This window comes from Lepisma saccharinum, chromosome 14 (assembly GCF_977018435.1).
Source record: "Lepisma saccharinum chromosome 14, izLepSacc3.1, whole genome shotgun sequence".
NCBI classification, from domain to species: Eukaryota; Metazoa; Arthropoda; class Insecta; order Zygentoma; family Lepismatidae; genus Lepisma; species Lepisma saccharinum.
Window position 1 is genome coordinate 65,170,104 of NC_139242.1, and position 126,400 is coordinate 65,296,503.

Genomic DNA, 126,400 nt, shown 5'->3' on the forward strand with positions numbered 1-126,400 from the left:
GTGATGTGCTAGGCTTATTTTTTAAATATTGTTATATTCTATGTAGTTCATTACAATAAATGTATGTAATTTGCATTTGTGTATTTATTTTGCATGGCAAGTCATTAACGTGAATTGTACTTCAACATTTCTCTTACGACATGTTGGTAAAGTTTAATGAATAAAAATCTAGTTAAGTAGCTGACCGAATACCCACCAATTTGGAAAATGGTGGTGCCATCTATTGGTTGAAGCGGCAAACTAGTTATTAAATTGTTGCCTTATATTGGCATGTTCAATTGATAGCTAGCAAATGTATGTAAACAAACACCTCTGTGTTTCCATCTGTTGGTAAAAATTCAAAGCTTCCAGTTCAGGATATTTCCACTAGGTGGCAGTAACAGGAACAGTTTTGCTTTGGCAATTGACCAAAATATGTTATTGACATCTACTGGAAAAGAAAGCAAGCTTGTAGTTCAATTGACATACAGACAAGTGGTACCATCTATTAACAGGAGCATGAAGCTTGTAATTCAGTATCCCACCAGTGTCAAACTATGTGGAAATGTTATTATCTGCCAAAATAGGTTTATTATGCACAAACTGCAGTTATTTGCAACTCGTTTGTATTTTATATACATTTTTAATGCTGAACCTCCATGGTATGTACAGTTGGAGCAACTCACATGATACATACCATAACATTTCAAATGTACGTTTGTAAAAAAAATATTAATAAAATAAACAAAACTGCAAATAACTATAACTTGTGCATCATTGCGTTTGGTTGAAAAACAAATCCACATAATGAGACATCACATTTTTCTTTACTATTTATATCTAATGGATATACTTACACACACAGAGAGACATATAAAACTCGTACATATGTAGTAGTGGCATTCCCATATGAGGGGTTGGTTGGTTAGGTTAGGCAAAGATGGCAAAATGAGGGCTGACTACTAAAAAAGTGTACATATACACCCCCTTTTGAAAATTCTGGGCACGTCACTTGTATGTAGTTGATAACTGTTTGGTGTGCTGTCCTGCAGTAAACATGGCGAAAATAATGAGTGTAGGGGGACACATATAAATACCCAGAAAAAACATGTGAGAATGTATTTTGCTTACTTTACATCCAGTGTGAGCCTCAGCTACTGGACGGGTCACCGGTGGCAGATAGTGAAACCTCATCCCACAGATATGAGGGGAACTGCAAATAAGGGGAAACTGGGGGAGCTGCAAATAAGGGAAAACCCAAATAAGCAGTATTGGACCGAGGTGGCAAGGCTAGCAGGGTGTGGAGGGTGTCCAGTGGCATGGACATACTCAGCAAATATCACAGATACCCAACGACAGTCTTGTGTCATGGCGAATACACACCACAATAAAAGTGTTTGCCCCTACTGCCTTGTGAGCTTGGAGGGATCCAGAAAGGCTAAAAGATAGAAAGAAAGAGAGAGGGAGCTGGAACCCTGACAGAAAACAAGGGTGTACCTGAGAACCCACAGGGGTAGACTGTGACAGGCCCGATTAGCCGAAAACATAAACAATTCAAGATAAGAAAGAAGCAAGCCAGACTGGAAATTGGAGAGGACATGGGCTACAAATAGGGACATTGAATATTGGAACACTGACAGGAAGGATTGAAGAAATTGTGGATCTAATGGAGAGAAGAGGGATCGACATCTTTGGAACGAGTGAAATGAAATGGAAAGGAAGAGGGCAGATGAAGTGGGGTTGGATTTGTAGTCAAAAGTGGACTAAGTGAGGAAGTAGAAAGGGTAAATGACAGAATTATAAAACTAAAAATGAATGTAAGAGGGAAAGTAATAGAAATAATTCAAGTGTGTGCCCCAGGAACAGGATCTACAAGGGAGGAGAAAGAAGACTTGTAAGAACACCTAGGAAAGGAATGGCAAATTGTGATGGGTGATTTTAATGCACAAGTGGGAAGAGACAGGAAAGGGTATATGGAAGCACTTGGAGCAGATGGATGGGGACAGAGCAGGGACGGCGACAGGGGTGGGCACGGGTGGGCAAGCGCCCACCGAAAAATTCCTGTGCCCACCCGATTGCCCACCCAATCAAATTTACTAAGTACATATACTTAGATACATATGAATGTTGCAATAAATAAGTGTATTCTGGTGTTCATTTCATGTACATTTACTAATGAATATTATCTGTACTAGAAATGCTCACATATCATCATCCCATAAAAGCTGATTTAACTTTGTCATTAGAAAGCAAAAGGAATTACTCGAGATCTTGAAACAAGAAAACTGTGACCAATTGAATACTTCTATGATTAGAAGCAGCTAGTGGGCTTAGGAGGCGCAAAATTATGCAGGGTATGGTCAAAATGAGATCAGGATTTAGGGTGACCTTGAGGGCTGCAGCTCCGGGCCTTCGCTGGGGAAAAAACTGCTTTGAAAAGTACCACATAAAGAAAAGATTAGGTACTTCGGATGTAATAAAAAAATGTAGAAATATGTATAACTAACCACCTCATGTAGCTTGTCGAAAGGTTATAACTGAAGCTGTGGAGGGTCTTAGTGTTGTAAGCTACAGGTCTTCACATATATAAATCCCGGCCTGCGTATGATTAAAATAATCTGTAAATAAACAAATTAAAACCTCAGCGTTGTTTCATCCAGCAACACAATAAATTATTTCGACTTTTTAATTAGTTCTACATTGAAATTCCAGAAGTCCTAGAAATCCTAGTTCCACACATAAATTTTGCCCAGAGACGGCGATTGGGTTCTAAAACCGGAGGGGACGGTGCCTAAACTGAGGGGGTAAAGGCAGTATATTTTCCTTTGTAGATAAGGTTTAGCCTAGTTCGGGACAAAAGTGAAAAAATTTGGGGCAATTGCCCCCCTCGCTCCCCCCTAATCGCCGCCACTGATTTTGCCTATCAGTTACGTAATCATGCGATTTTTCATTTTATTAACTTACGTAGAATTAAAAGAAGGAATTGGAAGGGAAGCTTTGTTTTGAGGGCATCAGAGAACTAATCAATCACGATGAGAATGGTTTAAACTTTAGAACCATCAGAGGTTTAGCCGAAAAGGACAACAGAATCTGTAGATGCAGATGAAGAAAAGGTATCACGAAGTATCCATAAGAAAATTTTGTTTATTTTTTTAAGTCGAATTTTATGCTCAGATAGGCAGTTTAAAGTTGAGTCCGAACCAGTGTGCATTGTGCTTCCACCAGGGGAGGGGGCAGTGGAAACCAGAATCTCTTCATTATAAGGCGACAACGTTATGCATTGGAGGAAAGAAAAATTACAGAAAAAACTCACAGGGAAGGTGTAATATTATCATCATAAAAGATGCCTTCATTTAAAAGGTTGCATTGCCAGAGACCAATATTTGAGACTTTCGGAAAACACCGTTATTGTTCACGGAGTTAGCTGCCTCGATCCAAGAATGAAACAATATGAAATTGAAACTACCACCTCAACTTTCGAAGGATATGAACTAATGAAACTCCACTTTTGGAAGAGTAATTTGTTGCTGATTCGACTGATTTGTTCTATGTGAAGTCACTTTTACAAATTTTGGCTAATGGCGACAATGAGGTTCAATGGTGATTAGATGAAAGTGACGAAGGGGGGAAAAAATCACGCAGACATTGAAAATACAACCCCCCACAAAATATTATTTTGACTGTGGTTCCAGGCGCCAGAGACTCGTTCGCCTGCAAGATTAAAGTTTCCAGGGTATGCAGGATAGAGTTTGACATTTGAGCGCTTTCGAAAAGGTCACGCCATACAACCAAAGTCGTCTGTGAAAAAGAGATGAAGTACCGGGTATAGTGATCAATTTCGATGAATTCCTTGTGTCCAAAATCACATTCTACAAAATGTAAACTATTTGTTACCTCAGTGCATGGCTTCATCTAACTTTACGTGCATCACTTCTTCCGCACGAGTAACGAAGAATAACTTCAGAAAACGAATAACAACTTAGCTCATTCAGGCTCCATATCATGAGGTAGAAGAAATAGAAAGGAGGGTTCAGATTTTTCAATGTTACTTGATTATTACTTTTGGGCGATATGTTGTCAAAGTAGTCTTTCATAAGCCTGGGGAAACTTTATGCAGAATGAAGAAAAAATTGGTTTTTCCGCGTGTGTTTGTTTACATTCCCAATAAGACATTAATTTTAATCCAAATATCCAGTGACTGCGATTAGGAGGAGCGGGGGGGGGGAGTTTTCCCCGCCACATTTTGCCACTTGTGGCACTCGCACTATGGTCTCTTAATGCTAAGACATTTCTACCAAAAAAGTAAACTGTCCTTGCCCCCAAGTTTTAGCACCCGATAGCCGTTACTGCAAACATTCAGATACATTTTTCAGTTGCAATAATTTTTAAGCCAAGAAAAGTGATCATTAACCCCCAAGTTTCAGTCAAAAACTCATGTGATGAAAATAATATGATCAGGAACATGCATTTAAATTACGAAAACGTAATTTAATCCTTCACTATTGTCTACCTTCACAATTTCTATCAGTGTGGCCTAATATAAGTAAAGTGGAGTCGGTATGTATTTTTGCATTTGAAGGAAAAAATGTGATGCAACCAATTCATATTTATTTCACTACATTGACATGAAGGAAATAATGTGATTAGAACGTATGGCTGCGCACACACAAACACTTCCTTGAAATAATTGTGTCCATCGGATAAAAAGAAGTGGAACAAGATGAGAGAATAGATTAGAAAAGAAAGAAGGAAGACACCAAACACACACACACATACATGTGATGTGTGTGTGTGTGCATGGCAGTTAGGAGAAACATTTGAGGAATGGAACGAGATAAAGTGAAAGGGAGAATAATGTAACAAGCTGAGAAAGAAAGATATAAGAAGGCATTAGGGAGAAAAACAGATAACATGAAAAGGAACGGGAAAAGAATTGAAGGGAAATTGGGAGTGTAAGAGAAAAGGAGGATACATATGCATGTATGTCGTATATATATGTCTCTTGATTTGATTTTTTTTATTTGATTTAGTTTATTTTACTTCGCGTTTTGTGCCTCTTGGCTAATTTGCGAAGATGGGGATGAGTGATGAAATGATGAAATTGATGAATGGACATTCACAAACAACCAAGCCCGACCGGGATTCGAACCCGGGACCCTTGGCGTCGCAGCGCGATGTGCTAACCACTCGGCCACAGGGTCGGGCATATATGTGTCTTACATGCATATATATATACCTATATATATAAATATGGCCTGATATTTATACCTGCCCACCCTAATCTATCAATATACAGCTTCTGCCCACCCGGTCGAAAATTTCTGGCGCCGCCCCTGGGACAGAGGAATGAGGAGGGAAGAAGGCTACTGGACTTTTGTAAGTACAGATTATATACTGGTAAACAAGGAAGTAAAGAAGATAATGAACAACATTAAAAGTAATACCCAGTGAGAACTTAAGACAGTGACCACAGGCTACTAGCAGATGTGAGGAGATGGAAAATAAAAGATAGAAGGAAGGAACAAGAGAGAAGGATAAGAGTGTGGAAATTGAAGGATAAGATGATATAAGAGAAATATCAAGAAATATTGTGAACAAAAGTGCCAAGAGATGAACCCAAAGGAGTAGAAACAGAATGGACAAGATTTAAAACAGAATTAGTAGAGGCAGCCGAAAGGTATGTGAAAGGAAAAGCAAGAAAAGAAAGAAAGAAACACCATGGTGGAATGAAAGAACTAGAGAGGCAGTGAAAAACAAAAATGATGCATTTAGAAAATGGTTTAATTTTAAATCACAAAATGCACAAAAAGAGTACGTCAAAAGGAAGAAAGAGGCAAGAACAGTAGTAATGGAGGATAAAAGAAAGTGGTTGGAAGAATCGACCAAAGTGCTAGAAGAACAGGGTGTGAAATCCTAGGGGGGACTTCCCCCACCAACAATCTTGTCCTGAAATCCCCCCCCACCAAACTCTTCCCTGGGAGGGGGGAGAGTTTTTGTTTTAACAACGAACATAAACAATTAGTTTGGGTTTCGAATATACTTGACTGGAATAATATAGATAACATACAAAAAGAACAGACAACAAAGAGCCTCATATCTTAGGACACTGATTCCAGCAGTCCCCCCCCCCTCACCAATCTACAGATATTTCGCACCCCGTAGAAGAAGATGTAGATGGGAACAATAAAGTATTGTATGGATTAGTGAGAGAAAGGAGAAGAGACAGCTGTAAGCCAAGGGATGAAAGGGGAAATATTGTAGAAGAGGATGAAGAAATAAGGAGAATGTGGAGAAATCATTTTGAGAAATTGCTCTACGTGAAAAAAGGAAATGAACATGAAAAAGTGAAGGAAAAAGAAAACAGGTAAGAAAAAAGTGAATATCGCATGGAAAGAAGTGGAGGAAGCTTTGAAGAGAGGTAGAGCACCTGGAGTAGATGAAGTGCCAGTGGAAATGATACTAGGACCAGGAGTGAATGGTGTGCAGTAACTGTACAGTGATGGAAAGTGTGGCAAGAGAGAGAAGTGCCAAGAGATTGGACAAAGGGACTAATAGTTCCCATATTAAAAAAGGGTGACAGAAAGGAATGTAAAAACTAGAGGAATAACACTTATGTGCCACTCAGCAAAGGTGTATGAGAAAATATTAGAGAAAAGAATAAGGGAAGTAACAGTTGGACATGACAGAAAAACAGTATGGATTTTAGAAGAGGCAGATCAACAGTAGATCTGTTATTCACCATTAGGCAATTACAGGAAAGGCACTACGAGTATAGAAATGATTTGATTATGGAATTCCTAGATATAGAAAAGGCATATGATAGCATAGACAGAACAAAAGTTTTGGGGCCACATTCTGATGATGCGACCCTTCAATGCCCGAGGGTAATTTCTTGCCTTGGGGTTTATACTGATGAAACAAGGTTGTTTTCCATTCTTTTTCATTATCTTGATTGTAAAGCAGGGGTTTAGAGGGTGTCTGCTAGTCAAGAAAGTCGTGAAAATCAAGAAAAAATAAAGAAAGTAGGTCAAGAAGTCAATAAAAAGTCAAGAAATTATACTTTTGGTCAAGAATTTTTGCTATCCCAATGACTGATCAGTGGATTTAGTGTATTTTACTTAACTTTTCTGCCCCTTTGGCTAGTCGCGAAGATGAGGATGAATGGCCATAAGATAAGATGGATGAAGAGACAATCACAAACATATAGGGACGAGAACACGAGCCCCACATAAGATTATACTGGCTGTGAGACCAAACGCCAGAGCCTCGCTAGTGTGCAAAATGCAGTCCAGCATGCATTAATAGATAAAATAGGTCTAAATCTCTTGTTTTATACTGCTGCAGTTTACATTTTAACCAGCCTATTGGTAGGATTTTCTTATTAAATATTATTTTCTTAATTGCTAATTTCAAACTTAACCTTTATTTATTCGACCCCTACTTAGGTAAACAAAAACGAAAAATAAATGTAAAAAAAAAATCCTGAAAAACTCAAGAATTTTGGATATGTTATTTTGGTAGACACCCTGTTATTCAACTAAAAACTACCCAAGATGAAATTTCTGGAACCATTTCAATTACGGTAATTGCTGAATATTTGTTTGCCATTACAGGTCATAATGCAAAGGTTGAGAGACTACTTTCATTACCATCAGCACAACGGACTCACGAGAGATTTTTTTTTTTCATAAAGTCTGTAAGAAGTTTGGTACTGGTCCATATAATATCAAAGAGTTTGACTGTTCAGTCTCATAAATATATTTTGACTGAAATTTTGGGAAATGTTGGCTCCTCTGAGAAGTACCGTTAAAACAGGTGCATTGTTTAGTATATTTACAAGTTTGGAAATTTTGAATTAAAGAAATCTTATTTTTACTGAAAAGTGTCAATTTTAAATTACTCTCTAACGTGTTCTATAGAAATATGTATTATTTATTGTGAATGTTTTGTCCTACATTTTGGAACATAATGTCCTACATTTCCCTCATAGCGATCTGGTAACCCTAGGTAAGCCTCCCACATTAAGGATCTTGACCTTTGTTGGGGTGATGCGATTATTACCACACTCCAGTCACTTTTTATCCCCCCCAACATACACATCTATTGGAAGTTGAGTGTAGCTTGGAGCCACTCTATGCAGGAACAGTGTCTAAAAAATTTACCAACTGGTCTGTGGCTGCTCCCATGTTTATTATTATGTACATGTGTATTTTTACATACACTACATAACACAGTACTTTTTAGTTTATGCACTCACGCTAATCTAGCACTCCTCTGTGCAAGTAATGAAATGAATTAATACGACTACTGTGAAAAACCAATATTTTTAATTCTAAATATGAAAACAATCTTAGACAACATAATGTCTTAATATGGACTGGGTAGGTCATACGACTGCCATGCAGGAGGCCAGGTTCTATCATAGCGGTGATGTAATTACGATTATGAAAAATTAAGACTATTTTTCCAAGGCAAAACCTGGTTACATTATTACCTACCTGAAATTTCAAGTTTCTACGTCGCACAATTGGATAGTTATTTCAGATTAATTTCAAACCTTCACTGCCTTCATTCACTAAGGGTATGTGTCTGGAACGGTGATGGTAGTGCGTCTCTTCTTTGTTACTTCCCGGGTGGCCGGAGTTGCATCTTCTCCCATTTGGTGATGCTGGTGTGTGTTTCCTGCCTTGCGTTTGTCTGCTTTCCATTGTCGGTTGGGGAGCTGGACTGTCTGCTGTGTTGTGTTGCTTGGTGTGGTGTGTTCTCTGCAACAAGGGGGGAGGGGGCACTGCATCTTTTCTTTTCATGGTCTGGGATTTTTTTAAGGAATGGGTGCCAAGTCGGGTGTGTGTGTCCATTGTCCAGGTCTAGCGCTGGTTTCTGTTGGATGATGGCATGGGTTTCCTTGATGGTGTTTTCTATGATAGAGCCTGTTGGATGAAGTATGGATGTGGAGGAGATGGTGTGGTTTGTGTTGTGAAGGGCCTGATCGTGGTGTATCTTTTTTGGCATCTTTTATGTGTTTGCTGATTCATTCTTGGACAGTGCGGAGGGTTCTGACGATGTAGCTGTTGTGGCATTGGCATGTGGCCTTGTAGACACCAGGGGATGCAAGTTTAGGTACCTACTTCTCCACATTCATACTTCATCCAACTGGCTCTGTCATAGAAAACACATCAAAGGAAACCCATGCCATCATCCAACAGAAACCATTGCTGAATCTGGACAATGGACACGTACACCTGACTTGGCACCCCATCCTTCAAAACTCAGACCACGAAAAGAAAAGATGCAGTACCCTCTACACCCACACGAAGAACAGGAACTACACAACACAGCAGACAGCCCAGCCCCCAACCACTAATCGACAACAACACCCGACATAGGAAAGGAGAAAGCACAGCAGACGACGAAAGCCAGGAAACACACACCAGTACAACCAAATGGGAGAAAATGCAACTATCGCTGCCCGGGAACTAACAAAGAAGTGAAGCGCTACCATCTCCGCTCCAGGTGCCATACCCTTAGTGAATGAAGGCTCAGCCTTCAAAATTAATTGGAAATACTGTAACTACCCAATTGTGCAATGCAGAAACTCGAAATTTCACATATATAAACTGTGTTTACCACATTCACCATGAACTGGTTACATCAATTAAGGAGGTGAATGAAAGATTTAGGTTATTCATTGAACATTTGCAATTTGTAAAAAAAAATCACATGGACCTACCCATAATATAATACAATTTGTATAAAAAAACAAGGCAAATATCATAAAAATGATTTATTTGTAATCTAAAATACAAAGTATCAATATACACAATCCAAAGATGGATTGCATTGTAAAAGGTTTTCTGTTTTTTTACAAAATAACATGAAAGTAAGTTGGGAAAACATGGTAAGTAGGAATGTTGTAATACACACAATTTATAACTTACATATCTCAAAATGACAGAGAGGGAAGGCACACATATTGAGTAAACTTTAAGTAGAAAAAAATGAGCTAACAATTTGTTCTGAAACTGACATTCCATGTCAAAAGCATATTTTGTGAACTTTTTTCCTCAAACTCACACAGCCCAAAGTACGGTATGTACAGTCAAATACCAAAACGTACAGTCAAATACCGAAATGAGAGAAATGGAATGGGGCAATATGAAAGAGACACAACCTTCAAGGAAGTCAAGAGTAATCTACACTTTGCTGATAGAACATACAATCTGGAATGAACAATGCAGAATTATTTTCTCCACATGTGCAATGATTATAATTCACCCATTTCTGCAGTTGACTGTACAGTTACAAATCCAAAAAAAAAAATATATTTTTGGAATGTTTAAATTATTTTCAATGCTACATAAAATTTCTTATTTTGAACAACATGGAAGAACCATAGTCCTATTATTTCTCTGAAAATATATTCTTTTAATATAAGGCACTATTTAAACACACCGTCTATGTAAATACTTCTAAAAAGCGCATGATCTTTTGGTCCCTTTTCTAGGAATTTTAAAATCACAATTTGTCATCTCCCCATACCTTGCAATTTTACTACAACTGCAATACTGAAACATATATGCAAATTTAACTTAGTCCAACCTAAATTTTCAATGATCGTGTAATTTCTTTATTGCTCAAGAAAGACTGAAGTCTACATTTTGGTATTGCAGTTATACATAAAACTTAAATATGCAGACACATTTTGTATATTGGCAGTTTTTTTAGACAATTATTTTTCTATTCTTCATTAATTCAACTTTGGACATGAGGAGTAATATTTACAACTTTACAGCGACACTTGTAATCAAAATACAATCGTGGATCTAGGGAAATGTAGCCATAGATTACATGGAATTAGTAGCAATACACAGTAGTAACACATGATTCCTATATTATATGCTATTTAAGACACAATGCATTTTAATAATAAATACATTAAGTTTAAAAAATCTCTCTTCAGAATTTTCTGTGAAATGATATGCTACTGACTTATACTGACCCACATACAGTGCACTTGCCACACGCTGGTGTTGTGCAGTGCTAGAATCATTACTTCTTTAACATTCCAAGTAACATTTGAAACAATGTACAATAACCTTCATTTTTCCCATGATTTTGCACAACAAACTCCTAAGGTCTTGCATATGAGCTATTTTATTTACGGTTTTTAACACAATATGTACCAAATATAAACAATTAGAAACAGAATTAGTTTTCTCTCAATTCTATAAGACATAAAACTGTTGTACACTTCATAAAAAGTTCAGTAAGTAGAATCTTTGTAATCTTCACATAAAAGGAAATAGCCCTCAAAAGACATGTTGTGCACAATCATTAACACTTCATTTTTGAAATGCACAGAAAAATCTTATAAATATGTCCCACATTAAAATTCTAAAAGATGTGAAAACAGAGTTTAAAATTCTTAATTGTACTTCAGATGATACACACACCACAGAGACTTATGAAAATATACACCTCACAAGTTATTTTACTTGGCCAAATTATTAAAAAGGATCTACAAATAGTTACAGGAACAAAAAGTTCATTTTATGTCATAGAAATACTTATTTTTAATTTTTAAAGAGTCAAGTTAATGTAGTAATTTGGTCTAGACTATATCACAGTTCTGGAATTATCTGTACTAAATTGTTTCACTACAGAAATTTGAGACATTTATCCAAAGAACTTTGAAGAATAACTTCAACCTATGAAACAATTCCTGGAGGAAATAGAAGCCTCAAAAACAAGACTCCTAGAGAAGGAATATTAGAACCAAGTGTCTATTTTGTAGCCTAACACACTACCATGCTTACAAATTGTGTATATAAATATATGTATATACATGCACACAAACATTGCAGGAAATTTCCTTTAAAATTTCATCAATCTATTTCTAAAAACAAAGGGAACTTTCAATTTTTCAAAGACCACAAATAAGCCATGGGATCTGAAAATGTTAAAATTCTCTTTTCTCTTCTTAAACAGTAAATACTTACGTACGGAAGTAACAATAAAAATATAGAGAGAAAGACACTACAGAATCCTGGAACACAGCATCTCCGATAGCCCATATCTCAGTAAGTACAGGCCTCCTGATTGCAATAATTAAAGAATAATACAAAACTTAAAATCTATGTCTTTGTACAATTAATTATTCACAATGATGCTTTATCCATAGCAACAATTAGTCACACATTTTCGAATATATTATTCTCAACCACGCACTTTAAGTGTCACATTTATCTTTTATTTTCTTGTTTCCTAGTAATCTTCCACTGTATCCATTTTATTGTTTATTATACAGTGGAACGCACAAATCACTTTTGAGCACAAGAACACTTAGTATGTAAACTGAGAATGACAGTGCCCACTCTTAATTATATATTTTGAAGAATATCACTGGTACGTTCACACACCAAACAGTGTTCACAATTCAATGTCTTCACTATTTCAATTCCTTAAATCTCTATATTGTAACAATTATTCCCAAAAACTAGCATACAAGTACCACGACTTCTTCATTTTAAAATTAATTTCTCAATGGCAAATCCCACTGTTTCACACAACGATCACTATGCACTTAAATATAAATTGCTTCTTGTTGCTTTGACGTTGGTACTCCTGCGTAGGTATTTGAAGGTCCAGTAGGACTTGATATTCCTTCTGACCAGTCAGAATTTGAGTGTGGCGACGAGGATGACCAATGTCCTGGTGATTCAGGCGAGGGAGTTGGGAAATTCTCGGGCAGATGAATCATATGTTGGGGTGTTGCTTCGGGCCCCACGTGCGAATGCTGAGATGGGGGCGTCAAATAGTGAGACTGAGCATAGTATTGCTGTTGAGCTGCTGGGTGTCCTTGCATTGTATTGTGAGGGACGTTCGTGTATGGCAGTTGTTGCATATCTTGTGGGAAATCAAACCCAAGGTTGGCACTTTGTTGGATTGAGGCAGCATGCTTCTGATGCGTCGCAGCTCTCATTGCGGCAATGTGAGTTGGGGATGTTGGGAGCGATGGGCGAGACTTCACAGGAGAGTTGAGAGCCTGAGGTGGTGATCCCGTGTAGCTTGTTGGAGGCGACATGGTGTAGTTTGATGTAACACTGTGTGGAGGGGAGAGGCTGTGCTGAGTTGATTGGTTGCTGTATGGTGGGGAGAGAGTGCTGGGGTGTGAACTGCCATTCATTACCGATGCCGGCAAAGATGTCTGCCTCTGATGCATGATATTCTGCTGTTGATGAGGCAAGCCAAAACCTCCATAGGCACCCGAATCCATGCCCACCGTGTGCAGGCTTTGCATGGAAGCACCACTTTTTATGCAGTCCTCGTACGACGGTGGTTGCTTTGACGGGACCGTGCAAGGTATCTCCAGATTCTGCATGGCTGGGTGCTGCATTGACAGCCCATGTCCATTGTACAGGTTGTTGTCGAATGGACTAGGTGTGCCATCTGTGAGGCTGCCTACGGTATGAGGAGACTCCAGCGAGGTTATGGGAGAGAGACTTGAGGTGCTCTCTACACTTTGCACGTCATGTGCCTCTGGCTTCTTCTTCTTCGTGCTCGGCTTTCTCTTCATGCAAATCTCTCCATCCGGGCTTGTGGGAGAACCGTTCTGACCTCTGCTGTCGTTCATGACATTAGCCTTGAGCCTCTTCTTTTTTGAAGATTTTGAGGCTGATCCAATTACAGTTGGGGAAGTGATAAGGAGAGAGGAACCAATCAGCGGTCCATTTGGAATAACGCTACCCATTTGGGGGCTTCGTGGATGGTGCTCATCCAGAAGCCGTACAATATCATGATGTAACCTCTCCTGAGCAACATCACGTGGCAACCTATCCATGTGGTCTGTGATTTCCCTATTTGAAAAGTTATCCAGCAGAGACTTGCATGCTTCAAAACTGCCTTCTCTTGCAGCAAGAAATAGCGGGGTTTCATCCTGGAAAAAAAAGGACAAAAGCATTAAAAAAAATTAGAAAAACTTATACTTTCATACATATTTTTGCACCCAATATGTATCAATAAAGATATTTGGCAAATGATCTATAACTGTCCATGACAGATCATACACACAGCAATTTTATGGCACCACAAATGAAGAACAACACATAATGTTCTTATCAATTTGTAGAGGCATGCAAATTTCGTTTTTGACGAAAACACGAAATATGAAATAACATGCTGTAATGTTCATTTTTCTACCCTGTTTTGTCACGAAATAATGCGAAATGAACTGCAAAATGCGAAATTGACTCTTAAACACGAAATTTACCGTTTATATACCGATGCGACACTTTCTGAAGTCTGAAGTATCCTGTGAGTTATGCAATTCACGGAAAATTAATTAATTCTGCTGTAAATATTTGAGAAGCTAAAATGGACCCCTTTACACAGGAATAAACTTAATACTTTGGTAACTACATACATGTGCTATTAGAAGGGATAAGTTTATTTTGTGAAATAAGTGGAGTTTTTAAATCAAATTTAGGACTATATTCACAATTTTAAAACCAAAATGTCATTTTATATACACCACTTTTAATGTGATTATTCACCGCTATAACACCGAAATTTTGCTTTTTAATTTACCAAAAATATGTGCCCCTATCAATTTGACATAGAGACTAGGAAAACTAATCTTATCTTTCTGTACACTTACGTGTTAAGGCAAAGAATTAATGTCATGCTAAATTTTGTTATGCACATGGAAGTTCAAAGTTAACTACCTAATGTAACAACAATTACCAAATTATCTTACCTTGTCATCTTGTGCATCTCTATTTGCACCCTGGGTTAGAAGTATATTCACAGCATCCACATTGTTCACAGCTGCTGCCCAATGAAGAGCAGTTTTTCCGTTGTTGTCAGCTAAATTGATATCAGCATCTGCAGTTATGAGGTCTTCCACCATTCCCTCAATTGCTAGCCTGGCAGCCAATATTAATGGTGTCGTGCCATCATGCATTTTAGCATTCAAATTTGTAGCTCTATTTCTGAGTAATATCTGAAATGAAATGGGAACACAGTTTAAAGTAAGTTCAATAAAAGTATTGCAAAACACTATTACAGCAACGGATAATCAAGAAAGGGAAGATAAGAACAATTTGTTTAGAAATGCCCAACAGCTTAAGCCACAAAGTGAAACTTGGATTATATATTCATTAGGGTCTTTTGCCTAATACTGTATGTATAGTGCCATTTCCCAGTGCAGGGTAGGTCATAACTAGGGTCCCCAACATATGGTGGGGGTGTCAGTTGGGCCCCGTGCAAATGACTGGACAACAATGCCATGTGAACAAATTGTCAGCACCTTATGTAATAAATATTGTCACTTTGAAAACGAATATATATATTTCTTGCTTCACTCACAATGAAACAGTTTCTGTAAGAGTCACCTTAAGTTGATAATTATTGCTTAAAAACCTCCACTGGATACGATTTAATCATGATGTGAAATCAGGGTTTCTACCATAAAAACAAATCCAAAATTCTTGCCTTTTTCTTGACAACCCCCTTTATCTTAACATTTATTTAATTGCCCCGTACTCAGGAAATGAAAAACTGGTACCAAAAGGCCAGTTGCAACGAACACTGAAGCTGTACTTTTAACAAGATACTCGATTTAAGTATTGATGCAAGTAAAAATTAATGCTTCAGACTTCATCAATGGCCACATTATTTTATTATGTAATTCTTAAGAAACGAAGTGAACAAATCTTAAACAATCAATACAATTTCACATTTTAAAATATTCAATTTTATCAAATCCCAGTACAGGTGTATATATAACAATGAAAGTTCACTATACTGTAAAAAAAAAATAGCAAAAAGTCTTGACTACCAACAAAATTTCTTGACTTTTTCTTGACATTCTTGACTGGTAGACACCCTGGCAAATACAATACAGATTAATGACATGCAGAAGCCTTTAGAAAATCGAACGGTCACAAGAAATACATGTTTGGCATTGATTAATGTCAGTTATTAAATACTACTTCATCATGCTCTTCTATTACTTATGAATTAACAATTCTTTGTATGCTGTAGGAAGGCCAAGACGAAGATGGAGGGACAACGTTGAGATGGACCTAAAGGAAATCGGTAGGGATGGAAAAGAGTATATAGATCTTGCTCAGGATAGGGACAGATGGAAGGCCTGTGTTGCTGCAGCCATGAAGCTTCGGGTTTAAGAAGGCTAGAGAGTTAGTTAGTTGTATGTTGTAACAATTGCACTCAATACACTGCATGACAATGCATCCTAAATTACCAATAGAACAGAAAAATAAATAATGCCAAACATTCAATTTGAACCTTTTGGCCAAGTGAGTTTTGGAACAATTAAGAAGTAAAGATCCATATTGAAGAGGAACATGCACACTGAAGAAAAATATTTGTATCTACTGAATTGGGAAGTTGTTTATGTGTGAATATTAAAAAAGAAATCTAGCTATGCTCTGTGTGAGATAACAGGATTTATGCTTCGTAGGGGCCTACTATTGTATTTGTTATCACAGCCCAAGATTTGATGGGGAGAAAAACTGGTTGTAACACCCCTAAGACCCCTACTCCCTCTTTGGCCAAACTTAGCATTCCTTACAAAAAGAATGATGAGTGTATAGGACCCACTGCTGCAAAAATGGGAGACTTAACCATTACCTCACAAAATTCCTGGGCATGCCACTGTGTAAGACTGTGTAGGGAAACGGTAAAATCAAGGTTTTACGCCCACAATAAATATATCAATTTCTGGAAAACTACATGTCATAACATTTTGTTTTCATGATCTGACACTTTAAGTAAAGAAATAAAAATAAATTAACCAAAAGAGTTTAAGGATTATCCATTTTCCTTACCTGGAAAACTCCCATAGCATCTGCAGCCACCGCAGCATGCAGAGGAGTTCTTCCGGTGTTGTCCTGAGAGTTGGCTTCAGCACCTGCATCCAGCAGTCTTTTGGCAGCATCTGCACGAGCATATCTGGCAGCTAAATGAAGAGAAGTTTCACCAGTTTTTTCCATCCTTGCATTCAGTTCAGCTCCCTGGGCAACAAGTTCTGCTATTACAGCTGCCGTGCTTTCCTCCTCCTCTTCCTCTCCTGTGTCAAGGCCCCCTCCCCTCACGGCAGCCACCATCAGGGGAGTCATTCCGCATGGTCCTTGGATATCAACATCCACCATTCCTTCCTGCAAAAATAAATAAATAAATAAAAACCCCAAATGAATGACATGCAGGTGACAGACAGATTACTAGAGGCATGTGAAATAACACATTGTAATTTTAATTTCTCATGTTTCCTACACTGTTTTGTCACGAAATAATACAAAATGAACGGCAAAATGCGAAAGACCCTTAAACACGAAATTTAGTTTATTTACCGAAGTGACACTTTTTCGAAGTCAGAATTATCCTGAGTTATGCAATTCATGGAAAATTGATTAATTCTGCTGTAAATAATTGAGAAGGAAAAATGGACCCCTTTATACAGAAATAAACTTAATATTCTGGTAATGACATAAATGTGCTATTACATTCATATTTTTAAAACTAAAATGTAATTTTATATACCACTTTTTCACCTCTATAACGGCCAATTTTTATTTTATTTACTGCTTTTGAACCTGCAATTGACTTCAATTTTGTACCGAAATTTTTCTTTTTTATTTACCCAAAATATGTGCCTCTACGGCGATTACTATTTATTTTATTGAGCAATCCTTCATAACCTTTCATTTCCCACTTTATTCACACTTTTCATTAACCCCTTTTTAAAGAAATAAACATTATAAAATTTTAAAATGAACTTCTGATATGGAGGATGCGGAGGAAATATTTTTAAAAACATGTGAATGCTACAATTCACAATAAAAACAATAACAATTTTTGACAATTCAAAACCATCACTTTATATGTCCGAAACTAGTACAATTGAACCTTGATTTTATGTTTTCCGGGGAACAAAGTTAACAAAACTTAAAATGCAGGGAAATGTAAAACTGAGGAAAACTTTATAACATTTTACTATGTTCGAACCATCAAGATTGAATGTATAATGAGGGGAAATATAAAATCTGGGAACGTAATATCGGGATTAGACTTAATCTGCATAATTTACTAATTTATAAGGGGGGAAATCCTTCCCTTCCTCTGCTCTCAAATGGCACGCTGTTGCCACGTTGCCTCACAGCTGTTCTCTGACAAATGGAATCTGGTGGACCTGCCGCAAAACGCGACGTTCAGGGTGGCGCGGTCAGTGGTTGAAGAAGAATGGATAGCGTTTGTGACTATTCCCGATTTAAATAATTAATAAAAATGAAATTTATTGTAATTGTTGTGATTCTTACTATGCGATAGTAAATATTACCATCTAAGAAATAGATTTTATCTTCAATTTAATTATTAATTATAATTATATCCTTAGAGACAGTGGCGGCGATTGGGGAGGACCAGGCCAGAGGTGCTAACTTAAGATAAATTAGGGGGGGGGGGGAAAGGTTCGCATAAACAATATTTATGTAAATAAATAACCCGTCAAACATACACACGGCTTACATTTTAAAAAGAATGAATTTTTTGAAGAGGTTTTCTCGGGCAATCAAGGCGATTTCCGGATAGGCTTTCGAGAGCTAACATCATTCTCATCAACAGGGATTGAAGTGAATCCCTTAAGATGTGAGTGACATTACTCTCGAAAGCTCGGAAGCCTATCCAGAAATCACTAGGATGATTGCCCACGAAAACCTCTTCAATATTTGCCGGCAGGAAAGCTGCAAGAATTATTAAAGATTTTTTTTTTTTTTTTTTTTTTTTTTTTTTTTTTTTTTTTTTTTGTAAACTTACCATTTACAGTGGAGTGCAACCCAAATCCGACTCGTCACTAACATTCACCTGACTGTCATTATCGCACCGTTTGTCAACCTCAATGACACTACCACTCTCGTCTGAATCCGAATCCTCACCGCTCATGTGACTTTCATCCTCCGAACAGCCTTCGATTACCAACTTGTCAACTTCTACTTCAATAATTCCATCCTGGACCCAATATTCCTCTTGTTTCGCCTTTACTTTTTTGCAAGACCTTTTCCATTCTTCTTTGGGAAAGTTCTGAAATTCTTCTCTTGCAACTTCCAGTACTCTGCCCAAATTACGATCCACATTTTGTGATGCAATACGACCCTTTATGATACCCCAAACATACTCAATAGGGTTTAGATCGCAATGATAAGGTGGAAGACGAAGTACGGTGTGGCAGTTTTCTGCTGCAAGAGTGTCAACCCGATATTGCGGGGGCTTTTTGTTGGTTTTGATTAGCTGATATAATTCAGCCTTTCGAAGGTTATCTGAAAATTCAATTGAATTGTCTTTCAACCAGTCCTGCATTGCAGCTTTAGTGCTGCCTATTGTGGGAGGTTTGTTGACTTGAACAGAATGGTAAGGCGCATTGTCCATGACGATAATGCTGTTGGAGGGAATATTTGGTAATAATTGACTTTCAAACCATCGTTCAAAATTTTCAGCATTCATTTCTCCATGATAATCTCCTGTTTTCTGTTTAGCTTGGAACATAAGTAGACAGTTTGGTACGAAACCGTTTTCACTCCCGGCGTGAAGGATGATCACCCTTCTTCCAGCACTGGTATTTGTTAAAGCACCATGTATACTGCCTTCACCCTGCCAACACTTTTTCACCGTGTAGTTCTCGTGGATCCATGTTTCATCTAAATATATAACTGGCATTTTCACGTCACTCTTCTCATTTCGCCTCAATGCTCTCAGAAAACTTGTTCGATTGGACACGATGTCACTCCTTTCCACCAAAGCACTTCTCACGTTTTTGCACTTTCGGAAACGAAATCCTAAGTCTTTGCAAATGATGTTGCGAAGAGTTTCGCGACTACCCCGAAAATTTCTTTCTTTCTTTAATTTCGAAAGCACTTTTTTACTGTTGGCACTTCATGTTCAATCGTATAAAAATTACCAATAGTTCTTCGAATCAAACACTTGTCAAAGTCGTCCACAACAATTCTACGCTTTTCGGCAGACCTGTGCTTACCTGGTGTCGTAAATTTCCCCCCGGAATTTCCTTCCTTTCTAATTTTCTTTATGAAAGTGTCCGACATTCGAACTGCAGCCGCCGCACGCTTTGTAGCTTGATTGACCGGAAACGTGTAACATCCTTCTCTCGCTTCGTTGTCAAAAAATTTAACAACATTAGAAATCACCTCTCGGCTCTCACTATGTACGGTTTTGCCCTTCATTTCAGTACAAACAACATACACAACAGACGCACTCGAACTCAATGACCTTTCGTCCATGTAAGTTTGGCAACATTGAAAGGGTGTCAGAAGTCGAGCAGTCCTTGCTCCCCCCCCCACCTCCCACCCGACCCAACCCTCGAACAAGCAAGTTGCTCACAGGACAGCAGCGCCAGAGAGACTTTCTCATCTTTGCTGAGCAGTACTTGCATGGGCTGAGCCGATATCACTTTGAACCGATACTGATGAGAGAACTGTAACAATTAAAAGTTGTTCAAAATATTGATTAATATTAAAGGGTGAGTATCATACTCCAATTATAAGCATCATAGTTATGGCACATAATATTTGTGCAAAATGAATGGAAACTTAAAATTTTGCATAACTTCCAGGATAATTCGACTCAGCAAATGTGTTCTGCTGCATTTTTGTGGTTCTTACAAATGATCAAAATGCCAGAAAAGTATCAACAGACACCTTGATACCAATACCACTGGTATCAGTATCAACTCAGCCATAGTTTTAATGGTTGCAGTCACACTATCCAATGTGGTGTCCCTGTCCATTATTATGCAGATACTTATTTCTGTTATGTTAATGTCTCACTGCAGTTTGCATTACTTGAAACATGAAACTTAAGTTTAATTGACAAGGTGGCATTAGAGTACTGTTTCACCTTATTTATTTGCAAATACCAGTGTTGTTTTGGTGTAGGGTTTGCTACTGTTGCGGACTTATTGAGAAACAACCTACACCTTATCCTGCAAAACATGAAGGGACTGAATTGGTTCTTGTCAATAACAGAATGGTAGTAATTATTATTATTTTTTTAATTTGATATATTATTAAGTTATTTTTTTTAAGTGTACCACAAGTATCAAGTTTACTATTTAATTCATCAAAGTGCAGAATACTGTATGAAATATTATTCCCCAGAAAGTAATACCCACAATCGCACAAATGAAAAAGTGACTTACCACACTTGGAGGAGTAAGGATGGCTCCGTCTGAATGCCTGATGTCAGCAGCATGAAGATGTTGATCTGTCCACATTCTAGGCTCAACTTCATCGTAATCTGTTACAACTGTATGGTCACTTCCGTAGCCCACTTCTGAGCGAAGTCTTTTTGGAGGAGGCAGGTCAGATTCATCGTCAGACCAATGACCTTGTCCTGGCATTTCCCCAACGTCAATGTCAAGGCACCCTGTTGAAGGCTGCTTGTTAAGGTTTCGCATCTCTTGTCCATCTGGACCACGTCGCCTTGAGCGCCTTCGTTGTCCACTACAATGGAAACAAAGTTTAATTAAATCTTGACATCCACCAGAAAAATTTCATATTTATAACCACATTTTAAATACCAACAGAAGAGTACAATAATACAAATAATCTTTATTATGAAGTGATGTAGTTTCAAAATTTTTGTATGTGTACAAATAAACAGTACTGCACTAAAACTAAAATTGAAATCTGAAATGTTTAGTGGTGACAAAATGATAAATGAAAATTTTAAGAAATCTCTTTTAAATCAACAGATTTCTTGTAATTCCTACTACTATCCTTGCATTTCACAAAGCACTGTATTATGTAATGATAGAGAAAGTAAATCTGTGTTTTTCCATTGCACAATTGAACTTTTTGCAATGAACGAAAAAAGATCTACATTCATTACAAATTGATAAGGTTCAACCAAAGAGGTCATTTTGCATGTTATGAAATTGTGTTTTTAGTATCGATAATAATTAGGAACATGTATAGATCGTTGATGGAAACACAAAATTACATAATTGAATTTTTCACCTAAAATGCCATGCTGGGACAGTGGTGTTCGACACCCTGAAGTAGGTAACTCAAAAGATACAGCATAAATACAAGTAAAACTTAAAACTGAACTTTTGACCCAGTCTTGGAAGGAATTTGCAGGTAGTTTCAGTTGGAAGAGCTTTGAAGGGATGTTGATGACAGACTTTTGGAAACTGTGCTGATTGAATCATCAGATGTCCTTCTTGTAATGCAAGTGCATGCTGAACATATGAGTTGAAGTTCTGAACAGCTCTTCATCTTTATTGAAGTGTACCAAATGAAGTCAAGGTTTCCGCAAATATTGTCATTTAGATTACTTTATATGGGAACACTGAGATGGGGTTGAAAAATTAGTTTTAAAGTTTTACTTGCGTTCATGCTATATCTTGAAGTTACCTGTTTCAAGGTAAGTCAATATGATGGAATTTGTAGTTTATTCACTAACACAACACTTTTATTACTTTTGATTATCCAGTAAGTTGTGCAAAAATAGACTTCTTAAAAGGAATAAACACTATATAATATTGCATTTCATGTAGTTGTTGTTTTTGAATATGGCTATTATGATGAAATTTTTGATTTGTCTAGTAACTGTAATTTTGGAATCAAATTTGAGATTTTTTCCCTTCCAACTGTCATCTTATATACAGAATTTAGACTTGAAATTTAGTTTATTTTGGTACCGAAATTTTCTCTCTAAAATAATGATACATAAGAGTGGGGCCATACTACCTCTTTATGTATTTAGTTGCACACTGCAGTATTACTGAAACTACAGAATATTAAATAGTAAGCATACACCTATTCAAATTTCTTTGATATTGTAGAAAATAATCAAATGAAAAATAAAGTTACCTGTTATTTCTGAGGAATCCTTCTGGGAACCAAGTGATACCATGAGCTCTTTTCCTCTGTGTTGTGACCAGCACACCAATCAGCAAGCCCACCACAACAATGAGGAAGCCTCCGATGACTATGTACGTGAGGTTGCTCTGTGGATATCCCGGCTCAGGATTAACTGGACCATCTCCTCTCACTTGGTATATGGGAAAAGTTGTTGAGAGAGCACGGCTTGCTGCAGCAGCTGCTAAGTAATCTGCCGCCTAAAGAAAAATAAATCAGATTGTTACATGTTAGTTACAAACGGGAAGGAAGAAATTTAACAAGATCTAAATATCAAATTATTACTTTTTTATATCAGATTTGAATTTACAGAACTTTACGTACTAAGAAAATTTAACCAATGATGGCTATCTGATGAAATGGAAAGCTGAGAGCCACTAGAATTCTGAAAAAGCCTTATTAAGACTTACTTCACTGTTGTTAAAATATATAGCCTATATCTAAAATGTGAGAGTGGAAGGGGGGTCAATATGAGTTTGTAGTCAATAAATAAGTATAAAAGTATAAGAATTCAAGATAATGTGAGACAGGAACATACATGTAGTCATAATGGCTTGTTATTATTTCCAAAATTTAAATATGTAGTAACAATGAAATATTAACTTTAAATTACTTTTAGATTTAAAAAAGCACAGGCAGTGAAAGTTACTCTATGACCCTTATAAAATTAATGTATAATTCTAGAATTTCAAGATGATTTTTTCTTGAAATTCCCAAAATTAATTTATATTCACATTTTACATTGAACACTTACGAAATGTTCCTTACACATTTAAGTATGTGAATAATTTATAGAGGCCTCAAGATCTCTCAAACGAACAATAAATTGTCAATTAACAAAAGAGTAAATGATCATGTCTTAAGACAATCTCTCTTACCTCCTTGATATAAAAAATTAGGGATGGGACCGATTAATCAGTGCTCTATCGGTATCAGCCAATATAGGCATATCGGTGTATCGGATCCAATATATCGATAAATATCTTGATAATTTAGTGCAAAATTCTGCCATTTTGTTGTAATTTTTATGAATAATCTCCATGCCCTACTTTCTAAAAAAGTAAATGACTAAATATGCAATTTCTTATGCACTGCAGTCACCTTGAAACACACATTTATTAAAGAGGTCAGTGAACCTTTCAGGTTCTTCAAGGATTATTTTGAATTTTATATCGAATCGGTAGAATATTGGTTATCGGTGTCGGCAAATTTTATATCGGTACTTTATCGGTATTGGCCAAAATTTCATATCAGCCCATCCCTATAAAAAATAATGCATTCACCTCATCCAAATCATTTATGTCAACAAAAATAGTCATTTACCACAAGTTTTAATGTCTTTTAAAATTTTAAAAAGTGATCAACCTGTCCCTTGCAATCTAGAATGAACTGATTACTCTCAAGACATCTAAGCAATAATGAATAATTTATTAAGGGAAGAGTAAATAGCAATCGTCCTCTCATTCTTTGTAGTCTGAAATAAAGCCCCTCCACAATGTCTCAAAGTAATAATATAAACCTTGGATGAGTAAAAAATGCATTTAAAATTGAAGATTTCTGTGAAGAAAATTTAATGTCATAAGTCCCAAAATTTAATACATTCCCACTTACCCTGACAGTGGAACACTGATATTACATTTCACAATTATTATTTGACATTTACATTCCTCACATTGAAAGTTCTTCACTCACAAGTTTCTGAAAAATGTATCATTGAGGTTTCATGTAAGTTGGGATGGATCTAAAGGAAATCGGTAAGGATGGAAAAGATTGGATTGATCTTGCCCAGGATAGGGACAGATGGAAGGCTTGTGTTGCTGCAGCCTTCAGGTTTGAGAAGGCTAGATAGTTAGAGGTTTCATTTTTTTTTTTTGTACAACATTACTCACCTCACTAGCAGTACGGAAGCACTCTTCTTGTTGATTGCATTTTCTGTTATCGATTTCCAAATAAACAATGACCCCCTTTCCGTACACAAACGATCCTCCACCTTCGTACGGCTCTTCTGAAGGATTCCACGAGTAGATCATGTCGTTGCCCATTGGATCCTTCTTCACAAGAAGTGTTGTTCGAAGATGGTGTCCCATTTCCCTCAAGAAAGGCACAATGTTATTTCTGAAAACCTGAATATCCATCAGCACCACCAGAGATATCACTCCATCTGCCAATGCTGGAGGTTGGATTTCACAATCAAGCCCATCCCAATTACACTCTTCATTGTTGCATCCATAATCACAATGTCCATTGGCATAATGCTCTTGACAGTATGCATCATATATGGGGCTGAAAAAATAAAATGACATGTTAGCCGATTTCATTGTTAAGTTTGTAACAAAATGTTATACAGGATATGTATACTGAACAATGATTCCACAGTACTGGAATTCTTTGAAATACAGACCCAGTTCTGATTACTTTATCTCTGTATAAAGTAGTGTTAAAACAAGGAAGTTTCTTCATTTTTAACCAACGTATGGTTACAGACACTTCTGCGTTGTAATGATTCTACTGGAAGTAAAAGGAGTCACTACAACCTAGAAATGTCTGTGACTGTACTATATGTGAAAGATACTTTACAAATCCAAATAAAACAGAACATTTAATTAAATATATTGGACAATATAGGCATCAGTAGTTACTGACAAAATTATATCGATTTGATATAACAATAAATACCTTCTAATTTAATGCAAAATTCCACCATTCTACTATTATTTTTATGGGTGTAAACATAAAATCATTTGTCCTAGTTTTAAGTGGTACCTGAAAATGTCTAAATAATAGGGATGGGACAGATTATAATTGGTACCCTATCAGTACTGGTAAATACATAGATATATCAACCGATAATTTTAGCAATCCACTATATCATAAATATTTTATTGTTTAGTGCAATATTCTGCCATTTTATAATAATTTTTAGGGATATGAACATAAAAAAATCTCCATTCCCTGTTATTTTAAAAGTAAATGTCTAAATATGTAGCTTCCTTTGCATTGCAATCATATACTAACATACATTTATTAAGGTCGTCAATGAATCATTCATGTTCTTCAAGGTCCATTTGGAATTCTGTATTGGATTGTTAGAATATCAGTTATCACTACTGGCAAATTTTATATCCATCCATCCCTATGAAATGTATATTTTATATTCAAATAAATATAGGCATGTCAAATTTACTCTTATGACCACTAGAGAGGGTTTTTCGATTATATTATAAAATTTGCTGTACTATAATAGAAAGTACAATACTTTTATGTTAAGATAAATACATAGAATTTATTACTGTTTCTTGCATCCACGTAGGAAATTTTATGATATGATTGAAAACAATTTCTTTTTAGATGGTCTGTGAGACATGACCATATATTAAAATAAATTTATTTTCAGTACATAATTATGAAAGATGAAAGAAAAATATGCATACATACTACTATTATGTATACATATTAAGGTGTAATAGTGTGAAATTTTTGCAATACCTAAACACTGCTAAAAAGGCTGAACTAAGTTGCGTAAATAGCATAAAAATACAAGGTATGGAATTCTTACAATGATCTTGAACTGGAAGCACAGTAATTTTTTGTTCTACTTTATGGCAGGGTAAGAAAATTGTAATGAAACACTGTAAATGGCAAATTTCTCACCAATAGGAATAACACATACAAAATATTGTTATCAATAAAACACTGTATAAAAAAAAATGCTAATGCATTCACTTACTTGCATGGGAGCAAGTTCCTTTCACAGTCTCTTCCATCGTAGAGGCACTGAGGATTATTACAGATCATATCACATTCACCATTCATGAAAACCTTCCAACAGTTGATGTCTGCAGTGCAGTTTTTCCATGGGTTAATTCCTAGGGAGCAGTCTCCACCATCAAAGTTGCAAGCATAGGTGTTGCACTCATCGTTGCATCTTCCATTCCCTGACTTTTCCTTGCAGTTGTGTGCCTGGCACTGTTGCTTCTCCTTCTCTTGATCCAGATTGGGTGTTATCGAAATTCGATCTATATTTCGGCCAACTCCCCCTGGGAAGTGAGGGTCATATCTCTCGCAATTTTTCCCGGACCAGAATTGCGGACAGTGGCAGCTGTAGTCTCCTATTTTCTCTTGACAGACACCTCCATTTTCACATGGATTGCGGTAGCATTCGTTTCGAGATTTTAGCTCGCAATGCTTGCCCATAGCACCTGGTGGACACTTGCAGTAATATCCTGTATCGAATACCAGACACGTGCCTCCGTTCTGACAAGGGCTGTTGTCGCAGTCATAGCCTGAAAATTCACAATTTTTCCCGTAATATCCTGCTGGGCAGTCGCAAGTGTGGCCATTTTCCTTCTTTGTACACAGTCCACCGTTCTGGCAAGGAGAGCTGTCGCAGAAGTTAACCTTATGTTCGCAGTGCCTGCCCATGTACCCTGGCTTGCAGTTGCAATGATAATTATTCACAAGCTGCACGCAATCTTGCGTGCCTTGTCTGGAACAGGGGTCAGAGAGGCATTCATTAATGTCACCTTCGCAGCGTGGTCCAACAAACCCCGGTGAACACTGGCAATCAAAACCTCCTACTTTATCGATGCAGGTCCCGTTATTATGGCAAGCTCCTGGTTCGCAGTCATCAACATTGATCTCGCATATAATACCCAACGTTCCTGGGGGACATGAACAACTGAACATGTTCACAAGATCATGGCAGGTTCCTCCATTCTGGCATGGATTTGGATCACAATCATTGATGTTGAGTTCGCAGTTCTGGCCCTGAAAACCAGAGGTGCATTTGCAAGAGTACGAACCAACCAGATCTTTACATGTAGCTCCATTTTGGCAGGGGGCACTGTCACATTCATTTATTTCTTCCTGGCAGTAACTTCCCGTGTAGCCATCCAGACAATTGCACCAATGGCTGTTGCCTATATCCTTACATGTTCCATTGTTGCAAAGATCTTCCAGTCTCACATCTGCAAATAAATAATGCATCATTTTATACTTTAAAATTAAGACTTAAAACACAAAAAGCATGTGTAATTCTGCCCTAAACTTCATGCCTCACATATGTTTCTTATCAAGAATAAGCCCCATCGTTTGCCACACATGCACAGCTTGACACAGATTATGAATCAATTCATCATATGAAGTGTTATCTTCAATCTTTTGCATGGAGGTTTTCTCTTTACTTCTTTCTTGATACATGTGCATTTTTCTACCCTGCTCTATAAATAAGAATTATTCACACTGGTGGTATTCTAACAGGGAATTTTAATTTTTCAATATTTAAAGTTCACCATTAAATTTGGATTCAACTAAGCGACACTGGTGTGTAACTTGCAGGAAAAAATCTTTTCAAGATTGAGGGTGTCAGAATGATGTGTATATGTAACAACCTTATGCAATAAAACTGATTCACTGCTTAGTCTTTTTATTAAATAAGCACAAGCAAATTACTAACTTACATGTATTTATTATACAACTGCACCTTTTATTCCCCTTTTTAATTCTCATTTTTTTTAGAGAACTCCCTGGATCAGAGACGAAAGAACTAAATCAAACCGAAATAGCTATGAGAATAACATATTGATTAGTATGATTAGATTAAGATTAGTAAAACTTTCGATTCAATCAGGGATCACACCTCAAACTCTGTAAACACTACATTAAATGAGCTACCGAGCCAACTTCTGGTTTTATCATAATCTCATCAATCTAGTTCTTGTGTATGTTTGTCTATTCTGTCCCTACTACCACATACTGACCTTGTAATTTCAAACAGCGAAACTCATGATGTTTCGGCCCCCTCCAACACACACAAATACTTTTGATCTTGCCATCAAAGTTACAGGGTTTGAATCCTAGCACAGGTGCTCTTTGCGAGTGTTTCTTCATTAATTTAATTAATTACATCCTCATCATCACAATTAGCCAAAGGTAGTAGATGAACAATGTAAAATAACAAAAATACCACAAAAACAGATGAACAACTCTGAAAAAAAAATTCAAGCAAGCATATGTTCTACTCCATGATTCTGAATATGTGCTCTTCAAGCTAATATTGGTGGAACCACACTTACTCTTACGAATTGCTGCATCCTTGCAAGAAACCATCTCAACATCACAGACTTTTCCTGTCCATCCTGGGGCACACACGCATTGGTATGCGTTTTCTACCTGCTTGCATGTTGCACCGTTCATGCAGGGATCGGTTGAGCACCAATCTATGTAGCTGTCGCAGTGTTTCCCTGTGTAGCCATACGGACAGTGGCAGGTATAGTACTTAATATGATCGTGGCAAGTCGCTCCATTCAGACAAGGGTGGCTGTCACATTCATTTATGCGATACTGACAATTTGAGCCTGTGTAACTGTAAAATAAAGAGAACATTAATAAATTAAAAGGGACACACATACAGAATATATTACAATATTTAACTACACAACTGAAAGATCTACACAAGGTAGATCAATACTTGTTCCTCCCCTTATATTTTTCACCTCTTCAAGACTATATATATACTTCAATCTAATTACATAGGTAACAAACAGTTAAAATTAATTTCTGCTCCTTTCTATTATTAACAAGTAAAGCAAACTATTAAGAATTATTTAAGATTGCAATGAAATGTGCTTCACGAGAACAGCTGTATTTCTTGCACTTGCAATTCAATAACAACTGTATACGTACGGTAATAGTAGTGGAGTACCGATATGAAATTTTTACAGGTATATAAATTTTGCTGATATCAATAACCAATAGTCTAGAAATTTAATATAAAATTACAAATGTTTCCTGAACACCTGAATGTATTGTTCATTCTTTTAATTAATGTACATGACCCGGTGATTGAAATGGATTTTGCCTTAGAAAAATTGCATATTGAACAATGAACAAAATGGCAAATTCTGTATTAAATTACAGCCCATGTATAGAAATATTGGATATGTAAAATTAACAGTTATTTTATCGATAAATTGATACACCAATATGCCCTTCCATCAATCTGTTCCATCCCTAATATGTATACAAAAGAAGGAGTATAATAGGGAAGATTGAAATGGACAGAATAGAGGAAGAATAAGTTTCGTGAAGCTGTAGGTTCTATTGATCAGTAGGGGCATGCATATTTCGTTTTTGACGAAAAAACGACATTTGAAAAAACATACTGTAGTGTTAATTTTTCATGTTTTTGAAAGATGTGAGATGCATTTTGTGACCATATTTTGTCACGAAATAATGCGAAATGGACTGCAAAAAGCGAAATTAACTCTTAAACACGAAATTCAGGGTTTATTCACCGACGCGACACCTTCTGAGGTCTGAATTATCCTGAGAGTTATGCAATTCCTGGAACATTGATTAATTCTGCTGTTAATATTGGAGAAGCAAAATTGGACTCCTTTACACAGAAATAAACTCAATGCTATGATAACTACATAAATGTGCTTTAGAAGTGAAATGTTAATTCTGTGGAATAAGTGTAGTTTTTAAATCAAATTTAGGATTATATTCACAATTTTAAAACCAATATGTCTTTTTATATACCACTTTCCATCCATTTTTTCACTGCTATAACACCGATATTTTATTTTATTTACCGCTTTTGAACCTGAAATTGACTCAGTTTTTGTACCGAAATTTTGCTTTTTTATTTACCAAAAATATGTGCCTCTATTGATCAGTCAGAGTTATGAGATGGTGTGGACATATTGAGAGGAAGTTGCCAGGAAAATTTCCGGTGAGACCATGGAGTGGAAAAGGGCCAAAGGAAACAACTAGGTGTAGGAATAGTGGAGGATGATGATTCATTATGCTAAAGAAATCCAAGTAATGCTCACCCAGCTTGGCAAATACACGTGTAATTGTTGATGCCATCTAGGCATGTCCCACCATTCATGCAGCTGCTGATGGTGCAATCCTTGTCATTTGTTTGACAGTTTATTCCTGAAAAGCCAAGGGGGCACGTGCAGGTGTAAGAATTCACATACTGGTTGCATGTTGCTCCATTCTGACAAGGTGTTGATTCACATTCATCAATGTCTACCTCGCAATGCTTTCCTCCGAAACCATCCACGCAGAGACAGGTGTAATCTCCTATTCCATCTAGGCAGGTACCTCCATTCTGACAGGGGACTGGAAGCAGAAGGGAACATTAATGCAACTCTAAACAAAAACACGTACAAGTCAATTCATAACAGAAACATTAAACCCTTAATAAATTTTGAACACTAACCTTTTGAGCTAACGATTAGCACTGAATTTTATTTAACTTCGGGCCCTGATTGATTTGCTTTATTTTAACTTGCTTTTTGTGCCACTTTTGACTAATTTGAGAAGATGGGAATGAATTAAGATATGAAATTGATGAATGCACACTCACAAACACCCATGCCTAGGCCAGGATCCGAACCCAGGACCCCTAGTGTGATGTGCTAACCACTCTGCCATGGCGGCTGGCTTAACTTTGGATTTATTTCCTACAATTAATGTGTTCATTCATTCATTGTTCTGGGCAGGTTTTTCACTGCAATGTCCAAGCTTTCTGATATTTTGCCTTACACTTCATGGAGAAATAAAGTACTTTCCAATATTCTCTTTTAGTTTGATTTAGTATTACATGTATCAATGCAATAACATCATGTACAAATGATACACAAATACAGGAATCAGTTTCCTGTTAAGGGGTATGGCCATATTATGACAATCATACATAAAATTTACTACCTGAATACTAAATCACTTGAATAAATTCTACTCAGTGGAACCTTGATCTTACATTTTTCAGGGAAGCAAGTTAGAAAAACTTAAAATTCAGGAAAATTTTATAACATTTTTCTTTATTGAGACCATGAAGTCTCTATTAGTCAAAAATTTATTTCATATTACTTTCTATTACAATTTGAACTGACATTACAGGAATGACTATTACTTAAAGTTCTACCTGTATGTTTAGAGGAAACACTACAATAGAGAATCAGGTAAAACAAAGTTCTAATAATATTAAGTAGGAGCACACATATTTAATTTTTGACGAAAACACGAAATGTGAAATAACACATTGTAATGTGAATTTTTTATGTTTTTGAAAGTGAGGTGCATTTTGCTACCATATTTTGTCATGAAATGATGCGAAATAAACTATTCAACACAAAATTTGGAGTTTATTTACCAACGCGACACCTTCTGAGGTCTGAATTATCCTGAGAGTTATGCAAATCAGGAAAAATTGATTAATTCTGCTGCAAATATTTTGAGAAGCAAAAATGGACTCCTTTTCACAAATAAACTTAATAGCACACTCTGGTAACTATATAAATGTGCCATTAGAAGTGAAATGTTAATTTGTTAATAGTTTTAAAATCAAATTTCAGTTGTTATTCACCATTTTAACACCGAAATGCCATTTCATATGCTGCTTTTGATCTCGAAATCTTGATTTTTCATTCACTTTAAATATGAGCCTCTAATATTAAGTAATCTATCAGTTCTTTTGCACTAAATATACAATTCTTGTAGAAACATGTAATGCACATTTGTAAAATGAAGATTACTACTTAAGCTGCATTAGGCAACATTTCTCATAAGGCACTAAATAAAATTCAAAAAAGTAACATGGAATACTTACACGAAGCACAATCATCGGTGTTAATGACACAGTTATGTCCTTCATAACCCTTGGCACAAAGACAGTTGTATGATCCATTGGTGTTCTGGCATGTTGCTCCATTGCGACATGGGGAGGATATAATGCATTCATCAATATCTTCATCACACAAGCGACCCGTGTAGCCCAAATCACACGTACATGCAAAGTCTCTGAAATTACTGGATGGCGTGCACTTGGCACCATTTCTGCATCTGTTTGGTGCACAGGGATCTAATTTATTATCACAGTTTCTGCCTGTGTATGGCAGTTCGCACACACACTTGTAATTGTTGACCAAGTCGATGCAAGATCCTCCATTTCTGCACGGCTGACTTGCACAGTCGTTAATATTTGTCTCGCAGTTGATGCCGCTGTATCCAGGAAGGCAGTTGCAGTAATATGCATTCAGCTGATCCCGGCACATACCTCCATGTTGGCAAGGGTTCGACTGACACTCATCCACGTCAAGTTCGCATCGCTTTCCTCCGTACCCTGGCAGACAGTGACACAAAAATTGGTTCACGCCATCCTCGCATGTTCCTCCATTCATGCATGGGTTCGACTCGCACTCGTTAACATCACTGAGGCATCGTGCATCATAGTAACCTCTGGGACAGTAACACTTAAAACCGTTAACCAAGTCCAAGCATTCGCCACCATTAGCGCACGGATTGCTGGCGCATTCGTCTATGTTGTTCTCGCAATGCTGTCCAGTGAACCCAGAGAGACACTCGCAAGAGTACCTGTTAATTCCATCAACACATTTGGCCCCGTTTCTGCACGGATTGCTGTAGCATTCGTTCACGTTGATTTCGCAGTTAGGTCCCGATGTTCCTGGTTTACATCTGCACTGATAACCATTAATGAGATCTTCGCAATGTCCACCATACTGGCATGGATTGCTTTCACATTCATTGATCTGAGTCTGGCACAAGAAGCCTGTAAATCCCGGATGGCAGTTGCAGGTGAAAGAGTTCTCTCCATCAATGCATTCTCCCCTGTGACATGGTGAACTCTGACAGTCATTGATGTTCGTTTCACAATTTGCTCCTATGGAAGAAGTATACAAACATATCAGTCTATATCTGAATGCACACAGCCAAACATGTGCTAAATATTCTATGCACTAAGAAGTGAAAATTACATTAAAAAACAAGTCAATTTAGATATCTAGCAAATTTCTTGTCATCTTAACTTACTTTCCTAAGAAACGTACCCTTCAAATATGAAAGTGCAGATAAATTTAACTTCCTTTGTCTTGCATATATATATTAAACAAGTTACACTGTAGAAATTCTGACAAATCCAGACAAGAAGAAAATGCAATTTCTCACTATAAAATAATTTATAATACAATCTGGTAATAATAAGACTATGCACACAATAAATTTTAAATAAATCGATTTTTGCAAGCACAAAATGAAAATAATGAGACTGTATAATGAATTTTCTTATTAATATATGATGACTAATTTTTTCATGCACATCACATACCTCATTTTACAGAACAAACCAAATTCCCTACCAAAAAAAACAAATAAAAAAAAAAAAAGACGAAGAAATAATGGACAAACATTGAAGAGATATAATAATGAACATGGCATGGAAGGAATATAATGCTTCAGCAAGCAGAAATTTTATTCAAATGGTGTGTAACAATATCTGGACGTTGCACTTGTTTCTCTTACCTGTAAAACCAGGTGGGCATTCACATGTGTATCCTGCGATTACATCATGGCAGGTTCCGCCATTGTGGCAAGGGCTGCTTACACAATCATCTATGTTGAACTGGCATCTGTTCCCAGTGAATCCAACAGCGCACACACACTTGAAAGAATTTATGAAGTCATTGCATATGCCATCATTTAAGCATGGATTGGGCTGACACTCATCTATATCTATTTCACATTGTGTACCTGTGAATCCTGTAAGTAAAAACACAATACTTAGTTAGTAATACCACAGGAATATATGAATATATATTCAGAATATTTTCTAATAGTTAAAAAAAATAGATCCACTGTTCTGTTTCATGATTCATGATATTATGCCTAGTTTTTGTTTGTGGGAATATCACAAAGTTTACCAATAAATTTCCTCCCTCAGACCCTTAATTCAGCATAAAGACCTACTTCAACACAATTTACTTGCAATTTGCAATCTCCTTACATGTGTTCCTATTTTATTGTGAGTTTTTCTCTAGTTTGCAATTCCCTGAAATTTTACATGTCCTACCTCATCAGCCTTAAGATGATGATGCTAGAAACACAATTAAATTCCTTTCCTCACACATTAATACTAAGAAAAATGCTAATTTTATATGTCCCATCATATACTTATCTGAATCTTGCTATTTACCTGGCATACAAACACAGCGGAAGGTTCCTGGGTCATCTAGACAAGAGCCATCATTCTGGCATGGATGAGATTCACACTCATTAACATTGGTTTCACAGCGAGGGCCTGTGAATCCCTGAGTGCAGTTGCAGGCGAAAGATCCTGGGGTGTTTACACAAATGCCATCATGCTCACAAGGAGATCCTGAAAGAAGAACAACTAAGTAAGATATATGTAAATGAATGTAATATTGAACATTTTATAAGTTTTAAGTAATATAATATAATTTTAACTGTTACTGGCGGAGGTGTTTTGAGAATTGGCTAATCTCGAGGAATCTAAATTCATCTCGGAATACAAAAACAAAAGTTTCACTATTGTACATATTATAACAGCATTTAATAAAAACAATATTTTTCAGTGGAAACTTTTTTCTTACTGATGTTGCAACAAATATTGAAGAAAGACCTCAGTGTACAATTTACTATTTCCCAGGCAACCATGTTAGAAATAATTATAGAATTTGAAATGGTTTGGTTACATTGATTTGATTGATTGATTGATTTAATTTATTTTACTTCGCGTTTTGTGCCTCTAGGCTAATTTGCGAAGATGGGGATGAGTGATGAAATGATGAAATTGATGAATGGACATTCACAAACAACCAAGCCCGACCGGGATTCGAACCCGGGACCCTTGGCGTCGCAGCGCGATGTGCTAACCACTCGGCCACAGGGTCGGGCTGGTTTGGTTACTTTGCATTGGTTATATATATATATATATATATATATATATATATATATATATATTATTAAAAAAAAAACTGGTATTATTTCTTCTCATTAAGTATCTTAGTATCAATAATCAACATACTTAAGTGGCAAATTTAGGAAGCCCCACATAGTATATTACATGTATGTATACCTATATTCCAGGTAGTAAGTTTTCAACTTTAATGTTTCTGTAGACATGTACTACTTGTTATGTCTAAGGAGAGCATGAATAACACTTTTTATGACAGGAAAACTATGACTCATCTTTGAGAGATTAAAGACATGTTAATTTGCTTACCTTGTTCACATTCGTTGATATCCTCACTACAGTCAATACCCTTGTATCCACTTGTACAAGAACAAGTGTAGGATCCATTGATGGGACTTGTATCACATAAGGCACCTGCATGGCAAGGATTTGAAGTACACGCATCATCCAGGTGACACAGCAACCCTAAGAAAGACAGAAATAGTATTTTAGAACATTAATTGCTGTCAGCCATTGAAGGATTATTAAACTAAAAAGTGACTGCCACTCGTTAAGAACAAAACTTTTGTCATTAAATACTGCTTTGCCCTACAACTTCTTTTCTTTCTTATGAGTTCTATTGAAGCGTAGAATAAGTTGTAAAAAAAAAAATACATTCACTTCCATACTACTTTAATCTGCCTCATTAAATTGAGCTTACCTAACAAAATTATGTATAAACAATCACAAAATGTCACCAAACCAAAATAAGAAAGGGTGACAGAATACAAAACGAATAAAAGAAGTGTAACAATAATAATAATGACCATCTTTTATAACTTACTGAAAAGTTATGTAAACATTGTGGCTGAACCATGCAATCTGGCTCTTAGACATCCCCTACGAATTCAAAACTCCAACCTCCTTACAACTGTGTAAGTTTTTGTATCATCTTCCTCAATGAAACAAAAATATATTTTTTCTACACTATATTTTATGTATCAATGATTGGCAGAAGAAACACTAATTATGTATTGGCCAGGCTAATTTCAACAAGTACTTAACAGACAAGTATGTGTAGTGGCTACCTTTTTAAATTGCACTTTTATCCTTTAAAATAAAATTTAAAAAACTTATGTACAATTCATTTATATAATCAGTACTTCAATCCAATGACATTCTTACATTTAAATGTGCACAATATGAACAAAATGAAAACAAATACAAAGAATGCGAAATAAGAAGCATATCCTACCTGTTTTTCCTTTTGTGCACTGACAGTAGAAACTTCCCACCCTATCTATGCAGGTGGCGCCATTAAAGCAAGCAGCTCCAGCACAATCGTCGATGTTCATGCTGCAATCTGGCCCTGTCCACCCATTGACGCAAATGCAAGAATATCCTCCAATGGAATTTGTACATGTTGCTCCATTCTGACAAACGCTCGGCCTCAGAGAGCATTCGTCCACATCTGATTGGCAAAGTTCCCCCGTGTAAGTTGGCGGGCACTGGCAAGTGTAAGAGTCAATGCCATCGATGCACGATGCTCCATTCTGGCATAAATTCCCTGGGCAGTCGTCAACGTTTATTTCACAATTTTTCCCTTGGAAACCTGGAAGAAAAGCATCACATTCATATATATTTATTGCTCCACGGTGACATAATTTAAACCACATGTTGATAATACAGAAATGTTATCTAACATTTTTGACCAATGTAAGAGACCAAACTTATTGGGAGAAGGGCACACTGAAGAACAATGCAGCACAATAATAATATTACCAGTGGCATATTCTGTAAATTTGACATGGTTTAATGTAACAACCCTTATTGATTGCATATATTTGTTATATATTAATTACATATAATTTAAAAACACCAATGCAGGCATGCAAGTAAAACAAAAACAAAGCCGACAACTTCAAAAAAATTTCTGCAACTTCTATATTGTGAAAAAAGTTGGGTTTACCGGCAGTAAACCAGGTAACATGGGGAAATATGCCACTGATTACAACAAAGAGAAAACATAAGCCTACTATTGGACGAAAGTATTTTTGTCCTTAACTCTCCAAGTTTATTTGTAAATAAAAATAAATACACAAAACCACTGGAATATGCAGGGAAAGCTGATGGGGTTACAGCCCCACCTTAAAATGATCCCCTATTACTAGGGACGTGAAGTTTTAGTTTTAGTTTTCCCTAATTCGGTGTTATTAATTTAAAATCGGCATTATTTTTAATATGAATTTTTACTGTTTCTTCTGTGCTTCACATTATCACATTGCTTTAGTTCTGTAAATGTAGAGCTTACCTTTGTAAGAAATGACATTTTTTTTCATTTGGACAACCATTTCATTTCATCAGCCACTAAATATGAAATATTTTTGAAGGATATCACTCAAATCTGTTAACACAAATCATATTTTCAACTTTCACAATATTTTTTTTCTTAAATTCTCTTTTCAGTTTACAATAAGATCGATGGTTTTTAGCATTCCATAGTAAATGTTCACAGTATTCACTCACAGACTTCTCAAAGCCTTCACCGACAAAAAGTTACTGGTTTCACTCGATTTACTATTCTTCTGTTTGTGCTATGCTATTTTGCAATTGTAGTGATTAAAAAATATGTAGTTCTATCTGAAGTAAGTCTTCCAAAAGCAAACAAATACTCTACCCTGGGAGGAACCAGGCAACGTCAAAGTCTACTGTGTTTCAAAGGCAACAGATCCCGTTGCGGTAGCACTGGCAGAGACGATTCCACAAAGGTAAAACAGCGATAGCGAAAGATCAGGTGAGGCCAGGCCGGCTCGGTAGCTCAGTGGTTAGAGCAATGGCATGGTATGCAAGAGACCCGGGTTCGAGTCCTGGTCAAGCCTGCATTTTCCGCTGAAAATTTCTACGAAGTATCGTGATGTTTATGAATTATCTTGTCTGTAACTTTCAATAATTTCCAGTCACATACTAAGCTCTACTTTGATCCTTTTGGCACTGTGATAGTTAAAGTACTTTAAGTTTTGTTTATTACATGCAGGAACCAATCAATGGCATTTTTCTGTTAACTCTGATCACGAATTTTTAATTACTGTAAACCAATCGTCAATAGGGTGCAATATAGCGTTTTCTGTAATAAATCTTAAGTTTTCCTGGTAGCAAACAAAAGAGAGTTTCTTTCGCTGGTGTCCCTAAAGAATCTCTTCAATATTTAGTGTGTTATATGTAGACGGTATTGATGAATTTCAATTTCAATGAAACTATGCATTGGCAATTCATCAAATAAGCAGTGAATTCTAATTTATCAGGACCCATCATTGTAATTAAAAACACTGAATTTTTTTTTTTTTTTTGTAGAGATTGCATGTTTTATTACAAGGTTTTTCAACATTTCAATGAAGAATGTACTCTGGAATGGACCTACAGTTAAAGGGAATATGTTGATCAATGTTCCTGCATGTTTATGCAAGTTGACAGACTAAGGGCAAGATTACAGGAAGGCTCTCCACAGTTTTCGGAGTGAACAGCACACCTAGAAACTACTGTTAACACGCAAAGTGTGGAAACTTGCTCAGGCACAGAAACACGCTGAAATTTGATTAGTACCTCAGACAAGTCGAAGTGCCCTTGGTTGCACCTGCTTGCCGCTTGTGGATGCAACACGTGATTTCATCACTGATTAGCATAAAAACAGAGAGAAGTTGTTCTCTCTGCAGTACAATTACGGTCTGAGCGAGTGAGGCAAAAGCTTGCGTTGACCGGCCACCTTGACAGAATTCCTTTGCCATTATAGGCAAATTTCAGGACTTGAAGCAAACATCACGCACCCTTTGGTGTTCATGTTTACTATTCCAGCGTTTGCGATCATCATAGTTTAATTAAATTAAGAAATATAAAATCCAATTCACTATCTTTCATCACAAACAAAACACTTGCATCCTGTTTAAAGATGTGCACTGAATTGAAATCTGCATTAATATTTTCCAATTCCAGTGCACAAGCACACCATTCAGTCGGTGGCGTATGAAAGAGTGAATTAAGGGAGTGTTATTCACACACGGCCTTTTCTTAAAAAAAATTATAAAAAAAAGGGTCGAATAGATAAGACTAGAAAATGGGGCACTGGTTCACAAAAAAAAAAAAAAACAGGTAATCCCTTCCTATCCAAAATTTCTGATCACGAATGCATTCAACCATGTTCTATATTTTTTTGGGTTTCCAACAAATCACGCTAATAAATGGTGGCAAAGACTCGAGTGATGCAAAAGGTATCATGGGAAATTAGCATATGTGAAATTAACGTAATTTTAAACCTAAGTCTGTTAATTGCATCGAAATATGCATACATACATAATTGCATTTTCATCTCTCCTTACGGATTTGCTCACTGAAAAGAGTATGAGTTTCCTCGGTCACCGGAGAATGTTGGAACGGTACCTTCAGTGAAGACCACGGACGACTCCTCTCCCGTTATTTCCATTTCCTCCCCTCTCATCCCCTTGCCGTGACAGATGTAATAGTACAAATAATCGGTGCCAAATTAGACAAAACCAATTTCTGAGAGAAATTTGTTTAGTTCCGTCAAGAAGGAAGATCAGTTACGCCTCTATTAGCCGTAGAGGTGCTGTGATGTTATCTAAAGGTAAACATCGGCAAGTGCTCCAATTACGACGCCATCATGTGCTATTGGATAGAGGTTCTGAAAATGACCCACCAGTTGCTTCGCTTAAAGAAGGCATATATACGTCACATGTGTATCGACTCGCATTTCTGTACTACAATGATTGCTGGACAATTGAAAAAAAAAGAACAATAAGCGTGAAGACCGTATGTCGACAGCTAATTCGATTCTTCCATGCTATTCCAGCACGCTCGGGAAGGTAACGCATTCCTTCCGAAGAAGAAACATCCAGTCCGACGGAGAGTTGGCAACACCCTGGCCAGGCGATCCTCGCTGGGGGCACGATTTGGCAACAGTGTATGATATGACTGTGGGAAGGTTCTCAAACGAAAGGATCAAGTTTACTTGATGGACCGCCTGAGGACTGCCTGCCTCATCGTGACTGGACTCGTTAAAAACCAACAATGGCTTTGTTGCCGTGCCATCAAAATATGGACGTCTTTTAAGAACGATTCCAAGATAGTTCTGTGGATTTGCTTCTGCAGATAGGTCACAATTAGTACGACGACAGTGGGAGAAAGGAAGAAAGAAAAGGTTTTATTTTCAAGTTGCCAACTCCTTCGACGACTTTCTTCCACCACCCCTTCTTGCACGTTTTCCGCTCCGGAAACGTGTAGCTCGATAGTAACGCAATGATAACTCGGGCACCATAATTATTCCTCCCCTCCCCTCCCCCGCGAAGTATCTGCAGTGGTCTTTTAGCATGGGCAAAACACAATTTGGTGCTCCGACTCGATTGCCAGGTTATGCTAATTGCATGTCGCTTAAAAAGTGCAATTAACGGCAGGAGAGGTGCTTTTCTTCCACCCCTTTTGTCTCGATGCTGACGAATTTTCTGCTAACTTCTCTACAATGAGGAGAAAGTGAACTACGCGTATTACTTCATGTCGCGCACCTAGTTCTACGGAGGTACCGACACTTACGTGCACCAATGTTCATGCAACTGCCTTGAATGCGGTTTAATCCCAGGAAAGCAAAAACTGAAAAAATCGTAAGCTACGGGTAGAAAAAGTAAAACTAATTCAGTTGCTAGCCCCCTTTTCCTCAGAACCCAGCTTTTTCTTTTTAAATCGGGTCTAAGAAAGCCATGAATTAAAGTATGATACAGATATACATTTCGAAATATGATCTTATTAATTAACACAAGATTGAATCAACAGTAACTAATGTTTGCGCCAGAGTGACCTTCCCAAAGAAGGGTCAACTCGTAACTTTGCATTCTAATATATGGCCGATTCTACCATATCGGCTAAAATTCTGTTAGCAACAGTGAAAAAAAATAATGGCATGTTTATTATTCTGATATAATGATACATGTGAGCGATACAGAAAACATAAAAAAAAAAACATACTGTACTCGTTACTTTAGAAGAAAAGTCAATGGAAAGCGAAATATTTTTTAAAAAAATATGTATACAGTTGGTAGAGGCGAATTTCTGTCGGATACCTCACGTCACACAGAATCGTAACCTAAACTTGTACTATTGCATATAAACAATATATAGTTTGCAAAAATAGGGATATATGGCTGAAAAAGATTGTTATTATTACATGTCGTTAACGGAATTGCTCACACTGCCACTGTAAACTGAACGATCAGATATGAGGAGTAAAGTGAAAAAATAAAATAAAAATCACTAGCGGATTCCCCTCTCCACGCATCATTTGTTTATCTTTTGTTTTAAGGGATAAACATTTCTGTATTTTGGTTAGTTAAAGTTGTTAATCGCGAAGATGAGGATGAATGATAATTAAATTAGACAGATGAAAAAAATATATGCAGTGAACACCCATACCCTGCCGCGATTTAAACCCAGAATCTTGGAGACTGAGGCATCAATGAAGAGTAAAAACTCCGTCATAGAAAGAAATTTAACCTTGTTTTCATTCATTTAGGAATGCAATTTCTAACGCGTCTCTGCATTCTTTTCCCCGAATATAAAGACACTGCAGTGCACATAACTTAAGCTTGGCTACACACCACTTCTAAGAAATGCTGCTAAGACAAAGAACATAAATGTTTATAAAGTTTTGTTTTAAAAACATACGCCCGAAGAAATATACCTTCTAAGGAGAAACTGACAAATGCGCGACTTACCTTTCTGGCACTGGCATTCGTAAGTGAGGTTGTCGACTTGCACGCAAGTTCCACCGTTGACACAGGGAGATGGTTCACATGGAATGTACTCGTTTTCACAATTTTGTCCTGTATATCCTGGGTTGCACATACACCTGAAAACAATATAAACAGTTTTATTTCCAAATTGTAGTACCTTAGGTAATTCTGAGAGGCGAATGTTAATTGAGAATACATATACATAAATACATATAAAATATTATTCTGGTATTTGGAAGGGTGGAAGTGGAAGCAGTGAAAATAAATATTAAATTATATCTGAATTTTTAATAAACCATAACTACGGATGGTAATATGTCTACATAAAACCAGGTTTGATGAAGATTTGGTCTATTCTCGAGTTGCAAATACCTGCCTCGTTCTGGGCCTCGAAATATAGCACATACAACTTACGCTACCAACACTCGGAAATGGAATTTTATCCCGAATATATATGCAACCACGCAGCACAAGTTCACAATTGTCACTAATGGATTTGGTTTTATAATTATTATGATAAAAGATGACGTTTTTATTAGGGACATATCCGCTTATCTGAAGAAGTAGCAGCAAAGTAAATTTGGTCTAGGTCAATTTTCGGACAGGAGGTCACATCTAGATTTTTCAGAAATCTGTCTCGTTTCTCGTCTCGTCAGGTTTCACAGGGTCTGTTTCCATTCTCGTCGAGTTTTATAAGCTCGTCTCGGTAACATCTCTAACCAGAACTATTTATCGACAATATTCGCTACAATTGGATTTATGTAATGCTTCCCTGTCGCTTTCCATATGGCCAGCATGCAATATATATACATATTTATTCCTCTCACAATGTTCTGACATCATTAGCAAAACTCAGTTCAATCTCAGTTGCGTGGAAAGGCAGACCTGATAAGCATAATCCTTACATAACAGAAATATGAATACGAAAGTGAACAAAATGCAAGCGTCAGTGTTTACTATGCTATCGTCACCCGCGCATGAAATGTCGCGAAGTCAACACTTTCCTCCGGTTGCAGGATGAAAGCAAAAGTGCTCTTCCATCCGTACAGCTCGTTTAACGCACAATATCTCAAGCGTTGCACTCAAGATCATAGCGTGAGAACTGTATTTTTCCACGCAGACTGTACTCGAGCAAACGTACACATGTTTACATGCGTCTGTAGGGTGTTCACTACACTGCATAGGTTTACAAAACTCATTACGTTACTCCGTTTTGTAGCTCTAACAACCAACAAATTGAATAACGTGCAACCATCTTGTGCTGCATAAGAAAACTTACTCTTAACATTAAAAAAATGCTTTTATTTCGTTTCATATCACTGTAGATTAAAAGTGACGGCGAGAATTGAACATGATATTGAAATTTGAAATAATTACAATGATTTATTGTTGTGGTGTTTTTGTTTCTCGGATAATCGCGATAGATGAAAATGAATAAATATCCATAAAAAGAAAGAACGTTACGAAACAAAATATTGTGTCGACGCAATGAAATGGTTAAATGTATTTTTGGGTTTCGAACCCAGTTTTCTAACTTCGCAGCGCTATTAACTAATATTTTATATTTCCATTTTGCTTATTTTATGTCCCATTTCTACTTCTTGGGTCAATCGCAACGATAACGATGGGACAAATACAATGATACAGCAAATTATTTACCTAGGGTTCGAACATAGAACCTCTGGCTTCGCAGAGTTACGCTGACCACCCGAACGAAAAAACTTTCGTCCAAAGTTAATTTTATACAAAGATGCTAATCAATGGAGAATAATCCCCTCTTTCCAAATAAAGCCAAATGGAAACCGTATAATAAGTACTAGAGAAGTGTCGCAACGTCACTTTATTCACAAATATCTATCGGTACCCGACCGAGTAGGATAGGAAATAAAACGTGACTTTACCGGGAGTCGAAAGCGGGACACTTTGGTTACAAGAAGAGTCTAGCAGGGAGACCCGAGAAAGAATCAGAGAATTCGAGGCCACGACTGGAACATCATGTTAAAACCTGTTCACGAATCCAAGAACAGACCATTGAGAGAAATGGAATAAGTAGACACCCAGCATAGAAGCTGGGAGCCACTCTCCAAGGCTTCGTGGTTGTGATTCTGAACCCGGCTAACAAGTCTAGGGAATTCACACGCGCAGCCCAGCCGACTACGCCGTGAGGTATGCAAACACTGTAATTTACTCCCCGCGCCGAAACAAATCGCTCACAGCTACGCATCATTTTTTGGTCCATAACCTGTTTTTTAAGGACATTTTTCTTTACCTCGAAGGAAGGGGAAACAGTAAAATATTCCGAGCAGTCTCTTCGATTTCAACCAATACCGTGAACTCCCCCGAGGCTGACGTGAAGACCGCGTAGAAATGTGTGGAGAATGACAAATGCATTAGACAGCCGTGAAAGTTCTATCGAAGCTTTAACTCGAGCGTGCATCACCGGGACCTAAGTGTGAGCACGACAAAGATGTTTCCACACCACGAAGAACTGTTTCGATTGATATCTCGAACCCCTTGCGAAACGATGGATCGCTAATCGTACGTTAAACAACGCCTCTGGTCCTGCCGTATTCCCACAGTACGACCAACCACCGGTTATAGCTTGCAAATCGCAGGTTAAAACAGATCTTCATTCTTGAAGGGTGGTCTATACTTTGAGGACCACAATTGCAACTCACAGTCGACTGATAAAAACTTGTTAAATTCAGAGTAAGAAAACGGCGAAACACGAATGATTTTTGAAAATGTGCTGTAGGCACGCTGGAAAAATATAGGTTCGCAGTCTGGGTTCCCACTCATTTTGCAAAACCAAACTTTCCCACTTTACCAGATTTTCCCAAGTACTTTTAAGTAGCTCTCCAGGCTATAATGATTTAACATACTAGTGATTAAATGTTGTGCCTTCAACATTGCTTGCGATTCAAGTGAAGCAAGCTTGACCAACATTCTTGAAAATAAATGACGAAAAAGAAAATAACATTTTTATTTAAATATCCCTTTAAAAAGTTGAGAGGAAAAGGTAAAATGCGTTTCAGTTCCATATTCTAACCATTCTCCCTGATTTTTTTTTTCTGGGAACGGGAATCATTCACTACGGGTGAAGTGTGAAAGTCCAGAAGGGCAGGCTAGATAGCCTCAACATGGTGGCGAGCGTACATTTTCGTTTCGTTTGCAAATATTGCGAAGATTTTAATTTCGTCATACCGGGCACAAAATTAATTATACTAGGAGGTCCACTTTACGCTCGTATAGGGTAATCGGGACCGTACCTACAGCTTAAAGTGGGGTCCGTACCACTCACTATGCCTCCGCCGGGGAACGAACACGGAACTCCTTGATTACAAGGAGACAGCGTTGCCACTACACCATCGTGGAGGCAAGAAAGAACAATCGTAACAATTTTAGTTATATTTACATGAGCACCCGGAAAGAGGTCATAGAAGGTCGACGGCACTCTCCTGTGGATACTAGACGAAAATTACATATACATGTTATTTTCATTCCAGTCTTCATACATTACATCTATATGGAACTATTTACCACAGAAGAGTGATACAGTTTGGTCGCAAGAAGTCCCATCACCACCCAGTTCCACCTTAATCAGTTTTGGATGGGAGAAGAACAGTTACTTTTATGCCTTGCTTGCACTTCCTTAAGGAAAATCGAACAGAGTTCCCAGGACATCAGTCACCAAATATGCTAACGAGGCACAAAATTCGACGATGAACAGGCTCGATTAGTTTTTGAATGAGAGATTCACAGCATTAATAAGTTCATTAGGTTGGAACTGCATATAATCTAGTACCAAAATTTAGCAATATTGACTGATCCGTGGATGCATAATTGACCTGGAACTTTGCTTTCACTTTTTCATTGCGTGGGAATCAGAAAAATTGTTGTGAGTTGGAAAGACATATTTTGGAAAAGTATACATCTTTTACATTCTTCCGACTTCAACGTTTTCGCAAGGCACAAGAAGAACCGTTGTAATTAATGGTAGTACCGATACCGTGCATTTCGCTGGAAGTAGAAAGGTAAATACGTTCCCACCTTTCATAGTACTGCCGACCTTAGGAAGGGTTACGCCCAACGAATACCACGAATCGCGGCCAAATTTTCCCACAAGACTCGATGACGTGAATCCGAAACACGGCGTTAATGTGCAATTTCCGAAACGGCCGTTGTCCAATCGAAGACCCTTTCAGCGCGAACGCATGCGTGACACCGATGGGATGCTGACGGAACGGGATTCCTGCGTGCAATGCGTCCAATGTCGCTGCTCTCAGAAACCGATTTTTCCCATCGTTCACGGCGGTTCCCGAGCTCCGAATTCTCCCCATCTCGAGGGATTCGTGATCGGGTATTGCGTACCTTCGGACAAAAGTCAAATTTCGGGGCACGCGATCCAAGATCGCACGCGAGTCTAGGCCGGGCCATTCCCACAAATCGAAATGGGTGACCACCAATTGCGCGGTGTGCATGCATCTTTGTGCAGCGACAATATATAGCATCTTCCATTCACGAACGAACATTTTGGAAAACGGAAACTCGCACTCTTAAATATCTGCCCGGAGGGTTTCCCTCAGATCTCCGGAAGCTGCAGAAGGTGTCTGAAAGTACGGAAGGCAGGATAGGGATTTTTCTTGTACCTACGTCTCTTTTCTGCCACTCATGACTTACTGCGACGAAGAGAATTATAATTAGACGAAACTGATCCATGCCATGTGCGAGTCTCGAACGCGGAACCTTCGATGGCGATATCCTCGACAAGCCACCGCGGCGATTGCCTTCAAGTTTCATCTTTCTACTGATTCATTACGAAAAGCTGGTTGCGACAGATGGAGAAGCTTGGGTGTGATTGTATAAATGCACCGACTGTTTGATTCAGGTTGCCAACGGTAGCTTTTCCATCTCTTACAAAACACCTCTTTTCTTATCTCCTTCTTAGATAACCACTTCCTTGCTTGCTACACTCGTATTTAGTTAAGAGGCAAATACGTTTAATCAACCCTTATCTCACCACTGTGAACTTTATTGAAGATTTGTGTAAAATAAAGATATACCCTGCAAGACTATTACAACGCAAGCAACGGTTTCAGTAGAACACGGGAACTGAAAAAAAGTCTTATCACCGTTTTCCAATCATGTTGCTTTCATCCTTATACAGGGAGGTTATTTCAGTCGTTCACCGCCAGCGTGACGGCCGGTCGGCGGACTCTTCATGCAACAGGTCCCGGCAAATTGCGTTCAGGAAGTCCGTAACAGAAACCGCTTGTTTTGTAATGTTTCCACTTTTCACAATTACAGTTACAATTACAAATGAAATAAGCACGTACCTTGTCGCAAGGATGCTGTGTGTGTGTGTGTGGAAAAGGTGTCCTCCCAAATACAAATATTTCTGGCACCTTATTTCTGACAGAAAATCTTAGATTAGTCATCGCTACTTTATCCTCAGTTGTCGCGACAGCGCCGGCAGCTTATCGGGGGTTGGGTGAGTTGTCTGTCAGCCGCGAGAGGGCGCTTCATACTGCACGTGTCGGCAGTGATGCCAACCGTAGGGACATGTCCCTAAGCATAGGGACTTTTCACTAAATTTCGCCCGCGTAGGAACGCAGGGACAGATTTTGCCAAATGAGGGAAAACGTAGGTACTTTTTTCAATCTTGGTAAATGACATTTTATGAATTAGTTTATCTGGATACTTTAGCGAAGAGGAGAAAAAAGAACTAACTAACAAATCTCCATGAGAATTTTGGAACATGTTATCGGTTACCAAAAACTTTCAAGGCAAGTTCCTTTTTGAAAACATTTCCACTCTCGCGAAAATAGTGCTAACATTGCCACATTCTAAAGCGGAAACGGAAAGAATATTTTCAATGTTAAGTGATACAAAAACAAAAAAGGGAAATAAAATGGGACCAGAATTGTTAAAGACTGCAGGAAATACAGCATCACCAACCAACATCTATCTCTGCACAGCAGCAGCATGTATGACTTCAAATAACATAATCAACAGTAAACGACTCAACGTTATTCATTAGGGGTGTGCGGGATCCTTTACTTTAAAAAGTCGTTAATTCTCGACGTTTTCTGCCTTGTAAGTTTCTGGAACTTATCGAAAATTGTAAGTTTTTATTCTAGAAATGCAAAAACAATCACTTAAAGTGAAAATGACTTGTAAAATTCGAGATTTCCAGTGCTTCGGGAAATTTCGAACATTTCCCGTCCCGAAAATTTTCCGACTTGGTCGGGAAATTGCAAATTTTTCAGTCCCGAATGTCGGGATTTAAAAAAATTACCGTCCCGATCCCGTCCCCACCCAAAACATTCTGTCCCGCACACCCCTATTATTCATTAAGGCAAGAATTTACAATACCGGACCCTTCTGTAATTTCTATGCTACGTCTTATACTCACGAAATAATTAGTCGTGATAATTTATCTCAAGTTAACATGTTGGGGTGAGGGGGAAAAAATGTTAATTAACGTGTAAAAGTTGTAAAATAAGCATTTCAATTCTCGCAATGATTCTCCGTATACAAGTATGGTAGCCATATTTGTTGATATGAACAAATTACAATTAGTTACGCTGTCTACAGCGTTGCCACACTGTTGATTTCATACTTGGAGAGCATGGATTGTGTAAGAATAGCGGAAGAGAACAGTAAAAAAGTTGTTAATGTTATACAGATTGTTAGGTGGAGTGTGCAGGAGGGCTAATTAATAAACTTATTCATTTCAGTATATTGCCCAAAGAACATGCTTACATGTGACAGCGACAATCACGATGTAGAAGAACTGATTTGATTACAGGTAAATTTGGCAACATTACATCAATCATAAAATTGCAGGATACGAAAATGGCGTCTTCGATGATGTTAAAGTGCTACGAAAAAAATATTTTTTATCGGTTCGTAATCACAATTACCGCAAAACCATTCAGGAATAGCCCCACTGAGCATTCTCGGTAAGGTTAGGTTAAGTTAGGTTAGGCAAGGCAAACATAGTTAAAATTTGGGCTCGAAAAACGGGTAGCCCAACAAACCATTGACGGATAGCCCCACGAACCATTCAGGTACAAAAAAGGTAAAGTGTTCCCCTGTGCATAGCACCACGCCATGAAGGCGTATAGGGGGTGTGAGGGTAACGCCCCACACTTTCTTGATCCGGTCGTGAGTGGGGGTGATGTGATCAGCATCACGCCCCTGACCGCCTTTACCCCCCAGGGTTTCCCCCAGGTACCCATGTTATTCGACGCTGGGTAGGCGCCGGGGCCGCTTCCAGGTACGGTTAGGTTAAGTTAGGATAGGCAAATGTAAATTCGCTCCTTCATTAATTGTGGAAGCACCGAGCAGAAAGATTTGGTAAGTAAATGTGTATATTTTATCTTCTGTTTTGCATGCTCATGAGGTGATAATTTTTTTAGTCGCTTTACTTGGCGTAGGGACATTTGGTCAGTTGTAGGGACATTGCCGAAAAATGGTTAGCAACACTGTCGTCTACCAGACGTAGTGAGTGTACCGTACCCTCATGTTCACTTCTGTTTGCGTTTATCAGTTACGCGTGTTTTTTTATACTGTGTTATTGCTAGTGCTTTATTGTGTGTTAATTGTTATTCATTCATTAGTTATGTCGTTAAACAAATATAGTCTTGAACAGAGAGTTTTTATGTACGATAATTACGTGAAAACGAATTCTTGCAGAAAAGTGGTCAGGGAATTACGATAGACAGGATCTCTTGAACCTAAGAAACGTGTTGTATTGCTGTTAAAGGAGGTCATTTTCAACATCTCTTATAACACACGAGGTTAGTGATCATCATTATTATTACTTTTAAATATCATTTTACGCTTTCGGTTTGCTTTATGCGCCGGGATGCTGTCTCCCCTTTCTGACAACTGACGATAAAGTAGCGATGTCTAATCTAAGATTTTCTGTCAGAAATAAGGTGCCAGAAATATTTGTATTTGGGAGGACACCTTTTCCACACACACACACACAGCATCCTTGCGACAAGGTACGTGCTTATTTCAATTGTAATTGTAACTGTAATTGTGAAAAGTGGAAACATTACAAAACAAGCGGTTTCTGTTACGGACCTCCTGAACGCAATTTGCCGGGACCTGTTGCATGAAGAGTCCGCCGACCGGCCGTCACGCTGGCGGTGAACGACTGAAATAACCTCCCTGTACATAATGATGACATATATGTATAAGGGAAAGACTGTAACATCTGCAACCTAACGAATTATCTGTGTGTAATGAGGTATTTTGTTTTAATTACAAAATCCACTCTTCGTCGTCTTCTCCCGATCTTTCTCATGGACAATCGCTGGTCTTAGAAAATGTCAGGATATTCTGGCCACTGATTTATCCGCGGAGTTTAAGAGCGCATTTATGGGAACTAAACTCAGTGGCGCAACAGTCCTCGGAGAGCCAGACAATCTGCAATTTGTTTGGCGACGTGTGGTCAGAGGAACAAGTTCCATCGCCGCTGTTTTCTGTCTTTCGAGATCGCAGTCCGCTACTTCTTATTTTCAATCTTCTCCCCAATTATCTTTCCGGTGCTAAGTTAATAACACCGACAATTTTTTGTAGCTCCCACCGGGGATCGAATCCGAGACCGCTAGCACCAAAAGAGAAAGCACTAACCACATGACTATGCAGAATCTCTGAAGTTAGAATAAAAGTGGTTGTAAATTAGCTAGTCGCACACAACTTCTAGGGTATGTCAGATAATTTGGAAAATAAGAGTTGGGGTGGGGGATGTTTAGATGTTAACTTCCTGATTCGCAAAAAGGAAAATGGGTTTATTGGAAACCAGCTTTTATGCACAAAGAAGCAAATCGGAGCTAGATCTTCAGTTTAAGGTGGTACTGAAACAGTAATATACGTCCACAGGAAAAAATAAAGACCCTTTGATTACAAGCAGACAGCATTGAACACTATACTATCAGCTTTGTGCCTTGTGGGTAAAAAAGGTGTGTACAATACGGTTCAATTATGGAAATCACAATTAACATGCAGTAATTTTATATCATGCAACAATCTTGAAAATGTTGTTCAAGTCCACTTTGTGCTCTGGTAGGGCAATCGGGACGGGACCTACAGTTTAAATTGGGACCTGAACCAGTGTGCCATGTGCCTCCTCCGTGAATCGAACCTCGAGCACCTTGATTGCAAGACGGCAGGAAGACAGCGACCGCCAATCAATCTTGCTTAATTGCGAACATCTAATGTCGATAATTGCTCTTCCAGATATCAAACTAACTCATGGAAATCGCTAATAATAACGAAAAACCAACACTATTTCTTGAATCTGGGCATAGAATGGCGCAGCGTTTCGAATGTTGCAAAAAAAAAACAAAAAAAAACAAAAAAAAAAAAACAAAAAAAAAACAGACTTTCCGGGAGCCTGTTTGAAACAGCGACAGCAGCGTATGAACTACTTGTTATTGTCAATGTAAAACAATCCTCGAATATAAATTAACGCCGGCGTTTCCGTTGGAACTCGTTGGAAAGATTTCACCATAGCTGCAGCGTGGGAAGAACCCGCTGTATCTGCGACTGCTACCGACGCAGATACATGTCGCGTTTCCGGCAACAAGTTTAACACACTTTCTTCTGCCTTTCCGTCCCTCTCACATACACACGAGTCCCTACAAGCATCACACGACTTCAATGGCGGGGCAATGCTACGTTCATTTGACGTCAACCAATAAAAGGTTTCCTAGATCCGGCAAATCAGGATAGCACGCTCGCAATTAAGCATGCATAACATGAGCAAATTATTTAAACACTGTGCTCGATGGCCGCCATTCAAGAAGCTATTCTTTTGAGCCATTTTACGGCAAGAAACATAAGAATTCAAAGCCATCAACACGGTAATATTGGCAGATATTATAACTTTATCATTGGCGTTGTCTTTAATGTTCTACTTAATTTAGGTGTATTCAGAAGCGCCTAAGACCCATACAGGAATAAGAGCATTTGATTTGTTTATTCTGCGATACAGGGAATTATCTTGTAATCAACAATAGCCATTCCCTTCGTTAAATTAAGATGATCCCTTGTCTGATTCAGGTAGTCGAAAACTAACTGTAATTTTACTCCACATTTGGTATTACTACTTAAATTGATGTTGTTAATGGATTTATTTAAAGCTGTGATGACAAAAGAAAGAAAAAACATGAAAAATTGAGTCAAGATGGCCAGGGGAGATTTGACCTTTATAATACAACAAACACTGTAGCGACTAGATTACTTACTTGTATGAGCCATGAGTATTGTAGCACTGCCCATGGACGCACGGTTTCCCAACACACTCGTCAATATCATCCCCACAAGTTGGTCCTTTGAAACCTGGGGCACATGAGCATTTGTACGTGTTCGCAAGAGATTCACAACCAGCGCCGTTGTGGCAGGGTTTGGAAGCGCAATGATCTCTCAGTTCGCAATGGTGACCTGCAAGTAAGAAAGTAGAAAATTAGTACAGAATAATAACAATACTAATAAAATTATACATACCACAGTGGAAAGAGCTTAGACTGACTTGTATTACATATTTGCAATATGTACAAATGCATACATTTTTCGATTTCGTGATAAAGCAACGACGAGTGGATTTTAGATCACAACTTGTTAAATGTTTATATCTCTCTTTCGGTGGAAAAAAAAAACATTCGCAAACAAAAATTAAACAAAATGTTTTGTTTCCCAGCAGTATGTCGAAAGTGTTTATATTAATATGAATATTTTGTTCTCAATAAAAATCAATCTCCTAACAGTCAAATCAATTTCCTAAAATGCAAAAGATTATATTTTTATTTTGAGGGTGAAAGCGAGTTTATGGCAGATAGGGGATCTGCAATACAAATTGCTTCTACTGGATTGACAGGCATGCACATCGTTATCGTATGAAATAAGTACAGGTGATAGAACTCAGTAACAAGAGATGAAGGTATTCTTGTATTTCAGAAATTTTGAAAAAATTGCTGAAATATATAATTGAGCCCGAATTTTATGTCCAAAGAAAGCTTGCCTTTAAATAGTACTGTATGCAAAAAGCATGCATGTAAATATAGGTGGAATTTAGAAGTCGGCCAAAATCGTCATTAGTCATCTTAATCTTCGATATTATGCAAAAATGGCAGAAAAGCGAAGTAAAATACACCAAATCATTCATTAGACTAACCCTTTTCACATTTACAATAATTTGATTTTTGTCATACAATGTTCTAACATTATAACCAGTGGCGTACGCAAGCGGGGGTTACCGGGTTTAAACCCCCCTTGAGCTTTTGAAATATTATGGAAAATGCTGTAGAAAAAATTAAAAATGGCTAATTTATCACAGTTAAAGATTTGCGACAGTAATAATAATAATAATAATAATAATTTGAATTATTATTCCCATGCAGCATGAAGAAAAACACAACATTGCAAACACAATCTAAGTGGCCGCAAAGTTCAATTTTGCAATTCTTTTTGCAAAAAGTCGCGCACTAACTCTCGCGAGAATTGTGAAAATTCCTTGCTTCGTCGCAGTGTGCCGACCTTATTGCAAACGTTCTTCCCGGTACTGATTTCACATCCCCTTGTGAACTCTCAAGTGATACTGAATCTACATCCACATCATTAAATAATGTTGAAGAAATGCTTTGTGAATCACCTAGAAGTGATAAATGTGTTGGAATGTCTATAAACTTACTTCTCAATGAAAACATAGACTCAGTGGAACTATTTTGCAGGTGATGTGATCAGCACCATGCTCCGGCAGCCTTCATCCCCCCCAGGGTTGCTGTCAGGTACCCATTGCTATGAGGCTGGGTGCGGAGACAAGGCTGGATAAATTCCAACCAATTCCGGAAATCGAAACTGGATATCCCACGAAGTTGCCAGACTAGACCAGCGCGACTTCTTGAATGAGTTTCTCTATGTTTTCATTGAGAAGTAAGTTTATAGACATTCCAACACATTTATCACTTCTAGGTGATTCACAAAGCATTTCTTCAACATTATTTAATGATGTGGATGTAGATTCAGTATCACTTGAGAGTTCACAAGGGGATGTGAAATCAGTACCGGGAAGAACGTATGCAATAAGGTCGGCACACTGCGACGAAGCAAGGAATTTTCACAATTCTCGCGAGAGTTAGTGCGCGACTTTTTGCAAAAAGAATTGCAAAATTGAACTTTGCGGCCACTTAGATTGTGTTTGCAATGTTGTGTTTTTCTTCATGCTGCATGGGAATAATAATTCAAATTATTATTTAGCAACATGTATTCTCGCGCTTCATCATCATCCTGGGCGAGTTCCATAGGTAAAGGTAATGTAAATTCCCCCCTGCATATAGCACCCTGCCATGAAGGCACACGTAGTGGTGTGGTGGGCCCCAAAGATTCTCGATCTCGAACTATTTTGCAGGTGATGTGATCAGCACCATGCTCCGGCAGCCTTCATCCCCCCCAGGGTTGCTGTCAGGTACCCATTGCTATGAGGCTGGGTGCGGAGACAAGGCTGGATAAATTCCAACCAATTCCGGAAATCGAAACTGGATATCCCACGAAGTTGCCAGACTAGACCAGCGCGACTTCTTGAATGAGTTTCATATTTCGATTATTTCAATACATTTAATATATTTGCTTGTTTTATGGAGTTTCTTCACACTTAAAATGTCTCACTTATCATATACAAATAACCGTTGACTAGACAATTATTTTGTAACAAAGAAACAAAAGAAATGTAATATTTTTTACATCTTTCATAAATAGCAGCTGCATTAGTAGTAATTATTAGTAGTAATTAAATTAATTAATTATAAGAATTATTAATTTTTATTATTAATTAATTAAAGTATAATAAAACAATGGTAATGTGAATTTGTAGAAAGTTTTCGAAATAACACCCCCCTTGATGAAATCCTGCGTACGCTACTGATTATAACAAATATTATAAATACTTTATAGAAGCGTAGGCTAAGTAAGAAACTACCCCTGCCGTTTCGAATAATTAAAGGTGTAATTAGCACTATGCTCTGAGCGACTCCGTGAATACCAAATTCTTTTCTGACATGAAACTCAGTACAGACATAATACTCAAGTGAGGAAATCGGTCATGTATAGGCTATCACATTTCTGCTATGCTTGTTCATGAAATGGGTATGATGTGTGTTTTATCTAACGATTGATTAAATCAAGTACTGAACATTATCGGAAAGCAATATTCGAAACGTTAAACTGAAATATTGTAGCTACAAAAAATAGCTGATTGAATATACTTTTTCTTTGTCTGGCCGCAATTCTTCGCATTATTTATTGTCGTCTTTCTGCAACTTTTGGCTAACCGCGACGATGATTTCAATAAGAGTTTGTTCTGAACATCTGCGAAGTACATTTGACTATTAATTTACTCCTGGGTTTTATCAAGCAGCTAAATTAATGAGACCTGGTAAAGTCGGTTCGATGCCCGGGATGGGTGATCTCATGTAGAACGTTTCCCGTTAATGTTCCTGTATAAGCAGCTGTGGAGCTCAACCATCAACTCGTCAATGGGCGCATGGGGTGGTGCTGATCACACTACCTTCACTATGGAGACCATGAATGTTTGGAGCCCTGCCTATATGGCATGCTTCAGTGTACAGGGGAGAATTTTACTTTTTGTATCTGTGTACATAAATCACTTACTAATTTAAGGGGGGTGGCGCAACAGCCTACTAAACGGCTTTTTATTGGATAACGCGTGGTTAGCGCATCGAGTCAACATGGAAATTTTGGAGCTCCCACTGGAGATCGAACCCGGCTCACCAAAGGCGAGAGCGCTATTCTTTCAGCTAATCCAGATAAGTTACATATTCAGCTAAATCTACGGCAATGTCGTGAAGTAAACCGCACCTCTCCTAACATGTTATCACAGATTGTTTCCTCAAACATGGAAACTAAAGAAAAAACCTTTTTAGAATGCAAGAAGAAATTTCTCTGCTGTCGGCACAGCCGCAACCACAAGGCCTCCGACAGACACCTGGCGCATAAGAGTTGATTCTGCAGTAGTGCGAGCAGCTGCAAGGCTTTCGCAGCAACGAAGGACGGTTGGATTCCATCAGCGACCAGCGACGGGTTCGTCATTGGTGCGATGCGGGTTTCGGTTCTCTCAGGGGCTCGACATCCCCTAGCGATATCGGTCAACGTCTGCTGCTTCTCCAGAGCTCATTTTTTTCCCCCCACGCTCTGGCAAAGCATATGCACCCACCGTGCATCTGTTGAAGTTCTCACATCCTTTGTCACTTCAGCAGGAGTCGAGTTGAGAAGCTGTGAATGTAGGAACCTCCGAGGAATGCTTGCGATAGCAGAAGCATTCAAAACAAAAAAGAGAGATCTACTTAATTGCTTTTCTCATCGTTCTACGCTACATCTTTTAAGAAGATCGATATTCGCTGATAAAATGCATGTTTAATCCAGAAACATGTTTTCTCCATAACTTTTACTTTCAAAATATACGGTATTATCGGCATATTTTGCCAAATAGGCCTGCTTCATTTGATGTTTCTTTCAACATAGCTACACGTCTGAACCCAAGAAGCGAACACAGGATACCGGGTTTCGTAGTGCCATCTATTTAAAACAATATAATGGAAACCAAAATACATTGTATATTGTATTTCGTTATTACGTCGCTTTTACAATACCTAGATTTTTCACGACGATGACCGGAAGTGAGATTGCTGAGTCGAACACTCAACGTGCTCGCCCCAAAGGGTGGCGAAGAGGTATAGTTCCGTCTCTAACTACCGAATACAGCGACGCAGGAACGTTTTGGATTTGAGGGGGCACAAGATTCACTCAAGAAATCTCTCCTCACCCACAGAGATATATGTTTGTGTGTGTGTATGAATGAGAGAGGGAACGTGGAGAATCAGCACATGATTGGGCCTAAATTGCAATCATCTTCGATTTCTAAAAATTAAATTTACGGAATCTGTATCTTTCCACTAGCAAAACACTGCGCACATCTTGAATATTGCCATTTTTTAAACTACTGGTATAACCCAAGAACAAATTAAAACACTTCATGATCATTTGACTTTTCCACTTCTCAGGCTTCAAATGAGCTCAGAGCAAGCTCTCTAGCTTCATGTTTCAGAAATTTTAACATTTCTTGAAACCTTCCTTACAAAAATCACTACATTGAAAATATGCCAGATCGTTTATGTAAATAATATTTCTAAATGGGAAATGCGTTCTTTTCTAGACATTATGGGTGAAAATATAGTTTATATTACTAATCTACTTCTACAAACTGTACATATTTGACGTGTCACATAAATTTTCAGGGGATACAATGTTCCTGCGCCATTGACAGAATAAATATATTCTAATCGTTAGTTACTTTAGAATAAAAACTAGCTTAAGTTAATCTCAATAGAAACAAAATCCATTGAACTTTAGAGACATAAGGTCTATGGAATGTGCATACAACGCGTTCGATCTTTATGTGTGAGGTTCGAGAATTGAAGAAAACCTCAACGGAACAGAGGACTCCGCAGCATCAGTGAGATTTCTTCTCTCAGAAAAAACACAGGGCAGGCCCATTCGAAAAAATAAAACAAGACTGAAAATAGATATGGATATATTGCCTACTGTTGCATTTGTCACAAACTCTATGAGGAATAGGAATAACATTACTTCGCGAAGGTAGCTTCAAGGGTTTTCTTCTTTACTATATTATCTACGATGTCACATTATGACAACATCGAAAGATTTAAGTTCGTACAAATAAACCACACCTTAACGCTCAGAAGCCATTACATCAAAACTAAACTCTCATCACCAAGGCACTGTATATACAACATATTCTAATGTATTTTCTTGTATCATCCCGCTTTAGACTTATGCTGACATTGCTCTGTTGCAGGGTGTAATGTAACATGGTTTGAAGCAATAATCTTCATGTAAAAATCTGTTGGGTCCAATGCATCTTTTGCAAAACAAACCAAAAGCAAAGCCACTGGTAATATGATGGTTAACAGATAGCATATTACCACCACATGCATTTTTTGGCCTTTACACCCTTTTCCTTGTAAATGTAAGTTACGCAATTTGCACCTCCTTGTCCGCTTCCATTCATCTTTTGTTGGAAACATTGTTTATGTGATAATGCCTCCTTCTTTAATTATACATTGTTCTCCCTCTATTTGCAGCGACTGCATTGATGAGAGGCGTCGAAAAAATTTCTCAGGCAGCGACTTCCATTCTCAAAGCACTTTGTGATGGGAATGGCACACGCTTCGCCTTCCCACTCGACGCGATGTGAAAAACACGACGACTATAATCCCTCGGATTTCTCTTCCTGTCGGACACAGAGAGAGAGAGAGAGAGAGAGAGAGAGAGAGAGAGAGAGAGAGCAGAGAGAGAGAGAGAGAGAGAGAGAGAGAGAAAGAGGAACCGCAATAACACCCCAGCTTTGTTCTTTGTACTCAATGAGGCCACGTTACAATGGATTTTTTCGCTGACAAGGAAAAAATGCGAAAGCTGCATTATCTGTATGCCACATTACACGCGACACGCAGAAAGAGAACAATCAATGCACCGCGTATTACGAGATGTGTTATAACGAGCTGTGTGCAACTTATTTTACGATTATGATCCTCGTATGGATCCCATAAACACGGGGAGATGCATTTTCCCACTAACACACACAACCTGTGCCTGTAAACATGTCTATTGTCATGATGGTAAGCTAGCTATTCATACGTTAGTTCGCCTGTCTGGTGGATAGGACTCCATAATATTTCCTTGTGTGGAGGTTAACGGTTATCGAAAAACCTTCTCGAAAACTTTAATCTAATGCAGTTTCATTATAGTCTCATTCTCGAAACGTATAATAATATAGCTATACAATGCAATGTATATTGTGCGACCCAGCACAAAGTTTCACAGCGTGCAGAGGTTGTTTAGGCAACCTTTCCTAGTCACGATTTCTTTTCTACTTCCTTGGACGCTACGAACATCGCAAACTAAACTGTCGTGAAATTATGCAACCATGCAGCACAGGTTCTTAGTGGTCACTCATCTTGATTTGATTCTTGCTATTTGGCGTCGCTTTTCGGTCGTTTTTGTCTAATCGCAACGATGAGAATGAGTGATGATATGATGAAATTGATGAAGCGGCACTCACAAAGAACATCCATGACCAGCCCGAGATTTGAACCTGGAGTCGTAACGCGCTAGGGTGACCAAATCTCTCATTGCCCGGGAACTCCCGTATTAACTATTTTTTGGAACCTCCCGGGTACCGTACTGGCATTCTATTTCTCCCATATATTTAACTAACAATCATGATCGCGAAATTTTATTGAAATTTACACAAGATGATTTTTTTAAAAAAATGCTTGGTTCTGCACCATCAGTGGACAAATACGTATAGGTTAGGACTAAGAAACATGCAAATTAGTAAATTTTCATATGCATTGTGACCCGCAAAATAATACGGCGTATATTAATAAAATATAAATTGTTGTTTTATCCATCCATGAACATTTACTGGAGTGACGCCGCGCCACTAAAAATGCACATTTATCGAGAGTACATCTCACTTATATTCAATGTCGAAAGTTCAAAATCTCCCTTAAATTCATGGCAGAAAGTTGGCCACCCTACCGCTATGCTAACCACACTGCCACGAAGTTGCTACTCATCGATTAGCTTTGCAAATTTAATAAACAAAATACGCGACCTATCCACAAAAAAGAGGTACCCACCCCAGTAGTGCGTTCAAATTAAGTTTCAGTTTATCGTGCACACAACCCACAGTATCCTGAATTTCTACATAATAAGTTTTGTGTGTAATAAGTAACCTCGGATTTTAGGTTTTTAACCTATTGTTTCCTTTGCAGGTAACCAAGAAATAACAAGTTATGTCAGCGTTTCATTAAAAAACGCAACAACTGATCAAGTTTTATAGTGTCTAAAATAACCTATCTTGCTTGTTAGAACTTATTATAGGCTTTTGTGCCTAAATCAAACCTTTTTTTAGGTTTTTATATATTTTTTAAGGTTTTACATTATTTTTACATCACACAGAGGTATTTGTTCCGTTTGATAATGGAAAATTCAATGACCAATTTGTTTGAATCATACTCTCTGCCGATTTCCCTCCCTCTAACAACATAATGTTTTTTCAAGCTCTAAACAAAACAAAATGTTTGGCGCCACTTTTGCCTGCACAGTCCAAACTGCAAACTTTTGATCCGCTTACTTTTGGGGCTTTCTAGCATTCAAATTTGCACCATTGACTAAGCATATGTTTAAAAGATCATCATATTATGAATTGTGCAGGAAATTAAACATAATTCATTTATCATATCGATTAGGAACTTTTGCTAACAGTACAAGTATTAGTATTACAATAATTTGTGTGGACTATTTTGAAAATGATGCATAGAAATGAAAATTTGGTTAAAAAATTAATATTTTTGATGGTTACATATATCTATTAAACTTTCTAACGGTTCCTTTGAAATTTTGTTTATAACAATTGTACTTAATTAGTATTTTTCTGGATCTTTGAACCATTCTAAGTTTTTTGGAACCTACATCAGGATTTTTAAAGGCTAATTTAATATTTTTAGAACCTATTTTAGAATTCTTAGAACCTAAATTAGGATTTTTAGGACCTATTTTATGATTTTTGAGCTTATTTTAGGAACCTAAAAATCCGAGGTCTAGTAATAACTTGTTTACCAAAGGCTCGAACAAGATCAGGGTCTCGTCTCGGCAGTATCCCTATAATGAGTAATGGAGATGTGCAGGAAATTTCAGTTCCTTTAAGTGCTTCTTTTAAGTGCACTTTATACAGATATGCTAATCGGGTTTCAACCTACAGTTTAAAGGATCCCTCGATTACAATGTGACGACGCAGGAAACTTGAGGGGAAGATCGCACCAATTACTAAATGCGGCAAAGAAAAGGAAACGGGATATTTTGAATATCTCAAGTGAAATTCTAATCATTACAATTACCGATTCCAAAGAGTTCGATGAAGAAACAAAATTTGGAAGGTGAAAAACCTCAACGAATGGAGTGGGCCGAATAAAAAAATGAAAAGATGCTTCGACGGTGTTCACCATGCAGTTAATAGTTTTCATATAGACATTATAATTCCTGTATTCGTACGCACAACGCAGGATATACTGAATTTCGAAATGATCTCAGCAAACGCACGCTGAGGAAGGAAAATGGCTGCGGCTTCAACTTTTCTTTCTGTCTCTTTATAGCCTCTCAGCTACATACACATACCACCGTCAAAGCTCTAATAAAAAAGTGTTCTGCCGTAAACTTATTTCTTTCTTTTTCGGAACGGTTTCATTCCACTCCGCAGTGGCAGCCTGGAGGCGAAGGACTTGCCTTCAGCACGCACGGTCTCCGAAGAACAATCCAGTCTCTGCTAACACAAAGCAAGAAAATCAGCGATGCGTGGACGCAGGAAATATTTCTACTTGCCGAGCGCTAAAAACAAGAACAGAAAAAAACCCACTAAAAAAGGTTTTATATATATATTCGCAAAAACATATGTATCCACATGACGAGAGGACAATGAGCAGTGGTCATGCCTTGTCGACCACGTTTCCGATTGCTAATAGCAAGATTACGGTTTGCCTCTATGGGTCGTGGCGCTGCACGGCTACCCTACAAACAGTTCTCCGGTGCACTTTGCATATTACCCGTCGCCATTGCGACGAGGTTTATGTGAAGATGAGTCTAGCCGGATATGACGTGTCTGTGAATCGTTCACTGCATCAACGCCTCCACAAACACAACGGCGAATTCCTTTACAGGTATATGACAAGTGTTCTCATCTCACTTGAAAACTGATATCTTTGCAGCAATAGCAAGATCGCCGTGTGATTTGACTGGCAAACGTTGAGTTTATGTGACTCCAATTATTATTATTATTTGCTGATATAGAACCACAAATGTGAAACAACTGATACGGAGCTCATATTGTTGGCACTCTAATCTCAACTTAAAAGTATGCAGGCATTAAAATGTCACACTACACTGTTCAATTGTATCGGTAACCTATTTATGAAAATCATAGTTTACGACTGCAAATTATAGAGAACAGAAATTTTGGGGTTGCATTGCACACACATAAAGAGACATTAGGAACTACCTAAGAGCCATTCCATGTGAAAGTGGACAAACAAGAATAATTTTAAAGTGGACAAACAGGCGTAATTTTATTTTTATTCAAAGTAGCACTTATTATGGATGAAATTAAATGGAAAACTACACAGAATTTGAAATTATTAATACAAACATTAGTTTCATGGCTTTCATATTGTTTCAATCTGTTACTTTTTATAGTAGAAATGGGATTTTATGTGTGGTGCCTCCACTTAATTTAGTTTCATTACCATAAGAAAGCTAAATTAATTCTAATTTCGTTCTAATTTTCTCATTGATAGTTTCTGTATCTTAGGCTCTAAAGTATCCTACTTCATTTCCGAAACAAACCTTACTTTGAAGAATCTATTTATGATAATTTTCATAGCCTTTGCATTGTTCCATAATCCTACAAAGTAAATAATGTACATGGTGTGTCACCCGCCACAAAATCTGTCACACCTGTCACAGGCAAAAAATGTTTATAAAAAAGTATGTAGTACTATTCTTATACACTAAAAGCATTTAAATGTCGAGTAAAGTTTCCTTTGTGAAAATAAAATAAAATTGTTTCAGTAAGCCCATACATTTTACAGAGTTTTCTAAAAGACTGAGGAAGGTCATAAAGTCATGTCTCAGAAGTGTCACAATTACAAAAAAGTATTTTCTGTAGCTAAAAGTTGAGATGGGGGAGGAATATTCTGAAATTAAATAAAAAATGAAGTGACATGAATTGATAGTTACATACGTATTTGAAGGTGCTAAGAAGATAAGTAAATAATGAATGTAAATTTGTCTGAATGTCACACCTGTCACAATGGAATTGCACTTAGACAGCATTCATTAATTTTTTGCATTACATACATAATTCAATATGATCAAACGAAAATATGGTTAAGATGCGCAACAAGTTAAATGTCCATTGTATGGTATTTTCCAGCTTTAAACTTTTTACAGAGATTTACACTTCAATTGAAGACCACGATCATCAATCATACACTACCACTTCAATTGAAGACCACGATTATCAATCATACACTACCAACCAGGCACGACTTAATCTTTTGGTGGATTGGCATTTTTGTGCTGTTTTCAAGGATTTGTAAAACATTTAATTTTCTGATATATTCTTACAGTCGAGAAGAGAAAAAACACATTTTAAAATAAAGAATATCAGAGATTCCGGGGTTATTATTGTTAAAAGAAAATAACGTCAAAGGCAAGAACTGTTTTCGAAACTTTCACTCCATTCGAAAAAAAAACTTCATGAAATTCCGAATTCTGAAAAATTTTCATGTGTTCATGATTACTTCTTGGGCATTCACGTGAATTTTCGTGTGCCTCACTTTTACTGTTGACTAGATATCTGCAATGCAAAATAGGCTTACGCAACCGCATCTAGACAACAGCGATCGCAAAACACAAAAAAATCAGGTGAATGCTCCAGAAGGAATTCTAAGCAGATACAATTTTTCACAATTTGGAATATCATAATGGTTTTTCGAAGATGGCTTGGCTGGCACACACCAAAAGTCCAGCTGAGCCTTAAACTCATCAGCATCAGTCATTAACGAAAGTTTCGCCCTTTCCAAAATGTACGTATGATTAGTTTTCACTTACCTCGAAACCCCGCTGCGCAGGTGCACTGGTATATATCCAAACTCCTGAGAGTGCAAGTCCCGCCATTGAGGCAGGGGTCTGAATCGCAGGAGTTGGCCACTGGGATTTCGCAGAGGCTGGCCGAGTAGCCAATCGGACAGGTGCACCAGAAAGTTGGGCTTGAAATTGGTGACGTTCGCACATTGCATGTTCCTCCATTTTGACATCGAGGCCCGGGCCCCGTGTGGCAAGGGTTCAGGTGTTGACAGTACTCGCCCACGTACATCGCAGTGCAGCTGGAAAGAAAGAAGGGAGAATCGTTAGAAACCAAAATTCGTATAATGCAGATACTGGAAACACCACCATATGTCTTATTGCCCCCCTCCATAAAAAAAACTAGGTCATAGGTCAGCCATACATTGATCGATTGATTGTGGCTAATCGCAAAGATGGGGACGAGTGATGATATGACGGAATTAAAATAGACGAACGGACATTCACAAACACCCATGCCAGGATTCGATCCTGGGACCCCTGGCGTAGTAGCGCGAAGTGATAACCACTTTGCCAACCGAGGCCGGCTCGTAGACACATACTTTGCGGATTCGGAACACGGAACTTCTACATTACATGACAATATAATGAACCACCAACTCGTGAATAGAGTAGAAATTTCTACATCTGATATTTTAGGTTGCTTTACAAGCTCTTGGGCTAGCACTCCATTGGTTCGGCTTACACTTACAACTGTATATCCAGTCCCTATTACACTTTGTGCATAAACTGGGCCAGGAAATTCTTGTCAGAAAGAAAATATGAACAAGAAAATAAACTCAAATATACTGGCGCTACGACGTCAGGGGTATCGGGTTCGAATCCTGGCCTGGCCATGGATGTTTGTGAGTGTGTATTCATCGATTTCATCATATCATCACTCATCCCCATCTTCGCAAATTAGCCAAAATTGGCACAAAAAAGCGAAGTAAAACAAAGCAATCAATCAATCAATCAAATATACTGAACATAGTAAATTAGTTTCATGCCTGAATATCAAGGGTGTTCGGGAAAATGCTATTTTACAGCAGACACGTTTATTTATTTAATAGCAAACGTTACAGACATGATATAAATGTTGCATCATCACGGTTTAGAATCTTTACAAATGCCCAATATAAAATTATACTCATAATATTTCCTTCCATCGATTCAGTGCGACTTAGATGAAAGCAACAGATAATCGCAGTTTGCGACTTACGTACGTGAGTTTTCTCGAACACTCTAGATATTGCAAGCGATCTCTCAGCATTAAATAATAATCCCACAGACAATATAAATTTCACAGTATTTTGCAATTACGAATATATGTGTGCTATGTTCCAGGAAATTTAGTGCAATGAGAAGTTAACTGAGATGTAAACTTTAACACAGTAGTCGCAAAATATCACACACAGTTTCTCTATTACATACAGCACATACGATGATGCTGAAAATACCGTGGGAGCAGTGTGAAGCGTAGGATGTCGCTCTGTAGGAGCAGGTTGCAACAAAAAAGAAAAACCGCCACTATTTGAGTTTCTGTTTCCTAAATGTCTTACCCCTGGACCCCACGAAGGTCTAACTCTCGGCCACCGATGGTATTTCATGGGGCCTTGTCCGTTTCAGATAAATCATTTTTATCTCACAATCTAGCTTCTTTTTTTTGGAGCTAAGGGATCATACATAAAAACTTTCAATGCAACAAGTCCTTCGGGAGTAGTTTTCAAGGCCACATTTCTATCTGGGCGCAGACTGCGAGCAGGCTATGGAGTCGGAAAAAGAACATTTTGCGTGACTCATCCCATGGCATGCGCAGCGTGATATAGAAGAGTTCACTCGAATTTGACGCTACATCCTCTATATTGCTACGGTTAACAACTGCAAAAACGTTGCTGCTTAACAGTGGTAGGGAAGAGAATGGGTCAAATTTGCATACGGACTCAATAAAGGTGATTTCGAACTCAAGTCTGACAGAAAAATGACATTGTCTCTCAAACAGTAGGATCATGACCTCAAATGACCTAAAACAAGATGGCTGGGGACGTTACGGACGAGTTGGAGCTGCATTTATTATGTAACCGCGATAGATCGCATTCCATTTCGCCTAATGGCTTATCAGCACCCGCCAATCAGATCTGATAGCTGTCCGCCATTTTAGGCCAAATGGGATATCTCGTTCCGCTGAATCCCATTGCGCCTAAACCGGTTGGAAGGGAATTTCTGACGGTCTCTGATGTAGCTAATGGATTGTGATCAATGTAAACACTAAATATTTTGGAACACGTAACATAATTACAAAAGAAGCCATAACAGAAATATAACAGTCAATAACCTTAGTCGAATGAAAAGGGCTAATTAAGGATAAAGTAACATAATACAACAGAGCAAATCTCTCCCTGTCGAGAGACCGTTAAATATACCTCATTTGAAACTTTGTCTTTATGGCTTTCGTAGTTTGAGAGTACTTTTTTTCAGTTTTAGCAGATTAGCACCCTGGAGTGATATATTAAATAATACTGAATTTTGTTATGCATTTTTTTCCTCCTTAGGAGAATCGTGACTATGAGAATGGATCATGATTAAATGGACGAAGAAACACCCACTCCTTGATCGGAACTCGAACGTAGAATCTTCAATATCTTATCATATTTTCAACAAGTAAATATTCATTCCGCTAGTGCTCGGAGCGTTAAGCAAGAGCGTTCAAGGTGTGAGGAAAGTTAACCAAACATCCAAACTGTTAGGGAGAAGGTTGAACAAAAAACGATAAAGCTGTGAGGGTGCGAAGAATATTAAACAACGTCGTTCGAGCAAAAAACCACATCAGTGGATTCATCTGCCGCCACTAACCGAACTGAACAACCTTCCTAAGTGCTTGGAGGGTCAAGTTTCACAACATTTAAGAAAATAACCTACCAGTTTAAAATAAAGACCTTTAGAGATTTAAATGTTCATAAATGACGATAGAACATTTCCTTGTCTTGCTTGTGAAAGTACTTGAAGAATTCAATACAGCCAAGCGTCTGAAACTAAGGAGAAGCATTTTCCTGCAACGTTTTTATCGACCCTTTGCAATCTCTGTTGTTATCTGTGATAGGTTCTTCCTCACGTGTGCCAAAGCAACGGATGGAATGAATGAATTCTGAGAGAAGGATAAGCGAACTAAAATGCACTAGATGAATGTGAAGGTGCAAAATGACGCTTTTAAAAAATGCAATTACGAATAGAAAAATGACCAAATAAGGCAAAGAATACAACCAAAGGGAAACGGACTATTAGCATCATCATGAAGGTCCAGAAAAAATATAATTTTCATCAGCTTCCGAGCCCTTCTCCTCCCCCTGGTAATAGGTAGCTACAAAACTTGATCAATTGCTTAGTTCTCACTCATTGTCTCATATCAAATCCCCGTAGCTTTTCCAGGCACTTTAAAAAATAAAAAATAAACTTTCCACATCGCTCTATGATGCTTAAACATACGTAGTAATAAATAAGTACTAATTTTTTCAACTTGGCATACTTCTCTAGAAGATGACGTTTATTCAGCAATGCTTAAAATCAATGAACAAATATAATATACAGAACCATTCTTATAAAAACACATCTCCAACCCTGTTGGAGATATAATATAGCTTGTTTTCGTATCTCTCTTGCAGATAAGTGGACGAGAGGAGTCGAACATCCATGGCTATTCCATAATCCTTTCACTCCTTATGTTCTGGAGTTGTCCAGGTTCTCTAGGTCAGTGGGAACCCCGACTTGAGGACGAAAAGAACTTGGCTGAAATGCTCACCTTCGGTTTCGAATCGCTTGCGCCTAAAGATAAACGTTACACGTTCAGCTTTGATGGCTGTCCGCGCATGTGTTTCAGCTCAACCATGTCAAGTGACACATGCTAAGTAAATGAATTCAATGCATAGATGACGGTCATCAAATTCACTGGGAGCATTCCACGGAAACTGGAGGAGTGTTTACAGCAGATGAACGCAGCTGGCTGCCTTCCAGCTCCAGATGCGGCGTCCTAAGTGAGAGTAAACGAGTTCCCAATTAACTCCACTCCAGCTGCTACGATTCCTCGCCACACTGCGCTCGTAGGCAGTTTTCAACTGGTGAATACAAGTTGCACTCGGTTAATTCATCACAATCAATTGCGTTTAATTATTATGTGCGAGGATGCACTATTACTGGCATCACTTGGAGCCGGCATAAGCCCTCGTGTGCGGCACGCTTTTAAATCACAAGAGAACAGAATGCTGGGTAATATTTCGTACGCACGCCAGCAAACGCAGGTGGCAGAGGTTTTAATATGTAAAAGAGACGATTTTGGGTGGTTTTTAGCATCAAGTCGCCCACTTGTTACCGGAATTCTTGCAGCTTTCTCTAACATACTATGTTAAACGTGAGTATGAGGCTGAATGAATGGTTTAAATAGATGGACAAATCAGTTCAAGGATACACAATCGTCATCTCTTATCTGGGATTTAAACCCACGACGTGACAGAATATTGTAGCGGCTAAAATAGGAGAGGAGCCAAAGACCCTGCCCCTCCCCGTACTAAGAAGTTAGTGAGGACAGAAAATCATAGCATTAACTTTAGTTCTCACCATGTTCATTCAATTTGTTTTCCACAATATAATGTCAACGAATTGAAATAAAAACACCAATAAGCTTGTACCACCAGAATTCCACACAGAATGTAGAAAAATCAGCGGACAATTTGCCTACTAATATATCTGCCATTGGCTGTACATGCTATGCCAATGGTTGGCACTGAGGGACGAACAGCAAAGTCGAATAAAACAATGGAGCACCAATCTTGAAGAACACGTGAGGCGTGAAGGGTGAGAGGAAAATAGATTTTTCAAGTCTAGGTTGTCAATGGTAGGAGCACCAAAGCACTTATTATTAAGTTTGCACAGAAAAGTATTCGTTATCTCCCCAAATATTAGTTGCCACTCATCCATTATACAGTTCGACATATTACTTGCAGTTTGAAAAAAGGCAGTGCACGTGCCTAACATCCTCTTCTTCTCTTCCATTAGCATTGCACGGAAAACCTCACGTTTGCTAACGCTCCTAATTAGCCGACGCGTCTCAAGTTTTTGGGATTTACCTATCAATTCTTGGCAACATCCCTCCGTTCTGCAATGCTGTGCAGAGCATCAGCTTTCATTGCAGACAACTCGAGTTAGTATCACTATTTTACACGCCACATTTCTTGCAATTCTGCTAAAGTTTGGGCGAGAGAATTCAACGTAACACTCTTGATGAAATAGTTTGTACAATGAAGGTTTTGTGCAAATTTGGATGCCACCTAAAACCTTTGGTATCATTTATTTGAAGTCCATACACGGACAAGCTAATCAGGACTGGACCTACGGATCAAAATTAGGTTCGTGCCTCTACCCCGGATCCTTCGATAACAAGGAAAGACCATGAATATTATTCACTCATTGTACACATCCATTATAAGTATACAAAGCTACCCCGGATCATTTTATTTCGTCACAGATCAGTTCCCGGTTCATTTAACGTAAAAAACATAAGTGAAGTGTGACGCTGGTTTGAAGTCCACCTTATGCACAGAGGCTTGCACTATATGCTTCCACTGGGTATCGAATCTGGTACCCCTTGATTGCAAGGAGAGAAATTTGAACAATTTTATTAAAAAGGAAGACGGTAGCCACGGCGTTCCTTCAAGCCACTTATCCACGTGGAAGATACCAGTTCCCAAATTCAACACCAACACACCTATGGCTAACATTGCTTCCCAGATATTGATAGCCAACATAAACAACCAGATTTCTGCAATAGAAGTAAAGGCGGAGAACAGGATATGTACTCCACCTGGTTGTTCCACAGCGACATGCAAACAGATATGGTTCTTAGAAATACTGACGGGGTGTTGGCTTGGAAACAAAGGTCCGACATACGCACATTCGACCGGCTCCAACCTTCAGGTGGTCAACGTGCAAACATTTCTAAAGCTCATTCTACAACTTCTCAACTGTCTGGATGGGTGATCGAATAGGATAGCCTAACCTCCGATACTACTGTAGATCCAATATCCGATCTTCAAAGATTCCATGAATGATAAATCGAATCATGCAAAGCACGTGTCCATTTTTTCGGCGAAAATAAGTCCTAGGCGTGTCATTCTAAACGCTTAGGCATGTTTACTGTTGAAAGGACTCATTCCTAAAGCAAGCATCGGTTCATTAGCCTACCAATTTCCATCCGAAAAAGAAGAAACACCACCTTTCAGGAAAAAAAATATGGATTGACTAGTTGATTTGGTTTATTTTACTTCGTCTTTCTGCCAATTTTGGCTAATCGCGAAGATGAGGATGAGTGATGATATGATATGAAAGGACACTCACAAAGCATACCCATGCCCAGGTCGGGATTCGAACCCGGGATCTATGGCATTGTAGCGCGCTGTGATAACCACTCCGGCACGGAGGCCAGCTTTTAACACATCATGAAACACATTGGAGCAAATTGACATTTACATGTATATGTGTGGAAAATCAGCATTCGGTGCATCTGCAGCACACATTTCATATTCCCGGCTTTTCCAAGTCAGTGGGAAACTTGTTTCGAGGAAGGGAGTTGATGTAGTAGATCCAGAATACTATTTCAAATTTTGGTTTAGGGGTGACCTACCCTGAAGGCACTCATGTCAACTTCTCCTCCAGTACACCCTGTACTGCATTTTTTACACGCCTACGAAGGCAGCCCAGGGCTCTGTGAAGCTTGTGTTGTGTCGTCCATGTGCGTTTGTAATCGAGCCTTAACCCATCTCAATACAATTTTATAAAAGTTTGTTTTAAGCTAAATTAAAAGCGGACAACAATTTTCAAATGAGATCCCAACGGAATGGTGTGATAGCCGGGATGTAAACCAGAAATCCTTCACTGCAGAGCGAGTGAGCAATTACATGTAATTGTGATTCTAGGTGGTAGGCGACAGGTGTGGAGAGTGCATGGGAATACTGAAAACATATAAATTAAAATAAATTACAAAACAACGTGGAACTGCATAATTATTGTCATAGGTACAGTATGTATGAGTCACATGAAAAACACTGACCTAACATTAACATCAACACTAGCCCAGTCTAGTTAGCTGCACTTTTGACACTATGTGTAGTGCAGGTGCATCCCAGTTTCAGGCTGGTGCGAGTAAATTGTGTTCAATGCTACGTGCAAAAATTAGCGTTGTTCAAGTTCAGATGATTCAACAAATTGATTGGTTAACACATACCATGTGACCATACACACACAGGCGTGCGCACGGCGAGGCAAGAGGGGGAAATTGTGTCCTCCCCAATCATGAACTTTCACAGATTTTTCCATTCAGGGGAGCAAGTTATTTCTTTCCAGGGGACAAACGATGCATATTGCCCCCATAATAATTAATGTAAATTACTGTGACTGAAATCAAATTATATGTGTGAAATATATACTTTAAAGTTGACATTCATTTACCAAGGGGTGGTGTGGCCATCCTTGCCCCCCCCCCCTCCTTGAGGACGTTCATGCCCCTTAATTTCACGTACAAATTTAGTGTAGAGGAATCCTATCACCGTTATTAAAATATATTATACTCTTAAAGAAAATTAAGCATTTTCAAGACGATGGAAGTTCCACAACTACGGGAGAGGGATGTAATTGAACTATCCCGCTTCGTTCTCTAGCAAATTTCATGCTCTTTTCGTCAGCTATGTTGCTACATTTAATATATGCATATACTATGCCTAAAATTACACTAGGTGATTTTCGGCGGGTCCAGGCACATAATTACCCCATACGTCCCTGTGTCGTATCCATCAATACAACAAAAGAATGAGATGGAATGAGGGGTTTCTTTCCCGACTGAACTTTCATGAAGGTTCTTGCCCTAACCAGAGGGTCTGCGCACGCTTATACAGCGTAGTGCAAATACACTAATTCAATGCGTGACATCAAATCAACCAAGTGACGACTCAGTGTTACACTATGTAACCAACTAGACACGTGAGTGTAAAGAGAGTCTAAAAGACTTTTTAAAAGTGCAGCGAACTAGACTAATTGTCTTGCATAATAATTTCCATATGCGGTGAGCGAATTGTACGTAAATGTACTTTGAGACTTGAGAACAAACTGCTGTACCCTTTCATGAGTGTGTGTGTGCTTTTTCATCCCGCCTTCAAGGCTGAAATTCGCTCGGAAATAGGAACGGGAGAGGAATGAATGCCAGAAATGTGGTAACTGCCCAAGCCTCGAGCGAGGAGGCAGGGAGAGCCCCAAGCCGCGCGGGTTGGCAGCCCTGGCCACATGACCTCCGCCGACCTCCGTGCGAGTCTCGGCAGAACCTGATCTGTAACAGTAGTCACAATGGGCTTCCTCCCTGGCCTGCCTGCCATGAAAAGGAACAGATTCATCGAAAACGAGAACGAATTTTCCATGAAGAGGGTGAAATTTTGGGGCTGGAAAACCTTCGAGCACAAAGGACACAAAGGGGCCACGGCACACGGCACGCCGCTCCTCGAGAACGTTGCAGTCCACCATGTTCCTCCTTCGAGATCGACGGGGACGGGAAGAAGATGTTTGCACAGTGTCTACTCGGTGGTTCTTTCGTGCCATTCCACCCATGTAAGCCTACAGACATTTTTCCTTTCTTCACTTCTTGGTTGTTGAACTCGTTACAACTCTACATTCCTGGCTAATGTAATAACATCACAAACGCTCGAGCTGCTTTGCTCTAAGGTTTTTATTCGGATTTCCTTTTTCCTTGTGGTCCATATCAGGATTTCTCCTCAGCAGACTGTCGCCCTCAAAATGAAATTTAACCCCCCCCCCCCACTTTCCTTAAATCTAAAACCTTTCAACACTATCGCGTAATCCTTGCGGAAGGCTCTGGCTCCTGGGCCTCCCTACAGCCAGCATAATTCTCTGTGGGACTTTTCAACAATTTCATATTCTCACCATCCACCCTCATCTTCACGATTAGTCAAAATTTTCATTAAACAAACATCCAATACAATGGATTACAAGAGTTTATGTAATTTTGAATGTTTGTACTTGAAAATGTCTTAAGTTTTCATCAATATAAACTCAGAATCTGTGAAAAATACATAAAAAGTCTTATTAAGAAGGACCAATGATTACTTGAACGTTTGGACATGGGACAATTTAACTAAAAAATACTAAGGCACTTCACTTTTTACAAAAAATCAAGATGCAACACAAGCTGTGAAAAATGCAGGCTCGACCATGTGAAAAATGCAGGCTCGACCAGGACTCGAACCCGGGGTTGTTTCTAAGGAAAATATGGATGTTTTAGGAATTTCAGTAAGAACCTAACAACAGGGTGGTTGGCTATTTAAGGTCATGGAACCCACAAATTTTAATGGGTTCTGTAACAGGACCGGAACATATTCTTCTCGCACAAGTTATTCGGTCCAAGTTACGTATTGTTTAATTTCAACAGAACATGGACCGTATTTAAATTGATCCGGAAAAAATGCTCCGGGACCGAATTGAAATACTATAAAGATAAAAAGGTTCTTTACGGTCAAGAAACAATTTACGCTTCCTGATTCTCTCCCGGACCGAAATTGAATTTATTTACAATTACTCTTGATTATAGAAATAAATACCGGTACCTTATTCCTTCCATTAAAACAAAGCTTCCGAATTTCCGACAAGATGCATGCAAAATTTGAGCGGCGCAAATACGAGTAAAAAATCGTAAATATGAAATTTGTTAATAAATTTAAAATGTATATAACAAATACACATTGTTTTAAAACTCAAAATATACAATTCTTCAGCAAGTATTTGTAATATGGCATTACTGTAATTGTCTACTCCTGCGCCGAAAGGAATTTCCTTACGGCAAAAAGCCATCAACGTCCTTGGTTGTTGGTTTCATGACACAAGCGGCGTGTCTCCTATATTGGGCACACGGAGAACGACGCACGAAGAAAGCAAGACAAACGATAAAAGAGGAGCACGGAATCACGCACACTTTTGGAATGGCTGGAAGTTTCCAGAAAGAAAAGCGCGAAAACCTCACTTTCGAAAGCCCCCTCATCTTTACATGTACACCATTCTCAATATTCTTTTAACCTTTTAAAAATTACAGAGTGGATATAAATGGACTAAAAATTTCACATGCCTTCAAAACTGTATTCATAACAAGGACACGCAAAAATGACACGTGTTTAGTGAAATAATTTTAAAAATAAAGAAGGGAATAGGAAATCACTTGCATGCAGAGGGAGTCGTCACCAAACCCTCATCATGAGAGCAGACCTCACATTCCCAAGGCTTGTGAGGGGTGAGGCCGAGCCATAGGGATGCAGGTCAACGAAAATGACCACCGCTATTCCTAGCTTGGGAATGGCGATCTGGAAATTTAATTAAGATGGATCTGTATTTATTGTACAAACGCGATGAGATCTATTGGTACTAATCTAAACCTTCATATGTTCCTGGTTTATTGTCATAGGATTTTAACGACTTGCTAATGAAGATTTATATTATAATTTATATCATAACTATTTATTATTTGAATCCGATCTCATTACACCAAAAATATCAATGTAGCACTCGAAATTTCTTAAATAACCAGACCGAGTTAACTACTGTTTTAATAAATTATTATCTTCTCGACATTTTGTCTTTGCAACATAATAATGCCTTTTCCTTGGAATACGTCGTTACAATGCCGATTAATTTTTTACTCCTATTGAGACAGACAGATAGTCGACGAAGATATTAATATTTCATTATACCAGAACCTGGCATTTCTATCAGTAAACTATATTGCATCTTTCTTTGTATCTGTAGTAGATTTCGAGAAATCAACAGATATCGGGTGTTCAAAATAATTAAAATACTTGAAAAGGTTTATATACACACTAATCAGTATACCAGTGTTGTGGCTACCGCTGTCATCTTGTAATCCAAGGATCAAAGTTTAATTCCCTGTGAAGGCACATGAACGGATAGGGACAGACAGATTTGTGAGAATGAGGGTGTGTGGGGGCGAAGGGAAATTGTGAGGGTGAGGGAGGTTAACGAAAATGACCACCTCTGGTAACATGCCGAAATTTTGAAGCTTTTTATTGTTAGTTTACATACTTACTTACTTCTTCTTCCCCTTCGTGCTGTTAGGCGTCGAGTCCTTCAGCCATCTACTAAAACTGTTCATATCTTGTGCCATTCTCATAACTTTCATTAATTTAGTATTTTCTTGTACCTCCTTCTTTCCCTCTATTGTATTACTTATTTGGTAATATATTTTATTTGTTTTAGAACTCTGTTTTCATTTATTTCTTCTTCTAATTGTCCATCGTCTGTTATTATTGTTCCCAAATATTCATACATATTCACTTGTTCTAGCTGTTCTCCTGCCATTTTACTTCCAATCACTCTTCTCATTTCCTTGCTTTTGATATATGCATTACTTCACTCTTCATTTGGGTTCACTATCATTCCTCTATACTGTATTGAGCTGGTCTATTATATTACTGTAGGTTGTAGTTCCTGTTTAGTTGATGTTATTAATGGTAATCATCAACATACAGAAGTGATGGTATATGAACTGGTTTCAGTTTCCTATTCCCAACCTTACATTTTCGAGTTGTTCTACTATTTTGTTTATGTATTTGATCCATTAGTATTATAAATAGTAAGGGACTGAGGCTCTCTCTTTTATTGCTAGAATTTTTCAAAATTCGAGATGGCCATTTCTAGAAAAAATGGACACCAACCAGGAAAAGTGACCAATTTTGTAGTCTCTAACACATGTAGAAGACGACTAAATAGGAATTACCTGGTTCTCAAAATTCCTACAGATCCTGTACAGAACCTTTACTATATTTGTCTTTCTGACCAGAGGAAGACTTAAGTTTTAAAGACTCCATGACAATGGTAATTCTCTCTCTCTCGAATGTACAAGATGTATTTTGTGGGATATTACATGAAATCTTAATCAAAACAAAACGGGGCAATAACTATTTTGAAATTATACGAGATTGCACCCAAAATTTAGTGCGGGAAAATGTTCCTCACTGGCAATCTAACAGACTTCCTGAGTGGGACTGGCCTGCATTTACTTGGGACTTGAACCCAAGTACACTGTAGGAAACGGTGTTTGATAAATGTGGGTTACGAAAGGCTGATAACCATTCTCCATCCACTGTCAGAATGAAGTTAATGTAAACAAAAACCACGTGACTTCTAAGAAATACGTAGTTCCTTTACTATTTCATCTTCACGTCTTATCTTGTCTGTAAATAGCTATATTGGTGGCTTTGTGCACTATATTCTCATGCGCAATATTCTACACAGCTGCAATTGAAATAACCAATAGGATTTCTCAGAAGACCCGTGTATTTGATTACACTTGACTTCATTCTTACAGCAGACAGACAATAAGTATACTACAATGCGATGTGCCACAAATGCTTTATGCAGTTTAAAACTTGTTCGTTTTATAAATATGTCCTTGTAGGTTACTGTGCCAGGCGTATATTGGAAATGGTAAAATCAAGTAGTACACAATTGAATTGCCACTATAATTTTCACGCATAACACATACCTAGGGATTATGGAAAATGATGCGTTTTTCTTTAGTGGGCCTGAAAGCATATGGAGGTAGGTAGGTATCGTGAGTATCCCACATACGTTTCACACATGACCGGGTTTTCCAGTTCAAGAGAGAAGACAATGCAAAACCATAACTTGTCAAGTGACAATGTAAATAAAATAGAAATGGCCGCGCACACTTCCTTTGAAGGCGTGTGTGTATGTATATGTACTGTTACCTGACCCATACTCGAAAACATGTACCCCTTTTTGGAATTAGCAGTCGAGGTTGTTGTCGGTGGTGGCAACGAGGGGGAGCTTCGATAGTCCTTCCCAAGGCCAAGACGAGCAGGCAGGCTGGTCGGCGGAGACCATTTGTGTGCCACGTGTAGTCGCAGCAAGGTTGGCAGCCCTGGCTGGCTGCAGGCCCGCACCCTATTCCCACGGTCCATAGTGTCCTGCCACTCGCTCGCAAGTGCTCCTCTTCCCAGCGTGCGTTGCGAAGGAAGCGAAAGGAAATCCGATAAAGCTGGCAAGATGCGGTTCGCCATTCTCTTGCTTTCTTATGAGGCGTTACCAGATGCGTCGGGTGAACATTAGGTGACGCGTTTTCTTCAACAAAACGATCACATTTGTTGTCACATCTTCACAGTGGCTGGTTGTTCTGGACAAAATCCACAACTCCAGGATACATTTTCGAATGATAGATAACATTTTATGCTGTACACGATTTCTTACCTGTATTTTTGGCAATTCTGCTCCACATGTCAGCCACTTAAAGATTTTTTTTTATCACACGGGGATGACTGATGATTAACACGAAATTGATGAAACCCGTGGAGAAAGTTGGACACTTAACGCTTTGGCCACAGAGCCGACTAGTAAACAAATTATGATTTGATTTATTTAGCGTCACTTTTCTTCAACTTTTGGCTAATCGCGACGATGAGGATATGAGTGATAATTAGACTCCGGGTTTATATGTAATATCAAAGTACAAAATATGTAACAATAATTGATAAAATATGTACCTAAATGTGTATTATCAAAAGGATATGTAATTATGTAATAATAATACTAGATTATCCAAGCAATTTCAAGAATTCTGCTAGATATTTATTTTCTATGAACATATTCAACATAATTTTAAGGACATAAGTTCAAATTGAAATCTGTATCAAATTTATAAGCTCAAAAAGCACAGGAACGTGCACATATTTAATAAACCAAGTGTGTCAACTATTCATTACTTTTTACATCGCAAATTATTGTAGAGTATTGAAAAATAATATGTACGAGAGCTCTTTGTGAGGCTCGAAACAAAATGTAAAAAGGAGCATCTACAGAAAGAACAATCGAATGATAAAGTACTTCTGTACTTTTTGTACAACGAAACATATTGTGTAACGTACAGGAAAGTAGCTTGCCAAGTTTCTAGGTGCTTTGTCTAAATCTAAAAGCGAAACAACATCTTTCGATAAATAACAGTTATTTCTTTTCTTTAGATCTTCAGTCTGTCTTTCGACTTGGCAGTCAATTTTAGGTGACTGTAAGCACTATGCATCTCATTGATTAAAAAATATGATATCACATGAGCTACAAATTTTCTTCGTCAGGGATCGAAAATACAAGAAAAAAGATCAAGACAGGTAAAAAATACCGAAATATGTTGTTTTATGTAAAGTAAATTAGCAAATTATGTAATATCCTGGCAACTATTTAAAAATATGTAACGTAAAAAAACTTATGCAAAATCATGTCAGTTATAATATTCGTTCACATTTTCCTGTTCAAGATATGTATCTAGAAAGAAATAGAATATGTAATTACATACAAATCCGGCCTCTAGTGCTAATGAAGGGACGGACACTAACAAAGGACACCCATGTCCACACCGAAACCACTCCGCCACGAAGGTCGGATAGTAAACAAATTACGATGACAATAATACTGTTGCGGTACTTCTGTTACTACATTCCGTCTCTTGGCTGTCATGTTTTGGCTAATCAGGATGACGAGACTGAATAATTAGAGGAAACTGATAAAGGGGTGCTCACAAAGAAAAGTCCACGCCGGGAATTTAGTAGAAATAACTGGGAAATTGCCATAATATTTCTTATTATTCGAGAACATTTGGGGGAAGCTCTGGACCTAAACCACACACTCTTAATTTCTATTGTAATTTTTACCACGTTAATGCTATTGTCGGATCATACATGTCCCGATTAAGTAAAAAGATTTTACGTTATGCAACGAAACTGGAAAAAAAATGCAAAACCCAGAAAAGCCGGAAAATGGTCTAGTTGATATGGCGCAATACTTATTGAACTAAAAAAAAAAACATTGGGTAAAAACTCGAAGTGTTGTATGTTATATGACGTCATTTTCTTGTTCGCTGCATCACTGTGACATCCTCAACAGCAACAAGAGATGGGAGATACTACTTTTATTTGAATTTGAAAGAAAGACGTGTTTAAAGGTTAAGGGTGCCTTATACATGATATGTTATAAACCAACACCAAAGCAACTCATTTTTCAAGATCGTGAAAATAGGTTTAATCCTCGATTAGTAAAGAACCCAACCACATACTCCTCCCATTACCTTAGAAACAATCTTGTGTTCTGACACATCCTTGTTTGATGCAAGAGCTGGAAAAAGAAAAGTAAAACCGAACGCATAATCGTGCGATCAGCTGATTAGCCAGAAAACACATTTAAGATAGAAATCAGCGGTTTCAGAAATAAGGAAGTGCTTAGGAAAATACAAATGGGGGAAATAAATTTGTGGACGGAAGCGGCAAATCATTTTTCCTCTTTCATTTTTCCGATTTGGTTTCCGCGAATTACTGCATGTGCTTCCACTATGCAAATATACGCATACAATGCTACCAAGAAATACGTAGAATATTGATGCAGTTTACTAATCCCTCGATGTACCGAAAGCCTGAAGATTTCATGCACAATGCAAGTCCAACAATTCGCATCTTATTTCTCCGGGCCTCTCACTACAAAGTTGTCCAAAAAACGTATTTACACTTTGTTTCCGGAAAGGTTCAATTGCATCAAGGCAGTTGTGTGTGTGAAATCACCCGTCACCCCAACATTGGTCTGAGACCTCCACGCTATAACAGGTGACGGCGGAACAGTGTGGGAGGGAGTCCAGCAGTCGGTAGGTAAGCCAAGGCCCTTCAAGGGCTGTAGCGCTGTGGGTTATGTTATAAATAATCTACAAAGCTAAGAATATAAAGAAATGTATTGAATTATGCAAGCCCATTATGAAGTTAATGCATACGTTTTGGTCGAATAAGAACACCGGAATCTAAGGTGGAAATCTTACAATTACTAAGAGGAACCAAGTCACACACCCCAGTTTTATTTATATCATACATGACGGTTGATAGATCATACGATGAACGTTAGCGACACTATGACAAAAGATACAGAACGTGAAAGTGTTCATTTAAAAGAAAAAAGTAATGTCATCCCTCTATCTTTAGGTAAATAACAAGAATAGGGATGAATGATGATTAGAGGAAAGATCAAACACAAAGAAATGTCTATGATCCTGCTAGAAATGTATCTGATTTGATGTAGGCCTATTTTACATCGCGTTTCTGCCACTTTTGGCTAATGATGAAGATGAATGGTGATAAGCTGAAAATTTATTAAAGCAGAATCAAAAATGGATATGGGCAGCACACAACACAAGTCCCACAGAGGAGATGCTACTGGTTGTGAGTCGAGACGCCAGAGCCTTGTTAGCTTGCAATAATGCAATGCAGGGTATACTACGTGGAAGTGAGGTTGAGTGACAATATGAAACTAATGCTAATACATGGATTGTGTTTATACTAGTTCTATACGTATTCGGAGTGTGTCAGCTTCTCTTCCAATTAGTATATCACGGATTGCATTTTTGCAGGCTAACGAGGCTATGACGCCTGAATTCTCTATGGGGTTTGTGTAGTCCGTATGTGTTTGTGATTGTCCCTTCATCTCATATCATCATTCACCCTTACCGTCGCGATTGGTCAAAAGTAGAAGAAATGCGACAAAGATAAACTAAATGACCAACATTGTATTCAAACGTTACTAGTTCAGGCTAGAACATCGCACATCATGACCTGCTAAGTAGATATAAGTACGATACAAAAAAAAGTTTACATAACGACTTTTTTCTTTAAAAAACTAGTAATGGCTCAAAATATCGATATCGAGGTCGGTTCACAAAATAACCGGAATTGGTAAGCTTCCTTCTACGTCACGTCATTACTTAATTATTCTAATGCCTTATATTATGGAATAGATCTCGTTTATGACGCTTCAAAATTAACGGAGCATGCTATTTCCAATTATTATTGACAGTGCTGCAAATTAGTTTGGTATTTTGGCATTATAGGTTGACCTGGAAATCCACAGATGCATGCTTCCTGCAGGTTTTTTAAAGGCTTTCGTTCGGGCAAAAGAACTAGCGCCGGGTCAGTTGCATTTTTTCCCGCTGTATATGTGTACTGTGCAGAAAGAAGAATGATGATTTAGTGTGCGTATGGAAATATAATTAAACGCCCACAAACAGTGTGATGCTATTGAAGACCGTATGAAACACAGAAGGAACCATTCATGTTTCACGTTCGTGCAGCGTTCGAACCCTGTAATGCGTCAAAACAATGTATATCATTCTCTCGTACGAATAATACTGAATGTGCATGCATAAGTGTCGCCTTTGGGGGAGCTCTAATATTTATTCAGTTAAGAATTTAATTACAACTCAGCAGAGAGAAAAGTTTTGTCCACAAAAATATTATTCATTGATTTTTTGTTTGTCAGTATACATCAGCGTATCACGCTGCGAAGCCACAGGTCGGTAGTTCGAACCTCGGGTTAGGCATTGGTGCACCATTGTGTTGGTCCCATCATCCATTTCATCAGTAGCTCTTTCATCCCCGTTGAAGCGCTAATTCTCATGAGGGTTGATGGGTTTAAAATATTCTTCTCTCTTTATATGGAAAGGCAAAGAAAGCACACTCTTTGGAAAGGAGGAGTGGAGGAATATTCTCGTCTGTATTTATTTAATCGCAATTATTCAACAAAGAATGATGCATGAGTAATGTGACTGATTTGGTTTATTTATAGGCAGGGCATCAACCATCCCCGGGAACCAAAATGTGGTCTCACGTGTGACAGTCCGATGCCATACACACTGACCCTCCCCATTTCCCAAACCTTCAGACACCATAAATGACAGTGAACTTTCATGTTATGTGTCAGTGCGATGAAAACCGACACACGGGTCCCATCATTGATCTCAAACCCCTTTTTAATGACGCTCTTGGTCCTATATTATTGTTGTTGCTGTTCCTGTAACACCGCTTGCCTTTCAGTATGCTTTTAAGTAAGTTCAGATATTTCCGGAGGCGAGAAAGATATGACCATCCGATAATTCCATCACAGTATTTATTTACAACCGACGTCATGTGTCCTTCCAATGTCGAAGTACTCTGGAACTTGTTGGTATGTTGGCCAGCGACCGGTTCTGAGTAGGTGGGAAGTGCGAACGGGAAATGGCGAGGCCAGATCTGTTCCGTTACATTGCACGACTTGACAACCCTGCTTCCCTCCCCGGGCGACGCGTACGCGCATGCGCTTTCGGCAACAGGTGTTTGATCGCGGCCGTGTGTGTATCCTGCTCGGCCGCCTCCGCAAAAGCCCGGCTCCAGCTCATGCGCGTCGCCCGACTTCCTCTGCGCAATCAGAAATTAGTCCGATTCCAGGAGCGGGAGGGGAATTCCTTGCTTGCCGACATGCACACACAACAGCTTTTCTCCTAGTTTACAACCAACAGTGTCGTTCACAGGGACATTACGAGCAGCGATTTATTTTAAACAGTGCATCTAAGATCAATAGAACACAGCCCCACAAACTGCACTGGTCAATTTATTGATTGACATTACAGTTTTTAGATGCATTGGAACTTGAGTTATTTGTACACGTCAAGTCATATAAAGACACCACTCCCCTTCTCATAAACAACGACATATACAACTGGTCTTTCATTTCTTTGCAACCGATTTCTTTATCTTTATCTTGTACTGTATCTTCTTTTAAACTCCCTCTCCCTCTCTCATTCTGACTGGTGCTTACTCACCTTTTTGTTGATCATTTTTCTTTCTCGATGTTTTATTTTTCGTCTTTTTCTCTCTCCTGGTATTCCCAATTTCTTTTTCTTCTCTCTCTCTCTCTCTCTCTCTCTATGCCTCGTTTAGTTACTCTCTCTTATAGTCACATTTATTTGTCTTCCTTTATCTCCCTCTGTCCTTCATTCCTTTCTCTTCCATTCCCTTGCCTCCCCGTGGCGCAGTGGTATCGCCATCGTCTTATAATCAAGGGGTTCGGGGTTCGATACGCGGTGGAGGCACATAGTGGTTCGGATCCCACTTTATAAACTGTAGGTCCAGTCCCTACTAGCCTTACTGTGCATAAAGTGGACTTAAATTCAATCAATCAAATCTTCCATTCGCTCATTAAGCTCTGTCTTTTCTTTCTTCTTTCTCGCTTGTTTAGTCACATTTTATTTTGACCTCCCCTCCTTTTGGAATTATAACGTGTCTGGTTACGTCCTCTTAAAAAGAAGTTAAATATGTTGAGGCTGTATGGTGACACACGGCGCACAACCCTGCAGAGGATTATCCTTACCATATGCTCAGTCGCCACAGTCTCGTTAGCTCACATCAACCCCCTTGCAGGACAAAGTACACAATGATACACGTCTTGACCACAAAAGTTTTGTTCGATCTACTAACAAAGTAGAATGAAAAGGAGTATTGTTGATCCAAAATAGATTTAGCCAGGATATAAAATATTAGGACCAGAACGACCGTAAATTGAGGCATGTGTAAAAATCACTGTACATAGCCATAGGAAATAATGTAAACTAAAGGACACTCCTATCTTACATTTTCCATGATTTTCACTAATTGAAAAAAAAAACAACATTGATTTACATTTCTACTCTATCTTGCGAAGTTTATCGCGACGATGATGTTATGAAATAAATGAAGAATACAAACACAGTAAACATCCATGCTTTACATTTACCCCCTATTCCAATCGAACATCTGTGACAGTTTTATGCTCATATTAATCAGAACTGAACCTATGATACAAACTAATGAGACTGTGCTCACCGACAATCGACCAACAGAAATACTAGCACCACAGATGCAGGTACTTTCAAACTCATTAGTTGTTTTCATAACCAATATATATCACAATTAAATAGAAAACTCCTACACAGAAGCGCACTAAGCCCCGCGACAGGTTAAGTTTGCAGCAGGTTTTATGTATTTATTCGCGCGAGAAAGGCGCTCAGAATCTCCTGTGCCAGTCTCGCCTCAACCGCCGATCTGTTGTTCATATAACAGACAATGATAAAATTGACAGTATTGCAGCGGAACTATATTCTGCGCGCACGTTTGGGTCTACATATGTGAAACGTTGCTGCAAACTTAACCTGTCGCGGGGATTAGTCAGGGTTGGCTCGATTGGGCCCAGCCCAGTTTTCCCCACGCGTTTTTTTTATTTGGTTTAGTCTCACTGTGCATTTAGCACGACAGTTTGTGCACGCAATATTTTTAAAGACTTTGAAGAATTGATATCAGTTACTAATTTGTGGTAACATTACCAACGGAGCGAGAAGGGTTATGTGACTCTTACTGATTACATAAAAAAAAATGTATATACACATGGGCGTCCGCAGGATTTTTTCCAGGGAGGGGCAAGTAAGGTATTTTTTTTCCAGGGGGGCAAAGGAGGCATACTTTCCCCCATATTAGTGATGTACCTTCAAAAAACACTACTTCAGTCTGAAATTATCATGTTCCTTCAACGCCCTTATAATAATGAACATAAATTACTGTGACTGAAATGAAATTATGTGCGAAATATATACTTTTTGTCGGACATTCATTTTCCAGGGGATGCCGTGCCCCCCCCCCCTTGCACCCCCTTCCGGACGTCCATGTATACACAATATATGACCAAAGTAGTGTTCATTAAAATATAGGAAATATACCAAGTTCACACACTAAAAATAAAATTTTATTGTTTACATGCTACTGAAACTGTACATAAATCAGTGTACGAATATAGATTATACTGTACAAGACAGTTGGTAGTTGTATTGCAATACGTAATTCATGTGATTTGATCAAAAGCGATCAACCGAATAAATTAAATATAGGAAATATACCAAGTTCACACACTAAAAATAAAATTTTATTTTTTACATGCTACTGAAACTGTATATAAATCTGTGTAGGAATATAGATTATACTGTACAAGACAGTTGGTAGTTGTATTGCAATACGTAATTCATGTGATTTGATCAAAAGCGATCAACCGAATAAATTAAGAATAATATTAAATGCTGTGAAATAATTTCAATTAGAAGAAGCCAGCGAGTAATAATATTTAAATATCCTCCTTTGTTGAAGATCGTGCTTCTCATAAAATTAAGTGCTCACGCTTTGTTGCGTCAAGAAATGTAGGAATTTCAAGAGAAGCAGTGTTCAACCCAGAAGTATTACAAAAAATAATAATAATAGAAAAGTCTGCGCGAGGGCCAGCTTTATTCAGATACTACATGGGGGGGGGGAGTAGATACAGTGCCGTAAGAAATCTTTACCGGAAATCGAAGGCAGATCAGCTGGTGAGGTCATTACTTTAACTAGTTTCCATGGAGTCTTGCGTAAGAAAACATGTGTCAATATTTAACACATGTTAAGCACAAGAAGTGACGACAATTTGCCACGTATTCATGTTTTACAAGAAGAGTTGTAAATTTAATTAAGAAATTAAAATGATGGCAAGTTTTTCAGTAACCTATACTCTTGAATTGATGGCCCCTGTTCAGATTTGCGTAAGCTTGTGTACACTTTATAAAATATGCGACCAAGTTGCCACCAAAAGGGATGTAACACTCTAAGCCCCGCGACAGGTTAAGTTTGCAGCAGATTTTATGTATCAATCCACTCGAGAACGACACTCAGGATCCCCGTGCCAGTCTCGCCCTAACTGCTGAGCTGTTCATATCACAGACAGTGAGAAAATCCGCAGTATTGCAGCGGAACTATATTCTGCGCGCACGTTTGGGTCTATGTATGCGAAAAGTTGCAGCAAAGTTAACCTGTCGCGGGGCTTAGTAAATCACAACAAGTTTAACAATGTTAAAGGCCTTCGTACTTGGTGTGTGTTGACATCCCAAGACACCAAAGTTGGTGTTATATATTTTGGAGTGGAGGAGGTCTGAGGTTCGAACCGTACGAAAGTCATGGATGGAACATTCGTTCTTGTCCCATCATAAATTGTATCGGTTCATTGTTCGCCTCATCATTGCGATTAACCCAATAGTAACAGAGAAAAATTAACTCAATTGTGAAAAGTTTGTTTTAGTCATTATTTTACACCATGTGTTAAACTGTAGTTTGAATTATTTTCTAATTCATTTCATTCACCTCAGTTTTCATTTTCTTTTCTGAACTTATCTTGCACATTAGGCTTAAAAAATGACGTCTGTTCAGCATCAGAAAATGGAACAAACACTTAAACCCTTTCCCATTACTGGTTTCTTCACAGGAATTTACATCTTTTGGTATCATGCATAATTGAGAGAAATCCGTGTTGTCTGACTATAATGATGCACATTAAGGAAGGAACTCTGTACCTTTTGACAATGTACCAAAGCTCGTTATAGTGACTCTAGATATTGGACTGTATCCGGAAATGCTCCCACGGACCACATATATACATGCATGTTTGTTTGTGTTTGTATATAGAGAGAGTGAGAGAGAGAAAGAGAGGTAGTTACGTACATGCTTATGTGTCTGTGCGTATGCATAATTTATTTGCTAGTTTTGCTAATGTATTCAAGAAAATGTTTTTGAAATCCAAAGCTGTGTTGCGAGCTCAGGTACAGAAAAAAACCTTCCAGAAGAAGAAAAGTCATTGAGAAACCAGTCACTTCTACATCCGTCGTCACCTGCTCAACATTCTCGACTCCCGATTCAGGTTTCCAATCCCACGCTCTATGTCCGGTCTTGCTTAGCCCTCCAGAATCACAAAATTCTATCTTCTCCGGATCTACTCCGCAGATGCCGCAATCTTGACTTGTCGAGAGGAGAATGAAGGAGCAAGTAATTATTAGTTCAACCGACCACATTTATAAAGTTAATGTTAAATTTCTACATCAGCATCCCAAGATGTATGGCTTACAACATTTCCAGTTTCCAAAAAAGATAACACCTTAATAATAATGCTTTTGCTTTTTATACAGTGAGTATAGTAATAATATATCTTTGTTATCGTGGACAACTATATAATCCTCTAAGAAGTTTATCGTGCGCGTCGAAATTAACTTTCCCATGTTAGCTATCATACAACAAACAACAATAATGAAATCAAATAAATGTCAATTTTAAAGTAAGTGTTTAATCGACTGGTTAATATTGTCGATAAATGCAGTGTTTGTATGGACACTAATTTAGCAAACAAAGACAAGTTTATTAGGTTTCTCTTTTATGTTCCCAAACAATATTCATAGCAATAGTGCATTCAAATATGTGTCAAGTGCGGTCATGGAAAATAGCTTGTTGCAGAGTCTTCCACACCATGATTTCACTCCACAGCGCATCCTTTGCCTACGCAAGGCACAGGCTCGTTGACCAGCTTTTCAACTAAACAAACTGATGTTACGTGTCTGAACGAACTGAAACATGCTGCGAACCGAATAAAAATTACGCGTTCTCAACCGAACCCGACGTATACAATTGTTTCATCTGATTCCTGCCCGAAGAAGACAAGGTACAATAAAAACACTATTCGTTTAACGAGCAAAGCAGCATGTAAATCCCATGGTAGTCTCAGGCACTGGCGTTCCTGGGTATCTTCCCACGAAGTTTGTGCGGCAAGTGGAGGTGCCCCATCACGACTGGCTCAAGGGAGACTCGTGCCATTGTTGCGAACTCTTTTGTCACTGATCCCTACAGAGACTGGCACTCCGTGGGCTGCTCTGCCCACACAATCTGGGCACACTCTCGTTCGGCGGGCTTTGTTCTCACAGGAGAAGTGCCTCCTTTCAACCGTGGGACGGAGGAACTGTAACATTTGTTCCGTTACGGCAAAAACTGTTCGATTGCTCCTCGCCTCGTTACCCACACTTCCACGGTAGAGAGAGTGGATGGATGTACGTTTTGGAGCACTAAGCATCCAGCGGCCACTCAAAGGTGGAAAATGAATTCGGAAAAATGGATAAGTCACACGTTCTTCTGTTGAACGGAAGATAATTTGGAGGATGCGAGGCAAAGAAGCTGCATATCTGATTAGTTTAATCTATTTATTGTTCTCTCTTTTCAGTGCAATTTTTATTTGTTGTGCACAAAAGGGTTGAAGATGTCGTTACAGAACTCAGTAAAACAACCGCAAGGACCACAAACCCCAATGGAAATTTGGACCTCCCCGATGATGTGGTGCTAACACTGTCACCTTGTATTCAAGGAGTCCCCGCTTCGATCCCTAGTGGAGGCACCTCGCAGAGTGGTTCGGATCCCATATGCCCAGTACCGATTGGCCAATCTAAACATAAAACGGAATTATAACAAACAACTGAATCAACTGCACTTTCATTAAAACTGGTAAATCCGTATGCCATAGTCGATGTAGATTTCTCTATTTTTTGTCCGCAGAATTCAACTTGTTTTCGTCTAAGGTAATTTTCAACTGATGGTCGAATTACCACGTGCCAAATCTAGTGTTGGCAGATCGTTCTTCTTAATACCTGACCCGATTTTTTTCCTCTGACCATGGTCAGAAGTTACCATTTAAAAACGCATGATGTTTATCTGACGCGCTTTGAAAGCTTCATAACTTACAGTCTTAACTATAAGAATATAATTGATGTAGATCACATAACGGTGATAAAGTTATTTCGCGTCTTTTCATTTATTATAAGAGAAACCATGCATAATAAGAGTTTCAAAACGAAGAACTGGAACAAGTTAAGAGTTTTAAATACCTCGGAATCACCATCAACGGCAATGGAAGAATAGATGGAGAATTAAATACAAGAATACAAAACACAAACAAACTATATTATGCTATCTTTCTAGGAAAGAAAGAAATCAGCAAGAAAACAAAAATGGCAATATATAAATCAACGTATTTACCAACTATGCTATATGGGAGCGAATCGTGGGTATTGACAAGTAGGCAGATACAGACAGCGGAATGAAATATTTAAGAAGAGTGGTTGGAAAAACAAGAAGAGATAGAATTAGGAATCACCCGATCAGGATAACGCTAAATTCAAAACCAGTGGAACAAAATGTCATCGAGGCACAACTGAGACGGGTTGGCCATGTTAATAGAATGAAGGATGGAAGAATACCAAAGGAAATATGGGAGGAAAGGAATAGGAAAAAAGAGGCCCCAAGGAAGACCACGGCAAACATGGAACAAGAACATTGATCAGACCCAAAACAGAAGAGGCATTAAATGGGATGAAGCAAGGAAGATAGCAGAGGATCGTAACCAATGGAGAGCTCTCTGCAAAACCTCGACACCTTTGTGTAGAAGAGGATCCGAGTAAGTAAGTAAGTATATTTCCACTTTTCTTCACACTCAGAAAGAAACATTCAGTTCGGGCCAGGGCTGAACTCACTATTCACTCGAACCTGGAACCTCTGTTGTCGAGATCGTGAGTCAATTATTCAACAGAATCTATCATTTTTACTTCCCTCCTATGATGATGCTATCTGACATGATCTACTCTCAGATTAGTTGTTTTATAAAATAATGACAACTACAATTGTTGATGGTGAGTTGCCCTTCAACAAAAAGTCCCGACTGGACTCTATGGTAGCCTTATACAGTCATGGAATAAAATAGTTCCCCCATATAGCCTTAATATAAATAGTCTTATGGGGGAAGTATTTTTTCCCATGACTGTACGTAGATAGAAATGGCAAAAATGTGTTGTTCTATATTAGCAACAACCTATATTCGAGGTAGTCATGGTAATACACTGATGCGAAGTCGGGTATAATCACGTTTAACAAAAGCAAATTAATCATCATAGAACTGCACGGTGCAAAACGTTTATATTGAGTTAGCCATAAGTCCACCTTATGCACAGATACGCTAATCAGGGCTGGACCTACAGTTTAAAGTGGCATCAGAACCACTATGTGCGTCCACCTGGTAACAACCCTGGGCGGCGGGGCATCACGATAACAAGGTAAGACGTTACTCCTGCACCATCGGGGAGGCAGGCCTCAGAACAGAACACCATCAAGTGGTTCGGCGGCTAGAATCTTCAACTAAAGAGGTAAGGAGATATTTACACATTCACTTTTGGTACTAACATGACGCCACAAGGTCTCCGTGATATATTATACCCTACCTGTACACCTTCGACTGGCACATTCTTGAAATAAAGCCATATATTACATCACAACACACTCGGATTTACTCTGAAAGTGTGCGGCCCCTCAGTCTGCATAATGCAGTCACTTTTCAGGACATTCAGGTTCGTTGTTCTTAGCCAAAAAGTTGACATTTATACTTGCTCCTCTCTTCCCCAACTGCTTCAATTATATTTATCTAGTGCCTCGTAAACAATGAGAAAGAGGTTCATGGGAAGGGGAAGGCAATGATGGCGGTGCTTTGAAAAGTCAAAAAAAAGACGCTCGTGGCAATCAGAGCGTGTTAGAGGCCGAACAAAATCTCGATCGTTTTCGTACCTATCTCCTCTCCCTTCAAAAAAACATAGCTGTTGATCTAAGCATGGCTCCATCATGTGCCATCCACCTTCAATTCCTATCATTAATACTTCATAATAGAACTGCCTTCCTGTACAGTTAAGATTCAGTTAAATTCCCGGCAAGTTGACACCAGCCCAGATGTTCATTACAAGGCTAAAAAGATTCTGCGACTTGCGAACCAGTCCTGTGAGATCCAGAAAAACCTGTTTCGCGTAGCTCATGTTACTCTCTCAGAGCTTTGGTGTGCTCTCTTTTTTGTGTGTTCACCGACTTCATTACGGTGTGACAGGGAGACTAATGAACACTCCAAGCAACGACACACTGCAATGAGACATTGAAATCATAGCCATGGCAAATGTGAATTTGCGTGTGGTTCTTTGGACGCAAAATGGCCGCTCTACCAGTAGATAGTATTTATTTTACTTCATGTCAACTGCTGTTTACTTGTTTACTAACTCGAAACTACGAATGACAGATGGTCAATTGCAATAAAGCGAGTGAATGCCATGCTGATAATCATAGTAACTCTCACTAAAGTCCCTGTCACACACTCTTATTGAAGTGAATGTATAATGCGGTTGAATGAAGTAATGCCATTCTTAGATAATGATCTTACCACCCATTATTCACTAATTCATACAATGGGCATTATAGGTAATAGCCACTGCATTGGTGTACCGTCCTCTTCGTGTGTTTAAGTATGTTTTAAGTCCATTCTTGAGGCTAATTGGGAATGGACCTACTGTTTAAAGTGGGATCCGAACCCAAAGCACAATGAGGAGCTTCCTCAATGGTATGTTGGTAACGGTCACCTTGTAATCAAGGGTTTCTGGGTGAAACATCGATGGAATAGTAGTTCGGATCCCACTTTAAACTGCAAGTCCAGTATACCGATTAGCCTATCGGAGCATGAAATGTACTTGAAATAAACTTCGAAGCAGAATGGGCACAGAATGCTCTACCACACACTTTTTACATAGCTTATAATATTGACGAGATTAATACTGTAAAATCAGATTTGCAGTTCTAGCATAATTATTTATTTAGAAGTAAATTTTGTGGTAGGATTGAGAATTTATATTTTAACCATTAGGGAAATTTCTGTCTCAATCTGGCATCCTCAGTTTTAGTAAATAGATGTGCAATAAAAGTTCAATAACAAATGCAATAGGCAGCAGGTCCGTGTTGAAATTCCATTCACGAACTGTACTGCCAGCACATTCCATACCGTCCCGTCCCTTCACAGGTCATTCTGTGAGTTGTTATACGACCATTTAAATACAATTTCACGTGCTCAAACTCCCGCCTCGACAAGTGTAGAGAGTAATTTGAGAATGGCGAGCCACGCGCATCCGATTACCCACAACCCTCCCCCGATCCCTTTCGGCGCAGAGTCGATCAGATGGATATCGGATCAAACGGGAGGGAACAAGTGAACCGCCCTCTGGGAGGAAGGCGCTAAACAACGAGAACAATCGAGCATTAACCACCATCGAGGTTTCCCACGTCTTCGCTCGCTGAGCACCTAAAGCCGTCCGAAATCGCCGGCATATGGAACGATATGTCCAATCGCCCAGCCGCGAAGTCACCCTGGTCCAGATGTCGCAATGTCCCGCACAAAGATGAGAGCGGGCCGAGAGTGGAGTCCCACGAACCAAGTACAAAAGTATATGACTCACGCGAGCGCCATTCAATTTTTTTTTCTCTACAGCGGAGTAACAGTACAGATTGCGCTTTTTGAATAAATCTTCTGCGATACAATGGCCTGCCCTCGAGATGCAACCACGAAGCGTCTGTCGAGGTTCTCAGGTTCACTTTGAAAGCAACTTTCCCAACATCACTAATTCGCGTTCATCAACTGCAATGCATTAATGTACTTATCTTAGTCGGAGCACATCGAAATGTATAAGGTCACTGAAATGAAAAGATGTAACTAAATGCAAAAAGGTAACATACAACACATGGAGAAGATGCAGTGACCATGAAAGAGGAAGCCAGCACATGCAGGATACATAACTTCTTGAGACGTATGGTAAAGACAATGAACAAGGAGATACAACGGGGTGTGGAGGTTGTCAAGGAGCAAGACTAAAGAGACAAGGCAAGGTTGAGCTGAGGACGAAGAGGATGGAGCCAGTGAGATCATGCAATATACACAAGTATTGGTAAAAACGCCAGAGGTGTAAGTCGAAAATAAAAGAATGGAAAGAAGAGGACACAATTGGACCATGCAACAAGAGAGTATCAAAAAGACGTAGAAGTTTCACTTCTATACGAGCTACTCATAATGGAAACTGAGAACGCTGTTGACGTTGAGTATCTCCATCCTACTTGTCCCAGAAGGACACAAACACAAAAGCACACACCAATAATGACAAAACAAAAATACAACCACTGTAATCAACAAGACAAACTGGACAATGATCGATCCGTGACCAATTCAAATTAAAATAACTACATGGTGGAGGTAGAGAGCGACCACAAAGAAACCTTCGGCCAAAAACCTTCCCGCATCATCCCCTCTATCCGTTCAACTCGGGCCATAAAGGAGAGTTCACACTTAAGTGACAAGCGACACAAGTTCACCAATCGAACGCAGGTTTGTGCGGCCTGTCGCGCCGCTACGGTCTGAAACGTTTCTGTTGATTGATTCGTTCCCAAACGACATGTGTCGCGTATCGCTTCGATCTGAAAGCTCCCTGAGAAAGCATGCTCCCCTCCCCTCCACACGCAAGTACGATGCACAGGACACGTGGTTCTGCACAGGTCATTTCCCTGTGGTCCCACTATAAACAGTATCTCGCATTAATATGTTTGCTGCAAAATTTCCAGTGACACACATGCAAACAACAGCCACTGGGTAGGTTCTGAAATTGTGTTAACATTTTAATCGAACTGGAAATGACAACATGCTGTGATTCGTTCATCGTAAACAACTCATCTATACAGTCTATCTAATGGCACACGAAAGAGAAATAATAACAAATTCAAGTACCCAAATAGAAGAAACACTTACTTGCAATAAGATTCTCCCCTGGGATTGGATACACACTGCCCATTGTTCTTGCAGGGATTCGGCGAACACGAAACAAATCCTGTGAAACAGAAAACGTTAAGTAAGTAACACAAATAAATTTACAAACTACACTCACGCAAGCTAACATCTGCCCAACTATATCTGGGCAACATAATACTATACATTACAAATTAGATTTATTAATCACACTGAATCAATCACCTGCTTGTCCCCAACTATTTAGATGTTTCAAAACGCTGTGACCATGCTAGGAAAGTTGACATGATTGTTTCTTGTTAATTAGTGTCGCTTTTCTGCCATCAGTGGGTTCATTGCGACGATAAGACTGAGGGATGGTGAAATTAATGAAGGGGCACTCACTAAGCCTAGATTCGAACACGGGATTCCTGACGTCGTAGCGCGTTATGCTAACCACTCCACTACGGAGGCTGACATGATAGATGAGTTAGAAACGTTTCTATCCAAAAATTTCGCAAGCAAAGTGTTGCCAAGTGGTGTGCATGTTACTCGGCTCGTTCCAACATAGAAATCTGCGATGTAATTGAATTTGGCTGTATCAATGGAAGAAATGGAGAATGTGATAAGTCACGTACAAAAGTTTGTATCAGTTCTTAAGTAAAGGCGCAGAGAGTAAATACTAAAAACGAAAATTGGGGTAAAAACAAGAATTTGTTAACGAGTTGCATGCAGGAATTACTTGAAGGAATAGCTCATGCCTAAATAATCCTGGGGATGAAATCATTTCCTTGCGACGTTAGCAGCCAGCACCCACAATCGATGAAGTTTAATGTTTTAACAAGTACCAATGGATGCAAAAGATTGTTTCAAGTACAGTTTATACAGAAATAGGATGATGGGGACTGGACTTTCATCTTAAAGTGGCATCCGAACATCTGTGCAATGTAGCTTCACTGGGGATCGAACCCGGAACCTCTTGATTACAAAGAGACAACGATGCCACCACGCTATCATCATCATCCAATGGAGAGGCCTGGAACGTTAAATCTTGTCAATCGAGATTCTGACAGCATATTTGTGGTCAAGAGGATCCACAAGAATCTATTTCGGTGATCAGGTGTTCGATCCCTGGTGAATCTCACTCAACGTACTTTCCGCATACACATACATTGCTTATGTATCCGCGTGTTCAAGCTTCAGAGAATTTTATCAGCTGTCCCAATTAGATTTCTAACTACTCCGCGGTGTGATTATGCCTAAAGGGAAATATAGGGTACAAAAAAGTACCTGCAAATGTTTCTGGTTCAATACCCAGAGGTTTTTTTTTAGAGAAAAAAAAAGAGAGGAAGAAAGCTGTCGTCCTCTTCCCCGCTATGACCTGTTCTTGACCTCGTTCGATACAATTACGTCACTTGCACACATGTATGCAGTTGCTGTCCCCGTATCAAAATATACACATGTGAAATGCTTGTACGCTGACTTGAAAGTTTGCCAAAATAACCCCCGCCCCCCTCTTTTGAACGTTTGATTCATTCACGGCGATCTGCGGTGCGAAAACCCACCCATGCCGTGCGTATAGGAGCAGTCCAGTCTCCCACTGCTTCACACGCAACTACGCACAAGGTCTTCTTGCACTCTGCTCAGAAAGGGAGGGACCTTGCCAATTTAGCCTGCAGCAACAATAACTACAGCATTAAATACATGTACACATCTCTTTTCCGAATGAGAAACTAGTTATATTGTTTTACGCTTTCAATTCATTAAACCATGTAAAAGATTTTATGCAAAAATTTTAAAGTTGGTCATTTCTCAACTTCATTTTCCTGTAAGGCTGGGCTGAGTAAAGCATAAACTTTCCCTCCCTTAAGCACTCGTTCCTTTCTTCTAGATGGTCTCCAAATTAACGGCACGATTGTATCTTTATTTGTGTCTTATATTGTTCTTTGTTCTTGGCTCAGAGGGGGACGGGGTAGTAGTAGTCGAGAAAGAACATAAGGATCCTTACACGCTACGTTTCTGCATATTTCGTCTCGTGTAAGGTCAGTGGCGTACATTGGGAAGGTGGGTTGATGCTAGTCATTCACTAATAATAAAAATAAACGTGGAACACCTGAAAATATAATAAAATTCGGCACTAGTTATTAAAAAAAAAAGTATCACAACCCCATCCCCCTTACGAAATTCTAGGCACGCCACTGTGCAACTTAACATTTATCGCGGAGAAGCAAGACTAAAAAACAACACATTCTTTTGCAATTACCAATAAATGAACGTAAGACACATTGACATGTATTTAAATAATAAAATGTTCTAACTAAAATATAACGAGGATGTGCTCACTAACCTTGTTGCAACACACAATTCGCAACAAAAAAGCTCCTCCCTTCACTCACCACAGGCTAATAACGTGGAAGGTTAGATTTGAATAAAATATTTACGCTACTGCTTAGTCACTCGGCAACGGGCTTCTTTCGTTATCAACTTCAAAGAAATTACTGTGTTTTGATACTTCTTTGAGTAGGTGTTCATTTTCCGATTTCATTCTCATCCATTCCATCTCGAAACTGTCTGCAGAATCACAACCTTCTTTCGTTCCAAGGTCGCATATGGATGCACGGACTCAAGTATCACTGTCGTGCAGAAACAGACTTGCAGTTGTCCATTGGCGCAAGCGGCTTTCGCAGAGTATGAGATAAAATGCAGACGATGAAGGACAAATCTTAGCATCTGGTGACGGTCTTGGACTTCACATGAACCAACAAGACTGAAAGGACTCTCGTTAGTTTCGTCTGATGTTTAATCGTAGTGACAGTCAGATTTTAGTGTTGCACTAGTACTGCTGCGAACATTCGCCTGGAAACTATTAATTTGGTTTATTTTACTTCCATTTCCTGCCACGTTTGACTAATGACGCAGATGAGGATGAACGATGATGTGATGAAGGGACACTCGCAGAGAACACGACGTAGCGTGCGGTGCTAACCACTCTGCCACAGAGGCCGGCTAAGAATACTCTGGTCATGAGTATAGCGCTAATTACGAAACCCTATTACAAGGTCGAATGAACTACGGCACATCAATGTGGATCAACTTAAAACTGAAATATAAATGAGCCAGAGGAGTACAGCGTCGACATCACTATTTTGCAACCGTATATTCCCTCTAGCTATGTCTCTTAAGGTCAAACGCGCGTTTTCCAGAGCTAATATTCAGGTGGGGACAGAAATTATATCCTTTTAATTCGCAGCCCTGGACATAATGATTTTCCGATAGTGTAGCACGGCCGTCAGCCACCTACAAAATCTTGCTGGCCTTCGTCACGAATCGAGCTGCACGTTTCAGATTCCTCACTCCAACACTGTTGCATTCTGATCAACGGTCCTGGATTCGATCCTTCGTACGATGAACACACACACATAATTGATGATCCTAATACAAACTGAAGGTACAGTCTCAATAAGTCTTATTTACTTTGGTAAAAGGTTATTCAAGCAGGCAGAAGTCAACACGTTCTTGTATTGAGCATCAATCTCGTGCTAGATAAGGCAAGGTTCAAGCTTTTTTATTTCTACATTTACATTTGCAAATCGAGTTTTTATTGCCATTCCAAACGATCATTCAACCGGTGAACTGAAACGTAACGAGCTTCGCAATGTTTCACAAACCAGCGCTTGTACTAGGTACTCAAGCAATAGCAAAGCGCCGACGCGGCCTAGCCAGCCTCGGAGACTTCAATGAATCCCGGGGCAGAACCCGACACCGGAAAATTCCTATCATGCGGCCACTTCCGGACTTCGTGGTTTGTGAGGCCAGTCCAATCAACTATGGCCGGCGTCGTTGCCGGTTCTCTGAAACGGCTGGGAAAACCACGACTTCCGATCCTTCAGCGGTTGAAGCGAGGCACGGTGGAGCACTGGCGTATCGCAGACGCCAACATCAAGAGTTTGTGGAGGCAGTGACGTGCACTGAGGAGTAGCTAGTCTAGCAGAGATAGATCAATCAATCTCACATCTCGAATTATATTCAAATCACAATATTTATTGTCTTGTTAAAGCCACCACAGCTCATACGCAACACTTTCTTTTCCACGCGCTTCTCGTCCATCGGTGTTCTCCGCGGGCAAAGCTGGCTGGATACCCTAGCTCGCTCTTCTTCCGCCAGACCAGTTTCCAGGTAGAAACGGCAGGCCCAAGGAAAACGAAGATTTCTACCTCTACCTCTCTTGTCCCCTCGCCCCCCGCTGCAATGGTTGAAAGCCCAGGCTTTCAGGTCCCCCAGTCTATCTCCTATAGGACAGATAGGGGATTGGTTTCTCATAGATTTTTTGTAAATCCTGTAAAGAACTCAGGGTAAAATGTTCTGCAGTACTTATGTTCTCTGTATTTACACAACCTTTTACACGTTGTACAATATGTGCGTATGTATAATATGGGATGTAGTTTTATTATTTATGAAATGGGAACGTGTTATGTGCAGACAATGATGTTTTGCTTTCTTTCTTTTTTTCTTTTACAAATATGGAATATATAATGATTAAATTACAAATATATGCTCAGGCTCTCTCTGACTCTCGTTTTAGTAGTGTTTTATTTAAATATACTACTCTTGGTCTCTAACAGTCATAAATACGGATGTATTTATTTGGGCAAGAGAACGCGTGTTCATATTGTTGTTGGTTTGGTTTATTTTACTTCGCTTTTCTGCCACATTTGGTTATCGCGAAAATGAGGATTGAGTGATAATATGATGAAATTGGTTAAGGGACCTCATATGAACAATCCAGGCCAGGATTCGAACCCGTGATGAGTGCGCATTCTTGTCCTATGTGTTGCAGTGAATGATGAAATAATTTGGAATAAAAAATGTATCTCAGAACTCAAAAAGTCAAATGAATATCATTGAAGAAACTACAAAAAAGTGTGTTGTGTTTTGTTACCTGTCACCAAATCAACCAAGCGTGGGGGAGTGGTTATCATAGCGCGTTACGACACCAGGATTTCCGGGTTCGAACCCCGACCCAGGCATGGGCGTTCCCTGTGCTCGTCCCTTCATCAATTTCATCGTATCTTCGCAATTAACCAAATGTGACAAAAAAGCGACGCTCAGTAACAAAAATGAAATCAAATCATTGATTGATTGCTCAATTTGGTTCATTTTACTTCGCTTTTCCGCCACCTTTGGTTCAACAAAATAGATGAAGAAACACACACAAAGAACACAAATGGCCAATCCGAGATTCGAACCCAGGATCTCTGGCTTAGAGTAAAATCAAATAGTTTTTTACTTTCGAATGTGGGTGGGGGTTACGTGTACTTTTTTCTGGTACTCATTCATAATTTTGCAATCTTTTCCTGTTATTGACATTCTTCTTTTTTGTAGGAATACTGGCCCTAAAGGGAGGAGGGGTGTGACCCACACCAACCCTCCCCCCCCCTTGAGCACGCCACTGACTGCTACCCCAAGTGTCGACGTCACCGCACGTCACTGGGAGGAGGGACATTAAATTGGTAGTTCCATTCATACGGTCAATGATCTTTTGCCAAGAAACAAAATGGCATATTTTATGTCGAGCTCGCATCAAAAACCGTACATGATCCGGTGGCCATTGTTATCTGCTGTTAAACTATATCTAATCTCTAATTTTATTGATCTCCTTTATTAACTCATTGATATTCTCCACTGTCTTTTCGTGCTCTGCGACAGAGCGCGTAAAGTGGTTGACTTTCGATCTTACCAAAGGTACTCGGTTTAAATCCTAGTGTTATTTGTCAATGTTAATTCATCAATTATATATAACCATCACTCGGCCTTATCGTCGCCATCAGCCAAAAGTGGTAGAAAAGGGACGGCAAATAACAATACATACTTTATCTAAGTCGACAATGTGTTTCCGATACATCCACACACAGTGGGTGCTCGTGGTTGCCCATACATTTAGGATAAAAATTAAATTTTCGATGGTTCGTTGCGTTGAAACGACGCGTCAAACAGAGAAAGTTAGCTTGATTGATTGATTTTACTTCGCTTTTCTACCACTTTTGGCTAATCGCGAAGATGAGTGATGAACGGGGACTCACAAAGGACACCCATGGCCATGCCGGGATTCGAAGCCGGGACACCTGGCGTCGTGGCGCGCTGTGCTAACCACTGCGCCACGGGTATCTGCTATAATTGAAAGTTAACCGTCTTTATCATCTCCATACGGTATGAAAGTTGTGCGAAGACAAGCTGTGTATGTTCTTTCGAGACTTGAGAAGACCGAGAAAGGCTCTTTCAACTCGAGATTTTATCAGGTCAAGTCTCGTTTCGACAATATTCCTAGTTACATGAGCGCAATTTCGCAAATTCCCGAAATAATAATACATTAACATACATTAACGTATTATTTAAATAGCGGAATCCGATTTGAATGTGGCCCCTTACCGAGAATCTAACAGACGATCCCTTGATTACCAAGCAAAGACAAGACCATCAGAAACGGAATGTGAATGTCGTATACTATGTATTCATTACATTCATAGTCACAATATAACCGACACAGTGTGGCTGATAAATAACTGACACCGGATTCGGCCATCCTTGATTCATTCATACTTATCATTCGGACTCGGAGCTGCCACTCACAAAGAGGTCGCCTCAATTCGGCTCGAACCGTTCTTGAAGCGAACCCCTGGGTCGCCAGCAGCAGACTATCCATCCACACGCTGAATTACCGCCTGTTACGATTCAGTCTCTCTCTAATGAGGGATTTCCTTTCCGCTCGTCTCACTGGCAAGAAGTCTTTATCTGTATGGCGAGCACGAAGCCATGCGGATCGCATCGCAAGAGGCGATGCAGTAAATTAGTTCCATTCCCATGCGAGATCCCTCTAACTCGCGCCAGATTCAACAATTGTACCTGTACACGCCTTTACGGGACACGAATTATATGAACCTTTATCGCACTGGCTTCCATTCAACAATAAATATGAGAAGGCGAAACAAAGGAATGATGCCTAACGGTTGATTAATGTTTTATCGTAATTTCAACGGTTGGGAAATAATACTGTGGATAACATACTAATTCTCTAACATAGCAGTACGGTATTTAAGAACAGTATTTTAGATTTCGTGCGTGTTTCAAAGAATTATTGTGTATTAACCTTGTACAATACATGGATTTTGGGCTTCATTCTAATCGTTCTCGTTCAAAACTTAGGACCGTAAATACACTTAAAAACTAATGTCACATTTTACAGATTAACAATGTCACAATTTGTTAATCCGAGAACATATATCAATGAATGAAGGTAATATATGAAATTCTAAATTTTCACACTTCCACAAAACAACGGAAACGGGTATTTGTTAAATACAATTTATTAACACTTTTTCGAATCTTAAGCACAGAAGAAACCTTCTAACTACAAAATTGATGTGGCCCATACAAATGACAACACAAAATATAAAAATAATAATAACAATGTTACGTTTGCGTTTATTGTTATGAAACAAACAGGACATAACAATTCGAGGAAGAACTGAACAGTCTTGACATATTCTTACGGGAAGAAGTTATGGACCTTTTTCTTGCTTTTCTTTGTAGTTTTTAATTACGTTTCGTTGTTTAATTTTTCATTAACAACCAACAGCTCTGAAATTCACTTTCCTCCAACCATTCTTTTTACGTTTCCTATTGTTTTTAAAAGTTATTTTTAAGGAATTCTGCGCATTAATATTTCGTTTTATACGTTGTCAAAATTTAAATTTTACTTTATGCTCAGATAGGCTAATGGGAACTGGACCTACAGTTTAAAGTGCAATCCGCACCATATGGTGGCTTGTAGTTAGGTGCGATGTTCTTCCGCAAGATCGACAATTATGAAACGAACCCGGACATGTATAAAAGAACAAATATTCCTGCTTTTCTGGGATTGAAACAGCGTTCTTAGTTGCAGTGAGCTGCCATTGTTTTTCTTTGTGTGAGTAGATCATGGCACATTTTTCTTCTACGAGCATTTAGCAAATTAGCTCCAGCATTCTCTTTTAGCGTTTATAGTTTAATATTTTTCGTCGTAGTTCATGTTTATATTGATATTTTGTAACTTATGAGAAACTATGCGTGTAATAAACCCTCGCTTTCAGCTGGTGAAGTCAACTTCCTGAAACGCATTACTTAACAGCACATCAAGTAGGCCTATATCTCAACAACAAGCAATCGTTCATGACGTTTGGAGTTGGATTTTATTGCACACAATGACAGCTACATTACATAATGTGTTTTCAGCACAAAACGATGATAATTCCCGTTGATGTGGAAGCCTAAATATTGGCATTAAACAGTTGATATCCGATATGTAACTTCATACAGCAGACGTGCATTCCCAAAAATTGTAGATAAACTAGTGTAAGAGAGGGTTTTTGAACACGCATAATTTCTTGCACGCTCGAGCATCGTGGTCTATGTTGATATTGATCCCATGAGCAAAAAACTAATGAATCGAAGTTTACAAAGGATCACTCATATCAACGTCGGGATTCGAACCCGGAACCGTCGGTGGCAAGAATGAGAGTCGACAATTCAACGCTCTTAGCCACCAATATAGCTGGCAAATTTCTGGCCAAGGAAATCAACACGCTCGTACTGCACAACAAAACTTCTAATCTTTTCCCCAGAAATATAATATGTTTATTCTTTTTTTAAGAAATTATTTTCACCTACTTTACACGAGCTGGTAGATTTTTATGTTATTATTATTTAAAGTTCATGAGCATTCTCAATACAGTACAGTGCTATTCTCTGCTCCATTTGAAGGCAAGAAATGAAGAGCTTTGCGATATAAAAATGGATAAAGAAAGCCAATTTTCAGCCTTTGTTATTAGTACTACTTTTTCAAAGATATTCCTGGATGGTTGTATTTCCCTATCCTGTGTTTTTTTTTAAATTTGTTCATCGTAAGAAATAACCTGGTAATTCAAATTATAACTCTCATATAAAAAAATGCCTATGCACCAGGATACCTAGGGATGGTTACTGACCTGTGAATTTCGAGAAACTCTCAAAATCTGAATAACATTAGTCGGCAATCTATCTGTGGATTAATTTTCATTAGTAGATGATTTTAATAATCGACTAATGTCCATCACCACTTCTACAGGTTCAGGTGGTGCAGGTTCAGTCTAATTTAGTATATTACGTATAAAATGAACTTACACACACGCACGCATAGTGTGAAATAGAGAAAATAATAAAGCGAAGCTGTAATCAGTGTTTCTCTCGCTACAGCTACTAAGGACAGTTGCTTTAACACTTGGGCCACGTACTTGGAATTGTATTTGACAATATTATTACATTTGACTGCCCCAAATGTGAACACTAGGAATTGGTATAAATAAGCACCAAGTTTATATTTTATTCGTGTAACCGTAAAACGCAAATCAGTAAATATTGAATCTATAACTCAACGGTTGTAATTTTGGTGAAGTAACTTGTATCAATTTTCCCACGCTTCTGTTCACGAAAATATATTTCGTCTTTTCCCCTTCTGTTATTATTAACTTCCATACTACATTTTCCCAGTTTGGATAATAATGAGGATTGTAATAATAATAATTAAAACAGTCCTCGGAAATAAACATCTAATAAAGCTATCATGAAACATATAACGGTAGAGATGGCATGTCCTAATATTTATTGAAAGTAGCGCAAATATAGCGAGTAGACGTTGAGAAGTTGTAGTGAACCTTCTTTTATTTGTTTCAACATTCCGATCACTGGGAAATCTTTTGGTCAGGATAACCTATCGATCCGTCACGCTTGAATGTATGATAGTGGTAGAAAATCTGTGTGATCTGTGCTGCGAAACTAAAGGTGCTAGTTGGGAATCCAAGCTGAGGCTGGGCCATTATTACATTGGAATTACATCAACTATTTATTTACACTCATAGTCACGTTAAAGCTATAGATGTGTAAAACAGATTGAACAGAGACTTGTAAAATTTTCGACTGTGCAATGCTCTGAAAATATCTAGTGGTTTATGCTACTACATTAATTTTCGAACATGGCTAACCACTAGGCCAAGAATGTTGTTATCTCCAAACTCTGATCGAAAACAGAATTTAAAACATCATTATTCTCAAACATGTTTCTCTTCTCTTTTCTTCTTGCTTACTGTTTATCAGGAGATTGCTGTTGTATTATTTTGTTTGACTTTCATCTCTCATGCTGCATAACAAGGCTATTGTAAATTTTCAACTTGAAGGGCACTTATTACTTATTAAAAAACAATATAAATCTTGGCAGTTAACTACAAAAATGAAATAGCAGCAGCAGTAGATATTCACGTGTTGACCAAAAGATCAAGCAAAATGTAACACTTGCAATTCAATGTGAAATGGTAAGCACGTGCTAACCGCCAAAGAAATACGAGAAGTGGACAGCGGAATGCTCTACGGGACCATCAGTCCCAGGTTCGAAGCCTAGGTAAGGCATAGGTGCATCAGTGTTGCGATTATCCCATCATCTATTTCATCAGCTCATCCACATCGTCGCGAGGTTAAAAATCATGTCGAAATAACCGAAATAGAAATAAATAAAGGATCGTAACTTGAGCCACTACGTTTCATACGGCTGGTAACTGCGTCTCCAATGTAAAATGGTTAACGCTGTATTTGGAATCTTCTATTAAATAAATAAATAAAAAAGTAGTGAACGAAGAATTCTCATGTCTGGATATTATCATCAAATTATGGTTTTTGGTAAAGTTGGGGGAAATTAATCTTACACTAAGTCTACACGAGATACGCGAAGACGAATTTATCCAGGAATACAAGACAGGATTCCTGCAGACAAAGGGCAACCGACACAGACCCAACACCTAAGTAAATAAGACCCGAAGTCTCCCCTAGTGAACGAAATTGATAAGATGCTCCCTGTGACCAAACAAACCTCTGGAAGCAAGGAAGCGAACTGATAGCACAATCTCTGGTCGGTAGAATCCTTGGCGAATGGAGACTTTTCACGCAGGCTGCTTGCTCAAGCACACTTCGCTACTTCATAACAAGGTTACGCTTTATTAGCAAAACTATTTAGCAAGCGATACGAAGCAGCGTTGGCAGTCATTTGCTACCGTTTAGCATTTTCACGCGCAATAAAGCACGACGGTACTCTGTGCGCATGCTTTCCATCTCAACGCAACGGCGCCGTAATAAGCATGCTCATGAACATGTTGAGGTAGCGTGTTAACCAGACAAGGGAAGGTACCAAGGTTGACAATGATTTGTTTGGTCGATATATTTATGTAGGTCACTGTCAGCGAGTCCTCTTGATATATTTTGCTTGTTACTTTGTTGTCACAATTAATTTTAGTAAACCATAATAATATGCAGGTACGAATTTAACGGAAATTCACAAATAACTATAAATTCAAAATTCATGATCTTTGATCAATTTTGAACAGTTAACACTCATTTTGGAAAAACAAATTCAGATATTCCAAGTAATTTTACACAAATTTCCAGTCCATTCTGTGGTGCTTTAACATGTAAAACTGTATTTCCCACTGAACATTGGTCAAAATAAATGAAAATATTTTTACGTAGGATATCTCCCAACGAGTAGCTGGCACAAGAAAAAAGTGGAATTAATCTTCACTCTTGAATACAGACAGATACAAATAATCCCCCCCCCCGGACGTTTCCAAATGTTTGCATTTCTTCAAAATTAGCTTACTTTTTCATGACTTCTTGACTCATAGGTGTTATCCCGACTTTTATTTATTTATTATTATTTTTTAAAAGGCTTTCTAGGTCAGTGGGAACTATCTAATGCACTTCTTTCCACAACGAAGGCAACCCCAAAGATCAAACGAGCAGAAAGGAAAAGGAAAAAAAAAAATCCGTTGTCCTGGATTCGAATACAAGAACTTTTGTCTTCAGAAATTGACTTTGCACAGAAGGGAGTTTCTGCTCATTGCTTTCCATTATTATGCGCATCCAGCTTTACCGGGCTTCACCATTAAATACACTTGCGTCATGTTACGATCTTGAGCAAACTCCAAGCATTACAACATAATACATATTTATTGCGGTGACGACCGAACTAATCCAACTCTAACAGGAACTGAGAATTTCTTTTTTCAGATTGATGTTTATATGGCGGATATTTGCGGTCAAGGGTCTCGCGTTTGGTGCGAGTTGTCTCGGGTTCGATTCCGGTTGGAGCACTACAATTTGTGTTGACCCAGCATCGTTATGGCAACTGGAGAGCTACTTGAAACCAACAGTAGTGCTCTCCGTTCTCGAAAGCCAGAAAACAGCGGCGATGGACATGCATTGACTGCACATCCTCCCAAGGAAAAGACGCTTGGGAGGCAATGGCCCATTCAGATCACAGAAAGTTTAATTTTTAGAATTTCATAAATGTCGACGATTTTTCACGTGTTGTATAGTAATACAATTATCTTTATTTGTCTTGCTTTTAACGCCGGAGCCAGCACCCGGCACCACACACTACATAAATACTCATTCCCATTCAACAAGCTAATCGGCGAGACTCAACACACAAAGAGGCAGGCTATCCTCCTCTGCTTCCCTGTCGCCAAGCGTCAGACATAACTGTCACGTTGGTGTCTCCGAGCAAAATCTTGCAATTTACCACATCTGGCTCCTAGGATCAGTGAAAGTGGAAGGCTTGTTTTTTACGCTCCACCCGAAAGAAACCTCATGTTGAGAATCTTTCATCCCAACGAAAGCAGTCTGAAAGAAAATGTCTTGCCTTTTCAATATCAGCGTGCTCGACTTGGCAGCGTGCGTGGCAGCAAGAATGCCACACACATTGGCAACACTGCTGTCCGTAACGACAACTGCAAACACTGATTTCGTGGGATCACCGACGCAACTTGTTGCTTCGAAGCTCGCGTCACATGAAAACGGGAAGCCAAAGCCAGCCAGAGCAAGGCCTGGTGGAAAGATAAGCCGTCGACCAGAACGAGGGGAGAGAAGCAACAGCAGCTGCGAGCAACATGTGAAGGCTTTCCATTGGTCCCCGCAAACATGACAGCTGCGTTTTGAATGAAGAACCCACTTGCCATTGCCAATGCGCTCTCGTATCTTTCATCCATAGCGAAAATGACGCGAGGCGATTTTTTTTATACTCGCCTTTCGCGAACGTTGGCCATGCTGTCGTTGTTTGGTTCCGATTTTCCCAGTCTATTTCCGGTCAATTCATGATGAACATTCACTTTCGTTCGTCCTATCGGAATTTAAAAGGTGGCACAAGAGTACATTACTCCCTGCTCGGCGTCCTTTTAACTTTTTCGCCCTGTTGCGTAACGGAAAGAAAAAAATTCGGTTAGGAAGGTTTGTAGATCCGGAATGTGCAGCATACACCACGGGAAACAAAATGACGGGAAGATGGGTGACTGATGGCGCACATGCTGGTGATGACAGTTTATTAATGAATGCGCGGGTGTGCTTGGAAAGTTCAAAAACCTTTTTCGTACCAAGGGCCTTCCACGTGTATGTACAATCTGCCGCAAAGATGGCTGTAAATTGCTCATGGCTAGTTTCGTGCTTTTTTGGTCTTCTTGGGTCCATGGGTTCGAACTAGGGATGGCCAAATCGTGATAAAATTATATCCGGATATCCTATCTGTGCATTATCCGGATAGTTTTATCGTTTGTCCGTTTTACGGGCTATCCACGTATTCTTTTATTCGTCATGTTCGTCTCTACAAATCCTTCACCAAATCTGTACTGCCCGGATATCTGTACTATCCGAATTCTCAGGATATCCGAATCTTGAGGCCATCCCTAGTTTGTATTTGGTTATTTCGAGTTGAGAAGAATGCTCGCACAGAACTCTCATGCCCTGAATTGAAAATTTGAGCACTTGTTCTCTCTGAATTTCATTCCATAATCGAATTAAAATATCACAAATGTGATATATGCGCGGAACACGCTTCAAGTTTCAAATAACGCAAATAACTCTGGACTTTGCTTCAAACTAGACTACCTGTAGACCCAAGCCAAGAGTAAGGTACCAAGGGACTCCCAGTAATCCTCTGTGGGGTTTCATGTTGTGCCGTCCATGTGCGTTTGTTCCTTTACCTATTCCATCTTATCACCGTTCAACCCATCGTCGCGATTAGCGGAAGAAAAGAGACATGAAATAAATTAAATCAACAATAGTAATAATCATTCACCAGTTTGGCAATTTGTCTCGATTAAATTTGATGTACTAAATCAACGTAGAAACTGAAAGCTACACAGAAGCTCAACCACCTTTTATTGTGAAGGAAATCTGAAAAACTGAATATCTACTACACCACTGGTGTATCTCAGTTTGCAGACTTACTTACTAGTCAATGAAATTGATTGTCGAATTTAATCAGGTATCCTTTAAGATTAGATAATGCTCCTTCCGTATCATATATCCGTGCTGAATAAATATTGGACCTCGTCGACGTCTTCTCCGGTGAAAGCACCTTGCATTGTGGTTCGTATCCCACTTTAAACTGTAGGTCCTGTCCTGAATAGCCTATACGAGTATAAAGTGGTCTTAAAACAAACTTTGGATAAATATTGCATTTGTAGGGGAAGAGTAAGACTTACTCCTGTCAACATGCTAGTTGTTTTGTTCACACAAATTGCTACCTGAAAAAATGCGCTATTGTGACTTTCAAAGAAAAATTGCACTTGCTAGCCCAGCTGTTTCAAAATCAGTAAACTTGACACCATCGTTCTAGTCTGGCTTTGCAACTATTCTTGAGAATAATGAGATGAACAGCTGCTATGTATTTTCGCTTTCTTGGCTCCAAAATCTATTGGGAATAGGTACAAAAGAAAAATCAGTTTATGATCGCTCTCTAGGTCAATATAAATCTGATTGATACGTTGAAGGTGGCAGCCTACATGAGAATTGGATGTGGATCAAGAACAAATAGAGGAATTTGATCGTAATGGAGCTGAGTAACGCAAATATACAGGGTGCGGCAAAAAAAACAACAACTGAAGCTGAACTAATTTATTTCTGAGAAGTAAGCAACTGCGTGATAGAGCACACTTCATATCGAACAATTACATGTTCAACATGTCTGCCACCATTATTGACAACGTATTCCATTCATCTTATCATATCTTGGACCATGTTGGAACACTGATCTTGCGTTTAATGTAATTTCATGCAGAATCTGTACGACCGTGCACCAATTTCCTTCACTATTCGACGAACACTTGTTTCTTCAATTTGAAGTTCAAGGGACATATGCTGCATACTTTTCTTTGGCGTGAAGGTCTGCTGTGGATATATATGAAAATAAAGTGCAAAACGTCTAATACACGACCGACATTATCATTTGTTCTTTGTAAGTCTCCCTTCACGCAGGAGCTCGGTGAAGAACCATAATGACATGTTGCTTGGGGAAACTTGAGGCAAACACTACTTACTCACTGATTGCATTAAAAAAAACAGTCACCAACTTCTTCTTTGTTCGACCTTAGTTGTCCTCTAACCCAACTTAGTAACATATTGTTTGGAGAGGCAACAAGCTTTCAGGTAAGTTCAGTTGTTTTTTTCTTGCCGCACCCTGTACTTTCTTACGAGTAGAACTTGAAAATTTTCGACTTATTCTAGGATGGATGTCATTATCAGAATATGCACATGAGAATATTCAAAATACAAACACCCTGGTACGATGTTTAAGTAATGTGCGTGCGTGTGTGTCATGTCTTCATAATTCTAAAGAAATAATAACGATTTTCAATGCATTGGCTACGTACGGAATTGTGCGTTTTGTTAAAGGAATCATATTCATAAATAAATGCAGATATGGGGAAGTGTACACGTATTTTATTGCGATTGTGCATAAAACCCTTCAAATACGTGTGGGGTTTCTGCTTAGGCAGTTATTACTAACAATAATTAAAAGTATTACTACTATAAATCAGCTACTATTATTATACGTACATTGGCTACAGACAAATTGCCATAGGCTAAATGCAGGCACGTATCTAGAAATATGTTTCTAAGGGATGGGGGGGGGTCCAACCCAAGTGTCTCAGGAATAATAATAATAATGTTTGAATTAAAATAATTATATTAAATAAAATTAATACTAAATACAATACATAAATTAATATTATATTATTATTAGACGAATAGGTAAAAAAGACTGTATAAGAATAGAGATATAACAGCTCATATTCATTACGTAGCCTACATGTAGTTAAGATCGGAATAATTTACATGAAAACAAGTGCCCTGGCAATGAAATTAATGTCAAATAGATTAATAATTGAATATCGAATAACAAGGATGATGTTACATGTAGTTGGAAAAAAGTAAGTTTCTGATTAATATTTTATGCATATTATTTTGAGTAATAGTGTAAATAAATCTTCTTTGTAATGTAATTCAAAGCCGTATGACCCAATATAATCCTTGCCTTCTAAAAAGTTCAAAGGAAATTAAAAACCATCGATTAGGCAACAAATGTTAACATTTTCATTACTAAATTTTAGTACTTCGTAATTATTTTGGTGGGGGGTCCGCACCCCTGGCCACCCCTAAATACGTCCTTCCTGTCCTTCAAAGCCGTATGACCCCTATATTATCCTTGTCAGAGGAAATTATACAACAAATGCTAAACGAGTATATTTTCATTATATTTAATTTTCGTACTTAATAAGTCATTTGGGTGGGGACAGGGGGACCGGACCCCTTAAATACGTCCTTGCTGTCCTTCAAAGCCGTATGATCCCAATATAATTCTTGTCTTCCAATAAGTTCACACAACAAAGGATAAAACAATATATTTTTCATTATTTAATTTTAGAACTTAATAAATCTTTCGAGGACGTCCTTGGCTAACTGGAACTGAATCTACAATATAAAGTGCGATCCGAACAATTGTGCAATGTGCCATAAATAAATTAATTATATTATCAGAAGTTTGTTTTAATAACGATTCGTCCTTCAATAATTCACTGTACATTTCGACGGCTTCTTATTCTCCAAAAAAAAGTTTCCGTCATGGAATTATGCGTAAATCGCGAAATCACCCTACCAAGTTTCGGCACTTCAGTAACACAAGACAACTCAAAATTACCTTTCCTCTCACGGTTGCATATGTACAAAATTATATCCCGAAAAGGAATGGAAAAAAGCACACTTGCCTCGTAATGTGAGTTGTCTGAATTTACGGATGCTCGCTCATTTTTCTCTTTGGCGAAATGAAATCCATTTTACATTTATTGTGATTCGAGTGATCTCCTATGTAGATGGTCGTACACTGTGGCAGCAAGCACTGTGCGTATAAACTGTCGACTGTAACATGCTTCACACACTTCGTTACACGCAATTTCTTGCTTAGCCTGTCAACTGTGTTAACTCAGCGGCGTCTCAGACGGTGTTACTGCATTAAATGCTTGGTCGCAGGTGGGAGAGGGGCCTGTTTCAAGGGCCTGTGAGCGCGTCGGAGTGAGTGTCAATTTGTTCAGCCCTGCACGATGAAAACCGAACCTCCAATGTCCTAATGCAAGCTTCGTTATTTCCACACGATTTGCTCCACAGATACTAAACAAAGCATTAGCGGTGATGCTCATGGATTTTTGCTAGGTGGCCTTCCTTCCATTTTTTTGGCTAATCGCGACGATGAGTGATGCTTAGATGAAATTCATGAACGGACACTCACAAAGAACACTGAGGCTCCAGGGGCTGTTTACCGGTCGGCGACTGCCTGGGGCGTCGTAACTGATTAGTACTAAAACCTTATTTCTGATTGCATAAGCATGGATATTTCTTGGGAGTTTATTTTTTAGTCCACTTTATGCACGGAAAGGGTAATCGGGACTGGACGGTGTCGTGGGATCCGACCCACCACATGTCTCGACCAGGTGCGTGGTAATTTGTTGCTATAAAGATGGGTGGGCGCCAAAAATCCATCTCACCCGTGTGAAAATTTTATATTGGGCCCCTGCCCACACCCCAGACTCGAACCTGACCTGGAGACATGTATAATAATTCATTAGCATTTGAATCCGATTTAATTACACAAAATTTCATCCTTCCTGAATAGCCAAATTCATGTATCGAATGTTATAATGCCGATTATTGTCAATTTTATACTCCCATTAACAGGCAGATGGACAATTCAATCGAGGTATTAACTATATATATATATATATATATATATATATATATATATATATATATATATAACGATAGAATGTCTTTGTATTCGAAGAAGTCTCAGAGCAATCAACAAATATAGAATGGTTAGACTGTTGACATCAACAGACAACAGGACTGACAAATCGCAAGATTGTAGAATTAAATTGTCACTTTTACATGTTTCGGTATATCTCCCAGGTTGATTGTTCTACCTTAGTTTCTAATATTCTGATATATGACAGGGGTGGGCTGACAGACATGCTCTTGCCTTGTTCACTTCTGAGATATCAAAGTTTAGATATAAATCGATTTTTGGTTGCCATAGACTGGAAACACTTGATTGAAATCGTTTATATAACGTTAGGTAAATGTAGATGCTTCTCTCCACCGAATTTCATGTTCCCAGCTTTCTCAGAAATTCAGATATTCGACTGTTGATTACAACACACAGACAGACAGGCCGATCCAGAAAAAAATAGTGCATCAAGTATATAATTCACAGCTCTTTCAACTTATCACATTTTATATTTACACTTTAAGTGCTTGCAGAGATACCACAGTATTACAAATGTGTCACTTATTGAGTTTATACTGTTCGACCCTTTATTAATCAAAATAATAATGCCATTTTAAACAAATGGACTCCCCTTCATTTGAAGAAAAATTAGATCTTTTATTTGATCCTTTCTGATACTGACAGGTGTGATCCTTTGGCTCCCATGGACAGATTGAGTTAGATTGTGTTGCATTGAGCTCCAATCTTTTTTATAATCTGGAAGTAGTATACAGACTGACATAACCATTGCATAAAGCTACATTTTCTATTTATTTGAAAAAAAATTGCAATACAGAATGAATTCATTTTATGCTAGAATATCAATTAAAAATGATCAATAAATGCTTTGAGTTTGAGTTGCTGTTTTAAGTCCACTTTGTGCACAGTAAGGCTAATCGGGACTGGACCTACAGTTTAAAGTGGGATCCGAACAACTTGTGCCTCCACCGGGTATCGAACCCGGGACCCCTTGATTACAAGACAATGACACTTCCACTGCGCCATGGGGGAGGCCCGTCAATAAATGCTTGTTTACGCTATGAGTATGTTTTTAAGTCTACTTTATGCACACATAGGTTAATCGGGACTGGATCCGAACCACTATGCAATTGTGTATTTAGGCTGAGGATGGAGTTTGATGCATATACAGTACATAACAAGGCAAATTGTCACTCATGTTAATTGCGTACCTGCACGAACATCACAGCCTTAAAAATACATAACGTGCAACAGAAAAATGAATGAAAATAAGTGATTCACAATTTGTAATATTTATGCTTCTCACTGTACTATATAGTTTAAGGGTCTAGGCAATAGACTAGTGTTCTTTGGATCAATTTCTGGTGAAAGATACAATTTTTGTTCTTGGATCCAATGGAAAACTTGTCCAGTTTTACTTAACTGTATTCCCATAAATCCACATATTATGCACCTGCATCTAACCAGGATGGGCCACCCAAGGTTATTAGAAGTACCTACCTACATTTAGTAGCCTGTGCTAACCTAAAGTAGATGACATTTTTCTCCCATTTTTTTTTATGGATTCCAGCTTTGATAATGTTTATCATGTATCACTTGCCTAAGTAAGTAAGTTTGTTTATAAACATGTATTCACACTGTGTAATTTATTAACATGTAACATTGTCACACTTTTTAATTCCACTTTATGCTCAGCTAGGGTAATTGGACTGGACCTGCAGTTTAAAGTGCTTTCTTGAGCTTGTTTTTGAATCCACAAAGGATAATCACAGTGGCACCAACTTATATGGGCAAATGATGCTTGAGCCAGACAATACTTTGTCATGTAACATATACTATCATATAGGCTATTTGTTATCAAGATTTGTGGAGAAGTGTTCTTAAAATTAAAATAATAAGTGGATACATTGTTGATGTGCATTAATATAATGTTACATGGATTTATGCGATTTTTTGTGAACTTGTAACTGAAGTGTTTGGGCCAACCGATCTTTTTCAAAAGTTGGCACCCTGGATAAATCATGTCTGGACCTAGAGTTTAAAGTGCACTCTGAATAACTATGTGGTTCCAGTACCTATCATACCTGGGATTCCTTGATTACAAGGCAAGGACTTCAGCACTATGCTATTAGGGAGGCCCCAAGTAGAATCTGAACCACTGAGCCATGTGCCTCCATCAGGGATCCAACCTGGACATCCCACAGTCACATTGTTTCCTTACAAGAAGAATCAATATGGATCCCATAAAGTTGTTTCGATTTGAAGGATGGGCACAGATTATGATTATATTTTTACATCTCCACTTCAGATATACCTCAGCACTTGCAAATTGAAGAAAACCTTTCTCCTGAGGTAATATACTCTATACTCATAATTTTAAAATGATAATTAATTAATTACAGCTTGTACAAGGTCCACATTATAAATCTGAATTGCAAAACTAAGCACTGAAGATAAACTCCATAAGAGAGATAATTATGCCCATAAACGTTATTTCTCTTGATATTATTTACGAGGAAGATATTATAAATGCATTGGGTTTACAATTACCATTAGTTACTCATGATTTTTTTTTATATCGAGCATAACGATATATCAAAATCAAAATTTCAGTTTAATAATTCAGTCTTATGGTAGCCCAATGGATAGTGCTCTGTTGTTTAATGTGAGCAGTCCCAGGTTCAATTTCCAGTGGAAACTACTTGAAAGTTGTAGAATTGAATTTGACTCTGGTCTAGAAAGCAAGAACACAGAGGCAATCCAAAAATATGCAATGACCATTCATCACTCAACAGACAGTCACTTCACAGACCTTGACTCCCAGCTGGTAACATGTACCATAGAGTTTAGTAAAGTTATAAGACAAGTTGATCGCATAGTATTAACAAATGGTTAATAGCATACAGATTGGGTGTGAAAACTGGGTGGAGCAAGGACAGTTTATGTTTTTCTTGGTAGACAAGGCTTAGCATTAAGAGGCTATAGTGCGAAGTAACTGCCTCCCCCCTTCCCTTTAATTACTCCCACTGAGAGCATAAAATAATAAAAATTAACCTCAAAACGGGTTGATTTGAATATCATGATCCATATTGGTACAGTGGGATCCATAAATATTCCCAAGCAAATCGTCCATCACTATGTTTATTCCCTTCAATGAGAGCTTCAAGAACGGGCACAAAACACTAATCAATCTGGTTACAACATCTGAACCAGTAAACGTAAAAATACAGTCCTTACAAAATACCTAGGATGAAGATAAAAACCAATGAAAATAGTCATGGACAATTTGTTGAGCAATACTTATGGATGGATCCCACAGTACAAGGGTCGTGGGTTTCAATCAGGCCAGCACATGGGTGTTTTTTTGTTAGTGTCCCTTCATCATATTTTCACTCATCCTCGTGATTAGCCAAAAGTGGCAGAAAAGTGATTCAAAAATTCATTTACAGTTGATCAGGGTTTTATACATTGCAGTTTAGGGCCTCCCCAATGTTACCCCCACACCCCCTATACGCGCCTTCATGGCGTGGTGCTATGCACAGGGGAGCACTTTACTTTTTTACGTTTTACCAATGGCACAGTGGTTGTCGTCATCTTGTAATCATGGGGTCCCAGGTTTGATACCCAGTGCACATCACGGTTTGGATCCCACTTTAAACTGTAGGTCCAGTGCCAATTAGTTTTTCTCTGCATGAAGTGGACTTGAAACAAAAACTCAAACAATGAAGTTTATTACAATACTCATATCTTGATTTTAATAATAAAAATAACAACATCAAGGCGGACTGCAATGAACAAGTCTGATACTCTATATTACGTACAAACATTGTTACATCACGATCATTAACTGATGTTTTCTTTCTTCAGCATTCTTCTCAATGATTTCATTATTTTTATTTTTAAGGTAAAAGCGAGCAGAAAATGATTTTTCATACAATAGTAGGATTGAAAACAATAAAAACTATTCCCATGCTTTCATCTCTAGCAAACACATATACATCTTAAAAACGGTTAATACTTTACATTCTATTTTACTTAAACCTTCATGACAAGTATAAAAGTCTGTAGCATTTCTTCAAACATTTGCAGTCCTGGGGGAAGGGGGGTCACCACAAAAATGGGTGACATAGCTATTTTCTCTCATGGAGAAGAAATTTCTTAGATTGTAGTTAAACATTGCTCTCAAGTCAAGTATGGAGTGTGTTGTGTAGTGATTAGCTACATAGTGAAAAACAACTCACTAGTTGAGTTGAGTTGGTGTTTTAAGTCCACTTTATGCACAGTAAGGCTAATCGGGACTGGACCTACAGTTTAAAGTGGGATCCGAACCACTATGTGCCTCCACCGGGTGTCGAACCCGGGACACCTTCATTACAAGGCAGCGATGCTACCACTGCACCATGGGGGGGGGGGGGGGCAAACAACTCACTACTTTATTTGGTTATCTATTAGCATGCTGATAATTAGGAACCATAGGAAATAACTCAAATATTAATGTCATTTGATTGAGAACCATGGCTTCAAAGGTGAATTTAATGCATTAATTTTTCACTGCTCTCTAGCTCTAATAAATTTTACCAATTTAAGATATCCTGTATTTAAATATTCTACGTTAAAACACATTTATTAACTGACCTTTGTACAGTAATGCACCAAAAATAACAATAACCAACACGTTGTGAGCTACGAAAATATTGGGGGGGGGGATTGAAACCACGGAATGTAATTTAATATTTTGGTGATCTGACCTCTTGATGAAATGTTAAGAGAAAACGCGGAGGAACAAGGGGTACAAAGTTCGAAATCTTAGGGACAAAAGTGTTTTTCGGTGTTTCTTCTCCTATTTCATCAATTCATGAATCACCGTCCATCGTCGCGATTGAAACCAACACCCAAAAATGCAACGTAAAACAATAAAAAAAATTACAACACAACGCACCCTAGGACAGGAAACTTTCACTAGCCTACGTGGGTAAACTGAAATTCGCTAATTTCTTTGGATAGATATTTTAACAAATACTCCGAAATATAAACGTGGTCGAGAGAGGACATATAGAGTTACCAAAAAAAAATGCTAAAGATCCCGACATTGTTCACGTCAATAGGCCTTTACATGCAATAGGTTTCAAATTGTTTACATACTGCATGACCTCAGGTTCGGAAAATGTATTACTATGTTACAGCAAAGAAGGAATAAACGGGATTCCCTGGATTGAAATACATGCGAAACTAATGAATGAATCAATGTTGCAATTGTTTGCATATTAACAACAATCTTTCAACGTTTTTCCCCAAATAATTTTAAAATAGACACAGTTTTTACCAATTGAATTATATTGAAAAGTCTGACCTGAGTATCGTTAAAAATTATAAAGAAAGGCAGTCAAAGCGTCTTGTCTATTCACACGTTCAAATCTTTTGTCATTCCGCGCCACGGATTGCGTCTCGAACTTTTCTCTTCACATTATATTTTAAAAATCTCATTTACAATTACATGACGTTCATGTTAGGATTCACACCTTGGCCACAACTGTACACATACATGAGCACGAAAATGTCCGAGGAGAATAATAAGAAAAAAAGAATACGTACCTGCCACAGGACCGATCCTTTGAAGAGCGAAGCCCAAAATTAATGCAAATCCTACACCGCACCACATATTTCAGTTAAACAACACGAACCCGATCAGTATCACACTTTTACCGAACAGATTTTTACTATTACACACCCACTACACTCCATTTTTCGAGTTTGCTGTAACACGATAATCTCAAAAACTTCATCACAACATCACCAAACTCCGAAAACGAATCGCCAGCTTTTGTTCGCCGCTCGCTCCTGTTGCTGAAAAAGTAGTGCGCCGAAGTGTAATGTATTCCTGCGCAACTCACGGCACGGACTGTGGGAAAGTTTGCCACTGTGTGAAACTTTTTGAAAAACACGTTTTCTCTAGTCTTGGACTATGATTTGGTTAAGATAAGTAAACAATCTCAAAAACTATACAAAGAATTGATAGTGGCACACAGGGTTCTTTGCGCGAAAGGAACGTATTAGGAACTATCTTCTTTGTCGAGCGACCAGGAATGTGTGCCTGGAGTTAACCCCGGGCCAATCGGTGAAGTTCATTCACATTCAATGACTGCAATGGGGAATTAAAAAGAAATTTGTCATAGGGATTAAATATATGGTTCAAACTTTGTTTATTGCATCAAGGTCCACACTGTCTTGCTCGAATATACTGTAATCGAATGAGAAGAAGATGAACACTAATTTGGGCGAAATACAATTCTTAAAATCTCCGTGATTGAAGAATTACAAATTCAAAAACAAGTGTTTCTTGTCATTCTTTAAGCAACGTTTTGCAATTATTTATTTTAAATGTGTTCAACTAATCTTCTACACATATTTAATTTCAGTTAGCAATGAACGGTGAGGGGTAACATCTGATAACTGATGCATATAGCGAGCCGAAGTGAATATTCAATCATGCCTCAAAAGACGTACGATACACAGTTGTACACAGGTGGGTTTTAGGCTGCCACTGCCATCTTGCGGGGTCACGCGCAATTACGTACACCATGAAAGGGACTGATCTCCAGTTGTTTGTTTATGTAGTCGTACTTTTTCCTTGTCAGATGAATTAAAGTTCTGATGCTAAAGAAAATAGTGTCATTGTTATCGTCTTGTGGTTTCAAGGATAGTAGAGGAACGGAAATGACTGGCAAAGAGGCAGAGTTGATTTAGTTCAGTTTTGCATTTCATCAGTACCGGCGGGTGCGGGAGATTGTCCCCCAAAGCCATATAAATCCCCTACGTTCTGTAGTTTTCTATGGACGTAAACTGCGCCGTATTAAATCAGTATTATTGGCAGCAATGGTGCAGGAATGTTCATGAATACATCGCACAGAGCTCCAAATGGACCGTTCCGGTTCGGGAATATATAATTATATAAACTGAATATATAAATTTAGTTTGATTTGATTATGCATGAGACGACAAAATATTTTGTTATCAACGGTATATCAACCACCCAATTGTAATTTTGAAAATTTTGAGGACTTTTTCATTCGCAATTTCTTCCACAATATGATAATGTTTTGCTCTGGGGGGATACGAATTATAATTTGCTCCCGGATAAAGTAGATACAAATAAATTTCGTGGCCTTATGACAATCGTCAACTTGAAAGTTTTGTCATATAACTCAACTTACCATAGTGGAAATATGGAATCATGCCTTGCGGTTATTTTAACAAATAGGTAATGAGGGGCATGTTAGTGCTCCTGGTATATCTCAAACATGATATTCTTATTATTTCGTTCTCTTAGAAGGTGCCGAAATATCGCCCAAAAATAACGACATATAGAGATTTTAAAAACGTGAGTGAGGCGCACAGAGGCGCAATTTTTGTCTGGGGGGGGGGCAAGTACCAGGATCCATGCCCAAGCCTAGATTCGAACCCAGGACCAACATTATTATTACTATTAGTAGTGGTAGTATCAAAGACGTTATTATCCTCGTGCTAAAGCATTTGTGTTCGAAGAAACGATTTGAATTTTTTTAACACATTCAACTTCACATTAATAACGGAAAACAAGCACATAAACTATTTTTGAAAGACAGAAAATGCTTGATAAATGCATTCCAAATATAATTCTTGTTTACATTAACATAACTTTCATGGACGATATATGTATCACATATATTTAAAGTGGAGTGACGTGGACTCTAAATTGTGTACGTATTCAAAGATTTGTTTAATAAATCTTATATTTAAATACATTACACAACCAATTCATCCATCTCACAAAAAAACAACAGCAAAAATTACATAAATTGTCTCTGAAATGTGCATGCTCCCTTTTCTCCAAACAATTTGTTCATGCATTTAAAACAAAATCAAGCCAAGTCTTATTTCTCTGTCTGGTGATCTAAAATGCATTACAGCGAACAAACTAAAATTGCGAGCGAAGGGAGCAAGAAAATTTTTGTATCCAATTTTTTTGCAGGCTGAAATCAATATTAATTTAATAGGGCGCAAATAATTTCACGGAACGGCATGGCATTATATCATTTACAACTTTTGTGTCTCCCGATGGTGTAGTGGTAACATCGTCGCCTTGTGATCAAGGGGTCCCAGGTTTGATACCTGGTGGAGGCACATAGTGGTTCGGAACCCACTTTAAGCTACAGGCTCAGTCTCAATAAGCCTTTCTGTGCATAAAGTAGACTTTAAAAAAACACAAATCAATCAATCAATTTTACAACTGTTTTTATGTAGATCGTTCAGCGCCCAGGGCCGTCTCCCGCCGTCCCCTAGCTACTACGGTTTTGAACTTGATAAGACTAAGAAAAGCAGTATTGTGAGCGAAGCGAGCAAGAACATTTTACGAAAAGAATTTTTATTTGCATAAAATTTGAAGATGTGGGCGGTAATTGCCCCCTGCAGGTACACTTGGTCGTCAATGTTTGCTTCCCCTTGTCCCCCCTAGAACTCATTTCCGACCAAGGTTGGGTGGGGGGGCAACGCCCCCTTCCCCAAGTGGTTGCGCCACTGGAGGCGGATCTAGCAAAGGAGGCGGCAGCCTTGTTGCCTTTTCGTGAAATACTAGATTTGCCGTCTGTAGATGAAAAGATATGAATTTTGAATTCCTTGATTCTAAACTTTTATAATAAAATTGCACACATGAAGAGGAGGAGGATTAAAAATCCTCCATCCACATGGATGGCATCGATGCTTATGTCACTACGGGATATGCAACACATGAAATATAAAAGGGCACTACGGAAATCCTCGGAAACAACCGATTTAGCATTTGAAGCCTATCGAAGATTGCGTAACCGTTGCTCACAAGAAGTTCGGAAGGCTAAGCTAAAGTATGCTTTTAGTCTACAGAATGCACAATTAAATTCTAAAGAATTGTGGAAGAGGTTGAATGAGTTCAGAGTAAACCGGAAAAAATCAGATAACACGAATCTTGATATTTCGGAAAATCAACTTATCGATCACTTTTGTACACTTCTTCAAATGTTACCTGACCGCCCTGAAAGATTTCTAAGTTCAGAAATCATTAATTTGGCAACATATCTCTTGAGAACTAGCGGAGAGTAGCCAACTTTACTGCAGGTCCCTCTACAAGGCGAGAAACACTGTGGTGAAAGATTTACATTCTTGTTCATAACATGGTCAGAAACTACATTCACCCAACATATTAATAGAGAACAAAAGGAAAACTTAGTATGGCAAATTGTTTTAGAGAATACTTGCGATTCGACATGTTAACATTGGGATCAGAGAAACTGTAATGAGGTTGGAAACACTACACTCGCTAGTGGTCCAACTGGAGGAAAAACGCTGTCACAAAGTGACATAATTACAAATATTTTATGCAAAATAAATATAACAATACCTTGTAAAGTACTGTGTACTAAGCGAAACTTAACAATTCTCGCAATTTGTAGCGAAAATGTGTTCGTCGCACAGATTGGTAGATTGCGCAGTCATCATCACGTTTCAAAGCATTTTCTATAAGGATGCTGTAGAGTATTGGTAAAGTACTCGCGTCACATATCACTTTCCCCCCCTAGAAATTAAAAGTCGCGGGTTCAAATCCAAAACTCTCCAGTTTTTTTTAGTTTTTTTTTTATTTATTCAGATTCATTGACTATGGAGTTTAGTAATTAAGTTCAATAATTTTGTTTCAGAATGTTCGCAAAAATTAATTCGGTGTGGAATTCGACGAATGTTTCCATCTGCTGAAGGTACTTGTTTTTTTTCTCATTCTGGCACTAAGGTATACATTCAGAGATGAGATTCATTTCAAAGTACTAACTTTCCACTAAATCTAGCTAGCTGTGAAAAGTCTGCAATTATTTTGAAACTAATTTACATAACACATCGTTGATTCTCGTAATTCTTTTGATTATTTTCTTTAAAAAGCAAGAGAAGCTATCATCAATTTGGATCGAAAAATACCTAAATTTTTATCATAATGCAACAGAAAGTTCCTGGTCAAACCAGGAAGAAATACTTCACTAACGCCTTTTGCTGATGAAAAATTTTCTGCTTTGGTTGGGAATCGATCTTACAGCCTCTATCACACAAGTCGAGCACCCTACCACTATATCACACATGTCACTAGTACTCAACATTCAGTTTGAAGAATGACAGTGTACTGCGCTGGTCTTTTAGTTTAACAAAATGTTTAAAATGAAGTTCGTATTCAATGTTAGTTATGTGAACCATGAGGACAATTACTGATGGATGTGGAAGAAGCGCGTTCGTAGGTTCAGAAGTTCTCAGTACTGAGAAACGTTGGAGAAAGAAGATAGGGCAAGCACCCGTCTCGTTAATCGCAGAAGTGGGAAAAGTGAAATTATATATTACACATATATTGATTGAGAGAGAGAGGGGGGGGGGGGAGGGAGAAAAACATCTGACTATCGCAGCTGGATATTTACAATTTTATTATGTGTCATTTGGTAAATACGAATGCGAGATGTTGAAAAACTAAAAGTCCTAAGCAGTGGACTGTCATTTTTCAAACTTTATGACGAGTAGTAGTGGCATCTGTAGTGCGGTGGTAGAATGCTCGACTTGTGTGACAGGGGCCGTGAGATCGATTCTAAGCCAAGCAGAAACTTTTTCAGGAGGCAAAAGGCGTTCAGATCCATGGGAATAACGTTGATTCCTTCAAAGAGTTGTAAACATAAAATTCCAGACAGCTATCTCACTTGCAGCAGACAATTAGATAACCACGTGACAGGTGCAGAAACCAGATAGCTTAGTCATCAGTACGGCTCGGACGTTGATGGCCTAAGAATGAATTTAAAATGATTTCAAGAATACCTTAAATAACTTTCGCTCTAAAAATGAAAGCTTGACTATTTTAATAAATTAAAAGAGAGTGGTTGAATAATTAGATAAAACTCGCTGTTTGTTGATTTTAACTACTAAAATACTGAAGCAAAGAGATAAAAAGTAATTAGGTGCTTATTTAGTTGGGTCATTCCACGCGAAATTACCCAGAGCAGGTTGCTTCATAGTCATGGATTTACTTCAATTTTCCTGTATTAATAGATACTTGGTCCAATATGACAAATATGTAATATTAGACTTGTCCAACAAATATTTTGAAAGTTACAAATTTTTGAAAATTTGAAGATTTGACACAAAACATGTCATATCTCGGAAACTATGTGGAGAATTGTGATGATTTAGACATTGTTGGAGAGAAGGACAGTCCTAACGGAAAATAAAATAAATGAGGACTAAAAGTGGTAAACGTTGTAAGTGTTAAAAGCGAAAGTGTTGGGAAATCGCATCGTTCCGCACATCAGCCCGTAAGAACGTGCACACTAGAGACCTCTTTACACGCCCTATGAACTACTTAGAGGGCTACCAGTCACATTTCACGTTTACCACATTATAAAGCATGTCACATTTCACAGTTTAAAGTGGAAAACGGTGTTTGAATTATTGTGGCACTTAAAGCGTTTACCAATTTTAATCTTCAACTCTTACCTGCTCAGAAAGTAGAGAAAATCTTTAAAGAAAGTAATTTGTTGTGATGAAAAAGACACTCAACTTCGGGTAATTGTTTGATAGAGAGTGTCAGGTTTTACCACAATGAAAATTATTACATAGCATAATCAATACATGTCAAATATAATAATTAAAAATCAGAAAGGTAATATTCTTTGTAGTAAAAATTGCACAGGTTTCAGTATGGGGTGTATGACAGCTATATTTTTGACAAATATTTGTTGGACAAGTCTAATCATACATATTTGTCATATTGGAGCAAGTATCTATCAGTAAAAAAAATCGAAGCAAACCCATGACTATGAAGCAACCTTTTGTCTTTCAATTGGCTGATTTTACTCGGATTGAACCAGTTTTCTTTATTACTTCAAGTTAGTTCAAGTTACATGAAATTTTTTTTTTTTTTTGTTATTCACCTTCTAATGAACCTTCCACGATACAATAGATGGCCAGCATCTGAAAATACTGTTGTGTTTTGCGTACATAATATTATACTGTACACATATGTTTAATATTGTGACTAATATTTTACGTTAAAAACACAGTCTAAAGTCATAACAGAGGCCTGAAAGGGAAACTCAAAGAAGGCTTCACATAAAGTACTTTAAGTTTGCTTTAGGAAAATACATTTACCACAATTAATTATTTAATGGATTGCCAAACCTTAAAGTTAACAATAATATTGTGCTTTTCCAATGGCCATATACCGTATTCGTTTAATGGCGAACTTGCAAAATGGAAATTTAAATGCGTAAGTTAATGCTATAGCAAATGCTTTTAAAATTCACGAAACAAGGTAGGAGAAAAATAAACCTTAGAAATACTTTAAATGACCTAAAGGCCAAAAAAGGCTGACAAATAAAAAAAATGCAAAATAAAATTAATCTTTTATGGTTCTACAATATATCTTAAGGGAAACGGAATGATATCAGGTTTAGCATTGTTTTGAAGGCTCACTTCAGAGCTCTAGTCAGCACATTCCTTGTTTGACCAAATACTTTCTGTTGGAATATGACTGACAACAATTTAGATATCTTTCGATCCAAATTGATGAAAGTACCTATTGCTTTTTAAAGAATAATAAAAATAATCACTTAGTGTGAATGGCAATAAGAATCAAGGATATATTATGTAAATTAGTTTCAAAATAATTGCATGTAGCATGCCTAGATTGAGTGGAAAGTTATTGCTTTGAAAATGAAATATATCTTATTTCTAAATTGTATACGTTAGTGTCTGATGGAAAAAACAAATACATTGAGCTGCTGGAAACATTCGTCGAATTCCACACCGAATTAATTTTTGCGAACATTTTCAAACAAAATTATTGAACTTAATTATTAATTACTAAACTCCATACTCAATGATTCTGAATGTCATACTTAAGAAAGAAACAAAATTAAAAAAAAAAACAACAAAAAAAACGAGAATTTTAGATTTGAACCCGTGACTCTTAACTCCTAGGGGGAAAAAATGAGATGCTTGACGCGAGTACTTTACCAATACTCTACAACATCGCTTGTAGCAAATACCTTAAAACGTGATGATGCGCAAGCTACCTATGCGACGAACACATTTGCGTTGCAAATTAATTTTCGCTACTTGTACAGTGCTTTGCAAGGCATTTTTATATTTTATTTGTATAAACTAATCGTAATTCTGCCCTTTTGTGTTCAAACTTGACAGCGATTTCCCCCGTGTGGACCACTAGTGCAGTGGTCTGTTGATAATAATATGTAAATCAATTAATATTGTATTGTTATTATTACTTGAATAGTTAAATAGGCGATTTAAGAATAGAGATAGCAGTAAGACGTATTCATTATCTAACTTACATTTAGTTAAGATCGCCAAAGTTTGTGTAAAATAAAAACAACTGTCCTGGTAAGTAAATTAATGTAAAAAAAGAATGTAACAAAAAGGATGCTAAACACAACTGACGAAATGTAAAGTTTTTATTAATATTTTATGTATATTATTATAATTAGTAGTGTGCATGAACCTTGTATATGATACTGTCTAATCCCTTCTTTCCAGTAAGTTCGGCGGAAGTGAATAACCCTCGATTATACAACAAATGCTAAACAGGTATATTTTCTTTATTTAACTTTAGTATTTGGTAAGTTTTTCTTTGGGGAGGGGGGTGTCCGAAACCCCTGGACTTCCCCTAAATACGTCCTTGCTTGTAGAGGCTTCGTTCGGTATTGCAAGAAGCCTATATAATAGGTCGCAGAACATAGAGGCCCTTCTGAATTAACTCCTGAAGCACCATCGTTTCATTGAAATGGACAATTTTATGCACTTTTTCTAATATTTTTTTCTTCTGTAATTTCGTGTCTCCGACTCGGGCTTTGTAGACAGTCTAGCTAGATGTAGGCTCCTGATTGCAGTGTAAAGTAACGGTTAATGTCAGATTGCACTTCATTCTTCAGAATCTTATAAAGTTTCTTACTTTATGATTTGATTTGATTTTTTTGTTATTTTAGAGTCGCTTTTCTGTCACTTTTGCTAACCGCGACGACGAAGATGAGTCATGACATGATGAAATTGATGAAGGGAAACTTTCAAAGAACATCCATGCTCAGGCAGGGATTCGAACCCGAGACCCCTAGCATAGTAGCGTACCACTCCGCCAAGGAAGTTGGCTTCTCACATTATAAGTAACCTCGGATTTGAGGTTTTTAACCTATTTTTTCCTTTACAGGTATGTAAGAAATAATAAGTTATGTCAGCGTTTCGTTCAAAAATGCAACAACTGACGAAGTTTATAGTGCCTAAAAAAAACTATTTTGCTTGTTATAACCTATTTTAGGTATATGCGCCTAAATCAAGCCTTTTTAAGGTTTTTATATATTTTTAAAGCTTTTACAGCATTTTTATGTCACACAGAGGCATTTGCTTTGTTTGGTCACGAAAAATTTCAATGACAAACTTGTTTGAAGTCGATTTCTCTTCCTCCAAGTCCATGGTGATTTTTCAAAGCTCTAAACAAAGCAAAATGTCTGGTGTCACTGTTACCTGTACAATCCAAAGTGCAAACTTC

General features: G+C 38.3%; 1 protein-coding gene across 1 annotated transcript; it reads right to left on the reverse strand.

Moving 5' to 3' along the window:
- Positions 1–9,750: 9,750 nt before the first annotated feature.
- Positions 9,751–117,646, reverse strand: N (neurogenic locus Notch protein). The gene is made up of 19 exons (XM_083135820.1): positions 117,406–117,646; positions 93,651–93,729; positions 64,224–64,498; positions 52,709–52,904; positions 42,426–42,559; positions 36,908–37,264; positions 35,983–36,138; positions 34,933–35,115; positions 34,263–34,499; positions 32,554–33,624; positions 30,767–31,061; positions 29,006–29,295; positions 26,659–27,898; positions 24,821–25,214; positions 22,884–23,131; positions 21,206–21,509; positions 16,830–17,159; positions 14,735–14,980; positions 9,751–13,915 (listed from the first exon to the last, which is right to left on the reverse strand). The coding sequence occupies exons 1-19, from the start codon at positions 117,470–117,472 to the stop codon at positions 12,563–12,565; spliced, it is 7,455 nt and encodes a 2,484-aa protein (XP_082991946.1). The 5' UTR covers positions 117,473–117,646; the 3' UTR covers positions 9,751–12,562.
- Positions 117,647–126,400: the final 8,754 nt, after the last annotated feature.

Excerpts from the sequence above, each read along its gene's own strand:
- N (XM_083135820.1), bottom strand. The coding sequence starts at position 117,472 with ATGTGGTGCGGTGTAGGATTTGCATTAATTTTGGGCTTCGCTCTTCAA. Across the intron at positions 64,499-93,650 it reads AGGGGAGAATCTTATTGCAA|CTGCACTGCGATGTACGTGG; the intron begins GTAAGTGTTTCT and ends CTTTCTTTCCAG. Across the intron at positions 33,625-34,262 it reads ATGCCCACCTGGTTTTACAG|GAGCAAATTGTGAAACGAAC; the intron begins GTAAGAGAAACA and ends CTTCTTCCATAG.